This window comes from Carettochelys insculpta, chromosome 1, assembly GCF_033958435.1.
Source record: "Carettochelys insculpta isolate YL-2023 chromosome 1, ASM3395843v1, whole genome shotgun sequence".
Classification (NCBI taxonomy): domain Eukaryota; kingdom Metazoa; phylum Chordata; order Testudines; family Carettochelyidae; genus Carettochelys; species Carettochelys insculpta.
Window position 1 is genome coordinate 238697110 of NC_134137.1, and position 144179 is coordinate 238841288.

General features: G+C 45.5%; 2 long non-coding RNA genes across 2 annotated transcripts; both read left to right on the top strand.

The window, feature by feature from the left end:
* The first annotated feature begins 2334 nt into the window (after window positions 1-2334).
* On the top strand, window positions 2335-50097 carry LOC142007121 (uncharacterized). Its single transcript, XR_012643894.1, has 3 exons — window positions 2335-2371; window positions 3277-3426; window positions 50053-50097. It is a non-coding gene; the product is annotated as an uncharacterized LOC142007121 (long non-coding RNA).
* LOC142007120 (uncharacterized) lies at window positions 50086-52715 on the top strand. The gene is made up of 3 exons (XR_012643893.1): window positions 50086-50107; window positions 51913-52026; window positions 52702-52715. It is a non-coding gene; the product is annotated as an uncharacterized LOC142007120 (long non-coding RNA).
* Window positions 52716-144179: the final 91464 nt, after the last annotated feature.

Genomic DNA, 144179 nt, shown 5'->3' on the forward strand with positions numbered 1-144179 from the left:
GGGTGCAGGGATCTCTCTTCACAGTTCTCCTTGGACTACCAACATGATCCTTCTCTAAGCAAAACTACCATGTTGGTTTCTATGGTGCAAGATGAAGTCTTTAGGCGGGATTATGAGATGAGGTGAGCAATATCAACTCCCATTGAAACTGATGATGGTTCATAGATCACCACAAAACTATTTTTGGCTTGTATTTCAGGAAGACTATTTTACACAGTGCATTATTATTATGATTTTTTTCCTGTGGCAAAGACTGGTCAGATTATGTGTGGTACCAACAGGTGTGCAATAGCTCTACTGAATGGCCCCCTTTTTGAGACACACCACTCAAGATATCCAAAGCATCACTCTTTCTCAGCACAGTGCCTATGTTTGGGCTTGTTTTTATGTGTGTGTATGCTAGCTGCTCAAAGTTTCCCTAAACTGAGATATAAAAAACTCAGGTTAAATGAAGTTCAGGAGGAGGGGCAAGGCGTACTGTTATCTGTACCAGAAGCTTACATTCCTTCGCCCATTTCTTCTCCAGTCCCTGACAGTAGCATCTTTGATTGGTCTGAATCTAAATGTCCAAGAAGACAAGTCTTTCTGCCTAACAGCCGGTAGTATGATCTCACTAACCTAACTCCAGCATGAAGTTGTTGTCCCGGTGTCCTGGAATTGTTTACTCAAGGGATGCTCTGAATGTAAATGTGTCCAGAAATTTATATTTGGGGTGCGTGTGGTATGTGTGGATTTTATGGTCAATAGCAATAACCGCTACAAAACAAAGAAACATGCTAGTGAAAGCAATCTTTTGTAAACAAACAACTCCTACAACCTTTGCCACCCTATTTTCAACACTGAGAAGAACCTGTCAGTGAAACAGTCCATGGAAAATGAGTGAAATTGACTTAATGGATTTCCTTCGCCATGACTGAGAGAAAGCCAGAAAGGAGGGAAAGGTCCAAATAATCCATCTTGGGTGACTAAAATTAGGCATCCCAAATTAGTATTTTAAGCATCGTATTAAAAATGGCTGATTTTTCAGGGTTGTGGAGCATTTGAAATTGTGGGTGATCAACACTTCTTATCAGTAGGCTGCTTTTATTTAGGAATTATGGGTGGAGTTAAAAATATCGCTGAGTGACATAGGTGCACACATTTGTTAGCTTTCAATAGGACTTGTGCTCTCACATTATTTAGAATGGGATTTTTGAAAACACCTCCATTTCTGACATTAGGCATTTATTTGGAGTACAAGAGTCTGTCTTTCTGTCTGTCTAGCTGTGTTCCTTCTTAAGGCAGAGCACATCTTTGTGAAGCATTTGTGGAAAGTAGGAATCTCCAGGGACTTGTTTCCATAACAACCTCCCAGACTGTTTCTCTGTACCTTGTGACTTTGGCTACAAGCAAAAACATTGGATAAATATTCCAAGTTCCCAGGCACAAATATCCCATTAAAACAGCTTTCTGGAAAGGGCTGTTATGTATGTGTAGGGTGGTTGTGAGGGCTCACGGTACTTGCCAGAGAGGATCTGCTCCTTAGCCCCAATTACATCATGCTCACCACAGATCCCTGTTACAGATATTTAAAGGCAACAGTTGAAAGCAGACAGTACAGTAAATGGGAAGGCATTCAGTCGGTATATCTTTGGAAACAGCTGCCATGGGAAGGGCATCCTGAGTGCTATCAGTCAAATGGCTGGAGGGGCAAAAGCCTCTGAATTTGAAATCATTTGCGTACTCTGTGACAGGAACCCTGAAATCTAAATCCATGGAGTAAATAAAAGTAGCAGATCCTTCAATTATCTCAGCAAAAGAAGAATTATGCTGTTGAAGTCCTTTTGCTGAAGAGCCCTTATAACTCTGGTTATTTCCCAAAGGGATATTGTACCAAATCAAGCAGGTTGGAGCCCCTTTTTATTGTCTAGAGGAGGAGTGGAAGAATTCTAATGTGTTTTTTTCCCCCCTCCTTTCAGCCTGTAGCAGTTTGCAAATGCACAAAGACTTGTTTTGCAGTGTTCTAAAGTTGCTTTCGTGGGAGTTAATGCAAAAACACACCCCTGTAATGAAAATTTTATTCCTTTCTCATTGCAAATGTTGTAACCCAATCTTTTCAAGTATTTTCCCCTGTGTCCTGCTCTTTGTGTTAATGTCTACAGCTGGAGAGAAGACTGTGCTGCTCAGATAGTGAAAGTGAATTAACTGGAAGTCTCTGCTGGGCCCAAAGAGTCCTGTGGCCACAAAGAGGAGTGAGCCAAAGGGAAATGAGTGCAGCAAGAAGCAGGGCAGAGGAAAAAGTGTCTTCTGTGCTGTGCTGGAGAGAACCCAGAATCCTCCCTGAAAAGAAAGGCACAGACAGCTACCTCACCTGATACTGCAGAAGAAGCAGGTAAGATTTCCACCTTTCCATCTATGAAATTAATTCCTCATTTACTTCGAATTAAAGCAGGTTTTCCAGTTAAGATGTGAAGCCTGCTGGGAAAAATCTTATCCTTTGTGAAGAGTGAGAGAAAGATCATTATAGATTACAAATATAAACTATGGAGCAGAGCCTCCGCTGGTGTAACATGCTAGAACTCCATTAACTACAGAGCACCAATCTGTCCCCAACATTGTCATCGAGGAAAAATATTCCTTGTTAAAATGTTGGATCTCTCTACCCCAAACTGATAATACGGATATTCTGTTTACACCCAGGAAATGATGTGTGGTTCACAACAGATGTCAGATGCTGGTTTCCCACAGGCCCTCTCCTCAGTTACGCTTATGTAAATCTGAAACAATTTCATTGAAGTCAGTGGAGTCTCTCCAGATTTAAACTGGCAGGAATAAGCAGAGAATTACAATTCATACCATGCCAGAAGTGTGCCTGGCAGTTCACAGACAACATAAAGATAGTGAAACCAGGGCTTCCTTACAAATTATGGGAGCCTGTGCAACTGAAGCCCCCCCACCCCAGCTTCTGCCAGGGTCCAGGTGCTTCCCACCCACCCCACAGTTTCTACCAGGGCACAGCCACTTGGTGTTTCACCCCACCCACAACCCTCATTGTGCAGCTCCTGCCATGACCCAGACCCTCATCCCTCCCTCCCCGACTGTGTGGCTTCTGGGAGGGGGAAGATGGGAGCACTAGTCACCCCATGTTTGCCTCCACCGAGCAGCTCCGGAACCGCTACAGCCTGGTGCCTGGGGATTCCCTCCCTCCCTCTCTGTGGTTCCTGCTGGAGGTTGAGGGCTTCCCTCCCTACCTACCCCCACGCTGCTTCTCTCACCCTTCTCCCTCACCTACTGCAGCTTACCAAGGCTTCCCTGGAGCCGGTGGAACTGCGGAGCCTGGGGGTTTCTCCCTGCCCCAGGTGTGGCAGCAGGGAGCCCTTTGCTGCCTGAGAGAAGCACATGTGGCAGCGGGCAGTGAGAAGCCCTGCAGCAGCTGTAAGTATACAAGTAAGTACACATGGCTGTGTAGGGGCACCCAAAATTTTGTTGCCCCAAATTTTCAGATGTCCTACACAACTGTGTAGGAGGAGGGTGGAATAGCTTCTGATCTGTTACATCAGTGTAAATCCAGAGTTACTCTGTTTATATTGCTGTACCTGCGATCAGATTCTGATCTCTGTCTCCCTTCCTGTTAAAGCTTACAGCCGAAGGCCTGTATCTGGGAAATACGTATGTGTGTGAGTAATCTCCGTATGAGTAATCCCCTGGATGTCAAAATTAAGCATGGACACGTGTTTGCATGATCCTGTGACACAGCGAACACATTCCAGAGGATGATGAGTCTCATCTACCATGAAAGTTGATGGAAGATGAAGAGATTTTAGGAAAGAGCTCAGTCCTGAGAAGGTTCAGGCCCTAAATTAATTAGGCACAAGTAAGGAAAGTAAAAAACATGAGAGTGGGAATGGGAGAGGCAGATAACGGTTACAGCAGTAAGGTCATATCATTGCCTGGTCAAGGCACACATCTTGACAGTTATGGAAAACCTGGCTATTCTTCGAATTATGCTTGTTTCAAAGAGGCCACACTTGGGTTTGTTAGGTAGGTAGAAGGGCCTGGATGTTTTAAGTTGGCCCTTTAAAAAATGAAAAAGATTTTGTGAACGAATAACCATGATGTTAAATGTGGATTTAAGTTTGCTTCAACACAAGAATTTTGCTGGTTCCCTTAGATTAGAGGGAGTGTCCACATCTTGTCTAGTCTGAGGTAGAGAAGGGGAAGGAATAGATTTAGATTTGCTGCATTTGCCTTTATTTTTGATGATTTTTGAATAGAGATTTTAGTGCATGCATTTCCAGGAGCAATTTAGCTTACTTATGTTGCCACAGACAATGGTGTCTCATGGTTAGAAAATAGACTGAAGATGAGGGGGGATCGCTGTTTTAGCCCCAAGTGCCACTGAACTGTAGCATGACCTTGAGCAAGTCACTCTGTCACTTTTCTCATCTGTTAAAGGGAGATATCGTTCTGTGAAGACAGTCAGCTAAAAAATACTGGAGATACACAAAACACTAATTTTGTTATGGTCCATGTGCGTTTCAAGATTCTGATCTCGCCCCAGTTCTGCACAGGTGTAATTCCACTGACTTATGTTAAGTTACTCCTGATTTAACTGGGTGTGAGAGGAGAATCAGACCCAATATCTCTCTACCTTAGCTATTGTTCCCTGTGCATACACTTAAGCAGAGTCCTAAACGCAAGTATTTACAACATAGCTCCTCAGCTGGGGCAGGAGCTATGCTGATTTTCACCAACTGAGGATGTGGTCCTCAGAGTACAGCTTGGCTAATTCTCATACGTTCTCAGGAGAGAAATGAAATGGCATTTTACAAGAAAATTGCAACATCAGTGTCTCCTCTGGCTGCTGTTTGAGCTGTCTGTTGTTTTCAGTTAGCCTGATGGCATCCATTTTCAGGAAACAGAGATGGGGCCTGGTGCGCCGCTAACTTTGCATTATTACAGTTCTGGAATAATTCCTCTGAATATTCTTGAAATTACTGCAGATTTACACCAGTGTAACTGATAACAAAATCACACAGGGGATCTTTTCCTCTGAACAAATACTGCTGCATTTTTTGTACTGAGTAGTTCCCCACCTCTGCAGCTGTGCCACAGGAGTCCCTCACAACACCCAAACACTGCTACTCTGATTTCTGACACCTGATCTCTTCAACGGAAATCACAGCTAATAGCTTAACTGAGGGCAGAATTTGTTTGGTTGTGGGCAGAGCAATGTTATTGAATGCCCCAGCCTTACTTTTTCAGTGTGGAATAATAATGGCCAGTACTGATTGTCTAGATTGCCTTGGCATCTTTCCCATTGACATTTTCACTAGCTTTAATCTCTTCTGCTGTGCTCTGTCTGCATTTCCTGAGAGAGCAGTACCCCTCTGAGGCATCACGTTTCCCATGTATTTAAATTCATTACTGAGAACACAATCCAGCAAAAAGACTTTCTGTGCAAAAGGTCTGGTCATGCTGTCAGTTTTGGGGGAAAATTCCTATTGACTATAGGGGCTCGTCTGCATACTTGGCTCAATCTAATTCTTGACCTTCCCCCACACCCCTCCACTCTCTGATTTGCTCACCTTGATTATCTTTTTCTGATTTGTCCTCCTTGCTTACTGTTTTTGGTTCTCTGTGCCTTAAATATTGAGTCTGTTCTGGTGTGGCTATGGTCTGAAGAAGTGGGTCTGTCCCACGAAAGCTCACCTAATAAACTATTTTGCTAGTCTTTAAAGTGCTACTTGACTGCTTTCTATTGACTCCAGTGGGTGTTCAGCAGTTAATACCCTGACTGTCTCTAGAATATACAGAAATGAAGTCAGGGTCTGAAGCAAAGGGGCTATATGACCCTAAGATTAATACAGTTTGTTGAGCAGCAGGGAAAGTGGGTCACCAACCTGATGCCCCATCTCTTGGTGTCAGGGATCAAACCTGTGCTGGTCTGCTCCCTGACTAATTTTCCTATTAGGCAACCAGCCTCTGTTTCTGGTTTACAACCCTGGCCGACTCTCCATTTCTGGCATTTGTCTTCTGTCCCTCAGCTTGTTTTCTGGGCTCTGCCTGCCCCTGAGCCAGTTCTACACAGTAGGCAATGCTCTTGGTTCCACCACTAGACATTGGATGCTCAAGGCCTGGCTGGCTACATTGAAGAATCCTGACTGTAACTGTATTCAATGTGTCAGATTAATTCCTGGTGTATCTCCACTGACTTCAGGAAGTGTTTGGAGTATCAAAATATTCCTTTGTGTGTTGCATTTCTGCTTTAGTTCCAGTCACAGTAAGAAGTGGCTCTGAGTTTTTGGTATTTGATCCTTAGAGGGACGGGCATACATGCCATAGAAATTAGGTGTAGAGAAAGGTGTATTAATTTTCACCTGGTCCATCACTCTGAAGGAGCTAATGTAGGCCTGTTCCCTACATTTAACCAAGCAAACGCAGAAGTCTTTGCTATTCTCTCGGGAAGGGCTGGGCTAAACACAGCCCACTGGCCTGCTCTGTCCCCTCAGCCCACCAGATCCAGCCCACAGACACAGCTGGGAGCCTCAGGCAGGCCGTGTCTGCCCCATCCCCAGGATGCCGCTCAGAAAAGTGGCTGTGAGGCCCTGTTTGTTTTTCAATAGCTGCAAGCTGAAAGGGAGGCAAGGTGAAGAGGCTTCACAAACCCATTGGCTGGTTTCTGGCCAATGGGAGCTTCTTGTCTGAAGCACCCCTCCCTCCTCTCAGGCTCCTACCTGTTCACAGAACCATGTGGCCCCTGCCATGGCTGGGCTTGCGAAATCAGTGAGGCTGCTGGCCCAGGTAAATCTCTTATCCAGATACTTCCTCTCCCCAACTCTACCTAACCATAATCCTCTGCCCACCCTCCTCCACACATACCTCATATGATCCGAACTCTGTGCTCCTTCTTCTGAACCCATGCTCCTTCCCTGATTTTGCACCCCAGCCTCCTGTCCCAAGTCACAAGCTCCTCCTGCCCTAGGTCACAACCCAACCCCTGTACCCCCTGCTACACTCCAGTCTGTTACCCCAAGCTCTCTTCTGCACCAACCCCCATCCCAGGCCTCTCACCTCCTCCATTAATATCATGGAAGATGCAGCCCTTGACCACTTTCCAAATTCTTGGAGTGCCCCCCATCAAAAATTATTGTCCTCCACTGATCACTCTAAAGGCATGTTCCTGAGCCGGCTGACTTCATTTATGCAAGATCAGACTTGGAGAGTATGCATTAATCTAGTCTTGAGTGACTGCGTGATCATATTGTTAAGATTTAGTCATGGGTATTTTTAGTAATACTCAATGAACATGTCAGAGGCACTAAGCAAAAATTCGTGGTCCGTGACCTGTCCATGACTTGTTCTGTTCACCCTTGACTAAATCTTCGGTGCTCTGCAGGAGGGTGGGGGCCTCTGGTGCAGAAGTGGGGAGCCTGGAGATGCTGCTGATGCGCTGAGGTGATGTATGGCCCAAGACTGCCGTTGTTGCTTGGGAGAGTTGCCCAAAACTTCCTCAGCAGCAGCTAGACCAGGAGGCTCAGAGGTTGCCTGAACCACTCGGGTAGCCCTGGGGTTAATTGCACCAGTTGTGCACAAGTCTTGGAGGTTGCAGAAAATTATGGAATCCGTGACTTCTGTGACAGACTTGCAGCCTTACTTAACTGTCCTTTCCGTTCATCTTTCCTTCTCTTACCTCATCCCAGGGTTGTTACCACCTCTGGTTTGTTCTTACATTAATGTGTGGTCCAATCTTACAAACCCTTACTACCAGGTGTAGTTCCTACTATGGTAAGCAATCTTGTGGGGCAGCATATTGTGTGTCTTTCTAAAAGAGATGTTCCAGATCAACCCTATGTATATGGGCTTGATGCAGAAATTAATGGTGATGGGTGAAATTCTGTGGCTTCTGTATGGTAAGCAAGAGGGCCAAAGAAATGATCATAATGGTCCACTTCCGGCTTTAAATTTGTGAATCTATATTCTTTCCTAAAAACACCCTTCTGTGGCACAGACAAGATGCAGCCATGACACCTGCTTTCCATCTTCCCTCCTCCATAAGGGTAATGTGATCCTGTGGGGGTAAGGAAACAGTCCCCTAAGCTTAGAGTATGCCCTTCTGCCCCCCACTTGTGTAGCACATGTGAACTGCAGGAGGCTCTTTGCTCTTTACCCCAGCTGTGTATCCATGTAAGGCTAAGGAGGAATCAAGTCCTTTGTCTGTAAGGGGAAATGCTCCTTGCAGCTCATTTAGTTCCCTGTTTGATCCTGTTGTGAAACCACCACTTTGAGTTCAGGTCTGGAGTGGCTTGGTGAGAACTCATTACATTTTTAAACTTGCAAATGAGTCACTTTTTATGAAACTCAAACCCTTGTGAAGCTGATCACATCAGTCTACATCCCAAAGGAGAGAAGCACTTATGCACATGTTGAAAAGTAAGCACATGCTTAAGTCCCATTGGAGTCAACAGGATTTAAGCAAAGAAATCTAAATGACTTAAATGGCACGGAAGCACATGCTTAACGTTGAGCAGGTATGTAACAGTGGCCTTGAATGGGGCCATTAGCAGCCCTTACATGATAGTTCTGCTGAAACAATTGTTTAGAGAGCCAAGGAATATGCTTCTTTCAAACACATGCTTGGAAAGCGGTCGTAAATTTATTTAGTGTTCTTGTTTTCATTGACATCCTTGGAAACAGGAGACAATGTGTGTGTAATTCTTAATTTATTTGTATTGCAGTAGCACGTAGGAGGCCCAAACATGGACAAAAACCCCATTGTGCCACAGCACACTCCAAAGAACAAAACATATTTTGAATTTGTTGAAACAAAGCATAGCACAATAATGGCTCCTTAGCCTTTATATTTAGCTTCTACTTAGTGATTCAGCAACAAATGTACATAAAAGAGATAAATTGCAATAGGAGACCAAGTCCTTGATGTAATAAAACACCATGAGCTGTGGATCTGATTCAGCTAAATGTGTGAGTGAGTGAGTGAGTGCGTGCGTGTGTGTATGGGGGGTGGTATTGCATGGTTTTGTGTCAGTTGAGAATGTCATGCTCTTTTTGACACACATGTACTTGTGGGTATGTATCTCCCTCTATCCCTATCTCTATACCTATGTCCATTCATAAAGACTTATGCACACAGTTGCCTTATTTTGGGCATATGGACCAGATTCTCACCTGGTGTACATCAGCATAGCTTCACTGACGCTAAAGGAATTACGCTGATGAACTCTGGTCAGTGGCCTTTTACCTATTGAAGTTATTTTACCTTATGAAGGGGTAGATTGCAATTCAAGATGTGCACCCATGCAAGGAAATAAGGATGTACAGGCTGAACCTCTGTAGTCTGGCACTCTCTTGTCCGGCAACATCTGTAATCTGGCACGATGTTAGTTAGCCAGAGGACCACTTATCATGGGTGTGGCCAAATTTCCTGTGTTCCCACAAAGTTTGTTTACAGCAACCAGGCCTGGCTCTCAGTGTTATGTGCTGGTACTTAGCTGTAATTTACCCTAAATGTCTTTTAACAGCTCAGTTAGCAGTGGAAATGTTGGTAATACTGCTTGATAATATTGACTTCTAAGTCTGGCAAATTCTCTCATTGAGCATTGGTCAGGTCCTGAGGCCAGACTGAAGAGTTTCAACCTGTAGTGCTACTTGGAAATGTTTTGATTGAATGCATTTCCGTGGAAAATGCTGATCATCAAAACAAAAATGTTTTGTAGTAATAAGCTGGCTAAATGAAATTTTTATCAAGCAATGTTCTCAGGTACAAGATGCAATTTGTGGTCAACAAGATAGAGACCTACCCCAGAATAGTGAGTACCTTCCACTGTTAGGGCACTCTTTCTGGTCCAATCAGTATTTAGTTACAGAATGTGGAATAGTCCTTTCTAGCTGTGCTTCATTCTACAGCTCAGTTGTTAGGCCTCACTTCTCATAGAGAATGGAAACCCAGGGTGAAGTGCATCAAGCAATATGTCTAACATTTGTCACACATTGCTTGTTCTCCGACTTGCTCTACAAGGATAGAAGCATAAGGAATGGAGTGTCTTGCTTTGTTGTGGGCAAGTTTTTGTTGCTTTACCTGTTGCAATGTTTCTATGATAAAGAAGGTAAAGGTCACATTTTGCCCAGCAATATACTACACATGTGGCTCTCAGGCACTGCTGAGTGAGGTTTTTAGAAGCGCTGATGTTGGTCCAACACTGCTCCCTTTGAAGTCAGTGGCAAAACTGTTGACTACAATGCAAGCAGAATTAAGTTAACTTTGAGCACTGTTGAAAATCCCGCTGTTATGTGCTAAGCTTTCCTAGCAATTTACACAAAACAAGCAGCAAGAAGGAAAGAAAGCCTCTATGCTGCAACACTGCTCATGTCTTAGACGTCCCAGTGTCCATAGGTGATGTCAGAAATGAGGGCTTGCAGCAGATGGCCTGATTACCGGGCCACCTGATTGGCTGTAGGGACCAGCAGATTGGCTTTTAAGCCAGAGGTGGTGGCAGCAGCTCAGTGGCTGCTCCATGTTGATTCCCAGCCCTGTGTCTGCTCCTGCATTACCTGGTTTGTTCTGCTCCTGCCCTGTATCCAGCTTTGTGTGCAGCTAACACCCTGCTCACTCCAGTTCCTGCCCTCCATCTTAGCTCCTGACTGCAGCTCAAGGCTAGAGCTGGGGAAAGGGGCAACTGCCCCAGAGCCTGGTGATTTAAAGGGGTTTGGGATCCCAAGTATTGCTATCATGGCAGCAGCAGTAGCTGGGGCCTCCCCCCTAGTCTCACCCCTTTGGCCCAATGTCCTGCCACTTCTGGGGGCCTGGAATCACACCTCTCTCCCTTGCCCAAGTTGAAGGGTAGTCTTCCATTTGTCTCTCTCATGCGCGCACGCGCACACACACTAGGATATAGGCCACGTATAGATCTAATTTTGTGATGACACAGGGTGTATGTAAGCTGTCTAAGAATTCACTGATGGTGGAACTTCACCATCCTAGTGTCCTACGTCCCCTCCCTCCATTTTGAGGAAAATGTTCTACTTTCAAAGGTGTTTCTTGTAAAATTTGTAACAGCCCTGCAGTCTGACATAAGAATATAAGAACGTCCATTACTGGGTCAGACCAAAGGTCCATCTATCCCAGCATCCCGTCTGCTAACAGTGGCCAGTGCCAGGTGCCCCAGAGGGGGTGGACCGAAGACAGTGATCAAGCAACTTGTCTCCTGCCATCCATCTCCTGCCCCTGATAAACAGAGGCTGGGGCACCATTCCTACACCCTGGCTAATAGCCTTTTATGGACTTAACCTCCATGAATTTATCTAGCTCTTCTTTAAACCCTCTTGTAGTCCTAGCCTTCACAGCCTCCTCTGGCAAGGAGTTCCACAGGCTGTCTGTGTGCTGTGTGAAAAAGAACCTGCTGTTATTAGTTTTAAACCTGCTACCTGTTAATTTCATTTGGTGTCCTCTAGTTCTTATATTATGGGAACAAGTAAATAACTTTTCTTTATTCGCCTGCTCATGATTTTATATACCTGTGTCATATTCCCCCTCATTCTCCTCTTTTCGAAACTCAAAAGTCCCAGTCTCTTTAATCTCTCCTCATATGGGACTCATTCCAAACCCAGTCTGACTGATATATTGTTACATCATTGTTTCTCTATTGTTGCAGTTTACATTTCCAGATCTATGCACTACCACTGGTCTCAAAGGAGTTCCATATTAAGTAAAGATTCTTGGAGCATGTAATATCAATGGTGGAACGAAGTCTTGTTCCCAAGCAACCCCAAACTCTGATGGGAGAGTTTGAAAATCTGCAGCACAAGCCAGCCCCGCATTTTAAGACTTGAGTCCATCTTTACCAAGTGGTTGTAATGAAATGAATTATTTTAATCTTCTAAAATAGAATGCAAGTGATATGGTAATTAGCTAATTAGTAAGATCATTAACTGGATTAATGTTTACACAACTTTTAGAAGATAAAAGGCCTTTATAAATAAGTATTATTAATTAGTTCGAGACCTACCAGCTGCAGTTTCTTATCAATATGAAGATACCATCACTCCAGGGTAACTACTGTCTTAACCCTTTTTAACTGGAATTGTCCACACCCTACAGTGTTTATTTGAGCAAAATACTCTTAAAAATGAGTTTACTTTTTCAGGAATGCAGACAGCAGAAGCAGAGCTTTTGTAGATAAAAGGAAATAGGGAGTTCGTGCAGAATTAGTTGAATGGGAATTTAAACAAAGGAAAAATATGACTCTACTAAATCACTGAGAAATTTCTCTGCTGTTAACAAAGTGCCTCTTATGCCAGAATGGGCAGCAGACATTTCCAGAGTCTGGAGATTATTGTGCTGGGCGTGGCATAATGCCATCCCATGAACCTTGTAAATATCTGATGAGTTAGAGAGAGAGAGAGAGAGAGAGAGAAGGGGGCAGCCTAAACCCTCTCTGAATAAGATGTTGCATCTAGTCACATCCATTTAGTTGCTGATGGTAACAATTAAATAAAACCTTTTACAGAAACCAAAAATTTATGGCTTCTTCAAGAGTACTGCGCAGGGCTCCTCTGAAGGTGAGTGGGAGCCTCACAAGCACAGCTGAGGACAGCATGCGGCTGAGGGAAGTTAACTTCAGGAAGGCACATGACCTAGTGGGGTCTTTCCCACAGATTGGGTGAATAACAATCAGACACAACCTACTATCCCCTTTCTAAGCAGGACTGCACGTGGACATTTGTGCTGTAATAGCATAGCTACAGATTCTGTATTCCTCTTAGTTTCACTCTGCCTGTGCCAGCCACCAATGGTAATGCAGCAGAAGGATTTACAGTTTCATAAACTCATTCAGAAGTAGAGTTAATCATCCAAAAATTGGAACTCATTAATGGTTGCATCACTCCTCTTAATGTGAAGATTACAGGAGCCATTCTTTGACTGCTACCTTTCTGTCTATCTGATGTATTAAATCTTAGCCACCTGTCTGATTGTGTCTCTTTTGTTCTCTCAGCATAGGGCTACACTGTAGCCCTCTTTTGAAATAACTTATGCAATTTGCATTGCACAAATTGTGTAAGTTATTTTGAGGGAACTTATTTCAAACCCAGTGCCAGCTACACTGCACCTGAGTTTGAAATAAGCTCCTCTTTTGAACTTCCAGCGTCAGGAGCGGCGTCAAACAAGGATGCGTCCTTGCTCCGACATTGTTCGGGATCTTCTTCACACTCCTCCTTAAACACACCTTTGGATCTTCAACAGAGGGCATCTTTTTGCACACAAGAGCTGACGGGAAACTGTTTAATCTTGCAAGGCTGAAAGCTAAATCTAAGGTGTGGGAAGTCCTCATCAGAGATATGTTATTCGCAGATGACGCTGCTGTTGTGTCACACACAGAAGACCAGCTTCAGAAGCTGCTGGATCGGTTCTCCAAAGCATGCAAGGACTTTGGGCTCTTCATCAGCCTGAAGAAGACAAATGTACTTGGTCAGGACGTTGCTGATTCTCCATCAATCAGCATTGACAACAATACATTAGAGGTCGTGCACGAGTTCATTTTCCTCAGGTCCACCATCACTGACACCCTGTCCTTGGAGGCTGAGCTAAATAGGAGGATCGGTAAAGCAGCCACAACTTTGTCCAGACTCAGCGAGAGAGTGTGGAATAACAACAAGCTGTACACTCACACCAAAATGCAAGTGTACAGAGCCTGCATCCTCAGCACCCTCCTTTATGGCAGTGAGACTTGGACCCTGTATGCCCGCCAGGAAAAGAGGCTGAACATCTTACACTTGCACTGCCTCAGGCGCATCCTTGGAATATCATGGAAGGACAGAGTGTCCAACACTACCGTCCTTGAGCAAGCTGGAATCCCAGCTATGCACACCCTCCTCAGGCAGTGGCGGCTCTGCTGGCTTGGCCACGTCCACAGGATGAATGATGGAAGGATCCCAAAAGACATCTTGTATGGTGAGCTAGCCTCTGGCAAAAGACCTCCCGGATGCCCCCAGCTGTGCTAGAAAGATGTCTGCAAGAGAGACCTCAGGGAAGTAGACATGAAGCCAGACAGCTGGGAGGAGCTGGCAGATGATTGCAGCAGATGGAGGCAGGAACTATACAAGGGCCTTCAGAAGGGTGAGTTGAGGATCAGACAGCTAGCAAAGGAGAAGTGAGCCCACGGAAAGCACAGCAAGGACCTGCCAGACACCCATTACATATGTAACAGATGCAGCAAGGATTGTCACTCTCGTGTGGGTCTTCACAGTCACAGCCAACGCTGCAAATGGGGATGCCAAATGGAACTACGAAGGGCGCGTTCCATAGTCTATGTAGACTGAAGGATGCTACTACTAGTGTGGCTATGTGCTGGTGGCCCACTGGGGCCACTTAAATGACATCAGTGTGGGTTGGTTGGGTAAGAGACATGATGCTCACATCTTTCAGCATGGAAATTCATTCCTGACTGTCAAAGTACCAGTGGTTCTACTGAAATGCCAATAGTGATTCTGGAGGACCGAGCCTACCACTCCTTCCCTGGCTCTTGAGGCCATACACCAGCCATCTCAACATCACCAAGGAAAGACTCAGCTACCAGCTTAGCAGGTACACAGCGACATTTGATTGCACTTTTGGTACATCAACGGGAGGTTGCCAGCATTTATTCACAAAACTTGATCTCAGAAAAATAGCTGCTTGTTGAATCCTGCATAAATATCCATGAGATAAAGGGGGCAGGGGTGGGAGATAGTTGCCACCAGGGTGGTGGGCAGGTGTGGAACAGTTGTCTGGTGACTTTGAACAGCCAGGCACAGAGATATGCAGGTGAGGGAAGCCTTGAAAGAGCACTTCACAAGTCAGTCCCAATAAGGTGTTGTGCGGAGCTGTACTCTTGCTCTGACTTTGGGGAAGCTGTTGGAAGTAATGTGCCATAGTGCTACTTGTACATTTATAAATATTAGCCTGGTGTATTTAGCTGAAGCTCTGAAGTATCTGTTGCTTGCATTTATTTCACATACATATATGCATTTGCATTACAATGTGTATTTCACTGTCTTTTTCTACTGACACTTGCTGATTGGTACTTCTGCTTTGGATTGCCTCTGCAGAGCACTGTTCTCTAGCCTGAGCTGGGGTGACAGCTGCCGACTACAGGAGAGGGATGAGGAAAGAGCAGGGAATTAAGATTTTTGGTTGCATGAACTAAAAACACTTCAGCTCCTATTTGCATGCGGGCAAGAATGGGGGCAATGGCACTGAATATTGGCCCTACTTTCCACAGTGATGAGTTTAGCCAGTGATGAGTTTAGCTTGTATCTCATTTCTGAGGGCAACAAAAGGCACAGAGAGCATAGATACTGCTGGCATCTTAAAGCCACCCAGGTCTGTATGCCACTAGTCTGGTGACTGCAGCGGTGCCTGGCAAAGTCATTGCAGACTACTGTGGGAAGGTATTTTACTGTGGATTAAAAAGTAAGTCTGCCATCCCTAGAAGCTTTTGGGAGAGGATTGCAGAGTATCTCCATGGAAGTGTTACCCTGATCTCTAGGAGGGTAGAAAGGACATCATCAGGTACATGAACAAACTGGTCCCCAGACACCACCACCTGGATGGAAAGGAATGACAAGCGCATAACTCTACTTCTGCTTGTTTTGTCAGACAAGTAAAACAATGAGAAGTAAATACCAGTGTCCTGTATTTGGGGGTGTGCCATCTTACACTTGCACATGTTAAGGAAAAATGCATAGCTGAAGTCTCTGCCTCAGGCTCTTCCAATGTGTCCACAATGGACTGCACAGGCTGGCAGGGTCTCCACAAATTTTGGCATGAAGCTTGTTGTAAAAGTTGCAGGTCTGCAACATGGAACTAGATCCACTGTTGGCCTCCTTGGCTTTGGGCATGTCTGTCAAAGTTCCTTGGCTTTAGTGCGACACCGTTGCCGATTTCCGTTGTGCCCCTTCACTTGCATCCCCTGTGCAACCTTTTCATAGGTGTCTACATTTCTGTAGCTGAGTCTGCACAGTCTTTTCTCCCCAAAGGTCCAGGAGAAGCAACACCTTCTGAGTACTCCTGGCAGGACCACAGAGTTTACAATTGTGACCAGAAGAGTCACTGTCACAGGGGACAGAGCATTGTGAGACAGCTGATGCAGGACCTTTAGGATCAATATACATCACAAATTGTCTGCATTGACCTTACTAGATGAACAGTGGCTCAGTGCTGTTTGGGGAGGTGGTGTTACTGTATTGCTGTAACAGGGCACTTAACGTCAGTCAGAGACAAATCTGAGCGCAAACACATGAAGACATAGGTCAATGTACACCCATCTAACTTTGTAGGGTAGACCAGACCTCAGTGTGAGCAAGGGGCCCATAATCTGACCCTAAATAACAACTCTCAAACTCATTTAAGCAATGTTCACAGCAGAAATGATAGACAAAACAATTCAAAACATTAATTCTCTCTCCCATAGATGCATGCTTACAATCCCCCAAAACACCATTTGTATGCAAAATGAGCCTTTTCTGATATTCAGAGATATTAGGAGCCAATTATATCTCGCTTCTCCTTGAGGAAAATGGGGATGGTCAATCCATTTCCCTTTCTATGCTTAGCTGCATACAGATTTAAGTGTATAATGTTAGGCAGCCCAGATTAAAAAAAAATGTCCCTTCATCCTTTCAGAAGTGGGATTTTAGATTTCCTTGAGTTGGATTGCTACGTATGGCAAAGCTATGTGCCATTTGTAAAAGTGCAGCCAAATTACCAAGCACAGCCAATTTACTGTGCAAAATAAAAAAAAAAATACAAAAAAGAGACAGGTATACCCTTCCTTTTGAGAAACGATGCTTATCTTGCAGCATATTCCCCTTACACAGTGTTCTTCCAAGGTGTACCCTAAAAATCATCTCTATTCATAACAGGGATATTTACAAGCTAAAACCCTTTATACATCATTTAAAATTCAACAAACAACTTCAGCTTGTTTCTCTGATAATATGATGCATCCATTGTCTGCTTTATTTTGGACACAGCAATCCAGGTCCTAATAGGCTCGAAGGCACCTCTTAAGCTTGTATCAAGGGCAGGACCATTATGTAACTTGTCTTTGACAGGCTTTATATTTGCTAAAGCCAAAAGCTATGGTTAGTTTTGCAGAGTCATGAGGGATATATACTTCTTGATGTAGGAGAGCAAAAATGTGAAGCTAACTGTTGGATGTAGTACAACATTAGTATGGTTGTGCCCTCACAGGACACAGCACGTCACACCCCTTACAAGACATGGAATCCCTGGACCAGTTTGGCTACTGTTCAGCATTAATCTCCAATTCAGCTTTAAAAAGCCTGTGCCAAAGTTTTCAAAAGTTGCCGGTAGCTCTGGGTGCAATCTAAGATGCTTTATTGGAGTTCCCTTAAAGCCTCTGAGGTTAAGCACCCAAAATGGAGGCATTCTAAACTACTGGCTACTCTCGAAAATTTTGACCTATTTGTTTATGTTTTAAAAAACTTTTTTTTTAAAAAATCAGTGGTTAAGATGTCAGCCTCAAGACTCACATAAACAGTACATGGCCATTTTCCTGTGTCTCACATTTCAGCAGTAACTTTCTTAGCATGCAGGTCTTTTAAAATCTTTTACATCTTATGGAATCACAGAGGTTAGAGATAGAAAAATCCTTTCAAATTAGCCAGTCTGTTTTTAATTCCCTCTGGCCACATCCAAATAATGTCCTTTTGTATTTTCTTGTATTGTTATAATGATCTAATTATACCATTGTGAGTTTTAAAATACCATTATAAAACAGGGAGGGGCCTGATCATAGGCAGATGTTAATAAGCATAACTCCATTGCTAAACTGATTTGCACCAGATGAGGATCTGGCACATGGTTTATAATGGTTGTTTAAAACGGACTTTAGCAGAAATACAGTAATTTGCACCAGGTGAAAAGCTGATGGCGGGGTTCTTGTTTTCTTGCTATTGCATGCAAGTAATTCCCTGGCCAGTGAAGTCAGTGAGAGTTTATTTGTATTCTGCTGTGTTAGAATAGTGTCTTAGATATTTAAATCTTGGAGACCAATCAGAGAACAGGCATGATGGTAACTTGCCATGTGAAATGTGAACATATCAAGAAGCAATGATCGTCTCATCTGTACTCTGCTCAGTAATCCATTCCAGACAGAACTGCATGTAACACGTGCCTCTCAATTTGCCAAGGCTCAGATGTGGGACACAATGGCCACACCTACATGAGAAACCTCTGTTGACAGAAGTGACTGTCAGAAGGGATTTCCCGCCAAAACTTCTGTCAACAGATTGTGTCTACATATAAAAACAGATCGAAAGAGCAATCTGCTCTGTCGGCAGAGAGCAGCCAGACTGCCTGGCCCTCTATCAACAGAGCTTCTGGTCAGCTTTTCTGCAAACAGGGCTGCCCGGTGAACCAGAAGACCTGTCTTTCAACAAAAGGGTCCCAGAGCATCAACACGGCTGTTTTGTCAACAGAACGCTGCTGAGAGAGTCATTATACCTGAATGGGGAGAGGTATAATGCTGCCCATGGATGTGCCGGCTTTTGTTGACTGACTAAATTTGCTGTGTAGACAGGCCACATTTTTTCTGGCAATAGCCCGGTTTTGCCAGGAAAATCTGCTTCTGTAGACGTGACCTACATGTGATAAGGACCCAGGAATAAGGGACCATCTCCAGCATGCCATTGGTTGATTCCTTCAGTGTAAATGACACTCTGACCTGACTTTTGTGAGTCTTGATTTTGGATGTAAATAGTTTGCAACAGTGAAAGCAAGGTGACATCAAATTTTCGGGGGTGTAAGTAACTGTATGGCCAAAATGTGTGAAAAGCCTTGAAATGAAGGGGAGTTGAAAGGTATGTTGTAATGCTCAAAACCTCTCAGCAGCTTTCATACAGTGGCTGCACACTTTAAAACATCTGCCACAAAATATATAATACCCTCCTCCCACATAGCAGTGAAATGTGTCCCCAAATCACTTAGTCCTGAGTATCAGAGGGGTAGCCGTGTTAGTCTGGATCTGTAACAGCAACAAAAGGGTCCTCTGGCACCTTATAGACTAACAGAAAAGTTTTGAGCATGAGCTTTCGTGAGCACAGACTCACTTCATCAGATGCTGGTCTTGGAAATCTTGGATCTTAGATTTCCAAGACCAGCATCTGATGAAGTGAGTCTGTGCTCACGGAAGCTCATGCTCAGAACTTTTCTGTTAGTCTGTAAGGTGCCACAGGACCCTTCATTGCTATTGTCCTGAGCTGTGCCATAAGCAGTAGTTTATTCAGAACCAGTGATAGATTAAAGCTCTCAGGAACCACTAGGGCTTCAAAAGGAAGGATGGTCCAGTGGTTATGGTGAAACCTGGGCTGTAGAAGACCTGGTGTCAATTCCCCACTCTGCTTCTGACATTGTATGACCTAGGGCTTGTTGTGTACTGAAAACTAAGAGGAGAGAATGTGGTGTGGGCTCTAAAGTGGTCATGCCCCCTACCTCCACATTTGGTCATTCACCATATCAATGGCTTGTGATTAAAATCAATAATATGCCAGAAAAGATAAAAAAAGTCACATAAGATTATCTGTCATCTATAACCAGAAGGACTGGAGTGCTTTAGAATCTAGTTCTGATCTGGGTATAGCTCCATTGAACCACATTCTGAAGCTACGCCACTTTACCCCAGTCGAGGATCTGGCCTAATGACTTCATTGACACAAGTATCAGAGGGGTAGCTGTGTTAGTTTGTATCCACAAACAACAATGAGAAATCCTGTGGCACCTTCTAGACTAACAGAGTTATTGGAGCATGAGCTTTTGTGGGCAAAGGAGGTCTTTGCCCATGACATCTTGTGCTCCAATAAATCTGTTAGTGTAGAAGGTGCCACAGAACTTCTCATTATTTCCTTTACACAGGTGTACAAGAGAAGGGAAAGAGGCACCCTGTCTTTTTTTGTGCACCTGCTAGGTATGCTTACGTTACGCTGGCATAGCAGTGTGTACCCGGATAAATTAGATGTTTACCTGAAGCTCCCTTTGGCTTTTGAAAAGGGAGAACATTATTTTCTCATTTCATCATGTTTTGGAAAGACATGCTTGGTTAAGAACCAGTATTTTAGGGCCCTATTTCAGCAAGAGACTTCAGAAATAGGGCACCATTTTTTAACAGTAGGAGAAATTAACCATTGAAACAATTTACCAGTGGGTTATCCATCACTGTCAATTTTTAAATCAAGACTGTTTCTTTTTTCTGAAAGATGTTCTGTAGTCCAGACTGGAATCAGTTATGGGAATTTCTGTGGCCCATGTTATACAGGTCAGACTAGATCAGGGGTCTGCAACCAAAATAGCGAGAAGAGCCATTTTTTCAAATTCAGTTACAAAGTCAATACTTCAAGAGCCGCAATGCATGTGAATATGAGACCGTCCTTAATAAATAACATCAAACTGTACTTTGTCACCCCTATTTTAAGAACAGTGCACACACAAAATGGTTTGTACCAATTAGAAAGTTGTTACCCCCACCTCCAGGTTCTACCCATCTCAGCCCCCAAATCCACCCCCATCCCCAAGGTTTACCCCCATCCCACAAACCCACCCCCCACCCCCAAGTTTAACCCGCTTCAGCTGCCCTGCCCCAACTTGCCTACTGAATTCAGATCTTACTTGCCCACCTGCGGCTCTCCCCCTGCACATGCTCTGTGTCTCCCCAAACTTCTCAGACCGGAAAGTGCCTTCAGCTTTCCCAGCCAGGGCCAGGTGGGGAGCTGGACGGTGTCCTGGGGAAGCTGACCTTGCACCACCAGATGTAGGTCCAGGCGTTGGTGGCTGCTGTGGAGTGAGGAGGAGCTGGGGACACTGCGCTGCCCGGGCGGAGGCGCTGGTCCCCAGGGGAGATAAGCTGCACTTGCAGGAGGCCTCCCTCCACCCTGCCTCTTCCTCTCTAGTGTGCCTGGACAGCTCCAGCAGAGGCAGGCATGGCTGTGTGGCTCTGGCCGGTGCAGACTCAGCCACTCCTCCCCCTGCTCACTTCCCCCATGTGCAGTGCGGGTGGCTCCCTGTGCGGCCCCTACGGAAATAATGGAACTGAACTGAGTTGGTCTAATGGCCAGATGCCTTCCACCATCCTGTTGGCCATTAAACCAATTCAGTTTAGTTCCATTATGTCAGTGGGGGCAGCGCAGGCAGCCATGAGTGGCTCCTTTCAGAGCCGCAGGTTGCCGACCCCTGGACTAGTTGATCACAGTTGTTCTTTTAATCTCTGAGAAAATATATTCCAATAATTATCGGCCATTAACATATATTTATATAGCCCATAATTCACTAATTAAGTAAGTTAGTTGTATAAATATATATACACCCCCCCCAACTTAATTAATGGACTGTGTAAAGTCAGGTATGTAGTTAAGTACCATATCGAATCGGACCCAGAATTATTAAATATGAAAGAATTAGAAAACAAATTTCTTTTCTTGTTTATGCATTTTGTGTGTCTGTGTGTGGCTACGTCTACACGTGAAGCCTACATCGAAGTAGCCTATTTCGATGAATAACGTCTACACGTCCTCCAGGGCTGGCAAAGTCGATGTTGAACATCGACGTTGCACTGCACCACATCGAAATAGGCGCTGCGAGGGAACGTCTACACGCCAAAGTAGCACACATCGAAATAAGGGTGCCAGGCACAGCTGCAGACAGGGTCACAGGGCGGACTCAACAGCAAGCCGCTCCCTTAAAGGGCCCCTCCCAGACACAGTTGCACTAAACAACACAAGATCCACAGAGCCGACAACTGGTTGCAGACCCTGTGCATGCAGCATGGATCCCCAGCTGCAGCAGCAGCAGCAGCAGCCAGAAGCCCTGGGCTAAGGTCTGCTGCACACGGTGACCATAGAGCCCCGCAGGGGCTGGAGAGAGAGCGTCTCTCAACCCCTCAGCTGATGGCCGCCATGGCGGACCCCGCTATTTTGAAGCTTGCTATTTTGAAGTTGTGGGACGTGCAACGACTACACGGTCCCTACTTCGATGTTGAACGTCGAAGTAGGGCACTATTCCCATCCCCTCATGGGGTTAGCGGCTTCGACGTCTCGCCACCTAACGTCGATGTTAACATCGAAATAGCGCCCAACATGTGTAGCCGTGACGGGCGCTATTTCGAAGTTAGTGCCGCTACTTCGAAGTAGCGTGCACGTGTAGACACGGCTTGTGTGTGCTGTATTCAGCAGATGGGGCTGTTTCACTTTCTGCAACGTGTGTGCTCTGCCTTCCAATCATGCTTCATGAAAAAGTCTCAGCAGCTTCAAGAAGAGACCCCTTTGGGCTCCTTGGTTTGAAAACAGTTTGATGAAACATTTAAGATACTAAACCAAAAAAGCAACCAAACCAAAGCTATTCCAATTGGAGGTTTAGGTACAAGAATGCAAAAATTCCTCTTATGTAGTAATTTTTGCAAATCTGAATTTTGGCTGTAAAGATAAAAAACACTCCTGCAATCAGCTCTGTGCAAGTGAAACTTTGTGCTGTTGTAGAATCTCAGTGAAGTAAGTAGGGCTCCATAGTGGTAACCCTCATAGATCAGATTGCAATGGTAGCCCCTAATTGTTTACTATATTTTACTATTTAAAATTTATTTTGGGGAGAGGGTTATTAATATATAGTGCTGAAAAGTTGGTGTCAGGACCAAATATGTAGGATCTGGTCTTATTCTGACTTATATTACTTTTACACTGGTGCAGCTTTTTTATTTCAGTAGAGCTATTCCTGATTTACACCTTCTGAAAATTGAGAGCAACATTAGGCCCATGATCAAACTATAACCTCCTATTTCTTATTGAATAGTGAAATGAAGTTGCCAGTTAAAAAGTCCACTAAAAGCGTCTTTTGGAATTTACTGTCTCCCACCTGCCTCCTCCCTCAAATAAACACAAATATGTGAAATGTCTGACATGGTTTCTTTAACTTGCCAAACTCTGAGAAATCACTTTTTATCCAGTTATTAGCTCCTGCATTATAGGAACATATAAAAACAGTGTTGGTTTTAGTTTTCTTAGTTTACTCTGAGATCCTTGGGTCTAAGTTCCCCTTCCCACTGAAAAAGCTGTAGGAAGGGGCCTATGAGAAGGAAAATTTGGTGTGGGGAGCTTTATGGAGATAGTCCAGTTTCCTAGGAGTCTGCAGAGATTCAGCCCACAAGATCCCAGATCTGTGTCAATTAAGCAAACTGAAAGACAATGACGAGAGTGGGTTAGATCTTCTGGACTTGTAAATTCACACAGAACCATTACGTTGTTTTTCAGTTGCTCAGGCTCTGGCCTGATGTGTTGCACACAACTATATTTGATTGGGCAATGACTTTTTTTCTAGGAAGGTTTTGAGGTGTAAATACATCATAAAACTTGTTACATCAATAATTTTAAAAGTGTAGCCTCTAATTTCTATCTCCTCCATCTTTACCGACATGGGCTCCCTGCAGCACTGGGGGAACCAGGTTTCTTTCCTCTCTGAATTCTCCTGAACTGCCTTCTCCATTGTTGATTAAGTCAGTGTTTGTAGTCATCTTCCTGGGCAAAGAGGATTCATCATCACCCTCTCCATAGCTCACTGTAGCTGTCCCTGAAGTTTCCAGATAGATCACCTTGATCAATACTGCCTGAGGGAGCAGGAGGTTCTGGAACTGGGTGCTCCGCATAGTGGACTAAGCTACTCCTAATTGCTTGTAACTGGAGGATAATAAGGAGGTCGGACAATCTGGTTGAAAAATATATTACATATGAAAAACATGCAAATTACCTACTAACTGAACTTCCTGTCCAGCAGAGCTCTTAGGCACATGCTTCACTTCAAGAATGTGAACAGTCCCATTGTCTCCAGCGGACTACTGATGTGCTTCATGTATAGACCTAAGAGACATGCTAGATCAGGGTTATGGTGTTCATAACCTTTCAGGAGAGAGCCCCAGGTCAGTTAATTTAACATCACAGTTGAGCATAGACCATACATAATACTGAAGTCCTCCAATGTAAGGGATAGTTCAGTAAGATGAGTTCTAGGTGCATGCTGGACTAGTAGAAATCAAGTTATATACCATGTCCTTGCAGTATGTAATAACATCATCATTTACTTTTTGCTTTATACAAGGCTTTTCTGAGGCTCTTCAGATTAAAATCTCTGATCCAATCAAGAGGTCACAAAATGTCAGGAATGCTGCATTCATTTTATTCCCTTTCTGCTGGTCCTGTCTTTCATTTGTAACTAGTCACTGGCAATATTCCTGAAATCATGGAAATGTTTCTTTAAAATTTGTCTGGGGCACTGAGGCATGTGGCCTGTTTTGTAACCTGTGCAGTTAAAGGTGACTGCATCAGAATGCAAAAGTAGAGCTCTTTGTGGGTGAACAGCGCTTCTCTCTGCTATCCTAGGACAAAAGACATATAGGCTGCGTCTACACGTGCACGCTACTTCGAAGTAGCGGCAGTAACTTCGAAATAGCGCCCGTCACGTCTACACGTGTTGGGCGCTATTTCGAAGTTGAAATCGACGTTAGGCGGCGAGACGTTGAAGTCGCTAACCCCATGAGCGGATGGGAATAGCGCCCTACTTCGACGTTCAACATCGAAGTAGGGACGTGTAGACGATCCGCGTCCCGCAACATCGAAATAGCGGGGTCCTCCATGGCGGCCATCAGCTGGGGGGTTGAGAGATACTCTCTCTCCAGCCCTTGCGGGGCTCTGTGGTCACCGTGGGCAGCAGCCCTTAGCCCAGGGCTTCTGGCTGCTGCTGCTGCAGCTGGGGGTCCGTGCTGCATATACAGGGTCTGCAACTAGTTGTTGGCTCTGTGTATCTTGCACTGTTTAATGAAAGTGTGTCTGGGAGGGGCCCTTTAAGGGAGCGACTTGCTGTTGAGTCCGCCCCGTGACCCTGTCTGCAGCTGTGCCTGGCTCCCTTATTTCGATGTGTGCTACTTTGGCGTGTAGACGTTCCCTCGCTGTGCCTATTTCGATGTTGGGCTGAGCAACGTCGAAGTTGAACATCGACGTTGCCAGCCCTGGAGGACGTGTAGACGTTATTCATCGAAATAGCCTATTTCGATGTCGCAACATCGAAATAAGCTATTTCGAAGTTGGGTGCACGTGTAGACGTAGCCATAGTGACCCCTTCAAGTTTATTCTCCTAAAAGCATCTTCAGTTCTGATCCAAAGTATCACCAGCTCTGGCAGATAGTCCTGCTCAAGGGAGAATGCATGTTGTCAAAAACAGAACTTTATTAAGAAGGGATAGAAAACAGATGTAAAGTAAGTGACTAAAAACTCTGATTATATTTGCTGTTAGTCTATCAGTGCCCTCACTCTCTGAGAGCTTGGGAGAACCAGAATCCTCAACAGCAACACAATGCTGGAAAGTACACTACCAAACTAGAAGAAGTCCGGTGGCACCTTATAGTCTGACACATATTTTGGAGCATAAGCTTTTGTTGGCAAAGACCCACTTTGCTCACGAAAGCTTGTGCTCCAAAATATCTGTTAGTCTATAAGGTGCCACAGGATGTCTGGTTGTTTTTGAAGATACAGAATAACTCAGCTACCTCTCTGATACTTACTACCAAACTAGGCACCACTAACACATGGAGAATTCCCTGTTCTCAAGTGCTCTGTGGTAAATACTGGCACATATAAGGAAAGGTGCCGCTTGATCAAACAAATACCAGGAGGTGTTTAGGTAAGCAGTAGGAAGTAATGCTTTCCAATTAATCTGAATGCACGTCAGAGCCAGCTGCATTAGATTGGCTAGACATGCATGATTCCCCACTCTGCAAACAGTATTATAAGAAGCCCATAAGCCAACATATCACAGCTGTGCAGTTGATTTATTAAAATAAAACATTTTCTTTGATAGTTTGTTTTTAAACACCTACCACTTTTTTTTCCCCCTTTCTAGAAGGGGTGCTGGATGGTGGTTCTTAGCCTCTGCAAGGCTGCTGTGTTAGAATTCTTATCCTGCAGTGAGTGAATTTTTTGCCGTCTCAATATCTGGTGGGTAGAGTTTCACTCTCTGCTGTGTGAACGCAGCACAGTGGGAACAGGATTACTTTATTGGTGTTTGGTTTTGTTTTGAAACAGGTTGCGCTAGCATGCTTATTTTTCATGGATTCTGGGTAAGAGAATTGAAATATCTATGAAAAAATTCTTTAGAAATGGGCAAGATGTAAGTAGAAATCACATGTGATGCACAAGAAAACCAATGAGAACAAAATTCAAATGCTACTGAAATCTGAGCATGGGGGAAACACATAGGCTGATCTCTGAAGAGACATGACTGGGGCCTGAAATCATATGGGAGCATTGAAACAGATACCTTTTCATCACCACAGGACTCTGCTAATGACATTTCTCTGCGACCTCCTTGAAGCACAGACTGCAGGACTGGCAAATGCTTAAAGTCAGCTGTAAGAAGAGAAATAGTACAGCTCTTCTCTAGAACAGAGGTCAGCCACCTTTCTGAGGTGGAGTGCCAAAATTTGACCTTTTGATCTCTGTGTGCAGTTCAGGTGCTGATAATACTTTTTAAGTCATGAACAGTTCTTACTTACAACAGCTTCATTAGTAAATACATTAAGATGCAGAGTTTTAGATGGTGGTTGGTAGCATTAGCTGGTCTTTCATTAACCCACAGGCTTAGAGCAAGCGCTCAGCTGCATGGGGCAGGTGGGGCAAGGCTGAGTTCCCACCTTGCGTGCTGATGAAAATCAAATGCCAAGAGTGGCATGCGAGCTGTGTGGGGATTGCTGACCCCTGCTTTGTTAATCTGGCTAACCAGTCTAAGTCTCTCACTCTCTCTTTTTCTCCTGGCCCCCTGTGCATTTATAAACTGTTTTCATAACTCTGTTAAATGGTAACAAAAGCCATGAAGAATTACCATCCCATAAATATTTTGAAACTGTAGTGAATAGCTGTGATATGTGGGAGATGTGTACAATGTACAGGTACATTGCATCCCTTCTACAAGCTGGCTCACTCTTTGACTAGTTCATGCCCATTTCAAAGGAGGTGGGTTATAGTGGGCTTCAGTGAATCTGGTGAGTTTCAATGATCTAATGCTGTTTACTGCATATCTTGAAAGCACAGTGTCCAAATATTTTACAAAAGTAATTAAATTACAAGCAGTGCATCTGGGAACTACTAGGAATCCACTTTCGTTGAAAGTCATCATGTCTTTTCAAATCCCAGGTGTCAGAAAAGGTTATATGTGGGTGTGGTTATATGGCAAGATGGCATAATCAGAAAAACCAAATGGCCCTCAAGGGAGAAAGGTGGAGAGTGAGCTCTGTTCTTTGGCAACTGCGTGCTCCTCTCTAGCCACCCAGCCAAAGGATAGTGGTGACCAAGCCTGATATCAATGTCTTGTGTCACCAGTGGTGGGAGTGAGTGGGAAAGAGGTTAAGAGAATACTACTACTACTACAACCCTTGTACTCTGTGTGGCGCATACATCATCCACAAGTCTCCTCCACTTCACTCTGTCTGGGAACAAAACTTCTAGCTGGCTCCAGGAGTACCCCAGTTGTTGTCCTTCAGTCTCATTAGACTTTCTCCACATTGTCTGAGGTCTTCCTCTTTTGAGTTTTCCTTGCATGTTCCATGTGAGAGCTTGATGGATTATGCTAGAAGATGGTTTTCTGAGTGTGAACTAGGCATCCCCAATATTTTCTCTTTATTTCAATTTCAGTTGGTTCTTGTCCTGCTCTGTTGCAAAGCTCCTCATTTGTGATGAAGTCTTGCTATTTGATGTGAAGGATGTACCTCAGGCATCTGTTTATGAATGTCCATAGCTTGTGGTTTGAAGACTTTTTAGTATACGAGGTCTCGCATCCATACAAGAGCACACTCTTCATACTAAAATTCACAGTTTCATCTTCACAGGTGTTATTAGTGAACTCCATATGGAATGAAGAGTCTTCAATGCAGCTGTTATTTTCCCTATCCTGGCAAGCTCAAGCAGTACACCACAAAAGTGACCAAGACAGGACTGCGGACCACCAGAAATCTTGTGGCACCTTATAGACAGACAGATATTTTGGAGCATAAGCTTTTGTGGGCAAAGACCTGCTTCATCAGATGCATGAGTGGAGCAGGGCGTGGTTTCAGAGGGGTGTTAAAAGAATAGGGTCTCAGAAGAGGGAGGGCCAGAGCTGACAAGGTCTATTCAGCAAGGTGGGAATGGCCGATTATCAATAGAAGGTATCAAAAGAATAAAAACCAAGTCAGATCAGACAGGGGGATGTGAGCCTTTGTCAGAATCTAATGGGGAGATCTTAACACCCAGGGCAGAGAAACTGCCTTTGTAAGCTGCGAGCCACTCCCGGTCTCTGTTTAATTCTGAGTTAATGGAGTCAAATTTGCAAATAAATTGCAACTCAGAGATTTCTCTCTCCTTTTGATTTCTGAAATTTCTTTGTTTCAGGACTGCCACCCTTAAATCTGCCACTGAGTGTTCAGGGAGATTGAAGTGTTCCCCAACAGGCTTCTGCACATTACAGTTCCTGATGTCTGATTTATGTCCATTTATTCTTTTACACAGAGACTGTCCAGTTTGGCCAATGTAAATTGCAGTGGGGCATTGCTGGCACATGATGGCATGTATTATATTAGTAGATGTGCAGGTAAAGGAGCCCCTGATGGTATGGTTGATGTTAGGTCCTGTGATGATGTCATGGTGTAGATATGTGAGCAGAGCTGGCAGTGAGGACCATTGCAGGGGCTGGTTCCAGGCCTAGAACCACTGGTTTGTGATTTGTAGTGGCTGGTGAGGATTTGTTTAAGGTTGGCAGGCTGTCTGTAGTCAAGGACAGGCCCAACTCCCAAGGTCTGTGAGCGGGAAAAATCATTGTTCTGGATGGGTTACAGATCACTGATGATGCACTGGGAGGCCTTTGATGGGGTCTGTATGTGATGGTCAGTGGTGTTCTCTTGTTTTCCTTGCAAGACCTGTCTTGTAGCAGGTGGCTTCTGGGTACCTGTCTGGCTCTATCAATCTGTTTCCTCACTTCCTTAGGGGGATATTGTAGTTTGAGGAAAGCTTGGTAAAGGTCTTGTAGATGTTTGTCTCTGTCTGATGGATCAGAGCAAATACGGTTGTATCTTAGTGCCTGGCTGAAAACAATGGACCGTGTAGTATGCCCTGGATGGAAGCTGGAGGTGTGTAGATAAGCATAACAGTCTGTGGGTTTTTGGTACAGGGTAGTATTTATGTGACCATCGCTTATCTGCACAGTAGTGTACAGGAAGTGAATTTCTTGGGTGGACTGGTCCAGGGTAAGATTGATGGTGGGGTGGAAACTGTTGAAATCATGGTGGAACTGTTCAAGAGCCTCCTTCCCATGGGTCCCGATGATGAAGATGTCATCAATGTAGCGCAGGTAGAGGAGGGGTGCAAGGGGACGAGAACTGAGAAAGCATTTTTCCAGGTCAGCCACAAAAATGTTGGCATACTGTAGGTCCATGCAATTGCCCATAGCAGTGCCACTGATTTGAAGGTATAATTTGTCCTCAAATCTGAAATAGTTGTGGGTGAGGACAAAGTCACAAAGCTCTGCCATCATTTGTTCTACGGTCTCATTCGGGATAATGTTCCTAACAGCTTGGAGTCCATCTTCATGTGGGATATTGGTGTAAAGGGCCTCTACATCCATGGTGGCCAGGAAGGTGTTTTCAGGAAGGTCACCAATGGATTGTAGTTTCCTGAACAAGTCAGTGGTATCTCAAAGAAAGCTGGGGGTGCTGGTAGCATAGGGTCTAAGTAGAGAGTCCACATATCCAGACAATATTGTGGTAAGGGTGCCAATGCCTGAGATCATGGGGTGTCTGGGATTCCTAGGTTTATGGATCTTGGGTAGCAGATAGAATAAGCCTGGTTTGGGTTCAAGGGATGTGTCTGTGTAAATCTGTTCCTGTGTTTTTATAGTGAGCATCTTGAGCAGATGCTGTAGTTTCTTTATGTATTCCTCAGTGGGATCCTCGGAAAGAGGCTTGTAGAACGTGGTATTGGAGAGTTGCCTGGTAGCCTCCTTTTGGTAGTCTGTCCTATTCATGATGACAACAGCACCTCCATTGTCGGCCTCTTGGATGGCAATGTCAGAGTTGTTTCTGAGACTGTTGATGGCGTTGCGTTCTGCATGGCTGAGGTTATGGGGTAAGCGATGCTGCTTTTCCGCAATTTCTGCCTGTGCACGCCGGTGGAAGCATTCTATGTATAGGTCCAATCTGTCATTTCAACCATCGGGGGAGTCCATGAGGAATTCTTTTTCTTGTGCCGTAGGTGGGAGGGTACCTGTGGGTCAGTGCGCTGTTCTGTGTCATGTAGGAAGTATTCTTTGAGTCGTAGATGGCGAAAGAAGGCTTCCAGATCACCACGGAACTGTATCAAGTTTGTGGGGGTGGTGGGACAGAAAGAGAGTCCTCAAGAAAGGGCAGATTCTTCTGCCAGGCTGAGTGTGTAGTTGGGTAGATTGACAATATTGCTGTGTGAGTTAAGGGTACCACTACTGTAGCCCCATGTGGAAAGTAGGCGTTTAAATAGTTTACAGTCCTTTTTCTTCTGTAGAGAAGAGAAATGTGTGTTGTAAATCTCCTGTCTTGTTCTAGTCAAGTCCAGCCATATGAAGGTTTTTGTGGAAGATTGTTCATTTATGAGGGTCTCCAGATGAGAGAGCTCTTTTGATGTTTTCCAGTTTTCTGTACAGGACACTGATCAGGTTGCTCCTCAGTTTCTTAGAGAGTGTGTGGCACAATCTCTCACTGTAATCTGTGTAGTATGTTGATTTCAGTGGGTTTTTCACCTTCAGTACTTTTGGTATGATGTCCTTCTGTTTGCATATGGAGAGGAAGATGATATCTGTCAGTATCTGTGCAAGTTTTTTCATGAGGTTGATGGATTTCCACTCATTATGGCTAAATGTTGTGCCTTGCATGGTGAATGCACCATGGAAGCCAGGGTTGAGATTCAATGTGGAACAGCTGAAGGATTTAGAGACAAGAGTCTGTTTCCAAGTGGAGCTGCCCAACAGATATGCACTTCTGGCAAACTTCATCCCAAAAGATTCTACCAAGGAACAAATTTGGGAACACATCAAAACAGCCTGGAAAGAAACCTGTGATAAAACATTGGGAAAGAGAGCAAGGCATCATAAAGAATGGATCACAGCAGAAACTCTGAGGAAAGTGAAGGAATGAAAGGACAGAAAAGCAGCAGTCAACAACAGCAAAACAAGGGCAGCCAAAGTGGAAGCTCAGAGACTGTATAAGAGAATATATGGATTTATATGGGGAAAGTTTTCCCCATGAGAGGGCATGTGGAAAAGGTAGTTCCCTTTGCCACTGTTGGGCTTTGCATTCTGCAGGTCTTTTAGGTTATGAAAAAAAACCTATAGCTAGGATTTTCAAAGGAATCTAGAGGAACTAGGTCCCTAATTCCTATAAAACCCCAATGGGAGGTGGCACCTAACAATCACAGGGCCATTGATATATCTCCCTGCACAGCTTTATATGATGCACTTTTAGACAGACTGGCAATCCAGCAGCTTGGGAGCAGGGGAGGAGGAAAGGCCCACTTTAAAGTGTAACTCCCTGCCCTTGGTAGGCCTGTAGCTACCTCCACTGGCTGCTTACTGAGCACTTGGTCCTCATAGGTGTTGCAAACCTACTTCCTCTGATTTCAGTGGGAGATTCTGGTGCTTAGCATTTCAAAGGCCATGAGAGATCTGGGGTGGCAGAGTCAAAAAGTCTCCTTAGCTTTGACCTATAAAATGGACATCTTGCTCCTAGATATTATTGTCTTAAAAGTCCAGATTTTAGAGAAAAGTAGTGGGCCAGGTCTACTGATGGTATAAATAATTATAGCTACCTGTGGTAACTGGAACTACATTGACCAGGTAAGGATTCAGCCTTATGTAGTTGACAAGTATCTAGATGTTTTGATTGCCTGTATCTGTAAGGGCAGGAATTGAGGGCAAAACAGTCCATTGGAAATATTTAAAATGGAACAAAGTTCTGCTCTTGAATCTTGGCTCTGAAAAACAGCTGTCAGAGCAGGCAGATTCCCCTGGGACTTCTGCACAGATTGGGAGAACAGGATACTGGAATGGAGGGCTCCAGTGCAGATGTGGGATGTGCCCAAGCTTTGAACAGTAACACTGTTTATACTCTCCACTATGTTCTGTACTACACACCTCTTCAAAACCCAACCTCACACAAGCGAGGGGCCAATTAATCCAGATGCTGGCTATCTGTGATCTCTCTTGTCAGTTTATCCGCTGTGAAATGGGCTGGACATACGAATAAAATGATACATTGTAATTAGCATTGATGTCTCTATACCAAAAGATGGGTTGGGATCCTGGTGTTAATAATATGCACAGAAAACACTTGCTGTGCACTTGACGCAGTTACACAGCCTTCTTCGAAAAGCTTCAAGATGCTGGTAGAGGAAACACTTCCATTGAGGGGCTCATAGGTGCTGCCTTCCTCCAGGCCCTGCAGGTGCTCAGTCCCGCATTCTGCCCCAAGCCCCACCCACCCCACCTGCCTCTTCCTCCAAACCCTCACCCCATTCTTCCTTCTTCTTCTCTGCCCCAGGCCTTGCTCCATGTCACCCCTTCTACTGAGCCACTACCCATTCCATGTATCGGAGGGGTAGCCGTGTTAGTCTGGATCTGTAGAGCAACGAAGGGTCCTGTGGCACCTTATAGACTAACAGAAAAGTTTAGAGCATGAGCTTTCTTCAGCATCTGAAGAAGTGAGTTTACTCATGAAAGCTCATGCTCTAAACTTTTCTGTTAGTCTATAAGGTGCCACAGGACCCTTCGTTGCTCTACCCATTCCATGTGTTTCCACCCCCACCCTGCCTCCATGCACCAAGTTCCACTCCAAGTGTCCCCCATCCCTGCTCCTTCCTCTCTCCCCGAGCGCCTCCTACATGACTTACTTGGCTTATACCCTTGTACTCCTGGTGGAGCATAGATCATCTATAAGTCTCCTCCACATCAATCTGTCTCGAGACAAACCTTCTAGCTGACTCCAGGAACACCCCACTTGTTTTCTTTCAATCTCAGTTGATCTTCTCCATGTTGTCTGAGCTCTTCCTTTTTTGCATTTTCCTTGCAGGTTCCATGTGAGAGCTTGATGGAGTACGCTGGATGATGGTTTTCTGAGAGTGTGGCCTAGCGATCCGCACTTTCTTATCTTAATTTGAATGTCAAGTGATTCTTGTCCTGCTCTGTTTCAAAGCTCCTCATTTGTGACTATCTTCCCATTTGATGCAAAGGATGCACCTCTTGCATCTGTTTGTGAATGTCTGTAGCTTGTGATCTGAAGACTTTTTAGTACATCATGTCTCACATGCATACAAGAGCAAACTCTACATTTACGTTGACGATCCACAGTTTCATCTTTGCAGACCAACATGAAATTATGGAAGAAAAGGTTGCAAAACTGCCTCGACAACTGGACTGAGCATCAACAAGGAAAAAACAAGACAATGAGGATCAACCAGTACAACAACGACACCATCACGCTGGGAGGGGATGATCTGGAAGATATTGATCAGTTCACCTACTTGGAAAGTATTATGGACAAAGACAGAGGAACAGATAATATATCAATGACAGGATAGGGAAAACAACAGCTGCATTCAAGACTCTTCGTCCTGTATAGAGTTCATGTGGAACCTCCGACATACCACAGAACAACTGATCACAGTAGGTAGGAGGTGATTGGAGGGAGGGGGCAGAAGTTAATTTGTGGGGCTGCCAGTGGACAGGATGTGCTGGGTGGAGGGAGCGAGCTGGCTGCCAGCAGGTGCTAAGAATCGACTAAAATTTTTATGCGAGTGCGGCAGGGCTGGAGCACACACAGAGCGGACGTCTATGGAAGGACTAACTCCTATATGTACATTTCAGGGGAGGGATCTGAAGCTTACTTGGGTATTTCCCTGATCCTAGGGCTCTACAGATAGTGGTCAAGACCTGTCTGTCCCTATGTTAAAGCCATATCAGGCACTGTTTAAGTTACACCTGCTTCTGACATTCATCTGTTTACTGGCTGAAGATAGCTCAAATGTACTATGCGCTCTCCCACTCTGTGGTAGTATAGCAAGATGTTGTGACCTTCACCCACTCCAGAGGCAGAGGGCTTTGTGGGTGGAGCCAGAGCATCCTTCCCCACCCGCAGAGAGTGACGTGCAAGGCAGAAAGTGCTAGAAGCGGGGCTTGGAGCTCATTAAAAGGGTGGCCTTTGAGCCAAATCAAGGGCCCTGGCTAAGCTCCTGACAGCAGGGGCTGAATAGCCCTCAGCACAGCCATGGAACTTGCCAGACCAGTCAGCTGGCTGCCTTGATTCGATCCCAGAGGTGCGTCCGGGCCTGCTACTTGCCTGATAACCAGAGGGCCCTGATCTACCTGAGCCCCTGACCTGCTCTAAGCTCACTACCTGGAAGGCCCTGACCTGCGCAAGTCTCTAGACCTGCTGGCTGCCTGCTACCCAGAAGACGTGGACCTGCGTGAGTCCCCAGACCTGCTGCTGGCAAGACACCTAGGGGGCATTGATCTGCCCAAGTCTCCGGACTTGCTGCCTGCCACCTACCTGGAAGATATGGACCTACTCAACCTCCCCAGCGAGCCTGAACTGGACCCAACACCAATAAAGGTGGAGGTGGGAAGTAGCCCAGGGGACGCCCTGCCAGAGGGAACGTCAGTGTGTTGTGGCCTGGATCCCCACTGACTGGCAGCTAGCATAGGCAACTGTTAGGGCCCTGGTCTGGGGTGTAGTGAAGTGAGCGGCCTGTGACCCTCCCTACTCCTCCCTATAGAACAGCAGCCTTTCACCTCCCCAAACCCACAGTGTCTTGTTTGCCTCCTGCTCTGCCCTGCTCCAGGGTGAGGTCTTTACTCACTGCTAGTTTGCTTATCCCTTGTGCAAGGAGCTGAGCCTCGTACTGCCTGCTGCCCTGCCCTGCCCCGGACTTGGCACTTGCATTCTGTTTGCCTGCTAATCCTTCTGCAAGGTGCTGACCCTCACACTTACTGCTGCCCTATCCTTCCCTGCCCCAGGGCAAGGTGCTTACTGCTTGTTTGCTCAGCCCAGTAAAAGGTGACCTGAGCCCTGTAGTGACAGCTCCCCAGCTTTGAACCAGCTGGCTCCTAGAGTGTAGTGAGTGAGGTGTGGTGCTCTTCGCCCACCCCAGAGAGGGCAAGACTCTACCACACACCTCTACAGATGGGGGAAAAGAAGCTGTAGACTGGACTACATGGAGTTACTGAACTAATGTAGGCTCAAGTGGTTGGGTACTCATTGCACCTATGAACGGTGTATATAGCTTAGAGAGAGGAGCTTAAGAAGGACAGCCCAAGGTCAGTCAATGGAAGACCAAGGAGGAGAGCAAATCTTTAACCTTCCTTTGCTGGAGAGAGGAATGGCTGAAGATTGTCCTTTCCCAGCTGACTCATGGCCCCTCCCTGAAGAAAGGCACGGCTGGACGTTCACACGCCTGGAGCATCCCTCCTGTTAGCTGTAAACTCATTTCCATCAGTTCTTCCCCTCCAGGAAGGGAGAGGTTTCAAAGTGATCTGGTTAGGGGGCCGAGTCACAGGAGGAGGCAGACAGCCGTAGGCCTGGAGCAGCCATTGGTTGGAGGCATATGGCGAGGAGGGAGCGATGTTGCCATGTCTGAGTACAAGCAAGTGCGAGTGGTGAGTCAAAACCTTTTTCTGCAGATTTATGATGGGACCGTGGCTCCAGGCAGGCATTCAGCAGGTCCTGCTCTGCCTGTGCTCCACCTTGAGCCCCTGCCCCTGCATGGCCTTTTTCCCCTCAGGCTCCCAGTGGTGCTTGCTCCTCTCTGCCTCCTCCCACCTGAGCAAGTGGTCTCAGGGTCCTCAGGGGAAGAGGCTGAGTGGGGGAAGGAGAGAACAAGCGGGGGGTGCGGGGGGCCATGGTCTGGGCACAAGGGCCCACGAAAGGTTAATCAGATCCTGTTCACACTCTGGTAACCCATCCCTTACCTTACCCTGAACTGAGGGCTGCAAAGGAACATGATTTAACCTCAGGCTTCCTGGGTTTATTCTCCATGGGTCCAGTGAGCCTCTTTCTGGCTACTTCATGCTGCTGGAATGCTGTGAAGGGGCCACAAAAGGGGAAGGACTTGAGACCTTTTCCCCTCTCTAACTAACATGTAAGAAATAAAGCAAAGGTGGTTTTAAATACGCTGTGTTAGAAGCAAAGTCAGATTTCCTGCAGCTGGATGCTTGACAGAGCTGCCCAACCATGATGCCATCATCTCAGTGTTGAGACAGTACTCCTCTCTTCTCCCAAATCCTTCTCTCTTCCCAAAGAGTGTCTCTGCTCCAGGCCTCACACTTCATTCTCTTCATGAAATCTTGGCAATATCTTCCTTGCTTTAAATCTGGCCTGTGCTTTCACAGGCTATTCCGTGTTCACACCTCTCCTGCCTCTCTCTTACAAAGCTACCATTCTTTAAATGCAAAGCATAAGAGGGTTTCTGTTTCAAACCACAAACATTTTTCCCCCCATACTCATCATCTGCCCACCCACTTCTTCTCCTGATGGTCCCTAAGTACTATCAACAAATACTGACCAAACCTCCACTCTGCTAACGAGCTGTCTTTGTGTCATATCTGGGATCAGAGAGTCAAATGCAGTATGGGATGTAAGTTACATATGGATTAGGATGAGTACAAACTGTGTTTTCTTTCTTTCCTCTGTCAAAACGTTGGTTCATTTTTTTTTTTTTTGCTTTCATCCAGTTTTGCAAGGATTTGAGTTTGAAGGTTTTTCAAGAATGAAAGTCTGACATTAAAAAAAAAAAAAAAGCAAAAATCCTCAATATGTCAGGGATATTTTTTTACTGAATGAATCTCTTGTGGCATCTCTTTCAAAATCAACCCTGCTGAGCTATGCACAACTCAAGCCACTGGCATCAGTGTGGACTCTACTGCTACATGGTCCACAGTCTCTTTTTTCAGATACAAAGTATGGGTGTACACATGGATGAATTGACTTTTCAGAACATCTCACCCTTCAAAACTCCTATTGAATCTAACCGGAGCAGTAGGGGCTCCATGGCTCTGAAGATCAGGCCTAACATGGGAATGAAGTGTTTTCTGAGTGTCTCAATCAGCAGCTCACTCAGGGCCTGAAACGTGTGCTGTATGGGAATGGAAAGATCGTCGTCAGAGGCCAGAGTCTTACTTTCAAACTGACTGCTATCCCTGCCCAGGAATGGGGAGTTCATTGGGTCTTTCAGTTGAGGTCCAAGTAAGACATACAAAGGAGCAGTGATAGGGGTTCTGTATACAGAACACATTCTGTTCCCTGGGATAGATTCTCCTCTCTTGCTGGCTAGCACTGGGTGTCATTCCAGATTTGTGTGAGTTAATCCTGGTTCTCGCTATTGAAGTCCAAATAAAATCACGTTCTGTTATCTCTATGGAAAGCAACTGCTGAAAGGTAGGTGCAAGTGCAAGGCCCAGTGTGAACAAAAGCAAAGTTGGAAAAGAGAGACGTGCTTTGGATCATTTCCAACAGCAGCCCAGCTCCCAACTGTCACCGGCCCCACCTAAGCTTAGCACCAAGTTAGGCTCAGGTAGCTCCATTAGGGATTTAGCAGGAATTCCTTCTTGAAAGAAGGAAACCAAATTTCCATGCCACTGAACTCTGGTCAGCACAGTGATATCTTACAGTGACACCTGCACAGAAAGGGTGAGAAAGAAAGGAGCCAGGCTACCAAGAGGAGGAAATGGAAGGAGACTCATACAGCTGCAAGTGCCATTGGTGATTGTCACCGCTCATTTGCAGCACAAGAAGGTTTGTAAACAAATATTTGGGCATCTCTCATAAAGACATAGAAGCAATGTGCAAGAGCCCATCTCCACTCACATATCCCCTTGCCCCCTCAGAGCACAAGGTGGCAATTGTCATGATGCAGCCTAACACAGTGGGAGTCTTCTGTGGCCTGGAAGCACCATCTGGTGAGTAATGGCTTGCCACCAGTGAAGTTCCTTCCGGTCGCTGAGTACACATGTAATACAGGTCTACTGCAGTCAAACTACATTGACTGTCCTGCATGCTCCTGCTTATTTTTTTCTGGTCACTAGTTACATGGGGCTGCTATGGTTAACATGACTTGTTCAAGAGCTGTACTCTGACCTCACTATCACAGTGGTATGGTATGACCTAAAATTCATCCATATTGCATGAACTTTCTTTGGTTGTGTATCCATAATCCACTGCTGCTTGATGGATGTGCTGGGTAACAGCAAGATGTTTCCATGTTTCTTCCAATCTGGCCTACAGTTCAGTGCCTATATGTGGTAACTTTGTCCTCAGAAGCTCCTAAGATCCTATTACAACCAGCACTCAAATAATTTCTTCTGAGGCATTCCACCACTTTCTCATGTGGCATTTAGTTTCTGCTTCTCATCTAGGTCATACTAATGCTGTGACCCGTACATAAGCAGCATTTAGCTGTTTTCTCATTTCTGGTTTAACACAGCATTCTGGATGCCAGGGAAGACATCATTAGAGCTACGAATGCCTCTTCTTACAAACGACACCGTCCTGGGCTGATGACAGGGATGGAATGAGGTGGGACAACTTGTATTAAGACATAATATGGCCATGTCTTACCTTTACCTCCTGCCATATTGCTCCACCAATGAGAGCAAGAGCCTGGCAGCAACACTAGGTTCGATGATCAGGGTGTGATGGGGACACTGGACACCCTGCTCATAGCAGCCTTGTGACCACAAGGCCTATCTTCCAGGAGGCAAACCTCCCTGGGGCAAGGAAGCTTAGAGATGTTACCAGGACAGCGATCATGGTGCTGTGGGTGACTTTCATGTATTGGATGCACACAGCTTGTCTGATATCTGCCGACACAAACAGCATCTGAAGGAAAACCTTACAAGTCTCTCTGGTTTTGGGAAGAAGGGGCTTTTGAAATCCAGGGGCGGGGAGTGGGTCCTTTCAAAAGGCCCCTGTCTTCACGAGCAGTGTGCATTTTGAAAGCGACACTTTTGAAATGTGCACGGCTGCCATTATGCTAATGAGGCACTGCATATTCATGGAGCACCTCATTAGCATCTATCAAATTGGCTCATTAGCATACCCCTTTTGAAAGGCGGGGGCTAGTGTAGCCACAGCCTATATGTATATTGCAGTTGGTGAACCAATGACTACTTAGCTTACTATGTGGAAAAAAAGAACAGAAGCTTCAGTGCCTCTGGACTTCTGGAAGCACCTTATGGAATTTAATGGGAATGATACCAAATAGAGGTCTAAAGAAATGTAGTGGGGCCTTATAGAATTTAATACAGAAAGTCCATCTCTACGTAGATTTTAAAATCAGTCCAGAATGTTAAGCCGGTGTCCCTGCTGTAAAGATTAGTGGGTTGGTTCGATCATCTTTCTTCAAAATGTTTATTCTCCATTAGACTCTACGGGTCTTTCCTGTGTAGGTTATCTCTGTGCTGAAGTTGGCGGTAATGGCTCAAATTCAGAATACTTTAGATAGGGGTGAGGCTGTTACTCTATCAATAGCCTTGTTAATATAAAGGCTCAGATTTTCAGGTGGCGTAAATTGTTGTAGTTTCACTAGCATCAATGGAGCTTCAGTAACTTAAATTAGTTGATGATCTGGCCCAAGTAAAAGCTATTGTGATGAATTCAAAAAGGCTGTCTGGATCTGTTGACCATCAGCTACTTCAGGACTCACTCATGTTAGAAAACGACAATGATCTGCAGTTGATCTCAGCTGCAGTAGAACCATGAGATTTCAAGCAATATTGTGTTTTACACAGTGGCCGTGTCTACACGAGCCAAAAACTTCGAAATGGCCATGCAAATGGCCATTTTGAAGTTTACTAATGAAGTGCTGAAATACGTATTCAGCGCCTCATTAGCATGCGGGCGGCCGCAACACTTCGAAATTGACGCGGCTCGCCGCCGCGCGGCTCATCCAAACAGGGCTCCTTTTCGAAAGACCCCAGCTACTTCGAAGTCCCCTTATTCCTATCTGCTCATAGGGGACTTTGAAGTAGCTGGGGTCGTTTCGAAAAGGAGCTCCATCTGGACGAGCCGCGCGGCGGCAAGCCGCGTCAATTTCAAAGTGCCGGGGCCACCCGCATGCTAATGAGGCGCTGAATATGTATTTCAGTGCTTCATTAGTAAACTTCGAAATGGCTAGTGCAGAAGTAGCCAATGAGAGAAACACTCCCTAAGTACCATCAACAAATACTGGCCAGACCTCCTCTCTGCTAACAAGATGTCTTTGTGTCATACCTGGGATCAGAGAGTTAAATGCAGTATGGGATGTAAGTTACATATGGATTAGGGTGAGTACAAATTATTGGAATTTAATGTCGTTTGCACCAGTGCTCCACAACTGGTGTGCCACAGCACAGTGGTGTGCCATGAAGTGGTGCTTAGTGTGCTGGCAAATTTTGAGACATGCTGGAAGCTGCTCTGCATGTGCCCCAGCGATTGGTGGGAGAAGTGCGTGGCAGCAGCGGCAGAAACAGCTCTGGAGAGGCAGCTGCATCAAATCTGAATGGGATGACTGGGGGTTCTTGGCTCTGTGGGTGGGGGAGGGCATTGAGTTAGAGTAAGGAGATGGGAGGCACTCAGTTGTATCTATTGGGTGTGCTGTGAAATTGTAACAAGTGCTGAAGTGTACCATGAGATGATAAAGGTTGCTGAGCGCTGATTTACACAACCAGGGGAGGGAAGGGTGGATGGCAAAACCACTAAGATAAGAAGGAAGAGGATGAAGTGTGAGGATTAAATTTTGCTGACCATTACACTGGTGTAAGTCTGAAATAATTCAGTTGATGTCAAGGATTCCACATTTAGCTGAGAGCAGAATTTGGCTGCATGTGCCAGGAGGAGGGCAGGCTGTTTTATCTGACACTTTCCTACATCCTCTTGTTGACTGCAAGAGTCCTGCCCCTTCTAGTTTTAATTCTTCACCTCCTTGAATCTTAACGAGTCTCTTATATATGTAAGAAGTGGGTTTAAATTATATCCAGTCAGATCTTCTATCTCCTTTGCACATGTGTATCTCACTACACAAGCTGTAAGAAAGTTGAGAACCAGGCTCTCTGTGTAAATTACTGAAGCTCACTCATTCACTTCCTTACCTTCCTGTGATGTAAGCTAACTGTGACATTTGTTTGCTATAACCTTTATCTCACCTTTGAATTGCGGCAAGAGCAAAGTAGGTAAAAATTGTGGATCATTTAATCCTTGCCCAGGTAGTGAACAGAGTTGCCTATATATACTGGGATACTGGGATAGAAGTTTTTAGACCTGTGAAGATGTGATTTTTTTTTAAGACACCTGAAGATGATAGATGTCCAATTACCGTTGAGATGGGAGGGCCTAACTCTCTTTAGGGTATGTCTGGACAGCAAAGTTATTTTGAAATAACTTCACTAGAATCTACACAACACAACTGCTATTTTGACATAATTTTGAAATAGCAGTCAGCTCATTTTGAAATACGTAAACCTCTTTCAACAAGGAATAGTGCCTGTTTCACAATAGCTATTTCAAAATGGGACTGTGCATGCAGGGTATAGAGCCTATTTTGAAGTAAGTCATAGGCTGTATCTACACTAACAAGTTTTTTCAAAAGATTTTTTTAAAGAAGAGGACTCTTTCAAAAGATCCTATGGAGCGTCTACACACAAAAAGTGTTCTTTAGAAAGTAAATTGAAAGAATGTGGTACTCCTTTCGAAATCGCTCTTCCTTTCCCATTTCAGGAAGAGTGCCCCCTTTCAAAAATTTCTTTCAAAAGAAAATATGTAGATGCTCTGTATCCCCTTTTTTCGAAAGAGCAGTCCTCATGGGGCCTGATTTTTTCATACTTGGCCCATTCTTTTGAAAGAGTGGGGGCTGTGCAGATGCTCTCTTTCAAAAGAGCAGATCACTCTTTTCATCTCCTTTTGTGTGTATGGACACGATCCTTTGAAAGAAGTTCTTTTGGAAGAGATCTTCTGGAAGAGCTTCTTTCAAAAGATCTCTTTAGTGTAGACAAGGCATAGTAGCCGTGTCTACACTAGCCGGCTATTTCGAAATAGCTGGGCCAACTTCGAAATAGCGCCCGGCGCATCTACACATGCCGAGCGCTATTTCGAAGTTGAAATCGACATAAGGCGACGAGACGTCAAAATTGCTGTCCCCATCAGAAGATGGGAATAACGCCCTACTTCAACATCCAACATCGAAGTAGGGCATGTGTAGAAGATCCACGTCCTGCTATGTTGAAATAGCAGGATCCTCCATAGCGGCCATCAGCTGAGGGGTTGAGAGACGCTCTGTCCAGCCCCTGAGCTCTATGGTCGCCACATGCAGCAGCCCCTTAAAGCTCCCCACCCCCTTATTTCCTGTGGCAGGAAACTGAGAGCGTGCAGGCAGCAGCACAGACACGTGCACAGCCTGCACGCCCTCCAGATGCCCCGATCCACTATCCAGCACCCTTGGCAGCCAGTCAGCCCCCCAAAGGGACCCAAGGCTGCCAGCCATACAGCCGGGGGGGAAGAGGCGGCAGGGCCCCTTCTGGTCAGACACCGAGATCCGGGACCTGCTGGGGCTTTGGGGTGAGGAGGAGGTGCTCCAGGTAATGGGGAGCAAGCGGCAGAATGCAGATGCATTTGCCCAGCTGGCCGAGGGCCTGGCTGCCCGGAGTCACCCTGTCTACACTCCTGCCCATGTCAGGAGTAAGGTCAAGGAGCTGTGGCAGGGTTACGCCCGGGCCCGGGACAAGGCCAGCCAGTCTGGGGCTGCCCCCACCATGTGCCCCTTTTACAGGATGCTCAGGGAGATCCTGGGTCCCCGGTACACCACCTCCCCCCGGCCACCCTTGACACCTGAGCCGATGAGCCCCAGCAGGCCCTGGACCCGGAGTCCAGCCCGGTGGCCAGCCCTGCACCCCAGGGGCCCTCAGAGGAGCCCACCCCTGGGACAACAGAGAAGGAGGAGGAGGAGGGCTCCAGCAACGGAGGGTTCCTCATCGACCTCCCCTCCCACAGCTCCAGCAGGGCGTCCACCCGATGGCTGTCCCCCAAGCATGGGAGTGGACCATCAGGTATGTACCCCAGTGCACACCCCCGGGTTAAGGGGAGGGGACAAGGGACATGACCAGGGCCCTCCACACACCCAGCCAGACCACAGCCCCGAGGACAGCAGTGGCATGTCCTCAGAGCCCGTCAGCACCTGCCCCCAGGACAGCGCCATGCCCCATCCCTGGGGATAGGGGGGAGCAGAACCTCAGAAGGGCCCCCCAGGGGGGATACCACTCCGATCATCATCATCTCTGGGGGACAGGGGATAGGGAACCAGCAGCAGAGGGGTGGGGGGACGTGGGCCACGGGTCAGGGCCCAGACTAACAGCTGTCTCTGCTCTTCCCCCCTTTATTCTGCAGCTGCACCATCTGAGGGCCTTGACAGCACGGGCACTGCATCTGTTGTGCTGGACAGCCCACCGGGGCCATCGCATCAGGGCAGCCCAGCAGCAGAGCAGAGGCCGTCCCCAGGATGAGCCCGCCACCGCTGGAGCCAGCCACGGGCGACTGCTGACCCCCAGCTCCTCGCCACCCTCCGGCGTCAAGTGGAGGTTTCGGAGTGCCGCCTGCAAGTGGAGGAACACCGGCTCCACTTGCAGGAGCGAGCGCTGGCCTGGCGCCAGGAGGCTTGGGGGTCCTTCATGAGCACTTTCGAGCAGATCGCGGAGCAGATGGCACCCCCTGCCACTCCGGCTGCCGTCCCTCTCAGCCGCCCTACACCTGTCCTGGAGCCTGCCGGGGAGGGGGACCGCAGGGCTCAGGAAGCAGCCCAGCCATACCTGCCGCTTCTCCCGGCCCCCACCCAGCTTGGACGGGGCCTCCGGCCCAGACGTGGGTCATGTCCCCCAACACCAGGCGCTGGACAGTAGGGGCAAAGGAGGCCAAGGACTGAGCCCCCCAGGTCCCTCTTTGTACGTATTTCCCTCCCATTAATTGTACATAGTTGCCTTGTCCCTCTGCCCTTTAGTAGCTGTTCCCCTCCCCCGATGTACATAGTTCCCCATCATTAATGTAAAAGTTCATCATTGTTTCAAGAAGGTTTGGTCTATTTAAAACAAAACAAGTGTGATGGTGTGTGCTCTTCAGTGCTCAGTGGTGTGAGTGTGGGGGCAGGTAGTGTTGTGGGGTGTGTGTGGGGGCAGTGGGTGGCTCACCAGCTGGCCCTGCCAGCGTTCACCCTGCAGCCTGGTCAAAATGGGCCCCTCATGGTCGGCTTGGCGACTGAGGGCGGCGGGTGGCTGGGCGTAGGCCATGCCAACCTCCACAGCCCAGCCCTGCACGAATGCCTCCCCCTTGCTCTCTACCATGTTGTGGAGTGCACAGCACACGCCCACAACCTGGGGGATGTTGGTGAGGCCTGCGTCCAGGCAGGTGAGGAGGCACCTCCAGTGGCCTTTGAGGTGGCTGAAAGTCTTCTCAACCACCTGGCATGCATGGTTTAGACGGGTGTTGAACTGTTCCTGGCTGGCACTGAGGTGGCCCATGTAGGGGCACATGAGCCAGGGCCAGAGGGGGTAGGCCGCATCTGCGACGAGGCAGAGGGGCACGGTGGTGTCTGTCAGAGGGATCTCCTGCTGGGGGATGTAGGTGCCCGCCTCCAGCTGGTCGCACAGGCCCGAGTCCCTAAACACCCAGGCGTCATGGGTGCTGCCAGGCCAGCCAACATAAATTTCCAAGAAGCGGCCCTGGCTGTCCACCAAGGCCTGGAGGACCACCGAATGGTAGCCCTTCCTATTCAGGAAGCATCCTCCACTGTGCTCCGGGGCACGGAGGAGGATGTGGGTCCCATCCAGTGCCCCAAAGCAATTAGGGAACGCCATGCTGGCAAACCCCGCGATGGCCGCATCCAGGTCCCCAAGCCGCATGAGCCTGTGGAGCAGCAGGGTGTTCAGTGCACAGACCACCTGCAGTGGAAGGACATGAGTACCTGTGAGGGGTGTGCAGGATGTGCCTGGCCCTCCCCTGGGTTCCCCCTGCCCCCGGGCTCCCCCCAGGTCACCCCTCTGCACCCAGCTCCACCTGGGCTCCCCCCAGGTCCCCCCTTTGCCCCCAGCTTCCCCCAGGCTCCCCCCGGGTTTCCCCCCTCCCCCCCGTCTCCTCCCTCCCCCTGGGGTCCCCTTACCTCCATGACGACAGCCTCGACGGTGGCCTTGCTCACACCGAACTGCTGTTCTATGGATCGGTAGCTGTCTGGACTGGCCAGCTTCCAGACAGCAATGCCAACCCATTCCTCGATGGTGAGGGCACGCCGCATAGGGGTGTCCTCATGCTGCAGGGCAGGGGTAAGCCACTGGCAGAGCTCGAGGAATGTCTGCTGGCGCATCCGGAAATTCTGGAGCCAGCGGTCGTTGTCCCATTCCCCAAACACCAGCCGCTCCCACCACTCTGTGGTCTGGGGTGGCTTCTTCATTCCCAGAGGAGGACAGCTCATCTTCTTCTAGGAGAAGCTGGGTGGCCTCCTCCATGGCACCGAGCAGAGCAGCCACTGCTCCGGGGGCGGCTGTGTGGACTTCTGCCGCCTGCTGCTGCTGCTGCTGGGGGTCCATGCTGCATGCACGGGGTGCAAGTGGCTGTTGGCTCTGCAGACCTGTGCTGTGCAGGCCGAGCCTGCCTGGGAGGGGCCCTTTAAAGGAGTGGCTTGCTTTGCCCCAGCAGGGCTAGTCTGCCCTGTGACCCTGTCCGCAGGCTTTCCTAGCCCCCCTATTCCAACTGGGGCTGCTTTTGTGTGTAGACGCTCCCCTGTGGGGCCCATTTCTATTTAATGCTGTCCTACGTCGATGTTGAACGTCGACAGCACAAGCCCTGGAGGATGTGTGGACACTACGTGTCGAAATAGCTTATTTTGATTTTGCTGTGTCGAAATAAGCTATTTCGATGTAGCATCCCAGTGTAGACGTAGCCAGTGTGTCCAATGGCTCTATTTCAAAATAGGTTTTATTGCATGTAGATGCTGTATTTCAAAATAGCACTCAGCTGTTTCAAAAAGCATTTTGTTGCAGCAGCCTTATTTCTATTCTGGAAGATCTTTTCCAGAACAGCTTATTTTGAAATTAGGCTGCTGTATAGACATACTCTTAAGATACTCTGAAAATCCCAATGGCTGTGTGTACACTAGCACTGTGCTTTCGAAAGACACATGCAAATGAGGGGAATCGAAAATACAAATAAGGTGCATATTTACATATTTGGCACCTCATTTGCATATTCTTCTTTTGAAAGAGTTTCTATCAGCAGAAAAAAAGCAGTGTAGATGTGGCTCTTTCAAAAGTAAACCCCATTTCAAAAGAACCCTTCTTCTCAAAAATATACTAGAGTGAGAAAATACTGTTTTTGCTGTAAATTAAGGGTCCGCTCCTGTTGCCCTGACTGACAGGAGTAGCCTCAGTCACTGGGTCTGCTCACATAAATGTGAAAGTTGCTGCACTGGCTGAGCTTGGAAGCTGCTGGGCTGTATTTGTGAGTGCTGCTTAACTGGATGTAGATCACTTAGTACATTGTAAAGCAAACAATGGCTCGTGGCTCATCACTCAGAGCCAGTTTGTTTACACAGAGCATACAAAGCTTTTAAATTTCTGAGCCAGTTCTTGCCCTCAGTTAAATCGTGTTCACCAAAGTAAAATGTGTGGTGTGAGAAAGTCATCAGCTTTAGTGGGTTTAGTCCACATTTACACCAGTAAAAGTGAACTCAGAATTTGGAGCCAGAGGTATGTCCATGTCTCTGACTCCTTGGCTGTGTGAGCCACATTTTGCATAACACTGTAGCCGTGGCCACACTAGCCCCTCCTTTTGGAAGGGCTATGGTAATATCGCACCTTGGAATATGCTAATGAAGTGCTGCCATGAGTATGCAGTGCCTCATTAGCATAACGATGGCTGTGCATGCTTCCAAAGTGCTGGTTTCAAACTGCAGTTGCCCATGTAACCGGGGGTCTTTCAAAACGACCCCCCGATTTCAAAAGCCCCTTCGTCCCAAATGCAGCTGGGAAGAAAGGGCTTTTAAAACCAGGGGTCCGTTTTGAAAGGCCCCCGGCTGCACGGGCGGTGTGCATTTGGAAACCGGCACTTCTGAAGCGTTCGCAGCCACCATTATGCTAATGGGATGCTGCATATTTCTGGAAGCACCTCATTAGCATTTTCCGAAGTGCCGCATTACCAGAGCCCTTCCAAGAGGAGGGGCTCGTGTGGCCACGGCCTGAGCGTGGTAACTGGTGATTTCAGAGGAATTACTCCTGACTGGTACATTGAGAATGAGAGGAGAGAGAAGCAGACTGTGTGGTCTGTCTGTGCAATGACCTGCCGCAAGGCGTCACAGCTTGGGTGACCAGTGGGTCCATTTTTAAAGGGACAGTCCTGTATTTAAGCCCTGTCTCATATTTTCTGTCCCTCATCACCACCAGTACTGGCAGGTCCTGCTGCTGGCCAGATCCCTATTGGCCAACTGCCTGCCCACCAGCGGTGAGGGTCCACTGGCTACACTGGGTGGTGAGTGTGAGCAGATGCCAGGCAGCAGCCAGTTACATGTCCCCTCTGCTGCCCCCATCAGCCTTTTCTGTGATTTGCCTGCTTTGCCCCTTCACTCCCTCCGCCCCGGTGGTCCTCCATAGTCCCTGCCCTCCCACCTAGCAGGACACCTCCCATTCCCAGCTCTGTTCAGAGAACCAGCTCCTAATCAGGATACTAAGCTCAACAACAGCCTGGCCAGCAGGATCCTTCCTTCCTTCCTCCACAGCCTCTGGTTGGGGCAGTGCCCAGGGAAAGCCCAAGACCCTCTCCAGAAGAGCCAAACCCTTAATGTGCCAAAGCCCCTCACAGCGCTGGTAGGGGGGAGCCTCTCTGCCCCTTAGCTGAGCTCTGGCCAGAGGCGATGAGTGACAGGCGCACACATGTACCCCGAGGGTCAGGCTCCCCCGCAATCACTATCAGTGCTGTGCTGCTCCCAGTGCGTGGGGGCAGGGGGGCAGTCCTGCATCTTCCCTGAACAGCGCAAGTGGAAGCAGGGGAGGAATTTCTAGTCTGTTCACACCCTGAACCTGCACAGCTGCTACACTCCATAGCAGCCCCAGGGGCAGAGACTCAGCACTCTTTTCTCCCACTGCCCTCTTACTAAAAGCCAGTGCATGTGAATGCTGTTTGCCAGCATTTTTCTTGACAAAAATAACTGCATCCCCTATGAGGTGGGTTTGCTTTGTTGACAATGGTGTGCTATTATCGATAAAGCAGCATTCACACTTGCCACAGCAACATTTTGTTCTTGGGGTGTGTGTGTGTGTGTGTGTGTGTGTGTGGTGGGGATTAAGCACCTGTGAAGGACAAGTTTTGTCAATCAAGTACAAATGTAGACATGGCCTCTGTTTCTCAGAGGAAAGGCTCTGCTCCTAGACTGTGGCCCTGAGGTAGGGAGTCCGTATTTTGTTTACAGAGGCAGGGTGATTTAGATTGGAAAGGGCTGGTAATTAAATTCAAGACGTGGAAGTCATTAAAAGAGCTGGTAAGACAGAAATCCCTCTATTGTGGGGGAAAGAAGATGGGGCGTTGAAGACAGATGCAGAGGACTCAGGAAACAGCCAAGGTTGCATTCAGAAAAGAGGGAGATAGGTTGGAAAGCAGGGACGAAAATAAAGGTAAAGGATAACACGTGACCCCATCACCATAGTATTCACCTCACAATGCTAATCTGATTCTTCTCATAGCCCTTCAGTGAGGTGGAGCAGAGCAGTTATGACCATTGTACAGATGGGGCTCTGAAGCACAAACTGGAAGCCAGATTTTCAAAGGTTCTTAGGTAGCTAGTAAGGTTTTTTCAAAAAAAAAAAAAATTCTAGGTTTGGTGCTTTGTAAACTCCGCTAAATGCATCCTCGGGTGCCTATAAACCTTTGAAACTCTGTCCCTAAGGCACTGGCCTGAGATCATACATGACGTCCATGGAGGGGAGTAGAACTCAGTTCTCTCAAGGCCAGCTTTGTCCATTGGACTAGCCTCTCTCTGTGTGTTGGATGCTCTGATAAATGGGAGCAAACCTAAGAAGGCCACTTCTCTGAGACTCCAGCAATTTTCTGTTTCCAGGAATTTGGGAGGGATGTCATGGTTGATAGCATGAAAAGAAGCACTGAGGCCAGGAAGGATGAAGAAAGAGAATGAGAGTCATATGAGTGGAGATCATTAAGTCTCCACAGGGGTGGCAAGTTCTGCCGCATGCTGGGTTGTATTGATGGCTCCTATGAAATTTTATATTTTAACTGAAAACCATTTTGTTGTGTCACTCTTTGTTCTGAGTTTTAGAAAAAGAAGGAATGAGGAAGCATTTATTTGTATGAGTTTCAGATGTGTTTATACCTCTGATTCTTAGGTTTCATCTGTATCCAGGCCAGTTCAGGAACAAAGAACAGAAACTGCATCTACAGAGCCCATCAAGCTGACTACTAAAGTCATGATTTGTATTAGTCACTAGGCAGCATCTGCATACTCAACCGTGCTCAGAATATGCTAGTCCCTGAGTGAATGTGTATAATATGTGTAGCTTAGGATAAGATGGTTCAGATATTTGAGCATGAAACATACAGTTATTGTACACATGTCAATATCTTTGTGGGGGTGCTGATAACAATAGAAGTTTTACAAGAGTGAGGACTAGAAGATTTTAACCTCCTTTTTTTTTTCAAGAAGAGCCACTCAGAGCTCATGTGCCTGTTGATTTTTCATTCCTGCATATAGTAACCCTGAGTTACTTCAGAAGACTCAATTTTTAACTCAGCTTTGAAATGTGGAATTTTCCTGGTGCTTGGTTTAAATATTCTCCCATGAGAACTGCAACTCAGTTATGCAGTGTTGTGTTGAAGTGCCTTGAAAGTATCTAACCTTAGACAGAAATGAAAGCAGTGTTGCCAACTCTCATGAGTCTCATAATAATTATTGTTTACCTTAAATCCCCAGCTCTAAGAGTCGAGTGGGTGTGTGATGATTTCAGCCTTCCTTCTTAAAGGAAAAAGTAAGTTTCTAGCTCCAGTGGCAGTAGCAAAAGCCTCAAAATGTGAACCTCACTGCACCCTAAAGAATTAAAGAAACAGAAGGCAAATAAAAACATTCCAGATCTCTTATGGTTACACAATACAGTAGGCCCTTGAGTGATGCGAGGGTTGTGTTCCCATACACCCTCGCATAACATCAAATTTCATGTACATTGGGGAGTGGCTTTTTTCCCTGGTAGGGCACATGTTCTGCAGCCAGGAAGCAGCAGGAGCACCTGGAGCTCCTTTTGAAAGGTAAATCTTGGAGTTGAGCGGGGCAGTTGGGAAGGGTTAAGTCTGGTGGTGGGTTGGGGCTGTGGGAAGGGGTCAGGGGGTTTGAACCATGGTGGGGGGAGTGTTGAGCCAGGACCGTGTGGGGCAAGGGGGGTTGAGCCAGGGCCGGGGGAGTGGGATTTTTAGTTGCTCTTAACTCACGTTAATGCAAGTTAAGCACGACTTGAAATTGTGCATTTTGAGGGATGACTCCATCGAGATTTTTAAGCCAATCTCATGATTTTGGGTGAGTTTCCCCTCATGATTTCTGAACATTTGTGGTTAGTGATACTGTGAGAATAATCTAAAGTGTCAGTCTCACTCCTGTTTAAAGTCAGCTTCTAGTCCGTTGTTGGAAGTGGGGTAACGCATCTAATGCTCCATGCATGTGCACCACAAACTCATGGGGCCGTCCCCTAGCAAGATGTTTCCCAAACATGAATGATCTATTCCATCCTTGGCAGACTGCAGAAAGTAAGTTGCCTAAATCAGGGGTGAGCAAACTTTTTATCTCAGGCCCCACTTTTTTACCTATGATTAGCAGGAGGCCCCTCAACCTGTCTGATGTAATCCAAACTGACTGAAACTTTGGTTATATTCATATGGGGGGGGAACACTTTTGGCACATGTAAAATATAAATCTGTAGAATGTAAAAACTTTATTAATCAGTATATAAATATGAATACACAGACATAACAACAGTAACAGTTTTCAACATTTTTAATGAGATGGATGAGTCTGAGACCCAACAGCTGATGGTGCTGCACCCCCCCTTACACAATTTCATAACTTGCATTAACCAAGCGACCCGCCCCCCAACTTTGTACACCTCTGGCCTAACTGATAGAAAGGAATCTAGGGAACCTAGATTTTTGTGTAACTGTTTCAATTGTTAGATTCAAGAATAAGATTTATACATTAGCATTTCTAATCTAACCAGTGTCCCGTAGGTGACTTGACACAAGATGTCATAAAACGTTAATGTTAGAGCTGAATGGTCCTGATATTTATTCATTTTCTTTCTTTACATAACAATTACATACAGTGTGCTTATCAGTGAATTCCTAAGTCGTTATCTGCAAAAAGCCCCTACAGTTTTCAGGTGCCTAAGTAGCCCCTGGAATTATGATTCAAGTTTCTCTTCCAACCCAAATCTGCAAGGGTGACACTGCTTCCTCCCACTGTCCTTTGGGGTTACCATGGAGGGGAAGGAGAAGGTGTGTTGGGGTAGGTGGGAATGGTGTGGCGCACACACAGCACTCCAGTGAGTCCTTGGGTGGCAGAGATACCTGTGAGTGTCAGCCCCAGGCTCGGGAAAGTCCTTTCGGTCCAATTCAGGGACAGGGTTGCAGAGTGGAATCCTGGCTGAAAATGATTTTCCTCTCTGCCCTGCCATCCTGTGCATAAATTCAGCAGTCAAAGGTTTGGTCTAGGCCTTCAAGGGTCAGAATCACTCAATTTCAGCCTTTCTTCCCCCTCACTTTCTTGCCTCTCTATCTTTTGCAATTGAAGACAACAGCTGGGGTACTCCTGGAGTCATCTAGAAGTTTTCTCCCAAGAGAAAGTGAAGTGGAGGAGACTTATAGATGACCTATGCTCCGCGCAGAGTGCAAGGGTTTAAGTCAGGTAAGTCATCTTTATCCTGCTCTCTTTCACATGCATGTTTTAGTTCTCTAAACCACTGAGGATAAGTTGGAGAATGGCTGTATTTATTGGGAGCCAGAAGTGACTGATTTTTTTTTTCCTTCATGTGCAGTCATGGTGCAATTGCTCTGTCCTGTGTTTCAAGAAGGTATTGGCATGACTAAGTTTGATGCCTGTAAGGCTGTTATTACACGTCTGTAGTTCTGACTGCAGAGTCATCCCTTGGCTCAAGTGCTACACTTTCTGGAACCTGCTTCTCTATCTCTGCTAGGGGTACCATATTTGACCTTTCAAAAAAGAGGACACCTCTGAGAGGCAATGTATCTGTATCAGTATCTACCAATTCACCTTGTATTAATGTACTACACATACTATAACACATTGCTACAAGGTGAGTTGGCAGATACTGGTACAGATACATTCCTTCTCAGGGGTGTTCTCTTTTTTACATGGTAGCCCTAAACCCTGCGGCTGGAGAGGTTCAGACAATCAGCTTCCCTTCTCTACCCCTCCATGCTATAGCAAGGGATCCTTTCCATGTTTACCTTGTGTATCATATTTGTGTTCCCTCTGGAGTTTCTCCTTAGAGAATCTTCATCTCTTTATGCCCCTAATCATTATCATTTGCCTCCTCTGAGTTTCTTCTATTTCTGCTAGGTATTGGCTGAAATGAACACCCTTTTCCAGGAGAGGGCATCCCACTGATTTATACAACATGTTCAGTATTGTTTTCTTTTAGAGCTGTGTGAGTAATGGATTTATTTTTCTAAAAAATTACCATAAAGAAATTGTCAGGTCCAGATAAATGTTTCATTCTGATTGATTTTATGTTTGATATTTTTCACATTTTTGAAATAAAAACTGAAGCCAAAGATCATCTCAGACCAAAGAATGTGAGTTTCATTGCAACTTTTTTTGAATGTGTCCAAAGTGACGGGAAAAAAAAAAAAGAAAAAAGAAAAAAGACAAATTCACCAAATGTTTCCTTGTCAAATCTCATTCGTCAAAGTTAGACTCAAGACTCACAATTTGTCAGACCACTCTGTTTATTAGAAAAGCTGCTCTGCTAATACATTTAGAAAAGTGAGTCCCCTCCCAGGGCTCAGGTCTCTTAATTTGTACAGATCAAGAAGGCAAGTTAATAGACACAGGAAAAAAGGAAAAAAACAGACACCCACCCACCCCATATAGTCCCTGAGACCAGTCATGTACCTTCATTTCCATATCACCCTTAGCAATCCCCTGCCAATGACTCCCTGGTTACCTTAATTAATTACTGTCTAGCACCTACTGCTCTGGTTTCTGCTTTCCCAGACACACCTGGCTCCATCCAAACCCACCCGACATTCCTACACACAGTATCAACATAACTTCCCCTTCTTGAGCTCAGAAGTAACATTGTATCATAGTGTGATTTAATTTCTTTTTACAATGTAACTCTTTTATGTACAATGTCACATCTTATACTTCCACAATCCCTCCTTTTGGTCAAGCTACGCCTATGACCAACAATTACCGGGTTTCATACATTAACCGTTCTTTTTTATTCCTCTCATTGGTGATATTTAAAACCATCAGATTGGCACTCTGGTTAGGGGTAAGCTGTTGGATGGTGTGCCTTGCACAGCTTTGGATATAATAAGAGATTAATTGGAAACATACAAAAATCATTAAAATTCCAGATAAGATAGTCAGAATTCCTTGACACAACCAGTTTCCTAGGCTAGAGAAATTAAATAAACCACTTAGCCATTTCCACAAGGAACTTGGCTCTTTGTGGGGAAGGTATGCAATCTGCTCCAAGTGGCTAGCCTGATTTATTACATCGTTAGTATTATCAGGTATATATTGAAGCACACAGAATTGCGGGAGAAGCTGAGCAGGATAACAAATACCCGACCAGTTAGCTGGTAACATGGTATAAGCATTTCTCCCACAGACCCAATGATGTCCTATTAAAGCTGGGAAGGGTTGGCTGCACCCTTTTGATATATAGGTATCCACGAAAGAGGAATAATATCCCCCAAAGGGCACAGGATGACCTTCCTTGGGGAAAGAAGTAACATTTGCATGACATTGGAAAATTGTGTTGTTTTTTTCAGGGAGGCTATAGGGGGAGCAAGAGATTGATTTTCCGGTCTGATCCCAGGTTGAGAAAAGATTCATATCCCCATACCTGGTTTGCCATTCTCCAATCTTATTTGAATAGTCCCATACACCATGGGACACAATATATTGGAGACAGCTGCTCCTCCCTAAATTCAGCCCTGTCCCATTACACACCCAGCACCAGTGGCCTTTCCCTTCACCACACTGATAAATTTAGGAATATTTGTTCTCATCAATCCCGAAGTGTCATTTCTTTTCCACGTCGGGATGTGGCTGCAGACCCAGCAATTAGAGATATTGAGAGTCTGGGCTATCCACACTTGTTGCTGAATAAAAGAATTGTCATTGTCACTTCAGACTCCCCAGACCTTAAGAAACCAGTAGCTGAGTATTAGGCTCCACCAGGGACACATGTTGAAGGCAGGACCCTTTCTGGTTCTGACAACCTCTCTCTAGGGAACCGCAGTCACGGTTTTATGTCCACCAGGCAGCAGGCGCTAGGCTCACTACTGCTTCTTTTCGGGTCCTGCTGTTTGCTTACCGTCTGCTTCTGGCAACCCTTACGGGGGCGTAGGTTGTAAGGTATTGCAGGCTGTTCGTCTACGTCTTTTTCTGGAGCCAAAATTGGCTCTGCGTGGTTCTGTGGTGGTGCTTGGTCCACTGGGGATGGTGCTTTTTTACATTGTGAAGCGTGTATCCATGTTGCGATGCCGGATAGCTTTACAGCTGTCTGGGTAATGAGTAATACCTGGTATGGATACTTCCACCGGGGTTTTAAGGCGTGCTTTCGAAGGTGGGTTTCGTTGGCCAGGCTGCTTGTACCTGTGAATGGATGTGACTCACAACTTGCATTAATCCCTTGCAATACTGAAGGAGTGTGCTGTGAGTCAGGTTTAGGTCTGGGACTGGGGTAATGGTAGCCATTGTTCGCATAGGGTGTCCCATAATGATTTCAAATGAACTTAATTTGTGCCTTTGAGATGGGGATGATCGAATTTCCATAAGGGCCAGTGGTAAAGCTGCTGGCTGGTTTAACCCTGTAGAGTCACAAATTTTTTTGCAAGCTTATTTTTTTAGCACACTGTTTCGCCTTTCAACTGCACCTGCACTCTGTGGATGGTAGGGACACTGCAATAGGTGAGTGACATGTAATACCCGGTCCAGATGCTGAACAATTTTTTTTTTTTAGTAAAATGTGTTCCCTGGTCACTAGACAGAGTAGCAGGAATTCCCTTGGTAGGGATAATATGGTTTAACAAGCCTTTGGCAACAGACAATGAATCAGCTTTGCGGCAGGGAAAAGCTTCAATCCAACCCGAAAACAGACATACCATAACTAAAATGAATTCATGTTTCTGACACTTAGGCATTTGAACAAAGTCAAGTTGTCAGTGTAAGAAAGGTGCTTGAGGCAGACCTCGAAACCCTTGTGTTACTCTTACAGACTTGCCTACATTGTAGCTTTGGCAAGTAGTACAGGCAGCGCAGTGGCGGGTTGCAAAAGAGCTGAAATGGGGAGCCCACCATCCTGCCTTAGTCATAGCAGAGACCATCCCCTCCTTTCCGACGTGAGAAACACCATGTAGCAGGGTGGCCAGAGATGGGTAGAGTGAAAGAGGGGCTACGAGGGCACCAGTAGGCGAGCGCCAAAGGGAATCAGGATGTAGAGAGAAACCCTGGGCACTCCAGGAGTCTTTCTCTGCGTCCTGGGCAGAGTCCTGGAGCTGGGCGAGATCAGAAAGGGACGGTGGTGATACGGAGACAGAGAGGGAACCAAGAAACGCATCTAGCGAAGGTTCCATAGTGGCAGCATGTTTTGCAGCAACATCAGCAAGTGCATTTCCTTTAGCCACCTCAGTGTCTGCAGCTAAGTGGCCAGTACACTTAACAATGGCTAAAGCAGGTGAGAGTAAAACTGCATACAGGAGAGCGGCAATGTAGGGGCCATTCTTGATAGGGGTACCAGCAGAGGTAAGGAAACCTCGAGCCTGCCAGAGGGTGCCAAAGTCATGTACAACCCCAAAAGCATATCGAGAGTCAGTGTAAATGGTGGCAGAGTGCCCCTCAGCCAGGAAGCAAGCACGGGTTAGGGCAACCTGTTCAGCTACCTGGGCTGAGGTTACAGAAGGTAAAGGCACAGCTTCTATAGTTTCAGAGAGGGATACCACAGCATATCCTGCAAGGAGGCGACCTTGGTCATTCCTAAAACAGGAACCATGAGAGTGAGAGGAGAACGGAGGACAAGGGACTCAATGTGAACCGGGACAGAGAAGAAAGCAGAACACAAATCCACAACAGTAAAATTGGTTGCATCTGGTGGAATAGAAGCCAATATTGTGGCGGGGTTAGGGACTACTGGAAAAATAGGTATGACAATATGGTTAATGGCTCGAAGATCCTGAACAAACTGCCACGATTTACCATTAGCCTTTTGAACTGGGAGGATAGGGGTGTTACAGGGGCTGGAACAGGGAACAATAATTCCTTGTTCTTTCAATGCGGTTATAACTGGAGCAATACCAGCCTCTGCTTCAGGATTTAAAGGATACTGAGACAGGCAAGGCAGAGGTTTGGAATTGTCTACAGTAATTCGAACTGGGTCAGTATTTTTCATGGTTGAATGGCATGCCTCAGCTGGCCAGTCTGCGGCAGTCAACCATTTTTCATACTGACTGGTAGAGGCTAACAGTTTACACAGTTGGAGGAGGTCTGTCTCGGAGGGTTCATAGGTTTCACAGATTAACAGAAACTCCTCAGCAAATTTGATAGGATTTTCCTGTGGCTTGGGAAAACTTCTAACTATAGACAAAAGTTTCGTATGGGTCCAGGGCTTATAATTCCATATGGGCTCATTTCCTTCCACCTTAAAGGACTCGTAAGGGTGCCACAACATTTTTATTAGAATTCTTTTTTTTTTTTAACCTCCCATCAGATTCTCTTTTCCAGGTAGCGAGATCAAGAGAATTTTTGCAGTCTGCTTTGGGTTGTCTTTTCACAATGTTTTGCAGGGCTGTGAGGCCAATGAGGGTATTTTCCTCATTCTCATCATTGCTCTTATCATCTGTAGTTACTGAAGGCTTTTCTCCCCGCCTCCCCCGCTTTTTTTTTTTTTTACTCGAGCAGGAGTATGGTGGGGGTCAGGTTTGAGCCGGATCATTACACAGGACTGGGTAAAGGGGAGCGCTCGGTCTGGTGGTGGGAGAGACTGCATTTAATTGGGCTTTTAATTTATCATTAGAATTTCTAAGAGAGGTGAGTTTTGATTCAGTCCACCTATGATTTGCCTCTTCCCACCACTGCATGAAGCAGTCTACCTCTCTTTTTGCCCATTTAGTTTTTTGGGAGGACGAGTTTGTCTTTTAAGGCGTTCACTCGGTCCTTGTCCCAAGAACCTAACAGTGGCCACTGCAATTTGGGGTTCTCCAGGGTCAGTTTAGACCATTTCTCAATAAACCTACAAGAGTCTGGACCCCTCCTAAAATACATAAAATAAGCCCGAGTTCCCTTAGGGAACTGTTCTACCTTAGACTTCTGATTACCCATCCAGGAGGACTTCACACAGCACTCACACAAGAAGGAAATTTGGGCTTGTCAGAGCAGTACCCGGTGCAACACACAGAAAGGAGCCCACAGGCTACTGCCTCAATTGCCCTTGCTTTCACACCAGGCGTTATACCCAAGGTGTGGTGTGGCTGCAATTGTGCAGATTTCACTTATTCAGACCACGGGGATGGGAACCCCTTGGTCGGCCAGTCCCCAGGCGGAGATGGCACCCAGACTCAAACACACCATAGGGAGGACGGATAGACACAGAGACAGGACAGTCCTCAGACCGGTCAAAACCCAGAAAGAATAATTACCTGATCAGGACCAGATTCCAGAAGTTAGATCCCGGGACCCCTACCAGAACAGAGTGGGAACAAACAGGTTTGATGGCGTAGACTGCGCTGCGGTTGTGTACCTTTCCATCTCGTGGAGGACCGCTCGGACTAAATGTCCAGGCGCCGGCTGCCACGGTCGTCCTGCAAGGCAGTCAGGGATCACACAGCCTCAGCGAAGACGCTTGCCGTCTCAGTGGAACCTCCAAATTGTCAAAGTTAGACTCAAGACTCACAATTTGTCAGACCACTCTGTTTATTAGCAAAGCTGCTCTGCTAATACATTTAGAAAAGTGAGTCCGCTCCCAGGGCTCAGGTCTCTTAATTTATACAGATCCAGAAGGCAAGTTAATAGACAAAGGAAAAAAAGGAAAAAAACAGACACCCACCCACCCCATATAGTCCCTGAGACCAGTCATGTACCTTCATTTCCATATCACCCTTAGCAATCCCCTGCCAATGACTCCCTGGTTACCTTAATTAATTACTGTCTAGCACCTACTGCTCTGGTTTCTGCTTTCCCAGATACACCTGGCTCCATCCAAACCCACCCTACATTCCTACACACAGTATCAACATAACTTCCCCTTCTTGAGCTCAGAAGTAACGTTGTATCATAGTGTGATTTAATTTTTTTTACAATGTAACTCTTTTATGTACAATGTCACATCTTGTACTTCCACACATTTTAGCTGAGAAATGTCAGCTCTGTTCTCTCTCCCTTATTCCATGTGACCTAATTAGGGCTCTCAAGGGATTAAAAATTAATTGTGATTAATTGCATGCTTGTGCTGTTAATATTGCAATGCCTTTATTAAAGTAGTTTTGGATGTCTTCTACATTTTTAAATATATTTGTTTCAGTTTCAACATGGACTACAAAATATACAGTGTTTGCTTTATATTCGCCATTACTAATATTTGCACTATAAAAAACAAACAAAAAAGAAAGCGTTTTTCAATTCACCTAACAGAAATGCATTAGTGCAATTACTTAATCATAAAAGTTGAACTTATAAATGTTGTTGTTTTACGTACGAAAACAACCAGTGCTCAAAAATAAAACAGCGTAGAATTGTACAGCATATATGTTCACCTTGTTCTCCTTCTTCAGCCAGTCACTCAAGAGCCGTTTCTACCAAGAGCGAAAGATGCTAATGAGACGTGGATGCAAATTCCCTGTGCCTCATTAGCATAATGTCACATGATTTGGAGTCCGGAAGACCATTCTTCCAGACTCCAAAACGCTGTGTAGAAGCGCAGCCCCCAGGGGCGCTTCCGGAAGGAAGTCCTCCTTCCAGAGGCCCTTTCTTCCCAAAAATTTTTGGGAAGAAGGGGCCTCCAGAAGAGAGACTTCCTTCCAGAAGCCCCCCCGGTGACTGCGCTTCTACATGGCATTTTGGAGTCCGGAAGAACGGTTTTCCGGACTCCAAATCACGTGACATTATGCTAATGAGGCATGGGGAATTTGCATCTGTGCCTCATTAGCATCTTTCACTCCCTGTATTAGCATGCCACTTCCAAAGGAAGCGGCCTGTGTAGAAACAGCCAAGCTGTCTACATAGCCAAGTTATCTCGAAATAACAACAGTTATGTCCAATAACTTTGGCAGCATCTAAATGACGCACATGCTATTTCAAAATAAATTCAAAATAATGGGTGTGTTATTTTGATTCTGGTACACCTCATTTCCTGAGGAATAAGGCCTATTTCATAATAGGCCATAATGGGCTCCAATTATTTCGAAATAGTACTATGGACATGGAAATGCTATTTCAAAATAGTTGGGTGCTCTTTTGAAATGCATTTTGTATGTGGTTGTGTTATTTCAAAAAAGGGCTGTCATGTACACATGGCCTCAGATAAGGAAGCTTGTTTACATTTATGGGAGATATACTGTCCACTTATTGTTTATAATATCACCTGAAAGTGAGACCAGGCATCCACATGGCACTGTTGAAGCCAACATCACAAGGTATTCACGTAGCAGGTTCAGTAAAGATCCATATGTCCCTTTATGCTTCAGCTACCATTCCAGAAGACATGTGATATGCAAATACTTTAACTGCAAGCATTGTTTTTGAGTTGTTGTGTAAAAAGAAAAAAAAATAACAGTTATAGCTTGCACTATCACAAAAACTGTAAAAGGACTGTTTGACTATACTTGCATGAGGTGAATTGAAAATATTATTTCTTTTATCATTTTTGCAGTACAAATATTCATGACAAACTAATAATATGAAGTATGCACTGTGTGTGTTGTATTCTAATTTGAAAACAGAAAAACTTTCAAAATTTTCAGTACATTTCAATTGTTATTTTGTTGTTTGAGTGCAATTAAAATGATTATCACAATTAATTTTTAAATTATGATTAATTTTGTTGTTAATCACATCAGTGAATTGTAATTAATCAACAAGCCTCAGTCCTAATGATTTGCTTCTTTGCATCCGCTGCTTGTGAACTGAGAGGTTTAAACTGAGCTACCCAGTCCTTTTTTGAGTGGTTGCACTTATCTGAGAAGGGAGGGGTAACTCAGTGGTTTGAGCATTAGCCTGCTAAACCCAGCGTGGTGAGTTCAATCTTTGTTGGGGCCATTTAGGGGTGTGGGGGGATGGTCCAGCCAAGAAGGCAGGGGACTAGTCTCAATGACCCCCTGCAGTCCCTTCTAGCTCTAAGAAATGTGTATCTCATCAGTGCATCCAAGTAGCTCAGTCTGTTCATTCCAAGATTCAGTTCAGTAGCCATGTTAGTCCGTTTCAGGAAAAATAAGGAGCAGTCATGTGGCACCTGAAAGACTAACAAAGTTATTGAGACACAAGCTTTTGTAGGCTTCAGCCCACATTGTCAGATGCAGAAGGTAGAAGCTTCAGTTTGGAAGGAATTCATAATACATAGAGAGGTTTATAATACACACAGTATAATATATTACCATGTGGCAGACCAGTGCTAAAAAGGCTAATTTGATCAAGATGGATGTGGTGCACTCCCAGTAGTTGATGAGGGGGTGTGAATACCAAAAGAATGAAAATTACTTTTCGTAATAAGCTGGCCATTCCCAGTCTCTGTTCAGATCCCATCTGATGGTGTCAAGTTTGCTTGTGAATTTCAGCTCTGCAGTTTCACACTGCAGTCTGTGTGAAGTTTTTTTCCTCAGGTAGCATAACTTCCAGTTGTTACTGAGCACCCAGGGAGGCTGAAGTGCTCTTCGACTGGTCTTTGAATGTTACCATTCTTTGTTGGCTGATTTGTGTCCATTTATTCTTTTGGGTAGAGACTGTTCTGTTTGGCTAACGTACATGGCAGAGAGTCCCATGTTAAATAATGTATAACAACACAAGTGCCGGCACTCTCATGTAGTGATCTCCAGTGTTTAGGTCAGAGGGCACCAACCAGACTGGGATGATGTTCCTTGACTGGGGCCTTAAATAAGAGCCCAGTTTCGTTTTAGAAACTTGGAGTCTTCTCATGTTGTTACCCAGTATGTGGTACATGAAACAGTCCAACTCCCATTCAGGTCTACAAAAAGGCTCCCAATGGAATCGTTAGGAGTTAAATCAGGCTCTGTATGTAATGGAGCACCTTATAAAATTGAAAACCTTTATGGAAAGCCTTTAGAATTTAACTCAGATGAAATCGGTAGACATTTATCCGAATTCTCTGAAGTGACAATGTCAAAAGAAAGGATGCTAAAAACTGAAGGGAAGAATGATTTGAGGACTGGCAAGCATGCCGTACAGAAAGACTTAAGTTTCTCAGTCTGTTTAGCTTATAAGACAAATATATATATTTTCTGAAAGCTACCCTATAGTTCAACCACAAGCTGATGGGCAGGAGACTGGACTAAATCATCATTATGATCCTTTCTGACCTTTACCTTTATGAAACTGAGAGTTGCCTTTCTACCTTGTGCAGTCTACAATCTAAGGCTATATCTAGACAAGAGGGATTTGTCCACAGAAGTTTTTACTTCTGTTGACAGATCATGGCCAGACTTCAGGGCAGATGGAAAAAGTGAGCCACTCTGTCAACAGAGAGCAGCTGGACAGCCTGGCCGCTCTATTGGCAAAACAGCTAACTGGAAGTACAGCAGACAGGGTTGCCTAGTGTCCCAGAAGCCCCTTCTGTGGACAGAACACCTCCCCTTTCCCCACCTCCCCTGAATGTCCAGACTGGGTTTTTGTCGACAGAGCTCTGATGACTGAGGAGCTCTTCCTTGTGGTGAGCTGGGTACAGCTGTCAGCAAAAGTGCTGCCTTCTGTTGACTTACTATGGACAGAATGCTCTTGGGAATCTGGACGTGCCATGGGTTTTGTCCACAAAACAGCCGTTTTGCCAACAAATCGCTGTAGTCTAGACATAGGCTAAGTTAGACAGTGTGGAGCACAATAAGGTCTTAGTCCATAATTCCTTTAGGCACTACCCAAGTATGGATAAGGAATTATAGTAGCACACACAAGGAGGATGAACAAGTCAGGCCTGGACGGTTTGGGAACGATGAGTGTTAGCCTTGGTGTCTACATTTTAAAATTTATATCAGATATGATGTTTAGGGGATGTATGTATGTATGTTTGTAGATTATTTTAACTAATACCGCTGTGCCGCTATATGCCCTTGTTGTAGGTTCACTTAATACTTGCATAAAAGTGCCATTGCTGGTATAGCTTATGTCTTTGGGAGAAGTGGTACAAGCTACATCAGAGCAAGCACTCTTTTGCCAGTATAAACTGTGTCTATTGCAGGAGAGTTAGCTGTGCTGCCAGTCTGGTATAGCTATGTCCACAACAGCTTTCTGATGCAGCCAAGGCCCAATTACAATAGAAGATAAGACAGGTTTTGTTAAATGGAATTCCACACAGTGCCACTAGAGGGAGCCTAAACAACGGCCAGTCTACCTGAAACAGCTGCTCTGTTTAACTCCCATTGACATAGGTAAAGAAGAACAGGAGGAAATGCAAGCAGGAATGCATCTCCAAACTTTCCTCTTATCCTAAATCTAATGAATAGTATCTTGTACTTTCAAGTGTGCATACAGAGCACACAGATGTACAAATCGAAGCAGACCAAGCCAATGTAAGATTTGTAAGTAAGAATTTACTCTCAGGGGGTTCTCTGCCTGCCACTGGCACCCCAATGCCCTGTGCCCTTATGTTGGAACGTGACCCCTCCTCCCCAGCTCTGCTTCCCCTGCTGAAAGGTGGGGAGAGGGGCACTTGCATTTCCATTTAGCCCCACCCCCATGTTCCTCCACACCATACCCCACTTTTTACAAAAGTTGACATTTGGCTTGTTTGCTCTTTCCAACTGATCAAGTCCTCTTCTAGCAGGGGTCAGAGGCACATTACCAGGGCTGTCAAAAGTTAGGGGATGTTTGCCCTGTTGCTAACTGTGATGTGTCAATTCTGTGGCTAAATGATGCTTCTTTCATGTATTGCAGTTGAATGGGACTCTTTTTCATTTGACTGTTTCTCTTCAGTTCCTGTCTGCACCATAGCAACTTCCATCCACTCCTCTTTACTAAGCAAGCTTTCGTGGGACAGGCACACTTCTTCTGGCCATAGCCATACCAAAACAGACTCAATATTTAAGGCACAGAGAACCAAAAACAAGAATCAAGGAGGACAAATCAGAAAAAAATGATAAAGGTGAGCAAATCAGAGAGTAGAGGGGTAGAAGGGGTGGGGGGTCAAGAATTAGATTAAGCCAAGTATGCAAATGAGCCCCTATAGTGACTCAGAAAATTCCCATCCCAGTTCAAACTATGTGTTAATGTGACAAATTTGAATATAAAAGACAGCTCGGCTGTCTCCCTTTCAATAGTGGTGTGAAAATTTTTCTTCAGTAACACGCAAACTCTTAAGTCATTAACAGAATGGTCCACTCCATTAAAATGTTGACTAACCGGTTTGTGGAGCTGGAGTGTTTGTCTGTTTTATGCCCATTAACTCTTTGTCTAAGGGAGTTAGAAGTCTGTCCAATGTACAAAGCATCTGGGCATTGTTGGCACGTGATGGCATATATGATGTTAGTTGAGGAACATGAGAATGTGCCCGTGATTCTGTGAATAACCTGGTTAGGTCCACTGATGGTATTTCCAGAAAAGATATGTGGACAAAGCTGGCAGCGGGCTTTGTTGCAAGGAAAGGTTCCAGGACTGGTATTCCTGGGGTATAGACCGTGGCTGTTGGTGAGAATCCTCATAACGTTGGGAGGTTGCCTGGAGTGTGGCATCCTGATTAAGGAGAGGTTGTAGGTCTTTAATAATTCATTGCAGTGGTTTGAGTTGGGGGCTGTAGGTGATGACCAATGGTGTTCTGTTCTTGGCTTTTTTGGGCCGATCTTGGAGTGGCTGGTCTCTGGGTATTCGTCTGGCCCTGTCGATTTGTTTTATTATTTCTCCTGGTGGGTAATTCACGTTTATGAATATTTGGTAAAGATCTTGTAGTTTTTGGTCTCTGTCAGTTGGATCAGAGCAAATGCAATTGTACCTAAGAGCTTGACTGTAAACAATGGATCTAATTATGTGTGTGGGATGGAAGCTAGAAGGGTGTAGGTAAGTACAGCGATCAGTGGGTTTCTGATATAGTGTGGTACCAATCAGGCCATCCTTGATTTGTACTGTAGTGTCCAGGAAATGTATCTCTTGCATGGAGTAATCAAGGCATAAGTTGATGGTAAGGTGTAGATTGTTAAAGTCTCTGTGGAATTCTTCTAGAGCCTCTGTAGCATGGGTCCAAATCATAAAGATGTCATCAATGTATCTTAAATAGAGGAGGGGTAATAGGGACAAGAGCTCAGGAATCATTGTTCCAGGTCAGCCATAAATATATTAGCATATTGTAGGCTCCATGTGGGTGCCCACATCAGTTTCACTAATCTGGAGGTATAAATTGTCCCCAAATCGGAAATAATTGTGGGTGAGAACAAAGTTACAGATGTCAGACACTAGACTGGCTGTGGTGACATCAGGGATGGTATTCCTGATTGCTTGTAATCCATGGGAATTTTCTGATCCACTATAGGGGCTCGTCTGCATACTTGACTTAATCTAATTCGTGACCTCCCCCGCTCCTTCTACCCCCTACTCTCTGATTTGCTCACCTTTATCATTTTTTTCTGATTTGTTCTCCTTGATTACTGTTTTTGGTTCTCTGTGCCTTAAATATTGAGTCTGTTCGGGTCTGGCTATGGTCTGAAGAAGTGGGTCTGTCCCATGAAAGCTCACCTAATAAACTATTTTGCTAGTCTTTAAAGTGTTACTTGACTGCTTTTTGTTTTGATAGTATATAGACTAGCACAGCTCCCTCTCTGTTACTCTTTACTAAGGTATAGCATATTCCCTATAATAAATTCTCCACTAATGGAAATCTCTGTCAGAACCATGTACATTTCCTCACCTCTTGGCTTTTCACAAGCCTTTAGATCAAAGAATCAGCCAAGACATTTTGCATTTTATATGCCTGCTCTGGGTCTGTTTTGGTTTTGATGGAGCCTGTCCTCCTGCTTAGGCTCCTCCTTTTGCAAAAGGTTCCCCATTTCCTAGTACTTGTAAAACCCCCCTCTCAACATCATTGCCTCATTCCTGCATTTCAGTGAATGCTACCCCAGAATCCTTTGTCAAGGGAGATAAGCTGCTAATGGACTGGGTTTACATCTACGTTAGGAAATAAGGTTGAATTTAAGGTCAATTTTTTAGCAAGAAAAAAATTGCTATTGCGATTTTTTAAAGTAGAGGGTGTATATCCACACTGACACCATAATTTGATGGGGTGCATGGTTGGTAGCTTTGAGTTTGTCAGAAATGCACTGTGAGTACCTATCCCACAGTTCCTGCTGCCCCTATGCATTGTGGGTAAAGCTCCCAGTGTCTGATGGAACAAAAAAGTGCCATGGGTGGTTCTGGGTATGTGTCATGTGCCTCCCATACTGCACTTGTCTCCTCCCACTCCCTTTGGAAAGCAACAGCAAAGAGTGTTTTCACACTGTATTTTCATTGGGTATGTGTGCAGATGCCATTGTATGACTAACTTGGACCCCATCCAGCTTCAAACTGTTGTGGCAAGTATTATGAACACCTCATGGAATGTGCTATGGTATATGCAGAGCCTAAGCAGCCTTCAGAGCAGTGAGAACTCTGAGGAGGTCATGGACATACATGAATGTGAAACATGGGAGAGGAGGAATGGCGAGATGCTGGCTACACTTGATGCTTTGTACACAGTTGAACACTGTTTTGGGTGCTGTTAAGCAAGCTCAGACTGGTAGGACCACATATGTCTAAAAGTATGGGATGATCAGCAGTGGCTACAAAACTTCTGCATGCATGCACTTTCATGGAACTTTGCAAGTTGCTTTCCCTTGACCAGAAGTGCACCAATACCAATATGAGAACTTCTCTGACAGTTCAAAAGGGATTGGAAGCTTGCAAAACCAGACAGCTACTGGTCACTGGGCAATCAACTCAGAGTGGGCAAATCTAAAGTGGGTGCTGCTGTCATCCAGCTAGCCAATGCAATCAACACCCTTCCGCTATGAAGGATAGTGACTCTGGGAAATGTAAGGACAAAGTGGTTGTTTTGCCATAATGGGGTTCCCTAACTTCAGCCGGGTGATAGATGGAATGCACACCCTTATACTGGCTTCAGAGCACATTGCCTCAGAGTACATAAACCACAAGGAGTATTTCTCCGTGTTGTTGCAGGTGTTGGTGAGTGAACCACAAGGGTCATTTCACTGACACCAATGTGGGATGGTCAGGAAAGGTGCATGATGTGTTCATCTTTAGGAACTCAGATCTGTTCAGAGAGCTGTAGAATGAAACTTTCTTTCCAGACAAGAAGATTACCATGGGAGTCATGAAGATGCCAATAGTGATCCTGGGAGATCCAGCTTACACTTGCTTCATTGGCTCATGAAGCCATACAGGTGTAGCCTGGATCACAGTAAGGAGCCGTTCAATTACAGACTGAACAAGTGCAGAATGGCGGTAGAATGTGCATTTGGCTGCTTAAAAGCCAGGTTCAGGAACCTCCTGACTTGGTTAGACCTCAGCAAAAGCAACATTCCTTTTGTGGTTGCAGCCTGCTGTGCGCTCCATAACTTATGTGAGAGCGAGGGTAAAAATTTCATTACAGGCTGAAGGACAAGGGTAGATCAGCTGGTTAATAATTAGGAGCAGCCAGAAACTACAGCAATAGGAAAAGCACAACAAGGGGCATTTCCAATGAGGGAGGCTTTGAAAAATAGCTTTACAAATGACCAGTGATGTGACAGTTATGTCTTGTTCTTAAAGAGGTGCCCCCCCCGAACCCTGAGTATTATGTGTGCTGGCCTGTAAACCCTCTAAATCCCCAGTGCCCCCAAAACACAACCAATAAAGACACTGTTTTTGCAAGGTTAATAATTTTTATTCATGAGATAGTGAAAGAGTTCCTGGCAGGGGCTTCGGAGGTTAAGCAAGAGTCAGAGGTGTTTTGCCATCAACGGTGAGGGAATGTTAGCCTTCTGCTCTCAGGCGCATCCCTGGGAGTGGAATGCAAGATTGCCCTTCAGCCCTGCCCCCACATTCTAGGGTTCCAATAGGGGGAAGGTACAGAACATAGTGAGGAAGGCATGTGGTTTATCATGCTTTGCAGTGGGGCTCTGTGGTCCTGTACCGGGCACCTCCTAAGCTCTGTTTGCTGAACCATCAGCTTCAACATTTCCAGATGTTACTCTCTGAGTGCTTTTCTCCCCTCATGATCTGCTCACGTGTCCTCGCGATGTGCCTTCCTCTCCTCCAGTATGGTTCTCCTACATGTATTTAACTGTGCCCTGTCCATGCAGGTAACTTGCATGTGGTCTAGGAACAGATTTTCCTGCATTCATTTTCTCCTTCAGATCTGCGCCTGTTTAACGCTTGGAGAGGGGGAGAGCACTGTTGAGCACTTTGCAACAAAACATAAGTGAAGGCCAGACATTAGGAAGATACATGGGCTGCAGGTGGCAGGTTCCTGGGGGGTGATGAAACTGCTGGGGATGGTGGAATCCTGGGACTCGGGGATGGTGGAACCAGTGGCAGGTCATCAGGGAAGCCTGGCCCCTAAGCACAGGGAAGCCTGGTGCAAAACCAGTAAAATGAGGATAATGATGCTTCCTCCTTTGTAAAGCCCTTTGAGTTCTAATGGTGATGAGAACTTTGTAATATTATTATGTATTGTTTTCCACATAAGTATTCTTGTGGGCCTAAATGTCTGTAATTCTACCTATGGTAATTTCATAGTTAGAATTGACTTCTTTGCAATCGACTTCACAGAGGGAGCTTGATGGATAAACTCTCCTGTAAACCTCCCTTACTCCTCGCGATATTGAGGCGTATAGAGGTCAGCTGACAACCCCAGATAGTTCAATTTCACACAATTTTACCTCTTACATGAAATCGAACTCAGGAAGATTGACCCTGACCAAGTCGATCTTTTGCTTAGTTTAAACATATCCTTATTTACATGAGTTAGGCTTACTCACATTACTAGTGTCACTGAAACTGATTACTTACTTGTTTAAATTAAAGATTGTAACATTGGGGTCAGTGAAAATATAGGTCATGATATCTATTATTAGCTTGCAAGAAACAATCCTTGACCAGGGCATTATGTGGATTTTTTGCCTGTGCCTACAACATTTGACATGGACTGCTACCAGAAACAAGGTAGCAGACTTGATTAATAACTACTCTTCATCTTTCTCTCCTATACATTTTCTTCTATATATTCAAAACATCAGATTCCTTCCAAATTAATCATCATTTCAAGAGTCACGTGGGACTCATTTTGGAATTGGGGTCTTCCGGTTTTACCCCTCTTCTTGGCCCAAATTTTCCCCTCTCTGCATATCTTTTAACTTCAATGAGATTGCCAATAAGTAATTCAGTCTACACATTTTTCATTGTAACCTATGTCTACACAAACCTGTAAAAGAGTTGGTGAATGACTGACTTCTGTCATCTTTGGCCTTTTCCTTTCTTTCTTTGTGGAGTTTTCTGTCCAAGGAAGTAGGCCAGTAGTTTCAGTGGGAATAAGGTAATCCAATAAGGTTTGTGCTGTTGTATTGCAGAAAGACAGCGCTAGGGGATCCCACACTCAGAAGTAGCCCAGATGCTGTCCAAGCTTCTGCTGAGTCCATCCCTTGGTGAATATTGTATTGGAGAAAGAAAAGTGTGTTAGGTGCTTAAGTAAACAAAACTTGTACACAGAACAGATGTTTCTTAAGCAGCTGCCAGTAAGAGAAGCATTCTCCTTGGATTGCATTTTGAAGCTTCAGGAGAAGAGTAACCATAGGAGCCTGCTAATTATTCAATGTCTTTTTCAGAGAGATGTTTGATTTCAGCAATTGTAACTTTTTCCTCCTTTTATGCTAGTCATACTGAGAATTGCCTGGTCTGAGCTAGATTGTTTCCCTCTTCAGTCCTGCACAGGACACACTGAATGGGAGAGGAAGGACCAGATCAGTCCTAAATTTGTTCCTTGATAACCACAAACCTTTTACATGGCTCACCCTTTCTAATATATCTGCTTTTCTATATATCAGGGAAAAACATTGAAATCTTACCATTGAATTCTGCGGGATCAGGATTTAACCTGAGATCGTTATAAGGGTCTTGACTCTGTTCTCAGTCTCACACACACTTATAGAACCTGTTACTGATGGCAGTGGGAATGAAAAGCAAACTCCCATTGACTTTAGGGGTGTAGGGTTGTGTGTACGTAATTCCTTTCATCCAAGAAGCACAGGGCGCCAATGTACAAGCAAATACCTTTGTGTGCAGGAGATTCTCTCTCTGTCACTTTCTGATTAACTTCCATAGTAATTACAAAGTATTTTTGGCCACCAGAGGGCTCCAGTATTGTTTCCCAAGTATGACAGTGAATGCAGAAATAAGAATACATAATAAAATTGGAATATGAGGGATATAAAATTAAACAAAAGCTGGGTATTACCCTATCTATGTGCATGCAGAATTTGACTTGATATGATGCATATTTTCTCTTATTCCAAAAGGTAAAGAACAGTGGGAGACAAGATGTTGGTACTTACATAGCTCTGTAAAAAGAGCATCTATTAAAATTATATCGGTATATGATCTTCTGTCAGATGTCAGGGCAGGTCATGTACTTAGGTACTTTCCTTCTTTCCCTCTGAGCATGAGTGGTTTTTAGTTGTTCTTCAGTTTCAGTAACATTCTGTTGTTTTATCTGTTTTCTGTTCTGTATATGTATTTACCGTGCTCCATTATGTGATCCCTTAAATAAGTCGATCCACCTGTTGTATTAAACTGTATTTTGCATTCTGTAAAGTTGTTAATTCAAAATATATATTTTATTTAACTTCTCTGTTAGAGCCCAATCCTGCAAGTTCCTAGTAATAAAATGCATAACAACGCTTTGTGCCAAGAGCGTCTTTAAACCAAATTTCTCAAGAGGAGTTCACAAAGATGGGTGAGAATCTTTGTCCCGGTTTTACAGATGAATAACAGAGAGGTTATGGGCCAGTGGTCGTGTTTCCTGGAACTCCCTCCCAGACGGTGTTATGAAGACCAAGACTTTAACAGGGCTCAAAAAAGTGCACAAGGAGGATAGGTCCATCAATGGCTATTAGCCAGGATGGGCAGAGATAGTATGTTTAGTCTCTGTTTGTCAGGGCTGGGAATGGGCAACAGGGGAGGGATCACTTGATGATTATCTGTTCTGTTCATTCCCTCTGGGGCACCTGGCATTGGCCGCTGTCAGAAGACAGGATACTTGCATGGATATATCTTTGTCCTCACTCAGTATGGCTGTTCTTATGATCAGTAGTGCCTTATGTTATGGGGAACCTCATTAAAGTTCACAGGCTGCTAGTGGAATAACAAACTACTAAACTTAAGGGAGAGGATCAGAAAATGGTCCTGGGTGACTAACACAATGTCATACAGCCAGTCTGAAGTAAGCCTGGCACTAGAACTCCCTCGCTTTGGGCTATAACCACTAGACTGTGCTGCCTCCAGAGTGGCCTCATATCAAATTTATCAGGACTAGTTGCATAGTTTTGGGTTTGTAGACTCACATCCTTATGAGGGACAATATTCACTCTGGACAAGACTTTGCTGAGAGCACAGCCCATGCAGGGGGATACATTGCTGTGCCATTCCAAGGAAGGAACTATGCCTCAGAAACCTACAGTTCTGTCTCTGCTTTCCCCTTGCTCCAAGTGGCAGTAATTTCCTGTTCTTCTATCCCAGTATTAAATGACTACTCTGCTGACTCATTTGTTGTGCAAGTGGAACCAAGGTTTTGCCCATTCCCTGCTTCTTCCGATCCATTGCCCACCCTATTTGCCTTGGGTGGGAGAAATAATCAGGCACTTAACACTTTTTAGTCAACTGTGCCTGACCCCAAAGTCTGGACAGGGAGAAAATGGTGGGTTCTTGCAGGCTGGGTGAGAATTTAGACCCAGTCGCAGAGAAATGTTTTGGTCAATCCTGCAGGATGTGAAACCCTCAGTTTGAAGAGAGGCTATTGTGCACTTCAGAAGAGATGTTCAGCAGCATACAGGGCTGGGTCCCTAGACATTTGAGAGACTCAGCGGGTGGGTGGAGGAAGATTTCACAGAAAGACGTACCTGGCATCATGTGTCAAGTCTCAGTGTTGTGATTCAGTGAGGGGCAAATACTGCTCCAGGCCCTAGCCTGTGAACATGAAGAAACCCCTAGGCATGAAGCTGGTGTTGGATTTGCTACATAGTGGCTGAGAGCACCTTGGCACTCACTTCCAAATGGGGTTTCCTGTATGCCACTTCCCAGAAGGTGCTTTTGTGGTGAGATGAGCCCAGGAGATGAGCCCCAGCTCCACTGGAGCACAATAAAGTTGTGGGAACACAATCCTCAGCTGCAACTAAGCTCATACCCAGCACAAGGTGTATGAAGTCAAAGGCCATTGTTATGCCTCCCAAATCCCAGGGGGAGTTGTGACTTAAAATTGCTCCCTTGTACAATTTAGAGCAACCAAATGGCTGTTCTAAATTGTGCCAGCTAAGATGGTTCCTAAGGTACTGTTTTACAACTGATGATAGCAACCTGCTCCCTCAGTCCCGTCAAGCACCCCCTTTCCACTTCTTTTCATTTCCTTGCTGCTCTGAGATAGCCCAGACAAGGCCCTTAGATGAGGAGTATTGGAGGAGATATTATGACACCTTGGAGCAGTCTTTATCAGCCCCTCCAGGGCATCTTGCACTGGTAACACAAAGGGACTCTAGTCAGGGCAGCAGATCTGACTTTGCAGTCTATGGTGCATCAAATGGAAAACACATCAGTTTCTCCTCATTCTCTCATTAGAATTCTGCTCTTCCTTCTCCCCCATTTTCCATTATCTTGTGTGTGACAGTATGTATATTCTACCCTTTAAGATGATCTGGTGAACTGTCAGCATGAACTGGCATCATAGAAGCTTTTATTGATTGCAGAGTGTTGTAATTTCTTGATTGTCCTTGAAGAAGCCTAGGATTTTGCAGCTGACCCTGAGCTATAGCATCAAAAAGTATATCTATTTTTTCCCCAGCTTTGCTGCTATTTTTAGCCCTGGCCATTTTCTCAGGGGCTCCACAATCTATTTTTGAAAGCCTTGGCAGGCAGTCAAACCACGATTAATTTTCTAGAAGGGGGAAGTAGTAGAGAAAAGCGAGCAACTTGGTGCCTGCATTACCAACACCAGACATGATTAACGCACGTCATTCGAAACTCAGCAGCACTCTGCATAATGTGACTGAGTTTTGAAGATGTAATCCCAATACGCAGTACTTTTTTTCAAAGAAATGATCTTAGTGCTTCTTTCATTTTCCCCTTTTGTAACACAAGCTTTGGACTCATCTCCCGATTGCTCACTGCTTCATGAACTTGATTTGCATATTATTAGATCATTGAGAGGGACAAAATCAGATTTGGTCCAAGTGTCACAGCTTCACAAAAGCTTTTTCTTTTATTTGGGATTTTCATGTTACCTTAATATTGGGAATTAGTTGATAGCAGCCCAACTTTGAATATTAGCATTGAGATCTTAAAAGGCTTTAAATCTGTGAAGTGGCCTTGTAAATGTTCATTATTATTTTTAGTGGAATTTCTCATTCAGACACAGAATATTTCACAACTTTAACAGGAGCCAATGTAAGGGAGGCAAAAAGTAGAGAACAGCTACATAAAGATGTGGGCCAGATCCTCAGCTGATGTGAATGAGCACAGCTCTGTGAAGCCTGTAAAACTGAGGATCTGTGTCATGGAATCTGTAGAAAAAGCCTGTTGGAACAGAGCGAGATATTTAAATAGTAAAGTAAAATAATATATGTATTTTAGAGTTCATTGGTCTCTGAGTCCATCCATCCATCTGTGAGTACGTTTGTTCAAGAATTCCTCCTATACTGTAAGAGCTAGGACCTCCTCTTAAAGTCCTTCTAAACTATAAGAGCTAGGACCACGAAGTTTGGTATGCAGCTTCACTCTGTCCTAATTTAAAGCGAGGCTAGGGTTTGATTGTGCCAGGAAAACAGGAAGTGCCTGGGATGGAAATGTTTTCCAGAACATTGAAAGGGAGGGGGCAGAGGTGGTATACTATTTGTGGTGTACTATAGCATAGCTGCTGGGGGCAGCAAGCATGGGGGGACAGCTATAATGCAGAATGACCACAGGGGCCTGCTACACCACCAAGAGAATGGCCAGCTGGAGAGAACTTTTCCTGCACTGAGGCCTGGCTAGAGCTACTGCCACTGCCAACTGACTTAGAGCCCCTGGACTCTGTGGAGGAGACCAAGGACACCTGTGGCTCCTGGCAAACCTTGGGGGAAAGGTAGGAAGTAGCCCAGGGACAGCCAACTCCAGTCTGATTTTAGGGCAACAAATGCAATTGCCATGTTATGGCTGGTCTCCTCACTGTGACACAGCAGTAAGATGACCTATCACTATTAAGACCCTGGGCTGTGATAAAAAGGAGGTGGATGGACCCCTAGATCCCTACCCTGGTCATCACACCCCTGCAGGGGCAGCATTTCCACCATATACCAAGAGGCTTGGGCATAGCCGCCATCTCCCTGAGCCAAGACATCAGGCAATAGATTGCCTGCTCCTCCATCCTGCCTCAGAGGCCAGAGAAACACCCTAGTCTGAACCCCTAGACTGATTTGGGTACTCACCCTTGCCTGAGCCCCAACCCCTGACAGTAGGCCAGAGCCTATTAACTGGTTGGTGCCCTACCCTGTCTGACAGCCAGAGACTTGAGACTGCGGTTGCCCTAACTATTTGCTCTGCGCTGCCTAAGGGTTAAAGTCTCAGACTATTTATTCTGCTTCTAATTACCCGTTATGTAGTGAGGTGGTAGCTGGGGGGTGGAGGGAAGAGCCACCTCTAAATCACTACAATTATGCACTGGTATATAAGTACAATATTTATATTCCAATTGATCTATTTAGAATTATATGTGCAGTAGGCCCAGCCCTGCAGCCAGCTACAGCACCCTGTGGGAGAGGAAATATATAGGCAGCTGGAGCTGTGTCTACACGTGCACGCTACTTCAAAGTAGCGGCACTAACTTCGAAATAGCGCCCGTCGCGGCTACACGCGTCGGGCGCTATTTCGAAGTTAACTTCGACGTTAGGCGGCGAGACGTCGAAGTCGTTAACCTCATGAGGGGATCGGAATAGCGCCCTACTTCGACGTTCAACGTCGAAGTAGGGACCGTGTAGACGATCCGCATCCCGCAACGTCGAAATTGCCGGGTCCTCCATGGCGGCCATCAGCTGGGGGGTTGAGAGATGCTCTCTCTCCAGCCCCTGCGGGGCTCTATGGTCACCGTGGGCAGCAGCCCTTAGACCAGGGCTTCTGGCTGCTGCTGCGGCAGCTGGGGATCTATGCTGCAGGCACAGGGTCTGCAACCAGTTGTAGGCTCTGTGTATCTTGTGTTGTATAGTGCAACTGTGTCTGGGAGGGGCCCTTTAAGGGAGCGGCTTGCTGTTGAGTCCGCCCTGTGACCCTGTCTGCAGCTGTGCCTGGCACCCTTATTTCGATGTGTGCTACTTTGGCGTGTAGACGTTCCCTCGCAGCGCCTATTTCGATGTGGTGCCGCGCAACGTCGAAGTTGAACATCGACATTGCCAGCCCTGGAGGATGTGTAGACGTTATTTCGATGTTGCTACATCGAAATAAGCTATTTCGATGTAGGCTTCATGTGTAGACGTAGCCTGGGTGTGTCCTTTCATGTTTCCCAAGGACTAAGGCACAGGAAGGAGCAGCCTGCAACACCAGGGTAAGCTAACACCTGGGGCTAATTAAACAGCTGTGGCCAATCAAGGCCTGGGAAACCCTTGAAAAAGGCTTCCCACAGGAAGGGGTTGGGGCGGGGGGGGAGGTAGAGGATGGACTGGGGAGAGATGACTCACCAGGGTGAAGAACTGCTGCTATTGGAGGGAGGTACTGTGGTTGTGTTGCAAGGGGGTCTGGCAGAAGTGGCCCAGGGAGTTGAGCTGTGGCACTAGGAAAGCCCAGAGAGGGAAGCCCCTCCTGCCAGAGCTGCCTAGGGTTCCTGGGCTGGAACCTGGGATGTGTGGGAGGGAACTAGGTTCCCCTCAGACCACCCCATGCATCAGGCCAGCCCTAGAGGAGCAGCAGGCAAGGAATGAGCCTCCTCACCAAAAGACTGTGGTTTTGGACTAGCCAATGATGAAAATGGCTTAATGATGCTGTGAACGAAGCCCTTGCGAGTACAGGAAGCAGAATGAGGGACACATCAGGCCTCTGAGGCTGCTATTAAATCTCCATGTAGTGCAGGGACCCACAAGGACAAGCCTGAGGTTGTGTCACTTATGGTAAAGTGAGTCAGGAAGCAATTTTTCAATAGTGGTACATTTTTGTGTCTGATTTTTTTTGTTTAAGTGAGGGGGAAACAAGCTCTGCAAGACAAATCAGGAGCAGAGTAATCTGGAAATATTGAGAGCCATTGGTCTAACTCAGGAGTTAGTGCCAAAATTTGACCTTTTGAACTCTATGTATGGACCAATTGCCAGTGATACTTTTTAAAGTTACTGATTGTCCTACTTACATCAGCTTCAGTACTAAATAAATTAAGGTGCAGAGCTTTATTGTTTAAGTGGTGGTTGGTAGCCTTAGCTGGTCTCGTTAATCCACAGGCAGTATGGCTTTGAGCAAGCTCCCAGCTGCATGAGGGAAGAGGGGTGCGGCTGAGCATGTGCCTCACATGCCGAAGAAAATCGGTTTCCGTGACGTTCTTGGCAGCCGTGCCAAGGGTTGCTAACCCCTGGTTTAACTTATTCTAAACTCTTTATTGCTTATTCTCATTCCTACCCCCCCCCCCGGGGGAAAAAAATCTGCAACATTCCAGGCATGATTCTTAGTGGGTGTGAATCAGCCTGGCTCCACTGAAGTCAACTAGATTCAATTCACAATTTACAATCTCCCTCAAGACTTCCATCAGTGAAAAGCAATGAGTGTTTGCATGATACACCATAAAAAGTTTGCAGTGGCTGGTTACTTCACAGAGAAGACTTTAGTCAAGAGAATAGTAAGAAGGCAGAGAAAGTTAGCAATCTTCCGGAGAGCCCAGGATGAGCATACAATGAAGGATCAGACTTATAGCTGTTGCTGTGCCTAGGAAGTCAAGGGTGATCATTTATATACTAAGTTGAAACTAGCTGACTCTAGAACCTGTTTTATTCCCATCTAAGTGATATGTTTTTTCCAAAAGAAAACAGACCTCCCCCTGCAGATCTCCATAGTACACAAGTCTATCAAAATGACCACTCTGTGTACATAACATAGCTTTATAAATAATTTATATAGGATTCATAAATGGTTAGAATTCATCAGGCCCAATATATCTACTGATATGCTTAAAATCACCTGAAATATATGCTACACGTTTCTGTAATGTTCCTGTGACATCTATTAGCCATTTACTAATGTGCCTTTTATTGTGAAATGTGACCACGCAAACGGTACCAAAAAGAGTCAGGCCACAGCTATAAATAGCTAAATAGCCTTTTCAGTAAGAATCTCATTCTTACCCGCAATGATAGAAAAATGGAGTGATAAAAGTAATTTTAAAATCACTAAAGACCGTCTACCTCTTTCAACTCACAATCTGCTGCAAGTGTAACTGTGTTCCTGGCAGTAAGTTTGACCAATGGTGGAGATGTCTCAGTTCCCTGGCTCATCTTTCATATATTATGATCTTGTGAAAAGTTCTGATTGTTTCTAAGACACTCTGAGACATTGTTTGGAGCCCAGTTTAGCATAGTACTGAGACATGTACCTAATTTTAAACATACAGGTTATCCTACTGGAGTTGTTGGATGACTCACGTGCTTAAAGTTAGGCATATGCTTAAATGTCATGTTGAACTAAGATCTTAAAGAAGACTCAAAATTACTCCCATTGAAGCTAATGGCAGAGCTTTCACCGAAGCAGGATTGGATTCTTAATTCTCACAATGCCGCCTGTGAGATAGGTAAAAAATATGGTAATAGACATTTTCCAGACTGGGCAAATTAATCACAGAGAGATTGAGCAAGTAAGTCACATGGGCTACATTTTCACATCTGTTGCCTAGATCCTCAGAGGTATTTAGGCACTTAACTCCCATGGATTTTAATGGTTTTTAGGCATCTAAATAACTTTGGGGATCTGGGCCTTCGTGCCTAACGTGTGGCTCCAAAAGACATATTTAGGTTCCTTGCTAGAGCAGAACTGCTGGTCCCATCAAAGCCAATGGTCTGTGTTGTATTTGATGCCAAAGCTATTCTATAGAACACATTTCACTAACAAACATTTCCCGTGTAAAAGCAGGCACATTACATCAGCCAGATAAGTTTAATACCTGGACAAAATTTATTTTACATCTGGCTCAGAGTTGCTTGAAATTCAGGCCAGGTTCATACAATGCTCAGCCCAAGTTCACAAACCTTCTGGTGACTCTCAATGTACCTTTTGATAAAAGAAATCTGAGATTCAGGTTTATAACCCAACCAAACCTGAAACCAGATGAGCTTTGCCTAGGTTAGGGTTTCATTCTAAGTACTTTGCTTACCTCTACTTACTTTTCTGCCGGCAGGGAATCAGTGTTCAAGGGTTCTCCTGGCAAGATGGTTATACATGGTCAGTACCATTACTCCCTAGTTATAGCCCTAAGACTTATTCATCTTGGTACTAGCTCTCCCCACTGCACACCATATTCTCACAGATCCCACTTATCCTGAATAGTGTTCACTGTGGCTGACGTGGCTGGCTGCGTTCAGAGGGATGACTCTCAGTCCAGATGGCTGCAAGGCTAACAAGGAATTTATTCAGAGTTATATACAAATCCTGCTGTCTTCTCCTAGATGGAATGGAATCAACAACAACATAATTGTAAACCCACCCACATCTGCAAACTAACATACCAGTGCTGCGTGGTTTCCACGGAGGGAGGCAGAATGCCTGCCACACACAGCTGTTATGCCACCTAACCCCACAGGCTGGAACAACTTAGTTGTTATGTTGGCTTTGTCTGTGCTAGAGAACTGACTCATTGGTAGATTTGTAATGGTAAGTGCCTCCATATTAGTTATACTCTTTTGGACACAGTGCTGGCCCACAACCACAGGTGTTTTCTATGCCATTGTTGTAATTCCATTGCATGCTGAGTACCTCTCTTGCAGTTCCTGGCATAGTTATGTGAAGAAGTGAACTGGGGGAGACTTCAAATCTTATTGGACTCCAAGGATAGAAATCCTCAAACTCCTCTGTTTACCTGGAAACTTAATGCCACTTCAGAGGTTAAAAATAGAGAAGAGACTTAATTCTCCTGAGCTTGTTCTGAGTTTTTTCAAACAATTTCTTCTGAATTTCCACAGAGGAAGCATCAGGCATCTCAGGTGGTTCAAGAGCGGAGATGGAGGATGCTCTGGCAAGATGTGCAAAGAGTCAGTAAACAAAACCCAGTAGGTAATGAAGTCAAGTTACAAAGCTTGTACCTGTCCCCTTCATTACTATTTCCTTGCATTATACAAAACATTTCTCCACCAATATTGCTGTCCAAAATAAAACAATAGGTTCAGTTCTCCTCTGAGCATCTGATTCAGAAGTAACTTCACTAATGTTTGAGTAAGTGTAAAACTAGTGTAAGTGATGAGAGAAGAATTCCAACCCAGTAACTCTTTGAGAACAAGTTGCTTAGAAAGTGAAAGCTAAGAATGCTCACCACTCATGGAAAGTAATCCACACCTTATTGGAGTGGACCCAAAATGAGGATAATTTAAACTGATCTGGAATTTCCTGATTTATAATCCCTGGATCAAGCTTAATGTCACCTTCCAATGGGCAATGTGAAAGATGTAGAGAAGGAAGTATTCTATCTTCTATAGGGATTGTTAGGGTGCATCTACTCTACCTAGTACATTGACCCATTCAGGGTTGATATTCCAGGGTTTGATTTTTGCACAGCTGGTGGGAGACACATGAAATCAAAGTATCAGGGGTTGACAGTGGACCCCTGTACTCCTCAATAGCGTGAAGAATGAGGGGGGCCACCAGGGGAGTTTCTCCTGTAGACTTCCCTCAATGAGGATGGCCAGGTAAGTCAATCTTAGACAAGTCGATTACAGCTATGCAATTGCCATAGCTGGAATTGCATCTCTACGATCAACTTCAAGGTCTAGTGTAGACCTGGCCTTATTCTGCCCTTATCACCCTAATATATGTATGTCTGCCTGCAGTGCATTAAATGATGTGACTAATCTCGGTCACGTAAGGTCTGTTCTTTTTGTTTTAAAAATGGAAATATGCTCTTTATTCTAGAGAAGGAGGACCATTGGTCTTACCCTGTATGGCCATTATGGTGATCTTAATGGCCGTTACTCGTTCAGACCGATGGTCTACCTAGTCCAATATCCTGTCCTCAGACATCAGTCACTGCCAGACACTTCAGAGGGAATAAGCAGGCAACCACTGAGTGATCCATCCTGTCATCCACTCCCAGCTTCTGGCAATCAGAGATTAAGGCAGCAGTTCTCAAGCCGCAGGCCACATGCTGTCCTGCCACCCTGCCCCTGTGGTCCAGGTTACACATTGTGGCCTGCATAGATGGCTCACAATGATCAATATGTTGAGAACTGCTGGGCTCATGACACCCAGGTCAGGGGTTTGCATCTCTGACCACCTTGGCTTATCGCCATTGATGGACCTACCCTCCAGGAACTTACCTAGTTCTTTTTTGAACCCTGTCATAGACTTGGCCTTCACAACATCATCGGGTAAAGAGTTCCAAGGGTTGAACGTGTGTGTGAAGAAATGCAAGGAACAGAATAAGCCTTTTGTTTGTTTTACACTTTCTGCCTATTGATTTAATTGGGTGACCTTGAGTCTGGTGTTACTAGAAGGGGTAAATAGTGAGTCCTTATATACTTTCTCCACACCATTCATGATTTTTATAGACTTCTACTGTATTCTCCTTACATAGGCAATGGGTGAAGCTTCCACTCCAGCAGGCAGAAGCTCTCCTGCCTGGCCCTGAGCCCTACTCTGCCCAGGCCATGCCCCCTTCCCACTGTCTCCCTCCTCTCTCCCTTCCCTTTCCCAGTGCATCTTACGTCCCTGCTCACTGCATGCTTGTCCCCTTCCAGCCAGTTCCCTGAAAACAAGCAAATTATTTTTGAAAAACAAACCCCTCCCCTTTTCTTCAATTTGTTTCTCAGACAAATGGAGCATGTTTGGTACAATGTGCCAGACCTGCAGAAGGTACTTAATTAAAGCACTAACCTTGGGAATAGGAAACATCAGTCGTGGGTTTTTTATATACTCTGATAGCTGACTTGAAAGCAGCTTGCAAACCCCCCAGACCCCTCTCACTCATTCTGGAGAACACAAAAAGGCAAGCAACAACCAGTTCAAGCTAACTGAGAAATCTTTCTTACCTTAACACACAAAACTAGGTGTCAGACCTCACCTTCAACTGGTATTTGTCTTCTGAGAGGAAGAAAATGTCACCTCATGTTCACTTCTTCACACATACATGTTGAGTCCTTCCTATGCTTATTGTTTCAAGAGCAGTAAGCTCCTCAGACAATAAGAATTGCCAAGGGACATGGATCCTGTCAGTAAAATGCAGGCTGGCTGCAGCTTGAACAATAACTCCCATTCAGCTTGCAGACCCAGGAAGGCAAAATGTCCCAGTGAGGCAGCACAATGGTGCCAGCTTTGTGGACCACAGTGGTCAACCCAATATCCTCATGAGTATAGGAACCAACTCCTCAGCTCTATTTTCACCAGGCAAATGCAATCTCCCATCCGCTGAAAAGAGCTGAGTGAAAAGCACTGAGACCTATACTACCAGTACCTTCTCTCCTCCCTGCCACCATGTTCCTCCTCACTCTGCTCCCACTCTAGTCCCTTCACACCCCTCTATTCCCCCACAGCTCACTGCCCTCCCCAGCCAAACGCTTCCCCTCACCTGCCCATCACACAATTGCCTCAGCCCAGCCCAGCCCAGCCCACTGCTTACCTGTGGGAAAGCTCTGACAGCCCCTGGCCCAGGTGGAGGGGGATCCATTCCCCTGGACCATTTATTGCTTTGCCCAGTCCCACTTAGCTGGCCCTGATGCCATGAATGATCCCACCCTCCCTGCAGCACACACACAGCATGAGGCTGCTTGGTCTACCCACGTCTTTGTCTTTGAAAAGTCCGAGAGAGGTAGCTGTGACAGTCTGTAGCTTCACCAAAACCAAGCAGTCCTGTAGCACCTGAAATACTAACAAATTTATGTATTAGGCAATTAGCTTTCATGGGTGAGACCCATTTTTTCAGATAATTTTCTTCGAAAAGAGATGATGGGGTGAGGCTGGGTGGGCCCCTGCTCTCACTACGCCTGCCTCTTCTGGCAAATTCCTCTGGCTAGGGCTACTGTATTTTTCCTTTGAGAAAAGAGGGTGCCCTAAGAGGGAGTGTATCTGTATCAGTGTCTACCCACTCATGTTGTATTACTGGGTTATACTATGCTATACTAAACACGTTGATACATGAGTGGGTAGATACTGGTACAGATACACTCCTGCTCAGGGGTGTCCTCTTTTCTGAAAGTTCAGATATGGTAACCCTACCTCCAGCATCATGCTGTGGGAGGAGGAGTCATCTCATAAAGCCCCCCCCATTGAAATTCTCCTGTTATACAAGGCAGTACATTCTGCACGAATGAAACGGACGGCTTTTGGAATTGCAAAAACACTTTGCAATATTGCATTTCTCAACGCTTTCCATCTGCTGACCTCAGAGCACCGAACCAAATCCAGTGAATTTACACAAACTCCTGTGAGGCAGGCAAGGACTATTATTACCTCTTTTTTCAGAAGAAGAAACTGAAGCACAGAATAATTAAGTTCTTTATCTCCTTTTTTAAAAAAACAACAAAACACTGAAGAAGTTTCCCTTGAGATCAAGCATTAAATAAGGGGTCCAATGTCATACTGGAAATCTGTGACAGGAAGGCTTTTAGGAAACCCCCTGATCTTTGTATTTCTAGCAGTGGGGAACACAGGCCACTTCCTGAATTGGGGGCGTGAAGCGGAGATCAGTGCAGTAAAGGAACTCAGCAGTGAGGCTGCACCTGTCCCTGACACAGTGTAAGGGCTGGCTCTGCCCCTCTGTGGCAGGCAAACCAGGTGTGGCTGGGCAGGCTCAGCCCAGCATGGTCCAAGTGTGGAGGGGCTTAGTGTGTCGGGGGGAGGATCCTGGTTTGGGGCAATCTGGGTGTGGGCAGCTCAGTGGGAGATCTGGATGCACAGGGGCTCATTGGAGGGTCCTCGGTGTCCAGGGAATAGGTCTCTGGCTGGGTTAACTGGAATGGCTGAGGGGGAGTGTGGCTTGATGGGGTGGGGAGTCCAGGTGCAGTTTGCTGGGGCTCAGTGAGGTGGGGGTCTGGGAGTGGGGGGCTTGTATGGGTCCAGATATAGGAGATTAGGGCTTGTGAGGGTGAGGAGGGTTAGATGGGCCTGGTTAACCAGGGAGCCCCAGCTGCTGCTGAGGGAGACACTGCATGCCAAACTTCCGCCTCCCCTCATGATTTCCTTGTCCCCTTTTCATCTCCCTTCCCTTCCCCTCCTGCCCCCATCCCTCATTTCTCCCACACCTGTCCCCCTACCCACCTCCACTGCAGACATAGAAAGCAAGAAGGCTCCCCTCCCAGCACACAGAAGGGGAGATGGGTAAGTACTAGGACCCAGCCAGAAGACTGCCTTCCACTTGCTCAAACAATACAGCCACTGGGGCAGTGTGCAAGCTGGGCAGCTCTGCATTTGAAAGCAGAGCTTGTATATTCCATGAAGGTTCCAGGGCAGGCAGCTGAGGAGGCTCCCTGCTGCTCAGTCTTCCCCACTGCCCCAGCACCTGCCTGAACCAGAACAAAAACATTAGAGACACGGAGCCAGCAGGGATTTCTGTGGCACTTATGTGGGAAGACAGAGCCTGGGGTGCCTTAGGGACTCGCCGCCCTTGCTACCTTAGTCATCTCTTTTACAAACTGAAAAGTCCCAGGCTTTTTAATCTCTCCTCAGGTGGAAGCTGTTCCATACTCCAGCTCATTTTTGTTGCCCTTTTGTGTAACTATTCTAATTCTAATGGGGAAAGCAGACGTGCATTCAATATTCCAGGTTTTTGGCATCCCATGACTTTATATCATGCATTCGGGTATTTACTGACTTGTTGTCTATTTACTTCCTAATGGTGCTTAGCATTTTCAGCTCTTCTGACTGCTGATGCACAGTGAGCAGATGTGCTCAGAGAACTATCCAGACTGACTTCAAGATCTTTCTTGAAGGGTAACAATTCATTTAAATCCCATCATTTTGTATGTATAGTTGGGATTATGTTTTCCAGGGTGTACTGTTTGTATTTATCCATGCTGAATGTCATGTATCCTTTTGTTGGCTAGCTTTCTTGGAGCCTTTTGTAACTTTTCATAGTTTGCTTTGGACTGAAGAGTCTTGAATAATTTTATATGATGAGCAAACTTTGCCACCTCAATTGTTATCTCCTTTTCCAGATCATTTATGAATATGTTGAACAGCACTGGTCCCAGCACAAGTCCCCGAGGAGTTCCACCTATTAGCCTCTCTCTATTCTGAAAAGTGATCATTTATTTCTACTCTTTGGCCATGTCTATACTTGGCCAAAATTTCGAAAGGGCCATGCTCATGGCCAAATCGGAGAATACTAATTAGGCACTGAAATGAATATTCAGTACCTCATTAGCATGCTGCCGTCCACAGCACTTCGCAAGTACTGCATTTGATTGCCCGCAGCTCGGCTACATGGGGCCCTTTTTGAAAGGACTCCGCAAACATTGAAATCCTCTTATGCCTATCATAAGGGGATTTTGATGTTTGCAGGGTCCTTTCAAAAAGGTCCCTGGGTAGATGAGCCACGTGCGATCGAAACAGGGCACTTTTGAAGTGCTGCAGCTGACAGCATGCTAATGAGGCGCTGAATATTCATTTCAGTGCCTCATTAGTATTCTCCGATTTGGCCATGAGCATGGCCCTTTTGAAATTTTGGCCAGGTGTAGACACAGCCTATATTTCTTATCTTTTAACTTGTTACTGATCCATGAGATGGTCTTCCCTCTTACACATGACTGCTTGCTGAGTTGCATTTGGTGAGGGACTTTGTCAAAGGCGTTTTCAAAGTCCAAGTACACTGTATCCACTGGATCACCCTGGTCCATGTCCCCTCAAAGAATTCTAATAGGTTGATGAGAAATTATTTTTCTTTAAAAATGTATGTATGTATGTATGTGATAATTCTCTTCTTTATTATAGTTTCAACCAATATTGCCAGGCTTACCTCTGGGGCTTTTTAAAAAAAAAAATGGTCACATTATTCTCCAGTCATCTGGTACAGATGCTGATGCCAATGGTTATAGACCATGCTTAGTAGTTCTCAAGTGGATTTGCGCTGGGAATGGAAAGTGGTGAAGTTCATGATCGTCCTCTCTAGTTGCATTAACTCGACAACCTTGGAGTGACTCCTGAGAATACTCTGTCCAGCACAGGCAAATGTTGTTTGTGTGGGAGCTAGTTCCATCTTACCAAGGGAGTAGAACTGCTGAGCAATAATAACAAAGAAAGAGTACTGAAAGGAGTCATGTCATTTAGGGTCTGGCTACGCTACTGAGTTATTTTGAGCTAACAGTTGTTATTTCAAAATAACTTTGCTAGCATTTGCACTATGCACACGCTATTTTGAAATAAATTCAAAATAGCGGGTATGTTATTTTGAAATTGGTAACCCTCATTGCAGGAGGAATAATGCCTATTTTGAAATTGGTATTTTAATAGCACCTATTTCAAAATAAGGAACTGTGCTGTTTAGAAATAAACTATAAGGCTGCCCAATGGCACTAATTTGAAATAGCACCATGTGTCTGGAAAAGCTATTTCAAAATAGCTGGTTCTATATGGCAATGAATTTTGTGTGTGGCTGTGTTATTTCAACCTACTATAGCTATAAAAATATATTTTTCCCTGTGGCTATGTCTACACTAGCCAAAAACTTCGAAATGGCCATGCAAATGGCCATTTTGAAGTTTACTAATGAAGCACTGAAATACATATTCAGTGCCTCATTAGCATGTGGGCAGCTGCGGCACTTCGAAATTGATGCGGCTTGCTGCCGCACAGCTCGTCCAGACGGGGCTCCTTTTCGAAAGGACCCCGCCTACTTCGAAGTCCCCTTATTCCCATCTGCTCATAGGAATAAGGGGACTTTGAAGTAGGTGGGGTCCCTTCGAAAAGGAGCCCCATCTGGATGAGCTGCATGGCGGCAAGCTGCCTCAATTTCGAAGTGCCGCAGCCGTCCGCATGCTAATAAGGTGCTGAATATGTATTTCAGCACTTCATTAGTAAACTTCAAAATGGCCATTTACATGGCCATTTCGAAGTTTTGGACTAGTGTAGACATGGCCTGTGTGTCATAAAGCAATTCCAAGTGTCAGAGCATTGCTCTCCACCTGCCTTATTCCAGTATAGTATCTCTTTCTCACATGAGTTTGAATATAATCCACAAACCCTTTTGCTCCTGTGACAGGAACTACAGAGGAAGAACACAATTCAGCTTCTGAACAAACTCTTTTTCTGGCTGTCAAACTGTAGTTGCAGTTTTGTGATATCCTGCTGAGCCCTTGCTGGTGGTCTCGGGGGAGATGGCTGGCAGATATGTGATGACTTTACTCTTCTTTCCAGCTGCTAAATTGCATGAAAACACCCTAAAATACATTAAGACACATTCCTAATATTGCTGTTCCATGTGAGCAATTTGCTGCAGCTACCATAGGGATGTTATGCAATTGCACATGGGAGGGGAGGTTAGTCCATGTTTTTTTGTGAATGGGAGGGAAGGGTGCACTTGAGATTATCTCACCATGGAAAGGATTGAGAGCTCCTGCTTTGATGTCAGCGTTGCAGTGCTTGCAGCTAAATACTTCTGGCTTTATTGCAACCAATCATGTGTGGATGCTATTTTTGGAAAGCACAGCATGGAAATCTGGCACAAGTGAATTAGGGAAGTAGTGTCTATTTTTGGAACTCATTGCATATGTGCTGAGTCAAGGTTTGTGAAGCTCAGCAATAGCCTGCACTTAACAAAACTTGCGGAAGCAGATCTCCAAAACAACGTCGACTTTAATCCATTTTTTGCCTTTATGTAATTCCTTTCTCCACTGATTTCAGTGGCTTGTGGGTCTGAAAAGGAGCTAGTTGAAAAGCTAAAATATGCTGCAGAGGGATATGAGGAGGCAGAGAAAAGGAGACGCGATAGAAATCAGAAGATAAAAGGAACAGCCAAGACTTGAAACCCCTAAAAGGCATTAAAAGCCATGCACAGGGAAAAAGCAAGCAACAAATAGTGCACAGTAGGACCAGTGCAGCCTGCATCCTATCATACCTCCACAACAGCGAGCCTATTTGTGGGTGCAACCTTTTGACCAAATGCGGCAGAGACAGATATGAAGAGTGGGATGGGGATCAAAGAGTCACAAACAACCCTGTCTCTTATGGGTACGTTCAGCAACCCCTGCACCCAGTGCAAACAAATAGATTATCAGATCATACTCCTAGTTAGAAAAAGATGTGGGCTGTGGTTGGAGAAGTCACCGAAAGGGCCCAGAAACACATCAAAACCTGTATGGAAGGTGGAGGGAGAAGCACAGGTTGCAGGAGGGAAGGGTTTGGGGGAGACATGGAGAAATCAGTGTGCGTGCAAGTGGCTTCAGTGCTAGGTGTCGCCAAGTATACACTACATTAAACAACCCTGGTCCCTGGTACGTATAGGTGTAAAGGCAGGAGCATTGTAGTACTTTTATCACAGTTGAGCACGGGCCACACGTACCTCTACAGTGGTGGTCTTTGTGTCAGCGTTACACAACATCTAACCTGGCTGAGTTGTTTGTGGTGACGGAACCCAGTAGCACTAGATCAAAATGTATGAGTGATTCATTAGCACTTGAGCCAAATGACCAAGCCAATAATCTTGAAGGTAGTAGCAGGCCTTTTGAGACCCAGCCACTAAACAAAGCAAACAGCCACGCTGTTGGCATGGGTTTGTGAATACATAGAAGGAAGAAGCAGTTACTTCCTGCTGGGTGGCCTCCTTAAGGCCCTGATTCCTCAAAGCAAATCTCATATATACACACTTAAGTTCAAGTGCGCAAATAGGCCCACTGAAGTACATGGAACTACATTCACTTGTATTAACTGAGGGTGTAATTTATTGTTTAGAGAGATCTTATTTCTCCATCTTTAGACAACAAATGCAAGAGAAACTATCTCTTAATGTATGTGGAAATGTATGCTGTGTAAACCAAGCTTACAACCTTCCTTTTAGGAATGAATATAGTAGTCCAGTCAGCAGCAGCACAGGTACTGTAGCTGATAAAGCCTATTAGTTTAATTAAAACTTCTCTATACACATTAATCCAGTACAATTAATTCAATGCATTGTTGGCTTGACCTAGAAAATAGTAAACTTATTTTCTTGGGATATTCCATTTTGCAGTAGCTGCAAAAGAACCTGCAGAGGATTCTGCTCTGCAGGAATTAGGTTGTTGCAAGCTTTTTTTTGTTTTGTTTTGTTTTGTTTTCCCTTGTACTTTTCCACTAGATACAAGGCGTAAAGGTGATTCAGATCAGTGCCTATCTAGATCTAACTGTCAAGCCATATTCTTTTAACCACGTACAAACTCAAACAAGGATGGTTGTCATGGAGGGCATGCGTCAGAGATCAACAAAATCGAGTCTGTGGGTCACATCCAGCCTGCTATGGGGAAAAAAGGAGGCAAGGGCTGCCAAGGTGGTATTTCTGGGTACTTTTCCCTTTTCTTGGAACTTATGCATGAGGCCATGACATCACACCTCATGCATGTTCAGGATGACACCTCAAATGCATGTCGCCAATCACGTCTGTGTAGCCCATAAATTCCAAGGGTACCAATGCCGAATTTAGTATTGGAAAGGTTGGGTTAAGGTTATGTAAAGGGACTATAATACCCCATGGTGAGTGGGAAAAGTAGGCTCATAATTTTCTTTCTGTGGTACCGGCTCTGTTTTTCTAACCTCAAACCTCCTTGTTCTACTATCATACGATCTCCCCTCACCATCCGTGGAGCAGAGCAGGTCTCAACTCCTAGGATCCTTGGGAGGGAGTGAGTATGGTACTTTACTGGAATATAAACTGCAATGCAAACCATATAAGCAGTATGCTGTGCTAAAATAATGAAAAAGTATTGTGACTGAGTGAGGCCGGGGAGAAGGCACGAGAGGGGAAAAGCAGGGCTGTTTTGAGCTGACAATCAGACAGGGCGGGGGGGAAAGCTGGGGAGGAGGCTGCCCTAAATCAATGAGGGCCAGCTGGTTCCCCCAAAGACTGCCTTTCAAAACCCTTTCCCTGGTAGGGCGGTGGGAGAGTGTGAGGTGGCTGAGAGGAGTGTAGGAGGTGAGAAGGGAGAGGCAAGGAGAGTTTTAGGAATAGCAGAGGATGGGAGGCGCTTCAGCAGCGAGGGGCTGGGCCCCCGTCTGGGTGACCCTGTGACTTGACTGGAAGCTGGGAAGAACTGATCACCAGGTGGAGCTGATCAAGGAGTCGGGATGTACTCCTGCTGCCACTACTTGGAGGAGGTCCCCGGGGGATTGTCTAGGGAAGTGGCCCAGGGAGAAGAGCTGCGGCATAAAGGGCAAAGGGAGTCACTCCCCGCTGGTAGCAGCCACACAGAGTCCCTGGGCTGGAACCTGGAATGAGTGGTCAATGTCCAGTTCCCCCCAGACCACCACCACCCCCCCACCCATCCCAGCAAGGGCACCGGCGTCCTTGCTGTGAGGCCAGTGAACTGGGTAGAGGCCTGGAGCCCAGGAATGAGACTAACCATACCATAGTATATAGTCTGCAAGTCTCTGTTAGCTCTCTCTTACTCAGTATCACTTAGTTTGTACTTTTATATGAATTCAACTATTTGTTTTAATCAACCTGCTGTGAAAGAAAAATAAAGAAAAGTCTTGTTAAATTTACTTGTGTAATCACTGGGAATCCCGAGGACTACCCGTAGTCCTGGAGCATTTCTAGCTCCATGGTGTTTAAAGTGAAGGGGTTGTAGGTATGGGCCTTTTAGCAAGGGCCACCCCCCAACCCCAGCGACTGCGCTCAGGGGAAGAGCTGTCTGTGCCAGCCCTGTTCCCCTTTGACAGGGGGATCTCCTCCCTGCCTTGCCTGTGTGGCGGTGGCTGCCTCTGCCTGAGCTGGTGGAGCTTGGCTATTTCAAATTTATTTTGAAGTAGTGGGTTCGATGTCCAGATGCTAGGTTAGTTATTTTGAAAAAACTGAGCTGTCTAGACCTCACCTTAGGGTCTTCTCAGCTGTGGGAAAGGATTCTGGCAGCTCCCTTCTGCCAGAGTCTTTCACTGACACGCATAGCTCCACACTGCAGTGTGGACACAGTTTGCTTTTCACTGCAGCATGTAGCTCCACATATACTACTTGTGACTTAAAGTGGTGTGTAGCATAGACCTGCCTTAAGAGCAGCATCCGCTGCTCAGAAGAGGATCAACACAACTTCAGGTTGAGGCTTGGCAGGGCTAACATCTATTGGTCTGGGTATCCAGACTCCTAGCTACCTCCCAGATTAGGTTCATCTTGCAGAATGGAAGGCCCAAGGAAGGTCACACAGGAAGTCTATAGTAAAACAAGAAATGGAACCTATGCGTCTCCTATGATGGGTAAATGCTGGTAACCACCAGACCAGACTTTAATTTTGCGGGCACCAGTGTGATCTAAATAGTATGTCTGCCTGGTGCAAGCCCTTTGCATGGACTGATTGTTTAAGTGCACCACTATGTGTTTGGACATTTGGGAATATTTGCCACAGCAGTCTTGAAAACCCTCAAACACATGTGTAGCCCTTCTTTATTTCTGGTGAGTCAATGTGACTACTCAAATGAGCCAGAATGACTCACATAAATAAAGGTTGCTCTATTTAGTCCCTGGTGCTATTACTTTTTTTTCCTGTACTGTATCCAAAATTTGTTCCTTGGTTGAACAAGAAGTCTTTAAAAAGGTGAACACTGAATGATACCATGAACCCAAACACCATAGGGAATGTGGATAAAGAATAAAGGAAGTTCATATAGTGATTTCTGATCTATTTAATAGCTACAAAGTTGAACGGAGAAAGCCAGAGAAGTTTAAGTTCATTGTTCATGCATGTGGTGGAAGAAGAGAGAAAGAAGAAAATTATGGAGCACCTCCATTTGAAACACCTAGGAGGAGAGGAAGCTGACCAGGAACAGTCAACATGGATTCACAAAGGACAAGTCATGCCTGACCAACCTGCTTGCTTTCTGTGATAAGATAACTGGTTCTGTGAACATGGGGAAAACAGTGGAGAAGATATGTCTTGACATTAGTAAAGCTTTTAGTACAGTCTCCCACAGTGTTCTATCACATCTTCCATAGCTGAGAGACAGTCGGGGTAAATAATCTTACTAAAAATGGTACTTGGACGTGGAAACCTATATGACCAATTTGGTCCAGAAAGAGGTGTTGGAGAAGTGGAAAGTAACAAAAGGCTGAACAAAGAAGCCAATTGGATAAGACCAACAGAGAAACATGGGTGAAATTTGCATAAGAAAGACCTCCTCCCATGCTTTATTGAAAATAGGTTATGAATATAAATGCACATAGCTCACAGAAGCTTTGGACAAAAAATGTCTTGAAATCTATTGTTTTCAATAGTATAATCTGCTGGATCTGTAAATCCTATTTTTGTGCTTGTATCATTGTAGTTTGAAGTTGTACGTAGTGTCCACATATATATGTTCCACATGTTTCTCTGAAAAGACCTCAGCAAGAGCTGTGGCTACTTCAGTATGGCTTGCAAGGGAATGGCAGTACTTAGCTAACATAATGGATGTCAATTCACATCTGAGGAACTTGGCTGTAAATATGCAATCCAGCAGACAGGCAATAGCTGATTGCTTAAAAAGGACTCAGAAAGATGACCTGCTCATTCTCCATCTTGGAGAATACTTTTACACCAAAAGAACGATGGAAATCCCTCCACAGGGAAAGGCATAGAGAGTGTCCTGGGTTCCCCCATCTTTTGATCTTCAACTTGCCTTGGAAATTGCCTTACACACCCTGAGGAGGACAGAACTGTGCTTGAGAGCCAGATCATGATAAGATAATTTCTAACCTGAAGATTTCACCTGCTATAAAGACAGCTGTTTAGGGCAAGCACTCACAAGTAGATAGCTAATTCTATTCCCTAAGAATGTATGTGTTTTCCTTTTTGTTTGATTTGGTAACTTATTTTGATTTACCCGTTTTCTTAGGTCCACTTAAATCCTACTGTTTTGCTTAATTAAACTTCTTTCATGTATAATCAAGCCCAGTGTAAACTGCTACAGTGAGGTCTCAGAGTAAGCGAACCTAGAGTACACGACCCTGCTCTTATGCGGCTGACCCCAATTCCTACAGTAAACCCTGGAAATGCACAATTTCCAGTTGTGCTTAACTGGCTTCCCCTTGGCCCTGGCTCAACCCGCCCCCCAGCTCTGCACATCCCCTGCTCAGCTGCCCACCCCCCCAGATCTGCTCACCACCCACACATAGCTCCAGCTCACCCCCCACCCAACCCCTGGCTGTAGCTCACCACCCACCAGGTGGTGATGAAGTGAGTCTGTGCTCACGAAAGCTCATGCTCAAAACTTTTCTGTTAGTCTATAAGGTGCCACAGGACCCTTCGTTGCTGTTACAGATCCAGACTAACACGGCTACCCCTCCGATACTTGACACCCGTCAGGTATGGTTCCAGCTCAATACCCGCCCTCCCACCGCCCTGGCTCAAACCCCTCATGTGTAGCCCTGATTCCATCCTCCCTCCCTATTTTTCACAGACAGACAGATTTCTTTGGGGTTTTGATGCCTGTTGGGGATTGATTTCCCATGTGTTTTACCCTAGAACTTCACTTGCCCAGAATGGTGTTTAATCAGAGTCTGCTTTGCTTTGCAGGGGGGATGGTGGAAACTCAACTGTGTGCCTTGACTGGGGGAGACCAGAGGGTCTGGCTCATCATGACAGTGCAGTGGGGAGCCCCAGAGTGCGAGAGGGTGGCTGTCAGTGGCATGATCAACAAACTGGGGAATACCCCAGTGGGTTTTCTGTGGCTACACTCTATCACATCATAGGTGTGTCTACACTAGAGTGCAATGTTTAAGTAACAGACAACTTTGAAATAGCATGTGCCGTGTCTATGCATGCTGCATGCTACTTTGAAGTTGAAATCTACGTTAGGCACAGAGACGTTGAAACCACTATTCCTACGAGAAGATGGGAATAGTGCCCTACTTCAACATCTAACATCGAAGTAGGACATGTGTAGAAGATCTGTGCCCTGCTACTTCAAAACAGCAGGGTCCGCCATGGCAGCAATCAGCTGGGATGCGGAGACGTGTTGTTCAGCCCCTGCAGGACTCTATGATCTCTGCATGCACTGGCTTGTAAAGCTCCATGGATCTGGAAACCCCGTAGCAGGAAGCTGAGACCATACAGGCAGCAGCTGTGCCACTAGGTGCCTGTGCATGGCCTGGAGTGAGGTCATGGCATCCAGCATGCCCCCTACTGCCAGCCCTGCTGCCCTACCTGCCAGCCGCCCAGGGCAGGAGCCCACTGGGACTGATGGCCAGACTGAGGAGCCGCCCCAACCATCCTTTCCAGACCTCCCGTCTCTCAGCCGGCCTCTCCGGGGACCCCTGATGTGTGGGGGGGGAGGCGTGCAACCGAGACCTAGCAAAGGTCGTGCCCATCCACCCCTGCCCCAGAGCAATGGGCTGATGGCTGGCTTGTCCACGTTCCCCCCGCACCATGTATATAGTTATGTCCCCCATGTATATAGTTGTGATAATTGTTGTTCCAAAGTCATAGTCAAGCAGTTATAGTTACCATTAATTCAGTTTTATTTTGCCAAACTCCTGTGTGACATGTGCTTGTTGGGGGCGGGGCAGTGTGTGGGTGATGGGGGTAGTGTGCAGGGGGCCTGCTGGAGGTGGCCGGGGCAGTACTCAATGCGGCCCTCCATCGAAATATTGCTGCAGGGCGTCCTGGACCCGGAAACCCTCCTGGTGGTTGGGGCGGTGGCCGGCTGGGCATAGTCTTTTCCCGCTTCGACCACCCACCCCTGTATGAAGGCCTCCCCTTTGCCCTCCACAAGGTTGTGAAGCATGCAACACCTACCCAGAACCTGGGGAATGTTGGGAAGGCTGACGTCCAGGTGAACCAGGAGGTAGCGCCATTGGCCCTTGAGGCTCCTGAAGGGCTGCTCAACCACCTGCCAGGCATGGTTCAGCTGGGCATTGTAGTACTCCTGGTTGGTGGTGAGATGGCCCATGTAGGGGCACGTGAGCCAGGGCTGGAGCGGGTATGCCACTTCTGTCATGAGGCAGAGGGCCATGGTGGTATCCCCCAGTGGGATCTCCCTCTGGGGGATTTAGGTCAATGCCTCCAGCCGGCAGCACAAGCCCGAGTTGTGGAACACGTGGACGTCATGGGTGCAGCCAGGCCAGCCCACATAGACGTCCTGGAACCGGCCCCAGCTGTCCACTATGGCCTGCAGGACCACTGAGTGATAGCCCTTCCTGTTTATAAAGCATCCACCACTGTGCTCCAAGGCATGGATAGGGATGTGGGTCCCAGCGAGGGCGCTGAAGCACTTTGGGAACCCCATGGTGCTGAAGCCCACAGCAGCTGAGTCCTGGTCCCCGACTCAAATTACCCTCTGGAGCAGAAGGGCATTGAGCATATGGACCACCTGCGGAGAGGAGACATGGGCACCTGTGAGGGTGTGGAGGTTGTGTCCAGCCCCATCCCAGGACCCCCGGCTCCTTGCAACCTGGGCCCTCCCACCCCAACCGCCCCCGAAGTCCCCCCCCCAGGCCTTCCACCCCCCAGTGGGTGGTTGCCTAGGACTTCTTACCTCCATCACGATGGCCCCAATTGTTCCCTTGCCTACATCAAATTGGTGCTCTGTGGAGCGGTAGCTGTCTAGAGTGGCCATCTTCCAGACAGCAAGCACGACCCTCTTCTTGATGGTGATGGCGCATCGCATCCATGTGTCCTGGTGCTTCAGGGCAGGGGTCAGCCACTGGCAGAGCTCCATAGAGGTCTGCTGCCAATGTGTAAGTTCCACAGCCACTGGTTATCATCCCACTCCCCCATGACCAGGTGCTCCCACCACTCAGAGCTGGTGGGGTGGCTCCAGAGCCAGCAGAGCACTCAGCGGGGCAGGGAGCAGGAGGGCCCCATAGTCTGGGATATCCCTTTCTGCCCCCGGGGGAGGCTCCCCAACCAGGAGCTGCTGGGTGGCTGCCCATGCAGAGTCTAGCAGGGAGCCTTCTCTGTGAGTAATGGCTTGCAGGGTTTCCAGCTGCTGCTGCTGGCCATCCATATCTGCAGACACTGGGCCTGCAAGGCTACTGGCACCACCAAAGGCCTCGTGCTGTGCAGGCCGAGTGAGTTTGGGAGGGGCCCTTTCAAGGAGTGGCTTGCTGTGGGGTTAGTCCACCAAGTGACCCCATCCACAGGTTTTCCTGGCCCCTTATTTCGAAAGGGGCCACCTGTGTGTGTAGATGCTCCCTTTGTACCTACCGCGTTCGTACTTCGACTTTGAACATTGACGGCGCCAGCTCCGGTAGGTGTGCAGATGCCACATGCTGAAGTACTGTATTTCAATATTGCTACTTAAAGTAGCACTCTAGGGTAGATGTAGCCCCTATTTCAGATGCAGTGCTTGCACAATAGGAGGATGGTGGACTCTTACCACAGCCCAAAAGAAAGGTCTAGAGCGGTGAAGAAACTGGGACAAGGAAAGGCATGTGGTGTTTGTTGTTTTTCAATTCAACTGTGTATTTTCTGAATGTTGATTCAAAATGCTGCCATGTTTGAGTCCTGTGTAAAGTCTGTATGTGTGATGCACAACACCTTACCACGTGGCTCTTGAGGGAGTTAAAACCATAACCCAGAAGGTGCACACCTTCAGGTGGACTTCTGGGAGAAAGTGTGTTTGAGGGATGGTGGTCGGATGAATTAGCGCTGGTTCCAGAGAGCTTCACAGCAATCTGTGTGCTCTATACTCTCACCGTGATAGTCTGCACCCTGTGAGTGTGTCTCCAGACCCCAGGACAGAGGCAATGTGTTGTCTCTGTTTAGATTCCAGGGGCTTAAAACATATGATCCAGCAGCTGGGTCTCCTCCCAGCAGTCTGGTGAGTGGCCAAGAATGTGAATTTGTGTGGGCCAGTTGCACGCTGGATAAGAATAGATGACGTACATGGTCTTTCTAGGGCCCTTCTCTCTATAGTTTTGTATGTAGGCAAAGACACAGCAAAAATTGAATGAGAACCCCCATTCTGTGTTGGAATTAGGTGGGAGATAACAGAGATGCATGCTCTTTGTCAAAAAGGAGCAAAGAGGGGAAACACTGAATGCAATTCAAAATTAATTCAGTGCTGAGGACTGTTGTACTGTACATGGAAACCAGGGACAGTAGATGGTTTTCAAATTTTAAGATTCAAAAAACAAAGGTGAAAAATATCACAAATTTCACAACTTATTTCCTTCATTTTTCAACCAAATACACAGTTGCTCAACATGTTGAAAAAGGTGGGGAATGTTATTTTTTTAAAAAATTTCCCACTTTTTTCCATAAGTTCCAATACAGCCCTGTCACCTCCTCCATTTAAATTTGTGTCAATTTACACACTTTCACCATGTTGTGAGTTTGAGTGGCATTTGGAACGGATAGCAAAGCTCATTTAAAATCTTTTGGTTTCACCTGGTTTCTGAATAAAATCACTACATTTCATAAACTTTCTTTCAGAATCCATAATCAGCCCATCGATTTACTCTAAATTTAACTCAGGATTGCTAGAAATTTGAGTCCATTTCCTTCCTTGTTGAGCTCAAGCACCTCAGAAGATACAAGGACTTCAGTGAAGCTGAGATTCAAGCCTGTGCCAATTGTGAACAAAGATGAATTGTGCCTTGTTTTGAGTTTCAGTCTGAAAGCTGCTCCTATCTCCAGTTATGTTCTTCTTAGTCAAGGCACAAGAACAAACTTTTTTCTTGACTAGTCTCTTGCAGTCTACACAGACCATCAACAGTTCCTTAGACATTTGGCCTGGTTATTTGTCTTGATGCCAACAACCGCACACCCTCACGCTTCATTCTTACAAATCCCACTTATTTTGGTTAACAGTCATGTGGCTGATGTGGTCAGCTGTGTTCTGAGGAATGACTCTCAATCCAAATGGTCGCAAGTGTAACATGGAACTTATTCAAATGTCCAATGTAGATTTGCTACATTGGACCGAGTCATGTCTTAGATGGAATGGAAGCAACAACAACATAATTGCAAACACACCCACCTACATTCCAGTGCTGTGTGGTCACCAGGGAAGAGCACAGAATGGCCACCTGTCACACACAGCTCTGTCATTCTACCTCACCCTATAAACCTATTGTAATTAGAAGGAAGAGATTGTTGTTATTGTTATTATTATTTTATTTTATGTAATAATACCTAGCTCTTAGATAGCATATCTTATCAGTGACTCTAAAAGCAGGTGGGGAGGCCATATCAACAGCTCCATCTTAAAGATGGGGAAACTGAGGCATTGCTTAACAAATTTGTCCAATGTCACACAGAAGGCCAGTGGCCAAAGCTAGGATTAGAAACCAGGTTTTCCTGAGTCACAGTCGAGGGTGACAGCTGTTAGGCAACACTGACTTCCCATGTAGCAGATTTCCTATGTGGATCTGCAAGGCCTTTATAAAGGTGGCAAAGGATCTCTGTTTGCTTTTTTCAGCTGTGGAAACCTGTTGGAGGCCGAGGGAGTGGGCCACAACTAAAAGGCCCTTCTCATGGAGAGGGGGGACCTGCTAAAAGAAACGGCCCAAGTGAGTTTGGGGGACAACGAAAGAAAAAACAGGGACGGGAGTGAGGCTCAGAGGTTCAAAATGAGGGAACTGGAGGGTTCAGCTATGGAAAGCAAGGCACAGAAAAGTGAAATAACTTATTCAAGGCCTACGATCACAGCCAAACCAAACCTGTCGTCTCTGTCTCCCTACGGGAGTTTGCTGAAAAAATAATTTGAGATAATTCCTTTACTATATTTGTCCTCTTTTTCTTTCTCTATGAAGTTGTCTTGACTTGCTTCAGGTTTTCCCAGATTTCTTATTTATTGTATTTGAAATTTAGATGCTGAAGGTCTAGTCTGCATTATTTAGGGACTCTGGGATGCTCAGGAATAGGTCACTACATGCAGACCTGCTGACAGGAGTGGTTAAAAAGGGCAATTGCCACGGCCTGGCGATTCAAAGGGGCTCAGGGCTCCTGGCCACCACTGCTGCTATTACAGCAGTGGCCAGAGCCCAGGTCCCTTGATATCACCATGGGAACGCCATAGAAAACTGTGCTACGTGCTCTGTGGGGATCTATGGGTTTGATGCCCCTGGCCACATCTCGTCTGCTCAAGCTCTCTCCCACTTTCAGAGGAGAGAGAGTTGCCATCCCACATATCTTGCCCAGAGGCCTGTGGAAGCAGTGTGACTTCAACATGTAGTGTACATCATCCAAGTTCTCAATATCCAATAACAACCATATGGGTATCATAGAATCAGAAAATCACTGTATTCTCAAATGAACTCACACAGGAAAACATTAAAAGACAAAAGCATGCTCTCACCTGCAGGTTAGCACTTTTGACAACATAAAACACTCCAGATCTGGGACCTCTGTCCTCATTCTGAAGGACAGCTGTGCACCACCTTCCGAAGCCGAGCCTGGGAGCATAAATTCATAACTTTGCTAGCCACTAAAGTCACGGTCTAAACAGATACACTGGGATTATGGCTTACTACATGAATCTTTGACTAACGTTGCTCCTCCCCTGCCTCCTTCTCTCCAACTCCCATTACTCAAGAGGTATTAATGGGCCACTTTGCTTTGAATAGGCCCTTGGAATATGTAATTAATTATAACAAGTTGTATTGAGCTGTGACACTGAATACATTTGCCAGACCTGAAGATGCTCTGTAGAAGCTTGAAAGCTTGTTTCATTCACCTACAGAAGTTGGCCCAACCAAAAATATTGTGTGACAGACCCAGGGCAGCTAGCTCCAATAGATTGGTGGAAGGAAGATATACTGGAAGCTGGGTGAATGTTTTTCTCTTTCCTAAATTAAATGCCAGAGTCTGCTGCCAGGAAATCAAGGCAGGCAGGCACCTGCAGCTAATTAAAAGCCAGCTTGAAGCAGTGGGCTAATCATGGCACCTGCAACCAATTAAGGACTGCTGGGCTATTTTAAGAGGTTTCCCTTTGACAGAAGGGTGAAGGACTGAGGAGAGGAAGTATGTTGTGGGCTAGTTGAGGAAAGACTGTCTGTGAGGAAGAAGGAAAGATTTGTTCAGGTACCAGGGAGAAGATAGTAGGGTAGTGTTTGGGGAAGTGTCCCAGAGAAAAGGCTGCTGTATTGGGCCTAGGGGAAATGCCCCATCAGTTGCTGCTACTTAGGGTCCCTGGGCTGGAAACCTGGAAGAGTGAGCAGGCCTTCCAATCCTCTCAGCACCATAAAAATGTGCTTCAGAAAAGGGAGAGGGGCAGGATTATGGAGGGTTTTCATCCCCCTCCTTTGACTCTGCCAGTGATGAGGATGGTTCAGTAAACTGTGACCCTGGCCTCCAGAAAATGGGAAGAGGCAGTGTGGAGGGTTACAGTGAGCCTCTGAGGCACACACCTAGAATTTCAGAACCCAGGGAGATGGCTGGAACTTTGCCCCAATTACCTCACACACCTCTATTATGCTGTGGTTTTGGTGTCTAATTATGAGTCTGATGCCTTGTCTACATTACTGCTTAGGTCAATCAGAGGATGTGAAAAAAACATGCCCTGAGCAATGTAACTTATGGGGGCATAAATGGTGATGTACACCGTGCTGTGCTGGTGGGAGAGTTTCTTCCACACATACACCTACTGCTGCTCATGGAGGTGGTGTTCTTCTGTCAACAGGAGGGCTCTCTCCCATGAGTGGATACACAGTCTTACAGCAACATCACCGTGCAGCTGTGAGCTTGCTAGTGCAGACATGGCCTGAGCAAGGGCACCCTTTTGAGAGGGCAGAAGGGCAGCAGAGGTGCTTACCCCAACACAGCTAGCTCTTCTTTCTTTCCCCTGACTGTCAGGGACTGGGAGGGAGGGGGAGTACACAGCTTGTGTGCATTCCTCTCAGTCCTGGCTGAGGAAGAGAGGGACAGAGGAGAACTTCACGTGATCTGTGTACTTTCCTCTCACTCCCTGATAATCACGGCAACAAGAAGAAGAATCAACAGTGTCCCAGTATTCAAGGCTGCTGTCCCCACCCCCGCCCAAATGATGCCCTGGGGCCTTAGACCTTGATTCTCTTGAATGAACAGCCTCATACATTTAGATGTAATTTCAGTAAAGATTCTGTGATATGCACTTTGCATATATTGTGTGTCTGAATACTAAATGTGGTGTTTTTAATAAATGAGCTAATTTACGCAGGCTGGAGGCAAGGACCCTGATCCGAACCCCGTAAAGTCAGGGGGAGGCTTTTGAATGACCTGAATGAGCTTTGGATGAGACCCATTTTCCACAGCAAATCTCCTTTTTGCACAAGTGAATGTCTGTGGGAAGTAGTCTGTGGTGGGCACCCAGCTCTGGTAACAACTCATTTACTGTTTAGTAAACTGAGAGATTTCAATGACATCCATAACAAAATAATCTACTGGTCGGAGACTAGTGGCAGCCTATAATAAGGGGGGATGGAAAAATAACGAGTGAACAGCTTGCCATTGCTGCTGGATGCTTTGGAGCACAGGCAAAAGTTGTCTGGTGCTGAGTGCATCCTCTCCATTGAGCTGCTAAGGGAGAGAAATGAATGCCAAAATGTATGCCTCCCCCTCACCAGCCTGAATTTCTCTTGGATGGGATACACCGGCATAAATTAATTTTTCTGAGACATTCTAGTCACTCTTGACAACAAAACCAATAATTCTGTGGGGACAAAGCTAATTGCATATAGAAGGGGGAAAGGTTCAAACTGATCTGGAGCAGCGCTGCCATGGCAGTTCAAAGGGGCGATGAGGGTGGCTACAGTGGCAGGCCCTTCTGGGCCCCTGTGCAACGGCCTCCCTTGCTCCCCCTCCCACCCCCAGTTGGCAGGCCTGATTGTACTGTGCTGTGAATCTAGATGAGCTGTTTGGGCCATACCCTTTACTGTGCTGTCTGAGGCCCAGATTCCGAAAGATATTTAGGCTCTTGACTCTCATGGGTTTCCCTGGGTGTTGGATACCTAAATAGCTGTTAGGATCTGGGCCAGCACACTTTTCAGCAGTGCGTTACATGATGCAGTATTCCACCCACGCTAGGCCTGAGTGGGTTAATGGAGGCCAGAAGGGGTCAAGTAACCAAATATACTGTACCTGAAGAGCAGCCGGGGATTGACCAGTCCTAATTTCAGGTTAACTGCACGTCTGCAGTCATGGGTGGGCCTGGCTTCGGGACCTAGAGGTGGGACGGAAGACCATGTAAAGTGGTATCTGGACTGCTAGTCCAGTGAGGCTTCGATATACTGGCTGGAGGGCTGCACCTGGAAGAGGGAACACTCTGAGTCACAGAGAGGGATCACAGTGAGAGTAAGCGAGGGCAGGGAGCACCACGAGGGTTGAAAGCTAATTCCCAGACCTAACTACATGGGCATGCACCTGTGCTGAGTAGAGAGCTCAAAAGCTTCTCTGTCTCACCAAGAAAAGTTGGTCCAGTAAAAGTGATTGCCTTACCACCTTGCATGATTAGCATTCATGATATGTGGTTTTCCCCTTTCTCTCTTTCCTTTCCCTGGCTGAAAATGCTGTATGGTTTAAACTGTTCTTATTGTGCCCCCACATTGCTGCCCTGAATCCCTCCCAGCTGTGTCTTAGTGCAGCCGGCAGGAGAAGTGGCATCTGGGCTGGGGTTTGTGCACAGAGAGGAAGATCAATGCCCCACGGGGAGGGGGGTGAGCCCTCTGAGTGCTGCTATGCATCCTTCTGTGCTGCATGTGAGTGCAGCCAGCAGGATCCTCTGCTCTCCCACCCAGCATGAATACTCTCGATTATCCAGAATATTTGATTATCTGGCAACCTCCCGGTCCTGTGGATGCTGGATATTTAAGGGCTCGTCTACACTTGCCTTCAACTTTGAAGAGGGCATGTTAATCAGAAGTAAAGGCACTTTGAAGTGCCCGTGGCTACATGCAAGCTGGCAATACAAAGTTTGACACTTTGAAGTTGCCACGGGGGAGAATTAGCCCAAAGAAGTGCTGCATATTCACCGCAGCACTTCATTAGTAATCTCCCATCGCCCTGATTAACACGTCCCCTTCGAAGTTGGGGGCAAGTGTAGACCCAGCCTCCGAGTAACACCGCTTCTGCAAATAACCCCATGAATGTCTTTGTGTAAGGATGGCAGAATTGAGCCTTCATATAGCTCTTGATACAAAAAAGTACGTTAGTACGTGCTTAGCATTAGGCATGGCATTGACTTCAAATGAGTGACTTGCTTAATGCTAAGCACCTGCTTAGGGGCTTTTCTGTAGATGGATGAGTGTTTATATGGACATAAAGAATTATAGAAGTGAAAGTTCAAATTTTAGTGCAAATATTCAATTTAAACCATCACGCTAAAATCCCCTTGCTATTTCAGTAAACAGGATTATTGTATGATGGTTATATTTTTCTCTCTTCCCTTAGAAAGCCTTCTATATCATATATTCTGAGTCCCCTGTGTCCTCTTCCAGGTTTGAAGAAAGAGAATAAATGCTCTTGTATGTCAACCTTACCTGGTGGGCTTGGCTCATGGGCAGTAGGTAATCTGGGCAAGGGAATGTATTGTTTTCCCAAAATTGCCTTCATTCTCCGGCCAGCTGGGGAAGGCTGGGGTAGCCTAGCTACCTGGCAGCCAGGGAGAACTGTGTTCAGCATGTCTTGGTTCCACAGGGTGGAGGAGAGAAGGTTGAGGAAGGGGTAAGGTTTCAGGAGTGCAAGGAGTGGGGCTTTAGGGTAGAAAGAGCTGGGCTGGGGCTTGCTTTCCCTAGCTGCGCCTTCACCCACCATCCCTGGTTTGGATTACTGATACAAATAAGTTTGCTGGAATGGTGAAAATAGCAGAACTCTGAACTGTTGTGAGCCTCCAGAAGCCCTCTTTCAAGAAGCATGTTGATGCAGAGTAGGAACTTGTTGTTTACACAGTTCAGCACCTGTATTACAGTTGCAGAATCCTTCTGTATGTGTATGCAAATGGGGAGGTTGCTGCCTTGGTTAGCTGTGCACTCACCAACCAGTTATGCCCTTTGAACATCTTCCGCTATGTTCTCCCTCGCAACCTAAAACCCCCAGAGGATGTTTTCCCCAGGTAAAGTGGCTTAACCTGGCAGAGCTAGTTATGATAAATCACAACAAGATTAAGAAAAATATTTGGAAGTAACGGGCCATTGAGAACACACTGAGAAGAAATAGGGAGATTAATTATTGCACATAGCCATTGGCTCATGCTGAAAGCACACACTCCAAAGAGTATCAATGGCACAATTGGCAGCAGTTCCCAACAGCTTGGAGCACAGAGGGGTTTGTCCGTAATCAGGAGGCTTACCCTTGGCAACCCTGACCAAGCTGTGGTCATGTGCGCTGCTCTTCTTGGAGTAGCTTCCATGCTTCCTGTGCATATGCCAGACCCAGCGAGCTTCTGGGATTCCATCACAAGGTCAACTGCCTACAGGTTATGTAATTTGGGATTTGTCATCCCTGGGTACACAGAGTCCAATGTTAGCAAATGCCATCTGATACTGTTACTGTGGTAGGAATACTGCAGCTGCTGGTAGGGCCGGCCTGGCCATTTCCTTGTGATGAGGGGAGTGTGTGTGTGAGGGGGGTTGGTATTGCTATTTTTCCTTGTACAGTCTGGGGAAGCAGGAGTGAGAAGCATATAGATGGATGTTCCCCATGAATGGGGGACTCAGCTGTGGGAGGTTAGTCAGTGCTGGGTTGCAGTAAGCACAGCCAAGCAGTGAATCCGACACTGACAGCTAGGATTGCTGTGAAAATCACCCAGCCTTTAATTATCCCACTAGCATCTTTCTTACCTTCTAGAAAAGTGCTGTATAGGCACTAAAATACCCACTGTAGATGAGGAAACTTAGGAAACATAAGAAACCAGAGGGAAGTTTTCTTACGTTGGGATGAAACAGGAGTGTGTCTCATACTATACAAGTACAGCTGCATCCTCATATGATCTGCATGATGCCCTTTCCACCTTTCATCATGCTGCCATACCTTCCAGTAGCAGTGCACTGGCATCTCCTGTGACATCAGTTTTGCTCTTTCATGTGGTTCATGCCCTGGTTCAGGGCGGGCAACAAACACAGTTCAGAGTTCTTGAGTCCAAGCTGAGGCAGGGCACACTCCCCAGAATCTTAGTCATCCCTCCATCACAAAGTATTGCCCACCCCTGGTTTCAATGGTGCTTGACCCTGCCATGAGTGCAGGGGATTGAACCTGATGACCTCTTGAGGGTCCTTTTGCTTCCATGATTCTATGTACCAGTGTATTCTAGGATACTTGAAGCATCTACATCATGGTGCCCAGCACTGTTACTGAGTTAAGTCAGGCTTTGAATTTTCCTCCAAATATTTGCTCCCGTCTACAGAGAGATGTGGCGAGTTCTGGGGGTTTTGTATAAGTCTCCCAGAATTCCTCCTCCCCCATCAGCCTCACTGTCAGTTGTCCACATGAATCTGAGACTGAATCAGACTGGAGTAGCAACGCTGGCTCTTCATATCAGCAAGCCAGCCTCTCAAGAAAGGGGTTGGCCTGGGAAAATCATGCTGTATCCATTGATGGTCAGCATCACTAATAAGTGGAATTCGGGTTGTTAAAATGTTCAGTACTGTAGGCTATTTTGTGTAGGGCACTGCCACAGACAAGCCAAAAGAGAAGCAGTGGTTCCAGTGATCGACATCAATGCCTACCTTATGCATTTCCTGCTGTCTTAGTGGAGCATTCATTTGGAGACAAACCCTCAAATTCTACTCAGAAGTGGGATACTATACTGCTTGGTGTGGCTAAGTGTGCAAGTGAAGGCTTTCTTAAATTTCTTCGTTGTGATTCTTGGATCTCCCTAGGAGCAGGAGACTATCCTAATGAAAGTTTCATTCCCCATGAACAAGAGAATGCTAGTTACAAATACACCACACTACTTCCTGCTACACTGGGTGTGGGCAAGTGTGTTTTTCAGGAAAAGTGAATGGTGCAGAGATGCCCCAAAATACTTGTCTGTATAAGAAGGACGACAGTAAGGGAGACATCTTTCCGTCATGCACCATAAACATTAGTGAGGTATCAGTTTCTATGGGGATTCTTGGCTATTCTGCCAGACCTTTTGTTGTCTTGAAGTAGTTTTGATAAGTTTCAATAGCCAACAAGAGCTAAAAAAGGTAGATTTCAAGTTTCAAAAGGTGCCTTTGTTCTTCAGAAAGGACAAAGGTACTTTTAAAGTGTACTTTACCTTTATTGCACATTTTATGTTAAAGAACATTGGATAAATCTGGAGCCAAGGTGACACGTCAGCCACAGAAATCCAGGTGTAAAGACAAAGATGTTAGTCTCAGACAGACACCAAAAGCAGAGTGAAAAGCTGTGTTTCATTAGATACAAGAAATCTGCATGAAAATGCAGGGTAATCTTTTTTGAAGGAAAGACATTATCCCTGTGACACCAGTAGAAACATGGAAATGTAGGGCTGGAAGGGAGCTCAAGAAGTCTTCCTGGCCAACTCTTCCACACGGGGTATAATGAAATACACAGTTTTTTACATTTGTGCAATACTACTATTTTACCGAAGTAGGGAGAATGTGTGTTCTGTTTGGACACAGGATATGGGACATTAGGCACTACATAAAAATATCCCTTCAAATACAGAACAGGTGGTCCAAATGCTCATGTGAAATATAGTTATACAGCCAAGCTGATGGACAAATCCTGGATCTTGCCACAGACATACTGCATTCTGCTCTTGAACTACTTCGCATCAGTTTGCTTTTCTCACCATCTTATCTTGTCTGTTCTTTGTTTTTCCCCACTAGGAAGAGTTCAGATTTCCTATGCCTGCTTCCGTATTACTTCCTTCAAAGGTCAAAATGGGAGGGAGAACCTGCTGACATAAGGACTAAAGCTGGTGCAAAACTTTGCTCTCTCTACGTGGACAGACAGCATGGGTTAGTGTTCAGAGGGACAGATGAACCTTGGAAACCTCTTTATAATGTTCCAATGTGGACTCCAGGCAGCCAGTACCTGGACAGGACAACTTAGGACAACATAAGAGGTCAGTAGACGGGGTGTTCATCAGAGATGAGTTGCTCTCAGTCACCACTCTAAGTCTCCTCCTCTTGTGTGTGGTGTTAGAACACAACCTCAAGGCCCAACATTTAGCATGACTTTGCAGTCAATGTAGATAGGGACAAGTTCTGTTTAGCATCGTGTCAGCGGGTTGTGGTTAAGTCAGTAGAGGTTCCAGTAGAGGTTAATCCATCAATGGAGATGGCATTAAATATACAGCCAAGATTTTCAAAAGGGACAAGGGAGTCTGGGTTTCTGAAATTTTGGGTATTCAACCTGAGACACGGTAAAGGAGCCTTGTTTGCAGACATCACTGAGAGAAGCCTGGTTGCTCAGATTGGGGATTCAAATATGCACGGTGACTTCTCTGTGACTATATTGACTACCAAGCTGGGTTAAACACTGTTAGTAAATCACCCCTCAATGTCATGTTCAAATATGATCTAATTATTTTAGTGCAGATACTTCCATATCCTTTCACTACAACAGGGCAAGTCTGGTCCTCTTCAATGGAAGGTTATCTGCAAAAGGGGACATAGGTCTAAGAAGGAAAAAAAAATTGCTGGTGTACACTATATCTCCTCTGTAATTATCACCTCTCCCCTGGATTAATAAGGATGCCTGTTTCCCTGACATTTAGGTGGCTTCTAGAGAAAGACACATTTCCCATGGTGAAACAGAGATGATTACAATGTACCATTTGCTATAAGCGCTACGAAGGCCCAAATGACAACTCTGATGGGAACCAAGGAAGAGATCTTCAAATGCTGAGTTCTACTTCTATGATTCACCCTCTCCCTCACTCAACCTTCTCCATTTGGGTGAGTCTCTGATTTCTACCAGTGAGTCAGGGAGCAGGTGGAGCCTTGTCTCTGCACCTCCATACACCAATCAGTGCAGCTTGAGCATGTGGGGGCTGTTGTAATTTGCTGCCAGCCTCTGTAGCCAGATCCTTTCCTGAGCTGCACCTGGGGTAGCATAGCTCATTTATACTCCAAGTACAGTGGGTGCTATGCAGCCATAATCCAACCTTGAAAGATGTGAACAGTCAGGAAGTTGGAAGACTGTTCATACAATGCCGTATTTCAAACTATCTGCATAGATCACTCTGAACACTTTGCAAGGGGAAAAATCTTTACTCACAAACAGTTAGGTTGCCCATCTTTCCAACCTGTTACATTAAAATCACAATTTTATCTTGCCAGCAGCACAATCCACTGCTTTGTTTTGACAGAAGTCATACTTGTTGAGAAGTTCTACGTGTCTCATAATGGAAATTATGCAGAACAGGTCTCAACCACCTGAAATCCAAGTGCATGTTAATTGGGCCTCCAGAAAATTATAAATCCCCAGGAATCAGATGGGTTTGTTTACCTTTCCCTGAGGACTATGAGAGCTATACATCCTACCCAGAACTGGAATGGTGTACATCCTCATGGGAATCAGATAGAGGTGTATCCTACCAGCATTTATGAATTTACTTAGCATGAAATACAAGTCTGCTGTACTGTATATTCCTCTTGCCAAGAAATGTCATAGCTTTTCCCACTGGTAATCCTTCCTAGTGACTTTGTTGCTAGCAATTAAATAAGGGATGTCCTATTTCCTATGGGGAATGTAATCCCTGTATGCTTGTCATGCTAGGAATTAACTGTAGGCCTTTGTCCTGCCAAGGCTCTTTTGGGCGTCCCTTGCCAAAAATTCAATTTGTATGTTTGTTTATTTTTTTTCTGCCAAGAATGCATGCCCCTGTGGTTTTTCCAGTGAGGACTCTCAGCTCTAGGCTTGTCATGCCAGGAGGTTGAAGACTTGTCCTGCCAAATTCAAATGCATATGCTTGTTCTGTTCCGGACTGAGCCCCCTCCTCTTATTTAAATATCCTTTGTATAAAATATTCTATTGTCTAAATCTTCCATAGACAGCAACAGAAATTTCTGTGTTGCACTTGTGTACATACCAAAATCAGACAAGCTGACTACAATCAAAAAGTTAATGTTCATCTTACAATAAACCCAATCAGACTTGTATGTTAAAAAATCCTGACTTCAGCGTGAAAAATTCGTTAACCAGATTGCCGTTATTATGAATGAACTGGAAAAAACATACAAATTCTAGCATCCATGAAGACGGTAAGTTCTGTCCAGCTACTACTATATCAACATCTCTTGCCGATTCATAAGCACAGGGCACTGCCTCACAAATTTACCGAACTGCTCTGCTTGATGCTGATCAGAGGTGTCGTCAATCAATTTTATTTTCCTGATTATTTTGCAAAAATGCATACAAATAACAATACATATCAACCTGGTTCAAATGCTGTTGAGAATGTGTGTCCCATACCAATTTCTCTGGTAATGTTCTATTAAGCCAAGAGACACATCCAACATTATTAGTTCACTGTTACATAGGTATAAATCTTCTGAAATCAATGGAATTGCACCGATTTGATAGTGGAATAATACTGCCATGAATTAGGCCCTGGAATTTCAAGGTTGACAAGAGCTACAGGTGAAATTTTAATCAGAACTCAGAAAAATTCAAAGGTTAGAGCTATATTTGATTCACAACCATATGTGTACACATAACACAATACATATGCATTGCTGGGTTAAATGTGTGTTCGGGGTAGTGGTGATGGCCTGTGATATACAGCAGGTCAGACTAGATTTCTAGCCTTAAATTTATATGCTGCATCCCATTCCACCCTAGATCTTTTCTGGATAAGATCAAGATTTTTTGGGTTGCTCCAAAATTGCCTGAACAACAAAGGGAGGCAACACAGTAGGACGATAGCCCAGTTTGACAGATAACAGATGTGCTCTGAATTGAGCAGAGGTCCAGAGTCTCCGTGTCTTCAGTCTTTTTTTAATATTGCTGGTTTAAAAAGAGCAAAAGGAAATATTTCTTCACACAATGTACAGTCATTAACATCAAGCACTTGAAAGTCCTGAAATGTTAGAATTAAGATTACTAATCCAATTCTGTTGTTTCTTCTCGTGCTTATGAATTTAGAGCCAGCTGCTCAGCTGGTGTAATTGTAAGTGACTAAGAACCTGCTTCATAGTGTTTAATTACATAATTGCATATTTTCCAGCATGGCTTATTAGCAGAGTTTGAACTCAGAGCCTTCCACGGCACAGACCTCTTCCACCTGAGTTAAATAATCACTTAGTAGTACAAGCAGAGTGTTAGCACTTGATTAAGCCCTTAGTGGTTTACACTTTGAGTAGATTAAACAGCTATTTGTGACACAGCAATGACAGGACATCTGGGTTTTATTCCTGGGTAAGGTAAAACCCTGTGGTTTAGTCTTCAGAGCAGTGGTGCTACATAGTACAGCCAAACACATACATTTGCCACATCCTTCTGAAAGGCAGTGTGGCAAATGGAATGGTAATTGCCTGGGTTGTATTAGAGATCTGGATTATAGTCCCACTTCTACCTGCAGTGAGTTTGTGCAACTTTTTAGCAACTTTATGTGTGGAATGGGAACAATACCTGCCTGTCTCCCTGTTCAAAGGTAAGAGGTTTTGATCCATAATAAAGGTCATGAACTGCAGAGACCCATTAATACCAGTTAGTGGGAGACCTTACACCAGAATGTGTGATTTTTCCAGCCTGGGGCACTTTTCCCCTTAGACCAAAGAGTAATCCGGGTAAGGAGTCTTGCACCCAGAGACATATCTATATTTATATTTTGAGGCAATTTATTTGAGCTACATGCATTTGTGCTGACAAATATATACATTTCTGGAGACTAAAGTGAGACTGGCTCTATTGGTAAAGAAGTTGCTGAAGCTGCTTTTGCAGAGCTGGCCTGAAAGCTGCAGACCTAACTAAACAAAACCTGGCAGAAAGGTCTTACCTGGGTATGGTGAGGATTAGGCAAGCAGGGATTGTTTTGTAGCTAAGAATTCTGGGTGCTAATGAGCTACGCAATTAATAACTGGGATTGTTTGGGATGCGTACTGTCCGAATAAACTTAAGGTTTTCCTGATTCCACTTCTTGTAAACGTTTCATTTGGTTTCTCCCCAATAAAAGGAGTTTGTGGTTTCTGATTCCCAAGGACTCCTGAATGCTCAAGAGTGGGAAAGATATACCTTTAAAGTGAGTTTAAATGAAAGCTTGTGAAATCTGCCCCTGGGAATGGATGACGTTTTAGCTAGGAGTCCAAGTTAATTGCTTTTTAGACAAAGAGGCTGAGACTAAGATTCTGAGAGGGAATTTGGGGTGGAGGGCAGAGTGAAATTTGAAGAGGATTGTAGAACTTTGGGACTGGCTGAGTAAAGAGACTGGGACAGAAACTAGAGGGAAGGGGAATGGTGTTGGATGAGAGGAGAAATGTGCTGAGAAGCCAGGCCTTGGGTTACCATATTTAAGCCCTATAGGATTGGCTGCAAGCGCTGTATGTGGCGTGTGGCCTAAAGTGCATTTGGACAGGGTTAAGGGACTGCTCCTTCAGAATTAGGAGTAACCTGAATATTGCTGTGATTCTTTGCATAAGTGGCTATCATGGAGATACACTTAGCAGGGAGGCAAGACAAACTGGAGTCCCCCAGGGGATTGTTGGAGACTCATTGTTAAAGCTGTCAATGTGCCTGTGGAGTTTTTACTTGGTGCTGTTGGTTGGTAAAATGTAAGTTTAGAATTCACAACCAATTTGGGGTCTGTTAGGGTTGTCTTTTTTTTTTTTTAAAAAAAAAAGGACACTCCCTTTCAGGGGTGTCATCTCCATCAGTATCTACCAAGTCATGTATTAATGTACTAGACATACAATAACATGAGTTGGCAGATACTGATACAGATACACCCCTTTCAGAGGTGTTTCTCTTTTTTTTTTTTTTTTGAAAAGTCAAATATGGTAACCCTAGGGTCTGTACCCTGCTTTTTCACAACTCTGCCCTGAAGTTGGTTGCTCTTCCATCACTGTCAAGAGCACCACACATTTTACATATGTTCATATAATTAAAGACTGTATCACAGTGCATACACACAATGGAAGCGAATTAGGGGGGCAGAGATGTTTCATAACTTGAGTGGTTGGTTCTGCAACATTCATGTCTTTTCAGCTTAATTTGTGTGTAATTTTCATCACTTTAAAACAAATGGGAAAAAAACCACAGAAATCTCATCATGAGGCCTTACCTCGACACCCCCATGGTTCACCGGCAGGAATGGAACCTTTCCATTCCTCACCCACACCTCTGCCAACTTGAGCTAACAGGGTAACTGACAGCAGTAGTGGTTTGTCATCCTCTACATGAGGCCTGCCAACAGCAGTTCCAGATCCTAAGAGACAATAGTCAATGGGCAAGGTAACCACATTTCCCTATGCCAATCACAGGATACATGGCCTCCAGTTATGGGGACCTGCTACTGTGTCCAGCACCTAGTTGCTTTTACCAACAGCCACAAGCAGGAGCCTGCTGTGGCTTCACTGACCCTGGACGGACAGCTCAGCTGTGGTGGTGGTGGGGGGTGCCCCTTCCCCAGACCTGCCCATTGAACTCCCATGCCAGACACAACCCTCTCCCTCACTTCTCCAGAGGAGCCCCAGGCCAGCTGTGCCTCCCCAGTATCTGCTATTCAGCTGTCCCAAAACCTGCCTTGGGCACATCAAAGGCATCTTTGAAGAGATGCTCTTCCCCAAAACAGGTTGAGTGTGGGGAAGGGAAGGGAAGGGAAGCATGACTGCAGCTGGCCCAGGGCTCCCCTGGTAAGGGTCGGGGAGGCTTGTAGCTTTGGCCACAGGGGGACTGGGTGGACTGAAGGAGTGGAGCCAGGGACAAGCCTGCCCCAAGGGGGCACTTCACTCATGGCCCGAGTGCCTCTGCCTGCAGCCTGCTCAGGCAGTCTGACAGGGCCCAGAGGGGTTCCCAGATGCAGCTACCTTGGCAATGGCTAGAAGACCTTTTAAGTCACCGGGACGCCATGGCAATTGTCCCATTTCCACCCCCCACCCCACATACGCACACAGGGTAAGTGGGCCAGCTCTGTGTGGACCAGCACTGGTGGGGATGAGACACATACTATTATAGAGGGCTTTACCGCCAGCCGTGGAATGGTGAGGTTCTAGGCTCTGAGGAAGAATGTGTTTTAATCAGTCCCTACCCACAAGCTTTAGCCCTACTGCCCAATTCCCTGAAATCCATGCCTGTCCAGCTCCTATTTCATCATCACCCCGGCTCCTTGTCAGTCCCGTTCTCCTCACCTATTCGCTCCCTATCTCTGCTACTTAGGCTTCCATGCCAGTCCTAGTCTACCCCTTGGAGCTTTCTAACTGAGTTCCAATTTCTCACTGCATCCCCAGTGTCTTTGCACTCTCAGGTCCAGTTCTCACCTTGCCCCTTGGCTGGGGTTACTGTATTTTGACCTTTCAAAGAAGAAGATACCCCCATGAGGGACTGTATCGGTACCTACCAAGTCGCATTGTATTAAAGTCCTATGTATACACTATCATACATTAATACAAGGTGAGTTGGTAGATACTGGTAGTGTCTCTCAGGGGTGTCCTCTTTTTAAGATGTGAAGCTTTATTAAATAGGAAAAAGAAATAAGTTTTTCACAGAGTTGAATAAACATAGACACGTAACTGGGTTTCGAAAGGTAATGCAGACTTCTATAATTAGCAAGTTCTGTTGAAGGCTGAGTCAGGTAAGGTAAGCCTCTTGAAACATCTTCCCCCCCCCAGAGTCCAAGCACCCTAGACATTCTCAGTTCTTTCAGTTTGGGGTGTTTATTTCCTCCCCCGAACCCTGCCCCCCGCCCCCGCCATGTGCTCTGAGCTGCAAACTCACCTGGATGAGAGAAATCTGCTCGCATGACTCATTTCCATGGGAAGGCAATCAGAACAACTGTGTAAGTTTCTAGTCCTTTTGTTTGTTTCTGAATCCCAGGATCTGGGGTTTCCATTTGTTAGATCCAGCGAGAGCCTCTGCTATTGATGGTTCTCTTTCAGAAGGTGGACAATGATTTCTGTGCAGAGCAGCTCTTCGCCCCCAAATGGTGTCCCCACTCCTGTATGGTAATTCATTCTGCCACAGAGGCTCCACAGTACAACTTTCAAGTATTACATGACTGTATATAGCACAGAGATTACACATGAGATAAATGCATGGAGCAACTCGCAAGCATTCCACTGAGTCCTAGCACCGAACACTTTCTCACAACATCAGTATCTGTAACCCACAAGTGAGTCAGACAGATGACTGATGATAGATGGCTTTATTCCGCTGAGACATAGGGATCTTGGTATGAGCTGGCCTGAAGCCAGCCAGTGTCATAATGTGAATGTTCCTTTAATGTAATGTTGTGTGTATTTGTCTACACAAATAGTTTGTGGTAAACCAGAGTGTAAATTTACATTGCACTAGCATGCCACTGCTCTCATTTCAAAGCATACTATAGAACCTTTCAGTGCACATCAGCAGGGTCCACCTGCATTCTGAGCGTGTGGCAGGCAAGTGAGGGGTAGATTTACATGCACTGAGTAATTATAAAACAAAAAAGCAGTCAAGTAGCACTTTAAAGACTAACAAAATAATTTATTAGGTGAGCTTTCGTGGGACAGACCCACTTCTTCAGACCATAGCCAGACCAGAACAAACTCAATAGTTAAGGCACAGAGAACCAAAAACAGTAAGCAAGGAGGACAAATCAGAAAAAGATAACCAAGGTGAGCAAATCAGAGAGTGGAGGGGTTGGGGGAAAAGTCAAGAATTAGATTAAGCCAAGTATGCAGACGAGACCCTACAGTGACTCAGAAAGTTCCCGACCCGGTTTAAACCATGTGTTAATGTGCCGAATTTGAATATAAAAGCCAGCTTGGCTGTTTCATGGTTTAAACCGGGACAGGAACTTTCTGAGTCACTACAGGGGCTCGTCTGCATACTTGGCTTAATCTAATTCTTGACCTCCCCCCCACCCCCCCTCCAGTCTCTGATTTACCCACCTTGATTATCTTTTTCTGATTTGTCCTCCTTGCTTGCTGTTTTTGCTTCTCTGTCCCTTAAATATTGAGTCTGTTCTGGTCTGGCTATGGTCTGAAGAAGTGGGTCTGTCCCACAAAAGCTCACCTAATAAACTATTTTGCTAGTCTTTAAAGTGCTACTTGACTGCTTTTTGATTTGATAGTGTATAGACTAGCATGGCTTCCTCTCTGAGTAATTTATATAGACACAAGAGTCCTATATGGTTTATGAATGCAAGTATATTTGCTTGAAACTGGGATCCATCTTGCCTTATCTAGTGTTCAATATTGCTGAAGAGTTCCCTTGTAAGACAATGTATTGCACAATTACTAACAGCATGTTTATTTATTATGATTAGTAATTAGCAATTGTTGTCCCAGTCAGTGTACTAAATGTTAAAAAAGAGAGATTAGAATAGGTCTAAAACCAAACAGCTTAAAAGTGGAAGACTCAGTCCTGTTCCCACTGAAGCTAATGGACATCTGTAATTGGTTTCCTAGGAGCAGAATGCATGCTTTTTAAAATAGTGTGAAGAGATGAAATATTTTAAAAACAATTTTCCATTTGTGATGTAACCCACAAGTTTATTGGTGTGTTTCAAGGACGAACTAAACAAATACTTAAATGCTAAAGCAATCTAGCAAAAATTCCCTATCTCAGAGAGTAAATAAAACCAGTTTGTTTTTTTAATAGATCAAGAGAGATGATGATAACGTTACGGAAAACTACAAATATGGGAACTGTTCATGTTGGACCCTTGGGAAGTTAAGTTATAAAGTCTTTAGCTCTCTCTGGAGCTTTGAACTTCAAAGGTGCCTTTGAGCCCCTTAGACTGCTATCAAATTGTCTTCCAGATGGGAAGAACTCATTACATCAGCAGGTATTTTACACCTGGCTCAAATGGAGTCTAGGCCACACAATACAAGACAACAGGCCAGAGGAGTAATAGGCCATACATAATATGTTTCCAAAACACATGCATGTACCAAAAGCGTTAATGCAAAGGCGACTTTAATATGCATTCAACACTGAATGTCTTTGTGGTATCCTTATGCTGTATATGATTTTATAGGATTCCAAATTATCTCTGAAGATTTTATTCTGTAGGGATTTACACCCCCACACAAGTTCAGTTTCGTCAAACATGAATGCAGTCCTTATCTTTGAAATCGAGTGTCACCCACCTAATCAATTATCTGCCACTCAAAAGGATAGTCAGCTTCTGTGTGAGGTGGTGCCTGTAATTATGGAACTATAACACCTTTTGTTTTGTGCTCTAGAATGGTAAATTTCAAAGAATGTTACCTGCATGTAGAGCCAGTGGTCCTTTTTGTTTTCCAAGGAGTTGCACATGCTGTGGTCTCATGGAAACTTTAGTTTTGGACTTTCTTTTAGACTGAAAATAAAAGATTGTTTTTTTTTATGGAGAAACATAACATAGGATCCAAAAGACACATGGAATGTGTCAATAAAGGAGAAATCATCTTACATAGAAGAGTTACACCTGGTCACACGACAATGCAAAATTTAGGTTATTTTCCAAAGGTTTTGGTTCATGGGATAAATTTGCCCCTTGGCATTGCTAATGTGCCTGACTGGCACTTAAATGGCCTAAATTAAGGTGAAGATGTGTTAGCAGCATTATGTGAGCAGTTGTTCCTTAAGGATGAGCTGTTCTTTAGAACAATGTATTCAGTTCAGAGTATTAAGCTTAAATGGATTCAACATGAGTCTCACATGTCATTTTGTTCCAACTATTTTTATATACTATGACTAATGCAAAAATACCCCTCATCCCTATTTAAGATTGAATTCTTTGTTGTCCTTCCTCTAGATTCCTAGAACAGAGTCTAGTTACAAAATAGCATTCACCTTCTGCCCCATATCCCTCCAGTTCCCTAAAACCACCAATAGTATTCAGGGACCTTTTGCATCAATACTTCTATCTACTGGGCATTTCCATTGCATTCATTGATCATAATAACAATATCTATCTGCAATATCTAACTCAAAATGTTTTACAGAGGAGCTCAGTATCTTTTTCTAATTTTATATATGGGGAAATCAAGGCTGCAAAAAGCAAAGTGACTTACCCAAGGTCACCTAAGTCTGTGAAAGAGTTGGAAATGGAATCCTGGTCTCCTGTGTCCCAAGCCAGTCCTCTATCAACTATGCCACAGTGTTTTCTATATGGTGGGTTTTTTGTTTGTTTTTCTTTATGATAACTGAGCAGGACTAAGAGATTTATTAGTCATGGAACATTCCTTCCAGGGGAAGTGGCATTTGCACAATTAGAACTAGATGGGACAAAACACCAGTAAATGTGTTTTAGAAAAGCATTCTGCATTAGTCCCAGAGACAGACTCAATACAAGACCATTTCCATCTCTATATTCTATGATTCAAATGTCTTTGCATTTTAATTGTCATAGGTCTAGCAATAAGGCAGAACTCTTTTCGCAAACTTTAACGAAGACAGTGTCTGCGGAAAACGGATGGACTGTCAGGGTAGGACAAATCAGAAGCAAACTGTATTTCCGTAGGCACAGTGAGGGTCTCTATCCTTCCAGCTGGGGGACTCATTTTTCAGATCCTGCCTACTTTAATATGAAGGAACTGTGCTGAGGTATGAGGAGCATTAGCCTTTGTTTAATCCCATTACTTTTGAAATTATTTAGTGTATTCAGAGCATTTGAAATTGTACCTGAACCACAGGAAGTATATTTTCCCCTCAGAGAAAACGATGACCCTGACAACACTAAGTTTCAGAGGAAGGGAAAAAAGAATATGGGAAAATCAGAGGATACTTAAATGATCAGCAATAATCTGTACTTGACAATAATTCATAATAAAACGTATTCCAGACAAAGATGAGGAATCCTTAGTCCTGCAAACACTTTTGACTTTGAGTTCGCACATTTATGCCAGTGGGAATATTCACATACTGAAGGTTTCATACATTTGTGAACACTTATGGATGAAGGGAATGTAGCAGATAATAAAATGTGTGATAGAAATGACCAAATTCAAAGATGATGTATTGGTAAGTGGATGCTAAGTGTGTGTTTGGGAGTCTACATCTCTATTTAAGCACATGCCAATGAAGGGTGCACTTTATTTGGTGCACTTTACGGAAACTCTGGGTTTTCAGAAGCTCAAATAATCCATCCAGAGCCTCACAAGGTGGCTACAGGTTTTAGCTGAAGGAAGTCATATTACTGAAAAAAAAATCATATGGACAACAAGAAAGAACTAAATGCCCTTTTATTTTAATCACAGCTAGTACTGTTTTCCTACTGGTAAATGAAAATAAAACTATTTCAGAATAAAGAGTCAAAAGTAAAATTGAACTTGTAACTACTGTACACATAAATAATTCTGCACTTTCATTTTCTTGAACTACTGGTACAATGTTCTAATATTTTTATGTGGAAACCAATGCTATTTTAAGATAACTACAAAGTTGGAAGACCATTCTTTCCCATTAAGGTATGTTCAGGAGATCTTGGTTCTGTTCCTACTGCCACTGACTCTTTGTTTGACATTGTCAAGTCACTTGAACTCTGTATGTCTCAGTCACATTTCCCCACCCATTATCTGCCTTGTCTATTTAGAGTACAAGCTTTTCAGGATGTGTGGAATGTTGGATCACTTGGATATCTAGATACTACAGTAAAATAAACTGATAAAAAAGCAACCTCAGAGCAATGCTATAAATGAGTAAAGAAAGGATTTGTCCTTAACACCACAAAATATCTGAATATTCCCAAGTGAAAAATCACAGTTGTCATGGGATGGGAACTTGTGTATCAAACCTTTATTTTCTGGGGAACAGAAGACATTATTGGGAGGAAAAAGCTATCCTCTTGGTGAAGTGAAAGAAGCAATTCCTAAGCAGAGAAATAAAGATATAGCCAGCCAAGCATGATTATGAATTTCACTCCCTTCCACCCCCCATACCCTGGGACTCCTAGTATTTCCCTTTGGATTTTCTGATTGTGAATTTATTCTGAGAACCAAATCTTGCAGGGTATTTAAGAAATGTCTTTCCTTTTAACCCCAAAAGCAAATTTTTCAGGCTACAAGATTTAGAGTCCTTTGCTCCATGTCTGGGAGCTCTCTGGGTACTTTCATGGGCAATAAGAAGGGACTGTTTCCTCAGCACAAAATAAATATAAATATATCCCTTTCCTTCTCCTGGCATACTAGTTACTTTAATATTTAGCTATAACTCTTTTTTCAAAATCTTCAGTCCTCTACAATTTAACAAAAAAAGTCCTGTTCAAATGAGCAGGTTCTTAGGTTGATGAAATTGAGGCTATATCTACACTACTACAGAAGATCGACCACATCTAGTATGGATGCATGAAATCAACTTGTTGGGGTCACAGTCGACCCCTTCACTCCTCAGGAGATGTGATGAGGGAGGTCGACGGGAGAAACTGTCCCATTGATGTTCCCCCTGTGTAGACACACAAGTTAAACAAGTGCAGATACATCAATTTTAACTACATAGTTGGTGTAGCTAGAATTGTGTATCTACAGCTGAATTTCTTAGTTTAGTGTTGACATAGCCTAATATCTTCAAATCACTGTGTCTTTATTCTATGTTGTCCATTCCGGTGCTGAAAATGGCCAATCTGGGTGTCAGTATGTTTCAGCATGTGTCTTGGCTGCTTTTTTCCAACTGTTTCAATTAGGATTTTATCCTATCTGAGTTAGAGCTGAGGCTCCTCATTCTTGACGTATTCCTTCATGACCTGGAAGGCATACTTTACCCTTTGTTCGTGTCTGTTTGCAGTCACCATGCTAGGAATCGGGGCCAACTCCCAGACAAATCAATGCAAAGGATCCCACTGACTCCAGTGGGAGCTGGATAAGGCTCTATGTATGTAAAATTATTGAACAAACCATCCAATATAATGGGTAAAATATTGGGTTTCAATGTTATCTTGCTTCACATAATACTTCAAGTATGTGAAAGGGAGTAATTCAGGGAAACAATAATATTGCTGTGTCATATCTTAAGATGAGTTAAAGAAAGGGTAGTTCTTTGGAAACATTCTCAACTGTATGGCTGCGTCTACAAGTGCCACTTCTTCTGGAAGCGTCATGGTAATGAGCTATCTGGAATATGCTAATGAGGCAGGGATGCAAATTTTCCATGCCTCATTAGTATATCAGCATGTCATTTGGAGTCTGGAAAAATCTCCTCTGGACTCCAAAGTACACATGCAGACGCGTGGCCTGTGGGAATCTTCCGGAAGGAAACCCTCCTTCTGGAAGCCCCTCTTTCCCCAAAAATCTGGGGGAAGAAGGGACTTCCAGAAGGAGGGTTTCCTTCCGGAAGGTCCCCGCAGGCTGCATGTCTGCATGTGTACTTTGGAGTCCGGAGGAGCTGCTTCTGAACTCTGAACCACATGCTGATATGCTAATGAGGTATGGAAAATTTGCATTCAAGCCTCATTCACTTATTCCAGATAGCTCATTACCATCCTGCTTCCTCTGGAAGAAGTGGCACATGTAGACACAGCCTATGTGTTTGAACGTCTATATCCTGTAAAAAGTGCAATGAAATACGATTAGGGAATCCATCCAACTCAGGCATGCTTGCAGGAGGTTTCCTGTCGTTCTGATGACAAGTGGCTAAGGATATGTTTTTGTGGTTTGAGTTTACAGCAAGCTTCTGGTAGTCTGCCATCTATTTCAGATGGAGTGAAATTAGAATATCACGCACACGCTGAAGATTGGCCAGATACTGTGAATTTCTGAATACCTTCAATTCCAAGGGAAGTCAATGAGAGATGAAGGTGCACAGTGCTTAGAAAGAGACATTCAGCACAAGAGAAGATTAGAGCCCATGCCAGACATGTCCATGGGTGTGTATTTCATAATGTATCTCCGCAAAAGGAGGCGTAAATCTCATAGGACTGTGAGAACTGTCAACTCCGGTGTATCCGTACAGTGCAAAGTGGAACTACCGTTCTGCATGTAACCAAAGTATTAACAATTGTGTAAATTGATCCTCTGTTCCCAGTTTGCCTTTTGATAAGTTTTATTTTTTCATTAATCTGTAGGGAGGTTTTGAAATGTAAACCCAAGTACATTCCAGAATCTACTCATCTGTCTAAAACTAAAGATAGGACCATGTCAAAACTCCAGATCCAAATACCTCTGAACGTCAGGTTGCTTGGAATCTGCATCCAAATCTAGGTTTTGTACCTTGAACACCTCTTTAAACCAGCTAAAATGATTATGGAACATTGGTAGCATTATTTGCTTAGGAAAAAAAGGCTATGTTGGAGAATCATGGATATTAGAAAATATATTATAGGTCCCCAATTTATGTTTGTAGCACCAATCAGCATAGTATAGAGGCAGCTACTTAGTATTGCCTTTGGAAAGTGAGAGGGACTAATGGAGATATGTACTTTCTAATACACTCTTCAGAAACTTTTTCCTGTCTTGTTTCAAGACAGTAGTGCCTGGAGCTTTTACCATATCATCCCTAATATCATACTCGTGCTTTGGTAAGGGCCAGTCTCTAATACTGGCCACAGTGCAACTCCAGATTAATTCCATCAAGATCAGCTCCTTGTGGTCAGTGGAGTCATTCCTTAGTTACATGGCAATAACTGAAATTAGCTTTTGTCTGTCTGTGTGGGATCCCTGGAATTTCCCCATTAGTTCCATAAGGGAGGAAGGAGATGGCAGTTTTCTTCCCACCTTCCTTCACTATGGAATGAGCAGGGGGTTCTGCTCCCAAATTCTATGAATACTTGAGATTAACATCCGTCACAAGAGACCCATCCAACGTAGCACCCAACCATGTATGGATATCTGTCTGTAAAAGAGCTCCAAGAATATCTTGCACCACCTTCCAGGGATCTGCAGGGACATCACCATACGTGAAGCACTGCTGCTTCTGGAGGTAATTTATGAGTGGAGGGGCCCTTCACATGTGGACCCTAAGGGGACAATCTCCAACAAAGGTGAGGCTATTTTAAAAAAAAAAAAGCACACACAATAATTTTCTTTTGTTCACTTCCAAAATGAGATGTGATTGTTTTCAGGTCTGGATGTTTTAATGTCTTTTGTGAATGGAAGGGGCATCATGGACCCTGTGTGCACTCGAAAGTCTCATAGACCTTTTGTAATGATTGTGTCACTTCGAGTATGTCTATACTACAGTAAAACATCTATGGCTGGCTAACTTGGACTCATGGGGCTCAGACAGTGGGTCTAAGAAATCATAGTATTAATGTAGGGTGATGAAGGCCAAATAGATTGGATTAGATAGATTGCTATTTCACAACCTTTCAGAGACACAAGTGGCTCATGAAAAGACGGACACCTTGGGAAGCATCCCAAGAGAAGCCTATGTATTTTCTAAAGGTGAAATTGTGAAAGGTGAAAATTCCACTGCAGAGGACTAAAACAAGGCTTCAGAACCCCAAAGTGCCATGTATATGCCACATTAAAGCTACGTCTACACTAGCCAAAAACTTTGAAATGGCCATGCAAATGGCCATTTTGAAGTTTACTAATGAAGCGCTGAAATACATATTCAGTGCCTCATTAGCATGTGGGCGGCCACGGCACTTCGAAATTGATGTGGTTCGCCGCTGCACGGCTCGTCCAGACGGGGCTCCTTTTTGAAAGGACACCGGCTACTTCGAAGTCCCCTTATTCCCATCTGCTCATAGGAATAAGGGGACTTCGAGGTAGCCGGGGTCCTTTCAAAAAGGAGCCCCAAGTGGACGAGCCGCGTGGTGGTGAACTGTGTCAATTTCAAAGTGCCGCGGCCACCCACATGCTAATGAGGCGCTGAATATGTATTTCAGCGCTTCATTAGTAAACTTCGAAATGGCCATTTGCATGGCCATTTCGAAGTTTTTGGCTAGTAGACACGGCCTAAAATCTATAGGAGGGTAACACAGTGCCAAGGACTATGCATTGGAATGGACTTCATTCAATATGATATATATATGGCCCCTTTTCATTTCAAGAGACGGTGGTTAGCAGTGGTGGTGAGGATTCTATGGGCAGTGTTTGAGTCTGCATCTTCTCTTGTGGCTTATCTGTCCCATATTGGATTTACACAGTCGGTTGCAATAACCACGTTAGTCTGTTTCTGAACTCTTGAGTCTTAGAGTTTTTCCTTCTAAGACGAAGTTCCTTTGTGTGGCTTGCACGTATACTAATGAATGATGATGTGCCCTGTCATAACAATTGTCGACAGGTATTTCAATCTGATGATGTAGATTCCCAGGATTTAGGATCAATGTTGAATTTTTTTCATGGCATTTTTGCAGGTATCCTTGAATCTTAGCTTTAGTCTTCCTCTTGTTCTCAACCCACATAACAGTTCACTGAAGAGGATTTCTTTGGGAAGACATTTGTCACCCTTTCTTCTCACACGACCAAACCATCATAGTCTTTTGCTGTTGAGGATCACTATGAGGCTGGATATGCCAGATCTTGACAAGACATCTGCATTTGAAACTTTATCTTGCTAGTTGATATTCATAATTCTGCAGAGGCAGAGAAGATGGAAGCTGCTCAGTTTTTTCTCCTAGTTTGAGTAGATGGTCCATGCCTCAGAACTACATAGCAGGATACTCAATATACATGCCTGGTAGATTAGTACTTTTGTTTTCACTGTCCACTTAGGATTACTCCATGCTCATTTTGTAAGTCTGACAAAAATCATAGCTGCCTTCTGGGTTCTGATGTTCAGTTGTTCGTCCATGGATAGGTTTGTGGTGACAGTAGATTCAAGGTAACAGAATGGTTGAACTACATCTAATGGGCTGTTATCCAGAATGGCATTGGGTCACTGAGGTATACCTTGAGTGAATACAGCAGTTTACTTCATGCTTATGTCAAGGGAAAACAACTTGCAGGCTCTCGATAAAGAACCCATCAGTGACTGTAGCGTGTCTTCATTATGAGCGACGAGACCTGCATCATCTGCAAAGAGGAGTTCCCTGATGAGGATTTTCTTGACTTGAGTTTTGGCCTTGAGTCTTGCCAGGTTGTAGAGAGAGCCATCTAATCTTGTGTGGAGAAATATGTCACTGTGTGAGTTTTGAAATGTGCAATTTCGTAAAACTGAGAAGAATAAGCCAAAAAGGGTAGGGGCAAGAACACATCTTTGTTTGACTCTGCTGTTCATTGCAAATGGTTCTGATGTGGATCCATCATATTGCACTGGTGCTTTCATGTTTTTGTGTTATGAGCATGAGTAGGGTCAGTGAGCAGCCAATTTTGTTTAATACTCTGTCTAGTCCGGATCTACCGACTGTGTCAAATGCCTTTAAGTCCACAAATGCTATGAATAACGGCTTTCCTTGTTCTCTACATTTTTTCTGTAGCTGTTGAAGTGAGAAATTTGTGTCCAATGTTGACCTGCCAGCCCTGAAGCCACATTGTGTTTCTGGATAGACGCAATCTGTGATATTTTGCAGGTGTTTGAGAATGACATGGGCAAATGCTTTGCCTGCGATGCTCAGTAACGAGATGACTTTATAGTTGTTGCAGTCACCCTTGTCCCCTTTGTTTTTATAGAGAGTGATGATGTTTGCATCCTTCATGTCATGTGGAACATCACCTGCTCCCCAACATTTTGGGAGTAAGTCACAGAGGAAGGGGAAGAGCACAGCCTTGTTTGCCTTCAGCACTTGAGCTGGGATTCTGTCATTTCCTGGTGCTTTTCCATTGGAGAGAGCATCGAGAGCTTGAAAGTTCATCCTCTGTAGGCTCTGCATCTAGCTTGGACATTTCTGGAAGAGTTGGGAGGAGGTTGTCAAGTTCAGCTTGTATTGTATGCTCATGGAAATAAAGATTTGAGTAGTGTCCCACTCATCTGGACATCTGCACCTTTTTGTCTGTGATCACCTGTCCATTTAAATGCTTCAGTGGGGTGACTTTGGTAATGTTTGGTCTGAGTGCTTTCTTCAATCCGTCATATATGGTATTCAGGTTGCCCAAATGAGATGTCTTTTGAATAGGAGAACATAAGTCAGCCCAATACTTGTTTGCACACTGCATGGATTCTCTCCGAAGAAGAGATCTTGCGTGTCAAAGTTGATCTCTTGTACTTTGAGATGGGTTCTTTATGTTATTCAGATGTGCCTTGTGTTTTTCTTCGAGAGGAGGTCTAAGCATGTCAGACTTTTCATCGATCCAGTCTTTGTTAGAGAATTCCCCCTGGCAACAACTGTTCAACAACCTCACCAGCCTGTAAACATTTGAAGCAGATGAGATGATAGCCTTAGCGAATGATATTTCACTTGTGCCTGTGCCTCATGGAAGGAATACATGATTGGAGTAGACTGTCACTGAAAGAATTCTCACTGTCAATAAGTTTGATCTCTAGTTTTTGCAGCTAAACTCAGAAGCTTGCTTCTCAGTGTGCAGGCTTGTTTTTCATTAATAGCAATTTTTGTTTTGTTTTGTTTTTTTGAGATTAGAGGCCAGACCCTCAACTGTTTTCAACCAATGTAGATTCATTGAGAGTGAAAGTGTTATGTCAGTGGACTCCAGGTGAGAGTCTGGCTCCAAGATTTTGGTTTGAATGATTTGTATATGAGATAAGTAGGGGGCGAAGGTGGGGGAGGATATGCTGTGTGCTTTATATTGACTTACAACTTGCGCAATCCCACTAACTTAAGTAAGTAGCATGGGGTATAAAGAAGGGCAGAATCTGTCCCCTGACACCTACTCTGGTGGATATAGATGTCAGGGGTGCCAATTCTCAGGACAAAACTGTCTTGGCAAATAGAATGTTCTAGATTGCAAATTCAAGGGGTGCAGGTGGTGGGTGTGCAAAAAGTAGAGAATGTAGACCTACAAAAACTATTCATGAGGCAACTCTCCTCTTCCCCACAGAAAATGACAATGCTGCTGCTGTTACTCTTCTCTCTCTCATATCAAGGGACATTTGCATTTCATTTCTGAACATGTATCTTTTTCTTGAGGCCTTGGCAGCCATTGCACTGTAGGCTTGTAAAGCCTCATACACCAAGGCTGGGTCCTGTCAGCACCCTTCAGAGTGATTGGTTAAAAGACAAAAAGGAGCATATAATGTGTGTGCATCAACTGCAGCAGATATTTCATCCCACATGGAACTCCTTCTTTAGTTGTGGTTATTGATTTTGATTATTATTATAATTCTAGGGTTATTTAAATTAAAAAAACAACCCTCAAAATTAAATGCACAGGTCTGAGACTTTAATCACATCAATGATAGAAAATTCAAGTTAATATCACCTACAACTAGCTGCATATTGAGGAACAAAATATTCACTAACGATATTGAATGCTGGGAATGATTCCATTTTGATCCACTGCTGTTTGCAGCTCATACCATTCAGCACTAGCATGCTATTCAATACAGCTTTCCAGGGCTAAGTTTACATAGCAGGAGCTATTTCTGGGTACTGTGGTATCCCAAAATAGCTTCCCTTCATCCATGCAGTGTGCCCATGATTTTGAAATTTTTTTTTTTTTGAAATAACGGGTGCTCAACTTTGGCATCCCTGTACTCCTTGTTGCAGAAGGAGTTAGGGATGCTTTGAAATAGTGCTTTATTTCCACATGTGGCACCATTTAGACAGTGGCACATGCTCAAATAGCCTATTTCAAATCTGACTCGATATTGGCTACACAATTTGCATAGTGCGACTTGCATAGCTTATTTCGGCTACATCTACACTAGCACACTACGTTGAAGTAGCCTGTTTCGAAGTAAAGACATTGAAATAGGCTACTTCGAAGTGTATTGTCTACATGTTCTCCAGGACTGGTGCCATCGACCGTCAGCATTGAAGTAGCGATGGGGAACATCAAAAGGAGCCTCCCTGGATGGAAATGCAGAGCGTCCACACACACACGTGTTCCCTGTCGAAATAAGGGGCCAACAAAGCCCCAAGCCGCTCCCTTAAAGGGCCCCTCACAGACACACTCGGCCTGCACAGCACGAGATCCATAGAGCCAACAACCAGTTGCAGACCCTGTGCATGCAGCACGGACCCCCAGCTGTAGCAGCAGCAGCCAGAAGCCCTGGGCTAAGGGCTGCTGCACACAGTGACCACAGAGCCCCGCAGGGGCTGGACAGAGCGTCTCTCAAACCCTCAGCTGAGGGCTGCCATGGAAGACCCCGCTATTTCGAAGTAGCAGGATGCGGATCATCTGTACATGCCCTACTTCAAAGTTGAACATCGAAGTAGGGCGCTATTCTCATCTTCGGATGGGAATAGTGATTTCGATGTCTCGCTGCCTAACGTCGATTTTAATGTCGAAATAGCTCACGGCGTGTGTAGATGCAGCATGTGCTATTTCGACATTGCGACGGCTACTTTGAAGTAGCTGGCTAGTGTAGATGCACCCTTCATATTTAGGCTGTTGTGTAGACATAGCCTAGAAGACATACTATAGCTCAAGCAAGATATGGGATTGATGCAAGAATTGCTGGATGAAATTCTATGGCCTGCTCTGTTCAAGAGGTCATATTAGATAATTGTAAAGGTCCCTTCTGACCTTAAAAATCTATGAATCGGTATTCAAAAATACTCAGGCTATCTGGATAGGTCAAAAACCTTGAACATGCATTGTTTCAAAATCATCTAGTTTTATGATCCAGTTGCAGAATCTAGTCAAGATTTTCCAGTGAAAACTTGAAAAGATCTTTTTGTCATGAAATATTTTTGTTCAGTTATTAAGAGGGGAAAACACAAAACTTTTCAATCTATCTTTGGATCAGTAAAGCTAGTTTCCTTCAGACTGTCTCCAATCATTTTGTATTTTGTGTTGTGAAGTGATGTGGCCTCCCACCAAGCCAGAGAAGCCGAGATCCCCCATCATGTCCAAGCAGGCAGTCAGAACTGCTTGTTCCCTCCCACCAAGAGTCACGAAGGGGAGGCATAAAAGGCTCAGAATGGGAGGCTCAGCTGGGCTCAGACTCCAAAGGATATATATGTCTCCTACCTTCTCTGACCAGTGGATCTTGCAGCAGAACCCAGTGAAGTGCTGCCTGCAGAGAAGCCTGTGCCTACTATAGACCTGCTCAGACTTCTTTGGGCCACCTACCTGGAGGAGAGAGAAGATACCCCATGGAGGCAGGTGCAGCCAGAGGGGAGGGGTGAAGTAGCCCAAGGCAGATGTTTCCAGGCTGTCTGTAGCTCTGACTGAGCCATGGTCAGCATGTTGTGGTGGAACTCCTTGCTGACCCGGTGACAGAATCCACCTTCACCCTCTAGGGTGATAACCTCTCCTGTTCAGGTTAAGAGACCTGCATGTTTGCTCTGCCCGGCATCAAAGGCTGAGCAGGTAATTGACTCCTCAGAGTTTGTTGTACCCTTGACTAAAAATCTCGGTGCTGAATGAGTCCGTGTTGCAGTGCCCTGGCTTCAAAGGCCCAGCCCCAGATGTTCATGTTCAACATGTCTATACCTGTAGGGCCCTGGAGTCCTGAGGTTGCTGTGCTTGCAGCATCACAACTTAATGGACTCAGGGGCTACAGGGTGCTGCATTGGCTGTGTCCCTCCTATCAAGGCACAGGGACCCTCGGTTACAGGTTGCCAAAGGGGCCCAGAGGCCGTTGACTGTTGGAGTGCGTTTAGCCCTCTGGGCCAACCAGGACATTTTTAGTTCCTACAGATACAAGGTAGTGACTGCAATGGCATAGTAAGGCATTGTGGCCTCTCTGCAACCCGGAGATGGAGGAACAACCACCACTCAAACACACAGAGGTGAGACACCCTCCCTAGGACAAGTTTAACTAGGAATATATTCTGAATGTCGATGGAGTATCTGTCACCATCAATCTGCTCATGTTAAAATCAGTCAGGCATTTTATAGGCCCTCCCCTAATGTGGTTAAATCTTTTGGAAGGTGTCTTTAGCAAATATCATTCCAGTGCTGCTTGTTTTGGCCTTTTTAATGTTTAGGCTTCTCCTCCACGGTGAGGCAGAACTGTTCTAGCACTGGCCTAGGATTGTGAAAATCTGGGTTTAATTCTGACGTCTGTCACAGGCTTCCTGTGTAACATTTGGCAAGTCAGTGAGGCCTCGATGCATGAAAAAAGTCAGGCCTGTGATGCTTAGTATCATAACTCTTAACGTTCACTGATCACCGAGACTCCCAAACGCTGAGTTAGGCACCTCAGCTCCAAAACAATGAATAGGAACGCATGGATGCCATTGCGTATGTCTGCACTGCAAAGAAAAACCTGCAATAGCCCCAGGTCTCAGATCTCAGGTCCATGGGCTTTGGCTTGTAGGGCGGGGGGCTAAAAACAGCCCTGTGGACGCATGGGCTTTGAGATCCCTCCTCCCACCCTTGTTTTGATGTGACTTGGGACAATCCTGGAAAATGCAGGCCTGAGACAAAGTGTATTTAGATAGCTGGGCAGAGTACTGGAGTTTCATGGATGTTTGCAAAGTGAGTTGTGAAGAGAGTACATATTTGAAAAGCTCATAGGGGGACCTACCAAGAGTTAAAAGGTGTCCGAAAGTGGCATTGACGTTGGTGGTTTCAGGGGATAGCCTGTGAAAGCTTTCCTTAGCAGCTGTTGCAAAAGTTTTCCTCGTAATAGAAGCAGGCCTAGAAGCCAAAGGTATGGATAGGGCAGAGTGCATAATCCCTGGGTCTGAGGTGTTCTGGATACTTTTGGATTAGGAGTCCAGCTGTCTTGTCATTTGTGTGTCTGTTTGCAATTGAGTAAACTAAATCAACTTCATGGTGCCAAGAATTATTTTTTGTGCCTGTAATTGGGGTGCTCAGGTTGCAAGGAATTAAAGGGGTTGTTGGTTGTAATGAAGTGAACACGTGTATGGGTAAGATGTTCCTATAAAATGAATTAAGCCAGCTGTATAGATAGCTGTTGGAACTTTTCCAGGAGAGAACCTACCCATCCAGAAGGAATGTGCGAGCAAGTGTAACCCACCCATCTATGTGTGGTTAGCTGTCCCATGGAGTGGTACCTAGACCACTTCACAGGCAAACAGTAAGTGTCTTCGACAGCCTAAGCTGAGAGCCAGTTGGCCTTTAGCTCAAGCTACAGAGGTGCCTACACTAACCTCCAGAGGACCAAGATGTGAGTCTGCCTGAGGGCAGTTACACAAACAGAAAACCTCAACCTCCTTGTGCGTATAAAAGTGCATTGTTGCTCATTTGCCAGGGAACTCTATTGGCCATGTGTTTTTATCTTTTGCTAAAGTTCTCATTTTGAAAAAGCAATAAAAAATCAGATTAGTAACATTTCCCAGCTCCTCCAGGAGGTATTTAAACCTCTTGGAGAATCACAGTGGAGATTGAAAACATTGTTGAATTAGCCATAAGTATGTTTTTAAAGAAGGGATAATTCTCCTGTCAAGCCTATAACATACAAACTGCTTATTAAGTGCCTACGAAACTTTTTGTCTTCTTCCATGAGTGTGGAAAAAGAGCTGGTTGGGCAAACTGCAGTCTCTCCTCTCCTCTTTCCACCTCCACCCTCAACGCCTTTATATCTGCCTTATGTTCCACATCGTCCTTACTCACTTTTGACTAGTTTGATGAAGGTATTTGGGCACCTAATCACTTTTGAAAAATCATCCTATATATCTGCCTGCTTTAAATCTGCATATTTGGCGATATGAGTCCCCTACTGTGAATAAAAGCGTAGTGTGTGCTATGTGTTAGTCAAGGAAGTCTCACGGGCTAAGGACTAGATTCACTAAAACTGGCACAAGAAGGTATAACTAGCCTGTTTCTGTCCATCGTGTCCTGAATGGAATGTCTTATTTAACATTGTATTTCCACCCACAAGCTTTTTGAGAGAAACAGAGGGTTAAAAAAAAAAAAGACTCGAGGCTCGTTGAAGGAGGGGTGGGGAATATTTTTAGCCACCTGTTAAGTTGGCACATCTATGCGGGGCTAACGCTATTTTTAGGGCTTTGTGGTAGGCTGGACCTCACTCATTATTGAAGAGTTGACCAGTAACATAACAACAATGGGTATGAAATGGACCTTAGGTGGGTAAGACCAGGCATAAATCTTTCCCAAATATCTAAATATTCTTCTCAGATTCTACTTCATCCATTCTACGATGCCTCCCATCAATTGCTACAACTGCTTCAACTCTGAGACCAAAAGAATTGTAGGTGCTGCAAAATCCTAATTTGGGAGCTGGAGAAATGGAATAGCTAACCCTGAGTCTAACCTTTGCTTGCTGTAAAGCTATTGAGGATGTATTAATGTTCTTAAACAGGTCTCTTCCCTTGTTTCATTGACTCACTCCCTCAGAACCTCTCCTAGCCCTTGATTTGGCTGTCACTGCAGCCTCTGAAATTAGTGTTGCTGAGTTACGCTTTTTAAATTGGGGTCTAGGGATTCTCTGATATTTTCCCAAAGGGAAAAGTCTAAGGCAGTGTTTCGCTCACTTGAGAGCTTTTCAGGTGATGATTCAGCATCCTGTCTTCTAAAGATTGCATTTGAGGTTAACAAAATGAGCATAGTAGGTGCACCAGTGATGAAATATTAGCCGTTCAAGTCATGTCCTGGCTTTGTACACAATCACAATTCTTGGTAGGTGCAGGAGATACATTTTCCAGGACTTGTTACTTGTTCATTTTCATTTCAGATTCAATAGTAATCAGATAACTGGCCATTCAGGAGTTTCCAAGTTCTCACTATACTGTGTACTATAGTCATTCAGCACTTTAACAAGTGCAGAGCTCATACTTTCTTGCTCCAAGGTCCCAGGAGTTAACGAAAAATCTCCCAGGATTGTTAGTGTACGGGCCTTTTGCACCCGGTTCAGGAGCTGTGACTCCATCCAGTAGAGGGCAGTAGTACACAGTGTCAGGTTCATTCTTGTATGCCATTAAAGTCAATGAAACAACGCATGTATGTGAAGTTAAATATGGGCATACACTTTGGAGCATCTGGATCTTAGTTAATAGCTTTCTCTTTCCCTGAATCTAAAGCAGGTTATGTTATGTATTCCAATAGCTTCATGGGATAGTCTCATCAGCATGGTGACTGACAGATAGACTTGTTTTTAATGGTGGCAATTAGATTTTTCTTACCTCCAATCCTCCTCATCCTTCTGTGTCATGAGATGCTTATAATACTGAAAATATCAGACCTAATTCTGTCATACCATAGCAATCACATGACATTATCCATTATTTGGAAGCATGGTTTAAAATTTTTTTGCTTGTAAGTATATAGTTAATCTGTTTCACAATTGTGTTTTCACAATTTGTATTGTCACACCACAAAGACACGTGACTTGAGCCACGTAATTAATCAATATTGCACTTAATAGTCAGACTATAGTCTAGGAGTTAGTTAAATACATGATGTATATGCCTGTCAATTGCTGCTTTTCTATAAATATTTTAATGTAAGATAAACATGCTGATGTAAGCCTGGAATCCTTTAATTGAATTCTGTGTAGTTATTGTGTTTATATCACTTTCACTGCAGAATCTGGCCAACTGTAAAAAGTAGGACAAAAGTTAAACATTTTTAAGACTGCAAATAGTGTCCCCCTCAACCCTGATGAATGCTTTCCTTGCACTGAAGGACGTGAAAACAATCCAGCCTGTCTCAGATGCTAATAAATGTAATAGGCTTCTCCCATTTGCCTGAAATCCTACTTTAAAGAGAAACATCAGTCTAGTGAATAGTACCAGAGAGGTAGCCATGTCAGTCTGTATTCCAACAAAACAAAATAGCAGAAATGTAGCACTTTAAAGACTAACAAAATGATTTTGGCAGTGGGGTTTTTTGCAAGGAAAAAATCCAGGATTAGTATTACTGTGGTGTAGCCTGTGGTTGCTTGTGAGAATCTTTCTCGGGTTAGGAAGTTGTCTATAGGAAAGGACAGGCATGTCACCTAGAGCCTTCTGGAGTGTAGCATGATGATCTAGAATAGATTGTAGGTTTTTAAGGATACGTTTCATGGGTTTGAGTTGGGAGCTATAAGTCACGACAGGTGGTATTCTGTTATTGATCTTCTGGGGCCTATCTTGAAGTAGCTGGTTTCTGAGTATTCATCTGGACCTGTCAGTTTGGATTTTTTACTTCTCATGGTGGATAATTAAGTTTTGTGAATGTTTGGTAGAGGTCTCGTAGTTTTGGTCTCCGTCCGCTGCCAACTTTGTTCACATATTTATTCTGGGGATACCATCACTGGATCTAACCATGTTAGTTACAAAATCAAAGGCACATTCTCATGCACTTCCAGCAACATTATACATGCCATTATGTGCCAACAATACCCTGGCACTATGTACATTGGACAGTGTAGCCAAAACCTTGCCAAAGAATAAATAGACACAGAGAAGATATCAAGAAACTCAATACACATAAGCCAGTCAGTGAACACTTCAATGGAATGGGCCATTCTGTTAAAGACCTGAGGATTTATGTCCTAGAGCAAAAAGAATTTAAAGACAGATTAGAATGAGAAATTTGTGAATTGGACTTCAGATTCAAATTTGACACATTAACATGTGGTATGAACAGAGACATCAATTACCTCACCCATTACAAAGACTGCTTTCTTTCCTTTGATGCTCCTAATTATCTCAGCCAGGACAATTAACATCCTCCTGCCCCTCATCCCCTTCCTTCAGTTCTATGTATTTGATTTGTCAGTTTTTATTGCAATTTTTTTTTGGTCTTCTGTACTTATAAATGTCAGTCTGTATTGGAAATTAGATTAATCTAATGAAGTGGGTCTGTCCCATGAAAGCTCATCACTGAATAAATCATTTCATCAATCTTATGAGTTCATCAAGAATGTTCCAGTCCTGTGGTTATCTTTGTCAAACACCTTCTTCTAGAGCTTCATTAAGCTCTTTAATGTATCCTTACGCAATCTTTTTGAATACTTTTTCATTTGTCAACCCAGCATGATCAGTATCAGAGAGGTAGCCGTGTTAGTCTGTATCTTCAAAAACAACAAGAAGTTCTGTGGCACCTTATAGACTAACAGATATTTTGGAGCATAAGCTTTCGTGGGCAAAGACCTACTTCATCAGATGTTAGTGTGTTAGTCCATAAGGTGCCACAGGACTTCCAGCATGATCGGTGGTTCTAGCTAGTCATACCTAAACTAAGCGTGATTCCATCTGCCCTATTGCTGCCCAACAGCTTTTCAGATTCAAACATATGTACCTATAGATATATTTCCTTTTACACTATAGCTGTGTCTACACTAGGCATTATTTTGGAAAGTCCAGACCCTCTTTTAAAAATGAAGCGGAAGAAATACGGCCCAGCTTCTGAAACTGCTCTTCCAAACATAAAATAGGGGAAGCCACCCCTTTCGAAAGCTTATTTTGAAAGAAGGTGCTGCCATCATCTTTCAAAAGAGCGGAGTCCGCCATGGCGCCGATCAGCTGGGATGTGGAGATGTGCTGCCCAGCACCTGTGGGGCTTTGTGGTGGATGAGTGCAGCAGCCTTTAAAGCCATGTGCACCCAGAAACCCCATTGCAGGAAGTTGAGAGTGTGCAGGCAGCAGCCATCACATGTGGTGCCCCTGAACACCTCAGCAAGACTCCCAGCAGCTATCAGAGCAGCGTGGCCACCAACCATGGACTTAAGGAGCCCCCCCGCCCGACCTTCTAAGCACACCCAGGGGTCCAGCCAGCAGGGGGGAAGAGAGCCCCCTGCTGGATGGAGCATGAGCTCAGGGACTTGTTGGGCCTGTGGCAGGATGAAGAGGTCCTGCGTGAGATGGGCATGGAGTGGTGGAATGCGTCCGCTTTTGCCCTACTGGCCAAGGGCTTGACAACCTGTGGCCACCCTGCCTGCACTCCTGACCAGGTTCGCAACAAGGTCAAGGAGTTGGGACAGGGGTACACCCGGGCTCGGGACTTGGCCAGCCAGTTGGGGACCACCCACCGCTTTGTGCCCATTTTACCGGGAGCTCTGCAACCTCCTGGGCCCATGGGACACCACCTCCCCACCCACCATCCTCAATACCTCCACAGAGGAGCCCCAGCCTGAGGACCCTGATGAGACAGGACCATCAGCCAGCCCAACACCAGCAGGGCTAGAGCCGGAACCAGCCACTAAGTGGTCCAGCAAGGAGGGGGACTGGGTCATTGACCTCCCCTCCCATACCTCCAGCCAGGCATCAGCCAGCTGGGTATCCCCTGACCTCAGTGGTGGACCATCAGATATGTACCCAACAGGACACATGCCCTGGATCACAGGGCAGGGGCTGAAAGCTTGCTGGAGGGCCCCATGCAGACCCTGGCCAACCACTGCCCAGCCAGGCTATGGCCCTCGGGATAGTAGCACGGCCACCAGTGGCCTTCAGCCCCCACTCCTATGGACAATGCTGCGACCCGCTCCCGGGGAGGAGGGGATGGCCAGGGCCAGACTGCACAAGGGGGCCATTCCCAGGGGGACGGGGACCCGCACTGCCACCATGGGCCTCCAGGGCCATCTCACCTTCGGACAGGGGAGGGGGCATGGGGACCTGCCACCCACAGGGGGACAGGGGCGTGGGCCATGGGTTAGGGTTTGGTACTCACAGCCTGTCCTTCTCTTCCTCCCTATTCTTGCAACTGCACCATCTGAGGTTCAGGAGAGCCTTGCACCATCTGTAGGGCCCAGCAGCCCCCAGATGTGAGGTATGAGCACCAGGCAGTGCCAGTGGTGGAGTGAGGGTGACTCCACTCCCAGAGGGGCCAAAGGTGGGTGGTGGAGGACCTCCACCTTGCTGCTTCTGTCTGTCGACAGGTGGAGGTGGCAGAGTGGCACCTCCACCTGGAGGAGGGCATGGCCACCTGGCACCAGGCAGCTAGGGCAGAACTGATGGTCATCCTGAGGGATGTAGCAGACACCTTCAGGGAGCTCTTGGCTTGGATGTCCCCTCTTGCTGCCCCCCCTGCAGCCCTTCCTGCCATCCCTTCTGCAGCCTGTCCTGCTGTCCCTCCTGCCAGCACCCTGGAGAGATCCCACTCGCCTATCCCCCTGGAGAGGCCCCAGCTGGGGCCGATCACCAAGGTGCGGTTGATCCCCCGCCCTACCTCCCTGTCCTCCTCGCACCCTCCCAGCCTTGTTGGGGACCCCAGACCGGGGGTGGAGGGTCGTGGGTCAAGGTCATCCACCCCTGACCGGCAGTAAGGGTCCTCCAAGCAGGCCACCCATGTCCCCCTCCTACCTGTAAATAGTCGTATGCTTAACATTCTGCATATTTTGAAAACAAAGTTCCACGCTGTGTTCAATAATAACAGTTTATTTCATCCATATCCCTGTTGTGCTGTGTGCCTGGTGGGGAGGGCAGTGTGTGGGGGGTGGGGGCCTGCGTGTGGGGGTGGCAATGGAGGGTGCATAGGGGTGGAGGAATGTGTGTGGTGGACCTGCTGGGTGTGGCCAGGCAGTGCTCACTGGGGCCCCTGGTCGAAGTATTGGTGTAGGGCCTCATGTACGCATATCCCCTCTTGGCGGGCCTGGCAGCTAGGGGCAGTGGCCGGCTTGGGGTAGACTGTGCTGGCCTTAGCCGCCCACACCTGTGCAAAGGCCTCCAAATTGCTTTCCACAATATTGTGGAGTATGCAGCAGGTGCCCATCACCTAGGGGACAATGAGGACACCCACCTCCAGGTGTGCCAGAAGGCAGTGCCAATGGCCCTTGAGATGGCTGAAGGTTCGTTCAACCCTGTTGCGGCCATGTTTAAGCTGGTGTTATACTGCTCCTGGCTGGGGGTGAGGTGAGCAGCAGAGGGCTGCATGAGCCCGGGATGCAGCAGATTGCTGCATCGGCCACCAGGCAGAGGGGCACTGTGGTGTCCCCCAGCAGGATCTCCCTTTGGGGGGTGTAGGTCCCTGCCTCCAGCTGGCCGTACACGCCCGGATTGCAGAATAACCGTACGACATGGGTGCAGCCGAGCCAGCCCACATAGATGTCCTGGAACCAGCCCTGGCTGTACAACATGGCCTGCAGGACCATGGAGTGGTAACCTTTCCTGTTTATGTATTGTCCTCCGCTGTGCTCCGGGGCACGGATGGGTATATAGGTCCTGTTGAGGGGCCCAAAGCAATTTGGGAACCCATATGCAGTGAAACCCATGATGGCTGCGTCCAGGTCCCCCGATGTGGACCACCCTAGGCCTCCTGTCCCTGTCCTGGCCCCTGCCCCAGCTCCACCCTGGGACCCTGGTTCTGGGACCCCCAGACCCTGGTGCATGCATGGCCAGGCCTCCTTACATCCATCATGACAGCCCCAACTGTGGCCTTGTCCACACTGAATTGGTGTCCCACAGAGTGGTAGCTGTCTACAGTGGCGAGCTTCCAGACAGCTATCGCGACCCTCTTCTCCATGGGGAGGGTGCACCGCATCTGGGTGTTCTGATGTCTCAGCATGGGGGACAGCCACTGGCACAAGTCAAAGAAGGTCTGCCACCACATCTGGAAATTCCAGAGCCACTGGTCATTGTCCCACACTCCTGTGACCAGGTGTTTCCACCACTCTGAGCTGGTGGGGTAGCTCCAGAGCTGGCAGAGAACCCAGAGGGTGACACCAAAGGACCCGAGGGTCTGGGGCATCCCCAGCTGCCCCTGTGGTGAGGGGGCTTCCCCAACAGGATCTGCAGGGTGGCCACCACTGCTATGGCAGACAGGGTGACCACTCTGTTGGCACCAGTGAGCAGGGTTTCCAGCTGTTGCTGTTCCATGCTCTGTCTGGAGGGCACTGTGTCTGCAGGGCTGGTAGCAGCTCTGCAGGCCCCTCATGCCGTGCAGGCTGAGGGTGTTGGAGAGGAGCCTTTTAACAGGGAGGCCAGCTGCGGCCCTGGAAGGGCTTGTCTGCCATATGGCCCTGGCTGCGGTGTTTCCTGGCCCTTTCTTTCAAAAAAGGGCATGGGTACGTGTAGACACATTCTTTCGATGAGCTTGCTGGCCCCTTTCGAAAGGGCAGATGGCCCTTTTAATGACGTGCATTGACAGTGCCAGCCCCAGTCTGTGTGTAGCTGCTCCTCTTTGAAAAGGCGTCTTTTGATTCCTCTCTTTCAAAAGGTGCCCTTTCACAATGGCACTCTAGTGTAGACGTAGCTTGTGTGAATAGCCCGTTTAATATATGTGTGCATAAAGTATCATAGAATCCTAGGGCTGGAAGGGACCTCAGGAGGTCATCTGGTCCAGCCCCCTGCTTCAAACAGTATCAACCCCATCTAAGTCATCCCTGCCAGGACTTTGTCAAGCCGGGACTTAAAAACCTTAAGGGATGGAGAATCCACCACTTCTCCAGGCAATGTATTCCAATGCTTCACCACCCTCCTGGTGAAGTAGTTTTTCCTAATATCTAACCTACACCTCTCCTCTTTTAACTTCAAACCATTACTTCTTGTTCTGCCATCTGACACCACTGAAAACAGTTTCTCACTCTTGTCTTTAGAGCTCCCATCAGGAAGTTGAAGGCTGCTATTAAATCACCCCTATGTCTCCTCTTCTGTAAATTAAGCAAGCCCAAATCCCTCAGCCTGTCTTCATAGGTCTTGTGCTCCAGCCCCCTAATCATTTTTGTTGCCCTCCGCTGAACCTGCTTCAGCACATCCATATCCTTTTTATACTGGGGGGCCCAAAACTGGACACAATATTCCAGATGTGGCCTCCCCAGTGCCAAATGCACCCTGGTATGCTGTTAGCCTTCTTGGCTACAAGGGTACACTGTTTACTCATATCCAGCCTTTCATCCACCATAAACCCTGTGTCCCTTTCCGTCGTACTGCTGCTGAGCCAGTCGGTCCCCAGCCTATAATAATGCTTGGGATTCTTCCATCCCAGGTGCAGGACTCTAGACTTCTCTTTGTTGAACCGCATCAGATTTCTTTTGGCCCAGTCCTCCAATTTATCCAGGTTACTCTGGATTCTTTCTCTACCCTCCAACGTATCTACCTCTCCCCCTAGTTTTGTGTCATCTGCAAACTTGCTGAGGGTGCAATCCAGTTGTTTATCCAGGTCATTAATAAAGATGTTGAACAACACCGGCCCCAGAACCGAGCCTTGCGGCACTCCACTTGAAACCAACAACCATCCAGATATTGCACCATTGACCACTACCTGTTGGGCCCGACCATCAAGCCAGCTTTCTATCCATCTTATTGTCCAAGGATCCAATCCACATTTCCTTAACTTATGGACAAGAATGTTGTGGGAGACGGTATCAAAAGCTTTTGTGAAGTCAAGGTATATCACATCCACTGACTTCTCCATGTCCACAGAGCTTATTACCTCATCATTGAAGCTAATCAGATTAGTCAGGCACGACTTGCCACTGATGAATCCATGTTGGCTACTTTTGATCACTTTCTCCTCTTCCAAGTGCTCCAAAATGGATTTCTTGAGGATCCCCTCCATTATTTTCCCAGGGATTGAGGTAAGGCTGACCAGTCCATGGTTTCCTGGATTGTCCTTCTTTCCTTTTTTAAAAAATGGCACTACATTTGCCTTTTTCCCTTCATCTGGGATCTCTCCTGAACTCCTAGAGTCTTCAAAGGTAATGGCCAAAGATTCTGCAGTGACATCTGCCAATTCCCTCAGTACCCTTGGGTGCATTAAATCCAGACCCATGGATTTGTGTACATCTAGTTTTTCTGGATAGCTCAGAACTTGTTCCCTCCCTACAGATGGCTGCCCCCCACCTTTCCGTACTACATTGTCTAGGACCGTCGTGTGGGAGTTGCCTTTTTCTGTGAAGACTGAGGAAAAAAGGCATTGAGTACTTCAGCTTTTCCTAAATCATCTGTCACTAGGTTACCTCTCTCATCCAATAACAGTCCCACACCTTCTCTGATAACCTGTTTATTGTTAACATGCCTGTAGAAACCCTTCTTGTTACTCTTCACATCCCTTGCCAACTGTAGTTCCAATTGTGCTTTCGCTTTCCTGATTACTCCCTGGCATTCTCCAGCCGTATGTTTATACTCCTCCTTAGTCAACTGTCCGCATTTCCATTTCTTGTATGCATCCTTTTTGAGTTTAAGCTAACTGAGAATTTCCCCGTTAAGCCAAGCTGGTTGCCTACCATGTTTGCATTTCTTACTATGCAGTGGAATGGTTTGTTCCTGTGCCTTCAGTAAAACTTCTTTAAAATACTTTCAGTTCTCCTGAACTCTTTCCCCCTTCATCTTCATTTCCCAAGGGATCCTGCTCATCAGCTCTCTCAGGGAGTTGAAGTCTGCTCTTTTGAAATCAAGCATCCGTATGTTACTGCTCACTCTTCTACCTTTTGTCCAGATCCTGAAATATATGATCTCATGGTCACTGCAGCCCAGGTTTCCACCCACTTCTATTTCTCTGACCAGTTCTTCCCTGTTTGTGAGCAGCAGGTCAAGTTGTGCATGGCTGCTGGTCGGTTCCTTCAGCACTTGTACCAAGAAGTTATCCCCAACATTCTCCAAAAACTTCGTGGATTGTCTGTGTGCTGATGTGTTGGTCTCCCAACAAATGTCCAGATGATTAAAGTCTCCCATGAGTTCCAGGGCCTGTGATTTGGAAGCTGCACTTAGCTGACTGAAGAAATCTTCATCTACCTCATCTCCTTGATCTGGCGGTCTATAGCAGGCACCAACTACAACATCACCTCTGTTACTTCCACCTCTAAGCTTAACCCAAACACATTCAACTGGATTTTCTCCCTCCTTATACTAGAGCTCTGAGCAATCATACTGATCCCTCACATACAGCACAACTCCTCCTCCTTTTCTCCTCTCTGTCCTTCCTGAACAGTTTATAACCTCCCATGCTCCAGTTATGCAAATTGTCCCACCAAGTCTCCTTTATTCCATCCACCTCATACTTCTTTGACTCTGCAAGGGCCCCTAATTCTTCCTGTTTGTTTCCTAGGCTTCTGACATTTGTCCAAGCATCTTAGAGAAGTGGCTAATTGGCCCACTTTCTCCTCTTCACCCAGGAAACCTGCTTGATTGCTCCCTCCTCCTTCTGCATTTACCTCAGGACTTGTGTCACTGTCCTCCGATGAACCTAGGTTGAAGCCCTCCTCTCTAGGTTTGCAAGCCTGCCCGCAAAGATGCAGAGTAAAGTGATTCCTGTGTGCATGTCACGATACACTGAGGTGACATCACTTTAAAGTGCCTCACCCTCACTCAGCAATAGGCTCTGATGTTCAGCACCAAATATAGTCAGTTTAGCATTTTTGCTAGCCCTAGCTGGCAATGCTAGTATGTCCTTAGTCTCACTGAAATCAATCGCTAGTAGGAGACATGATCATAAACACTTAACCAGTGTGCTTCACGTGCAGCCTTAGCTTGGCATTGTGCTGGTACCCAGCTGTTTTTCAAGAATGAAAGACACTAACTGGTCTCTTTGGCGAAGTCTCCTCCAAATGCAGCATCTGTTTGTATCGCTCAGAGGTGTCCACTGTGAGGGCCACAAGGTAAATATAGCAGGGGCCTAAAGACTGGCCGTAAAGTGTCTTGCTACTGTCCGTAGTACCCTGGCACGTTGATGAAATATCTCAGTGTGACCCCCCGAGTGGGTGGTGAGCAGTGCACCCTGTCAGCCATGTGCTTGGGCGGCCACGCAGGAGAGACTCAGGTGCTGCCCTGCTGAGTGGCTCACAGCCCCCCGCAGCAAGCAGCATGTGCTCCTGTTGGAGGTGCATATGCCCATGCGGTGAGACAGCTAACAAAATTCATTCCACACATGGATGGAAAAGACTCGGAGGGGATCCTGGTCGCGAGTGCAGTTTAACAGAGTCACAGGAGCCGGCATTAGATTTGCTGCGTCCTGCGGCCAAAGCCAAAGCCTGAGTCCTGCTGCTGGGGACAGAAATGGAGCCCAGGGGCTTTAGCCTGCTGGGTGAGGTGGGAGGGCAGCTTCTTTTCCTCCCACCTCCTGCCTGGGGCCACATCATCATTTGAGTTGTCAGAAGAGATTCACAGCACAATGACCTGGGAGAACCTCTGAGCTGGAGACTAGCGCACTTGATAGCATCTGGCAGAGAGGAGATGCAGCTGTTGAGGACAGCACAAACTTACAGGCCCTGGGGGGCATATGGCAGCCCCACATGTCATCTCTGGCCCCTTTTCCTCTCCTCACATGCCATCCACACCCATTCCAACTGAGCGCCACCTGGCCCACACTTCCCTCACCGCTCCTTTCCCACTTCTCCAATCGCCTAGCAGATATGGGCACAACACAGGGGTGAGGGAGGAGGTGACCTCTGGACACCTTCTGCTGAGCCTCAGTAACTGGAGCTGCAGGTAAGGAAGGAATGGGGATCAGTGAGTCTCCCCATGCCTCCCTTGGCAGGCCTGTGTTGCCAGCCCAGTCTCTCTTCACTGCACCAGGTTCCTCCTGGCTAGGCTCAGTGAGAGAGCAAGGTGCTGGTGCCTTTCCAGGCATATTTTTCCCTCAGATGTGCTCAGCCTGACTCCCACCCAGTGTGCCCACTTCCCTCCATAGCAGAGGCTTGGTGTACGCACCACCCCGTACATCAGCATTCCCCAGTTCCCCAGCACCAGGTGTTCTGTGTTCCCTCCCATGCTTCTCATTCTGTCCAGCATAGCAGTGTCCTCTGATCCCCCACCAGGGGTTCCTGATGCATGCCTTTTTCCCTTTCCATTTCTCTGTGCCCCTCCTTCTTCCCCTGCTTTGCACTAGGGTCCCTCAGTTTTACCCACCAAATAGTGTGTTTGCCTTCCTACTCCAGTTTATCTCCATTTTCCCTTTGCCCAATGGTTCTCCATGTCCTCTCATTCCAGAGTCCCCCATTTGAATCTTGTTGCAGGGACTCCTTGTGGCCCCCATTTCCTTTTTGCTCTGTCTCTCCCATTTCCCTCAATTGCTAATTCCATGCCCCATATTTTCTGCTTCTTTCTCCACTTCTTCCCACCTTCCTTCCCTGCGCCACAGACTCTATGTTCCCCCTTCCTTCTATGTCAGGCTCTCCCAGGGCACATCTATAATTATATGAACATTGATGCTCCGGACGTCAATCTTTCAGGGTTCCAGTTAGCACATCTAGCAGGGACATGCTAAATCAAATGTTGAGGACATGCCTGTCAACACCAAGTTTCTCCATCAATGTCCCACAGTGGGGTCAAACAGGAAATTTGACTTCAGAATGTCAGCTCCAGCTATGCAGGTCTTGTAGCTGGACTTGTGTATCTTGGGTCAAATTTCTTTTGTAGTGTTCACCTACCTTCATTCTCATGCTCAAGCCAAGGCTCTGTACACACTCTTCTCCCTGTCCCTGTGCCTGACCTTTCTTTTTTGCCTCAAAGAGAAAGCAGAGTGTCAGGCAGTAACATGTTGGAGCTCCATTGGGAGGATGAGCAGGCTGAGGAGATGAGGTATTGTTATACCAGAAGCCACTGGTGGGCACCATGAACAGGTTGTTTGCTATGTCGACAACTGTAGAGGTGCTTGAAGCTGTGACAGTGCTAAACAGATGGTCTATTTTGTCTCCTTTGCCCCTCATTCTCTCTCCCTTTCCATTTGCTGATTTTGACCCAATATTAATAGGGTACTAGCCACTGATGGCTAGGATATAACTTCAAATGGTGGAATTGATAGGATGCAGTACTGAAAAATTAAGCAGGTGAGTCCGTCTTTGCAGGACCCAGGCTAAAGTAAAGGCTTCATTTGTGAACCAATATTTGTACCTTCCTTGCTGGGTATAAAGGAGTGGCTTGTTGTCTAAGTTCACCATCAATAATCTGCCCTTGATCAAGTTTGTGCAGCAGCTAAACACAGTGCTGTGGGTTGCATTTCAGGAGTTTGTTTTGGCTCTTCCTGCTGTGAGCATGTCAGTGATAGCACAGCTCCTTTGCAGAGACCAGGTGATACACGAGTTTTGCTCAAGTCTGCAATGGTGTCCCTGGCAAAGGCTTTTAATACATTCCAGAATTTCTAAAAATTAAATCAGTCTGAATAATGGATGTTGCTACTTACATAATGTTCTAACAGCAGGCTGACAAATAGCTGGGGAAAACTTTTCTGTTTGAACAGTCTTTTGTATTTTGTCCTTACACAGGCAAAAACCCCACGGAAATAAATGAGTAAGAGAAAAGTGGAGTTCAAGATTTGGTCTTAAGTGATTTGCTGGCACAGAATGCCAAGAGGTACAACAGTCAACTGTTCTCAGAGCTGCTTGATATTTGAATTCTATCATTGGTTCCCTCTTAAATCCAGTTCTAGTCGGTGGTTACTAGGCATTTGCCGTACATCTGTCACACCACAGCACTGACAGTCACACATTTTATGGGAGAAGACTGCCACTGGGACCAAACCTTGACTATTTTATCTCTTCTTGGAAGTCAAAAGCTTTCCTGCCCCAACACAGTGTGCCTGAAATTCCCAACAACCTAAGACTTGAGTGACCTAAGTAAAACAAACTTTACGAAGAATGGGGAAAGACCAGTTTAAAACATGGAGTGGTCAGTGGCCCCAGAGAGAGAACATAGAGGCTACGACAACACTGAAACAAAACTTCGAAATAACTATACCAATGGACATTTAGAACAGTACTAATAAGGTGCTGAAGTGCATATTCAGCACCTCGTTAGCATGCCGCTGGCTGCGGCTCTTTGAAATTGCCGTCTTTCACTGCCACGTGGCTCATCAAGATGGGGGTCCTTTTTGAAAGGACCCTGCCAACTTCGAAATCCCCTTATTCCATAGGGCTGTGGCCACACTTGGCCAAACCTTCGAAATAGTCATGCTAATGGACAAATTGAAGAATACTAATGAAGCACTGAACTGAATATTCAACACCTCATTAGCATTCGCATGCTTCCAGGCCTGACGCTTTGAAGAGCCACTTTTGAACGCACGCGGCTCGGTGAGGCTGCATGGGGGTCCTTTTCAAAAGGGCCCCACACATTTTGAAATCCCCTTGTTCCTCTCAGCTGAGGGGAACAAGGAGATTTTGAAATGTGTGGGGTCCTTTCAAAAAGGACTCCCATGTGGCCGCGCTGAGCCGCATGTGTTCGAAAGCTGTGCTTTCGAAGCGCTGTGGCAGGAAGCGTGCAAATGCTAATGAGGCACTGAATAGTCAGTTCAGTGCCTCATTAGTATTCTTCAACTTGGCCATTAGCATGGGCTTTTTGAAAGTTTGGCAAAATGTGGCCACAGCCTAGGAATAAGAGAATTTTGAAGTTGGTGGGGTCCTTTCAAA